This window comes from Amblyraja radiata, chromosome 23, assembly GCF_010909765.2.
Source record: "Amblyraja radiata isolate CabotCenter1 chromosome 23, sAmbRad1.1.pri, whole genome shotgun sequence".
In the NCBI taxonomy this organism is placed as follows: domain Eukaryota; kingdom Metazoa; phylum Chordata; class Chondrichthyes; order Rajiformes; family Rajidae; genus Amblyraja; species Amblyraja radiata.
Window position 1 is genome coordinate 11,394,579 of NC_045978.1, and position 119,054 is coordinate 11,513,632.

Here is a 119,054-nt window from a genome sequence, read left to right on the forward strand (position 1 = left end):
ATCAATAACGAGAAGATGTATCTCTCGATTCTGTAACCATGGTGAAAATGCACAAAACATAGTTTGCACAATCCATAATGATTAGGCAGAAAAATGGGGTGGTTGCTTGAAAGACTGAAGAAAATGTATCATTCTAGTTTAGTTTATTTTTTGTTTAGTTTAGAGATACAGCGCTGAAACAGGCTCTTTGGTCCACCGAGTCCACACCGACCAGCGATCCCCGCATACTAACATTATCCTACACACACCAGCGGCAATTTTTATATTTATAGCAAGCCAATTAACCTACAAACCTGTACGTCGTTAGAGTGTGGTAGGAAGCCGAAGATCTGGGAGAAAACCCACGCAGGTAACAGGGGGAACGTACAAACTCCATACAGACAGCACCTGCTGACAGGATCGAACCCGGGTCCCTGGCGCTGTAAGGCAGCAACTCTGCCACTGCACCACCCATGTAACCAACTACCAAGCATGGTGAATGGAAAGAGATCAATAACCAAAACTGAGATTAGAATTATGGTACAAATAAAATAAAGGAATGATAAAGATAAGCACATTTACACATACATTTTATCAGTGGCTCATTGGCTGCAATAGGTTGATGATTCTTCTACCATTAATCTATTCTTTTCTAGCCTCCTGCTTTTGAACAGTGCATTATTTCCCTTTTTGACTGGGTGTCATTAAATCCTATGACTGAAGCAGCAGGTCACATCTCTGGTCATCTTTACCACCCAATTGTTTTCCACCAGTTGATCATTACTGTTATGGTAGCATTTTAGTTCATCAGTAGTTGAAACCGTCAAATAAATTCCCTAAATTGTTGGGCGTGATTCCCAACTGGAGTGGGGTCATAGACATCAGAATCTACGAGGTCAGCTTGGAGTAGCTCGGTGGCGAAAACTTTCTCCTCAGGTATTTCAGTATGTACAGCGGAAGACAGCTGATCAGAGTGATTACTGAGACTTTCCACAGGAAGGATAATGTGATGATAAAGTAGATATCTGCAACAGAAAACCAAAGTTGTGCATTAGTTACAAACATAAGGATAAGGGGGAAGTCTTTTAGGGCCGAGATGAGAAAAACACTTTTCACACAGAGAGTGGCGAATCTGTGGAATTCTCTGCCACAGAAGGTAGTTGAGGCCAGTTCATTGGCTATATTTAAGAGGGAGTTAGATGTGGCCCTTGTGGCTAAAGGGATCATGGGGTATGGAGAGAAGGCAGGTACAGGATACTGAGTTGGATGATCAGCCATGATCATATTGAATGGCGGTGCAGGCTCGAAGGGCCGAATGGTCTACTACTGCACCTATTTTCTATGTCTATGTCTATATCTGGTCAAGTACTGCTGTCCTTTTTAAGATGTACCAAATCGTGTCCGTGAATTAAATCTACAGAACGTGATATATTGAGGACAGGTGCTCAAAATTCAAGGCATTTTCAATTCCAGCACCACTCACCATGAGGGGTAACCTACCCACATTATCATTCTCCACCCTTTTGTTCTTGAGTTTGACTTGATTGTATTTATGTATAGCACAGCCACTTCCCCACAGTTATAAGGCTTCTGAACAGTCTGTGCATGAACTAGGTTACTGTCAGATTCATCTCTACCCCCACGGTCCGGACATTGGACTTTGTCGATGGAACTGGTGCGCTGCAATGCTGAGAACTATATTCTGCAATCTGTATCTTCCTTTTTCCCTGTAGTACGTAAGTTTGACTTGATTGGAATGATGTATGGTATTATCTGATCTGTTTGGCCAGGATTCAAATCAAATATTTTCACTGTTCCGTGTACAAGTGATGATATAATAAGCCTAAACAAAAATCTAAACGAGTTACAACATTGCATTAAATAGTCATCAACAGTGAATAATGCTCCATTTCTGAATGGAGAAATAATTGGAGAATAAATGGAGAATAAACAGAAAATAATTTCTGAATGTCGAAATCTTGAACTAGCAACCACCCTCCTCCTATCACCCCTCCCAAGTATAACTGACTCCCCCTGCATGAGTGAGTGATCCTGGTCAGTTCGTTGGATATCTTCGCGTCCAATTCACCCACTTTCATGATCTTCTGCAACTTTGATGTTCCTAGATTTCATTTCCAAATAAATTGGCAGTTTTGAGTTAGGTGTATCACTGTCTAATATGGGTGACCCCTTATTTTTAAATTGTCACTCTGGAAACATCTTCTCCACATCTTCGCTGCCATGGCCAGGTTTAAAGGTTTCAACTTCATAACGTACTCAGTTCAATTCATTCTCCCTCTGTGGTCAATTAGCTGATATTAGCCCAGATGCTGGTTTATCAAGAAAAGAACCAAATTGCTGGAGTAAATGTTCAGCAAGTCAGACAACATCTCGAGAGAAAACGAATAGGTGACGTTTCAGGTCGAGACCCTTCTTCAGACTGAAGAAGGGTCTCAATCCGAAACGTCACCCATTCCTTTTCTCCAGGGATGCTGTCTGTCCTGCTGAGTTGCTCCAGCTTTTTGTGTCTATCTTTGGTTTAAACCAGCATCTGCAGCTGCTTCCTAAACAGTACCCTGAGAGATAGAGATGGTGACCGTAATGATGCTATCAGAGCCATGGAAGTGTAGGAATTATGAGCGTAAGAACCCCCACACACTCTCCAAACAGCCGCCGATGTCACTGGGACAACGTCCCACTCTCAAGACAATGGCATTTCAAGTTAATCTTCTTGCAATCTTATACACCGGGCCACTTTGGTTTTAGTACAATAGCTTTACCGTCACAACAATCAGTGCGGTGAACTTAATTCCCCACTGTAACATTTGTTCATCACAATTAGTTTGGTTTTCCATTCGTCACGACAATCGAAACCGCTTACACTTACGTGAATGCTCAATAATTGAAAAATTTCAGCAAATGAATAGAAACTGAAAAACCAGAATAATTTTCCATTTCTGCCGAATGTTTAAATTCTTGCTAACGTCATACTTGTAGCTGTGAATGTGTAAATATATTTATAATGACTACATTTATTAATACATAGGATAGCTATATTCTGCAACACCATTCACTTTAGTTTCTTCAGACCTGTAAACCGCGGCTGTTGTTAACCGAAACAAACATAGACATTACATTGCAAAGTACTTGTGTTACAACACCAGGATAAGCGCTCAAACTAGAAAATCTAAAGCCAAAGTACTATCTAAAATGATTATACAAACTTATGCTAAGGATAATAACTAACTCCATATGCAAAAATCAGTTACCTACATGTTAACAAGCACAACAAAAAAAACCCGATACAAGTATATCATTGGGATTATCAAGTGGGCACCTCCCTTCACCTCCCTTCGTTAAATTATGCTCATGACACCTCTGGATAACTCAACACTTAGTTCTGGCATCCCAGAACCCCCCCTCACCCCCCCCCCCCTCCTCAATATCTGCTCTCACCACCTATGCTACCAGTATCTACTAATAGATGGAGCAACATTGGTACACTCTCATTCTGAGTGTTACGGGGCTGTCCCACTTGGGCGACTTAATCCGCGAGTTCTGGCGAGTTTGCCCTCGAATCATACTCGCAGCATGGTCGACACGAGATCATAGGAGGTCATTGTAACTATCTTTCATGCTCGAGAGTAGTCCCCGTGTACTCGAGGCCTCAGCTAGGTCGCGGTGTATTTTTCAACATGTTGAAAAATCCCCGCGAGTAAAAAAAGGTCGCCATGGAAAAAAAATCAATACTTTTTTTACTCGTAGGTTTAGTCGTAGTAGGTCGGCATGTTAGTCGTAGGTAATCGAGGGTAGTCAAAGCTAGCCGAAGGTAGTCGTAGATAGTCTTCATCATAGTCGAAGGGAGGTCGAAGGAGATCGAAGGAGGTCGTCTTCACTCTCCACTATTCGGTGTCCACTTTTCCCAAGGTTAGTCGTAGCTAGTCGAAGCTGGTCTTCAACATAGTCGAAGGAGGTCGAAGGAGGTCTTCTACATGACATTTTTTCAAACTCTCCTAAGCTCGCCAATTAGGTCGTCCAAGTGGGACAGCCCCTTTAGCGGTAGTCTTCAGAGTAGGTTACAATTACTTCAAACTGCGTTACATGGCAGTTCGAGCATGGGCATGCAACTTAACCATACCGCTTTTTATTTATTTATCAAGAGATTGCATTATCAGTCTTCCAGCAAGCTAATTACTTCAGGAGGCTCTGCATTAAACATGTCCATTGACTGGTGTGCCATCATACCATTTCCAATGCAAACTCTGTGGTTGCCAGAGAAGAACTTTGTAGGAGGAACATAATTATTAGCCCCTAAAGGAGTTTTTTAGTTTAGTTACGAGATACAGCGCAGAACTCTGAGACCATGCTGACCTACACTAGCACTATCTTACACAATAAGGCCAATTTGCAATCATTAACAAAGCCAATTAACCGACAAACCTGTATTTTTTGGAGTGTGGGAGGAAACCGGATCACCTGGGGAAAAACCACGTGGTCACAGGGAGAAGGTATAAACTTTGTACAGACAGCACCCGTCACCAGGATTGAACCCGGGTCTCTGGCGCTGTAAGGCAGCCACTCTACCACAGCTCCATCCTTGCCGACTTGTTCCATGATAGAAGATTAATCTTTCAAGCTCTCTCAGATTGTGCCCAGGTACATAGGACATGCTCTCCTGGAGATATGTCCTACACTCTTCATGAACCTATCCACCTGCGCTGCCACATTCTGGGATCCAGAGTCTTGTACCTCAAGGATCCTCTGTTCTTTGACACTTTCTAGGGCCGTACCATTCACTGTGTATGTCCGACTTGCTTTCTTTCCGAAAATATATTATCTTGCATTTGTCTTGAATAAATTCCATTTGCCATTGCTCTGCCTAACGTTCCAGCTGATCTAGATCATGCTACAGTCTTTGAAAACTTTCCTAACTATGGAAAACTCCACAAATGTTTGTGTCATCAGCTTCTTTTGGATGCCAATCTTCATTGGAGTTAGGATTAGTTGTGAACAAATATTGCCCTTTCCAACACACAGAAAATTAGATACACCAGCAACAAATTAATAAATGTTAAATACATAAACGTTGTTCTATTGCAACTGGTTCACAAGTTCAAGGAGCAGAATTAGGTAATTCGGCCTATCAAGTCCACTCTGCCATTCAATCATGGCTGATCTAACTTTCCCTCCAAACCCCGTTCTCCTGCCTTCTCCCCATAACCCCCGACACCCGCACTAATCAAGAATCTGTCAATTTCCGCCAATTATCTGTCAATTATCCATTGGCTTGCCTCCATAGCCTTCTGTGGCAATGCGTTCCACAGATTCACCACTCACTGACTAAAGAAATTCCTCCTCATCTACTTTCTAAAGATACGTTCTTTTATTCGGAGGCGATGGCCTCTGGTCCTCGACTCTCCCACTGGTGGAAACATGCTCTCCACATCCACTCTATCCAGGCCTTTAACTATTCGGTCTTTGTCAATTAGGCAAGATTTATATTCATATTCTTGCAACTGAAGTTGAGCTCACCTCACAGAAACCAATGAACTCATGAAACTGAGTGCGGAGTAAAAACAGATGAGTGGGTTATAATAGTGCATTGGTGCAAGTTGCTTCAAGATTTAATGAAAGATAACCTGGATCATTGCCAGTCTTTCAGTACATCATGCAAGACTAGTTGCTGCAGGATGCTTTTGCAAACTGTGTGGGATGTGACCACGCATATTAACCAACATATTAGAGGGTTTGTGTAAGAAAGAACTGCAGGTGCAGGTTTCAAATCGAAGGTAGACACAAAATGCTGGAGTAACTCAGCGGGACAGGCAGCATCTCTGGAGGGAAGGAATGGGTGACGTTTCCCATTCCGTCTCTCCAGAGATGCTGCCTAGCCCGCTGAGTTACTCCAGCATTTTGTGTCTATATTGGAGGTTCTATAACTTCCACTCCCGACTAATCTCCCGCTGCAATATGACTTATCCAAAGGTGGCTTATTCCCAATAGACATTAAAGGGGCATTAATGGCCATGATATGTTTTAGTCGGGAGGCGGGAGGAAAGTCAGTTGGGTTACTGATCCCAAGTGCCACCTGGTGGTGTGATTAGGGAGTACACAGAGTTGGAGGATGAGTTGAGTTGAATATAGTTTATTGTCCCGTGTACTGAGGTCCAGTGAATAGCGCCACAGTATCTGTTGGGAGTAGAGATAGCCACACATGATTACATTCAAACTGTGCACAAATACTGCAGGTAGGGCAAAGAGAAAAATACCAGAGTGCAGAACAGAGTGTTACAACATTAAACTATTCCAACTACAGAGAAAGTGCAAACAAAAAAAGTGCATGGGCCACAATGGGGTAGATTGGGAGATCTATCCGTTTAGCTTATGAAGATCAGGACTACAACATTAGCTTATGAGTGGGGCAAGATGAGAGGAATGTGCAGGAAGGAAATGCAGATGTTGGTTTAAACCGTAGACACGAAAAGCTGGAGCAACAGCGGGACAGGCAACATCTCTGGAGAGAAGGAATGGGTGACGTTTCGCGTCGGTCTCGACCTGAAACGTCACCCATTCCTTCTTTCCAGAGATGCTGCCTGTCCCGCTGAGTTACCAAGATGGAAGGAATGGTACATGGAAAGGAAACTGCAGAACTTTTTTTAAGAACGAGGCTGCAAAGTTCAGAAAAAGACCTTTTTGATGTTGACCTACCAATAAACTCATGCAAGAAGACAAGAGAAGCGATGTAACAACTGAGGCTGAGGAGTTCTGCCACGATCATGAGCCAGTGCCAGGTCTGGATTGTGAGTGCCACCATCAGCAACTCAGTGAGAATGAGCGAGGTGAAGGAGATGGCCACTGCATGCACAAACTCCGAATCAAACAGCAGGAGAGCGCCGTACATGATTATTCCGCCTAAGAAAACAAAAAGTGAAGAGAAGTAAGACTTGTGTTACAGGCCGATAAATATGACAAATTAAATCAATATGTAAATCAAATCAAAATCCCAAGGAAGGCAAACTCGATGCTAGGATTTATATCAAGAGGACTAGAATACAAACACAGGGATGTAATGCTGAGGTTCTATAAGGCGCTGGTCAGGCCGCATTTGGAGTATTGTGAGCAAATTTGGGCCCCATATACAAGGAAGGATGTACTGCCTCTGGAGAGGGTGCAGAGGAGGTTTACAAGAATTATTCCAGGAATGAGTGGGTTAGCATATGATGTGCGTTTGACAGCACTGGGCTTGTACTCGCTGGAGTTTGGAAGGTTGAGGGGGGACCGCATTGAAACTTACAGAAAAATGAAAGGCATGGATAGAGTGGATGTGGAAAGGATGGAACTGGTGGAAGATTCTAGGGCCAGAGGTCATAGCCTCAGAATTAAAGGGTGCTCTTTTAGAAAGGAGACGAGGAGGAACTTTGATGCAGAGGGTAGTTACTCTGTGGAACTCATTGCCACAGAGGGCTGTGGAGGCCAAGTCAGTTCGATATTTTGAAGGCAGAGATAGACACATTCTTGATTACAACGGGTTGTCAAGGGTTATGGGGAGAAGGCAGGAAAATGGGATTAGGAGGCAGAGATCAGCCATGATTGAATGGTGGAGTAGACTCGATGGGCCATTTCTACTCCTATAACTTGTGAACTTACGACATACACTTTTGCCTGAGAGACAGAGGATGTGGTTTCTAGTCTTGGTATAGACCAACAAGGCTCTAGTGACAGTACTGAGAGAGTGTTCCACTGATAGTGACACCATAGTGCGGAGATTCGAGACGAGGACCTGTTTTTTCACATGGACACAAAATATCATATTGGATTCTTTAAAGCAGAGTGGAGGGAATCTTGTTGCCTTGGACAATAATAAAGTTCATCACAATGTTATTTCTGGGATCTTGCCAACAAGACAAAGAAGCTGTATTAATTCCTATACCCAAACTTCAATGAACATAACTTCAATGGTTTGAAGCCATCTAAATCATAAAACAATATATATTATGGCATTGAGATGAGTGGAAAAAGTAAATTGGCCAATAAAGTAGTGTTGAGACAAATAATCTTACTGAATGCTGGAGGCTAGCTTGATGGAATTACACTCTCTCCAACATTTTATGTTCTTACGTAAATATAAACCTTTATGTATTTTGTTTTACATGCATTTATTATAAAATGTCATGCCCATACCTTGGTATATACTAATCAAAACCCAAACCAGAAATGTTTTGAAAGACAACGGTCGACCCTGAAATAGAAAAGGAAAAACAAAATCTGTGTCAGAGATGCTGCCACACTTTACAGGTACAACCCAATGTTGAGTCAACGTTTCAATATTCAGAGTACACATAATGTGCAACTGAAATGTTCAAAGTTTCACGGAGGAAAGCTCCCCAATTAGTTTAATTTAGAATTCTTTGAACACAAATCATTTGACAGGTTTCATGTGTTGGGAGTTTTTAAAAGCAGCATTAAGTTCCTGGAACTGACGATTCAACTGTAACTGCGGCAGCAGAAGTTTCCATTGTGATGTTGTTCATTTAGATTTGCAGTTTTTAAATTTGTCAACAAAGGTGCAAAGCTGCCCCTGTCAGATAGTTGCCGAAACAATCATTTTCGAAGCTGGTGCGATGACACACTGTCAGTCTGAAGAAGGGGCTCGACCCGAAACGTCGCCTTTTCCTTCTCTCCATAGATGCTGCCTCACCCGCAGAGTTTCTCCAGCATTTTTTGTCTACCTTCGATTTTTCCAGCATCTGCAGTTCTTTCTTAAACACTGTTATCTAAAATCATGGCAATGGTCTTTGAAAATAGAGATTCAATTACTATAATAATAATACTCAGGGATTCTAGACATCAACTCGTGGGAGTTAACTTTGCTGTTCATTTAGTGTCTCACACAAAATGGTAAATGCAAGAATTATTGAGACACAGAAGCCTGCAGACGTGGGAATCTTGAGCAAGAAACAAAATATCGGAGAAACTTAGTGGGTCAGGCAGTATCTGTGGAGAAAGATGGACTGCCAATGTTTTGGAATGTTTACTTCCTTCCACAGATGCTGCCTGACATTCTGAGATCTTCCACCACTTGGTTTTATGCTAGAATTAATCTTTGGTATCCCAGCAAAATATTTCAGAATCTTTAGCTGCCATGTGCACTGTTAAATGCAGAAGGTCAGAGGAACAATTGTGGAAATGGTGAATCGATCTCTCCCACTTTGCTTCAGGTGGAGGTTTATTATGCCACTTAGCAACCTCAAAAGTGCCCAACCTACAAACCACCAATCTCAAAAAAACTGTATCTAGCAGGTCTGACTGACTGGTAATCCCTCTAGCAGGACCACAAACGTTTAGATGTGATTACCATAACCACTGCTTCGCCAGTCAGATTTTAAAGAAGGATTCTCCTGGTGCTTTGAGTTGTCGGCTTACTGGAGCAAACAAGACCAGACCTAAACCCAAACAACTCCTAAATAGAATCCATGGTCATGGTCAACTGCGTGGTGCTCAGATGTGGCAGTCCTATCCAACTCTTGCTCTCCGCACCTGGAACACCTGGCTGTGAAGTGCCGTCCCTTCTACCTACCGAGGGAATTCACCTTCATCATCCTGACCGCATCCCAACAAAATCCTTCCGAGTGTTTCCCAACCAGAAGCCTTGGATGAAACATGAGATCCGCACTTTTCTGAAGTCCAGATCCCGGGCATTCAGGTCTGGAGATACAGAGGTCTACAAGAAGTCCAGATACGACCTTGGTAAGGCCATCAAAAAAGGGCAAAAGGGATTTCTGCTCCAAGCTGGAGGATGACGGATGTTCGGCAAATGTGGCGGGGCTTGAATGCCATCATATCTTACAAGGCGAAATTAGGAGGCAGCTCAATTGTCAGCGAAGCATCACTCCCTGAGTTGTGGGCAAACTCTTCTAAACTCGCAGATTAGGTCGCCGCAGTGGGATAGCCCCTCAACTGACTGGAGTTTTTACGAACATTTTCAACCTCTCACTTCTGAGGCCTGAGGTTCTCACCTGCTTTAAATACTGGTGCCCAAGAAGAGCAAGGTGACGCGCCTCAATGACTATCGACCAGTGGCACTAATGTCTGTGGTGATGAAGTGTTTTGAGAGGTTGATCATGGCGCAAGTCAACTCCTACCTGGCCAAGAACCTCGACCCACTGCAGTTCGCTTACCGCCACAACAGATCAACGGTGGATGCGATCTCACTGGCTCCCCACTACGCTCTGGACCACTTGGATAACAAAAACTCATATGTCAGGCTGTTATTCATTGTCTACAGCTCGGCGTTTAATACCATCATCCCCTCCAAGCTGGTTACCAAGCTCTCAGATCCGGATCTCCGCACATCCGTCTGCAATTGGATCCTCGACTTCCTCATTCACAGGCCAGTCTGTCCGTATTGGTGGAAATGTGTCATCCTCGATAACAATCAGCACGCGAGCACTTCGAGGCTGCGTGCTCAGCCCCTTGCTGTACTCACTCTATACTCATGACTGTGTAGCCGGGCACAGTGCGAACTCCATCATCGAGTTCGCCGCTGACACCACTGTTGTGGGACGAATCACTGATGGTGACGAGTCAGAGTATAGTAGTGAGATCGACCAATTGACCAAATGGTGCCAGCACAATAACCTGTCTCTCAACACCAGCAAAACCAAGAAACTGATTGTGGGTCCCTATCCAACCACTTCAGAAGTCCACAATCCCGTTTATATGGACGATGGTGGAAAGGGTCAAGAACTTCAAATTCCTGGGCGTGCATATTCCTGGTCCCAGCACACTGATGCAATTATAAAGAAAGCACATCAGCGCCTCTACTTCCTGAGATTACAGAGTCATATGTCAAAGAGGACTCTCTCGAACTTCTACAGGTGCACAGTAGAGAGCATGTTGACTGGTTGCATCGTGGCTTGGTTCGGCAACTTGAGCGTCCAGGAGCGGAAAAAAATGCAGAAAGTTGTGACCACTGCCTAGTCCAACATTGGCTCTGACCTCCCCACCATTGAAGGGATCTATCGCAGTTGCTGCCTCAACAAGGCTGCCAGCATCATCAAGGACCTACAACATCCTGGCCACAAACTCATCTCTCCGCTGCCATCAGGTAGAAGGTACAGGAGCCTGAGATATGGTACATCCAGGTTCATGAACAGCTTCTTCCCCACAGCCATCAGGCTATTAAACTCGTCATCAAACAAACTCTGAACTTTAACAGCCTATTGCGCTTTATCTGTTTATTTATATACTACATAGACACACTGAATTGTTCTGTATTTAAGCTTACTATATTCTGTTGTGCTGCTGCAAGCAAGAATTTCATTGACCTATCTGGGATACATGACAATAAACTCTCTTGACTTGACTTGAAGGTACATCATAGCGAGCATAGAAAGAATTGAGCTTGTCTGGGAGTGATGTATCAATGTCATTTGAACAACTCGGTTTCACTTTGTAGAAAGTGATGGTGTGCAAGCCCTGCCACAGGTGCTGAACGTCCATCCGAACCTCCAGTTTAATTTGTGCTTTAATTTCAGTTCAATCGTCTCTTTCTCGATGGCCTTCTAATGGCTTAATCTGGTTAAACTCATTTACAGTGTTCAAGTATAAGTAAGTTTAACTAGATGTTGCGGGGTGGGAGATTGCAACCTTCACGAGGTCCGCCCTGTTTCAACGAATGCAATCAACCTGGCGGGCACAATCAAATAAGATCAAATAGAACAAGTTGTCCTGCAACTTTAGGCTGTGCACGCCATACACAAGAAGAAGAATAGATGTTGCAAAATTCAAAAAGAACCTGAAAAAATAACACAAAATATACAAGGCACTTATAATGAAGAGAATAATTCCAGTGTACCTTGGCAAGATCTTTATAGAGTTCTGGATAAAGCATTGCAACTTCTGATTTAACATCTTTGTCTAAAACAAGAGAGAACACTGGGAACATGGTGTAGATTGTGGAATACCTGAGAAGAGAAATGCAAAATATAAACTTCCAGAGGCACAAGGCGCTTTCCTTCTTTGGTACAGCAACTGTGATATTAAATACCATTTAAAATGTATTTATTTGACCTTAAAAGGTGGTGGACAACTAAGGCAGTGTGTATCGGGTCTCGTTAGCTTGGTTGCTGACTGCCACATTATTGTCTGCACAGATCAGTACAGAATTTCTGCCAATGCAAACTGAAGGAACAACACCCCATATTCTGCTCACATCCTAACAGTATGAACACTGAATTCCTCAATTTTAGGTAACATCCACAACCTTCTCCCCCCCACCCCCTCCCCAAACTCCACTTTCCCTTCCCCCTCTCCCCTGATCGTACCCATTTCTCCCCTCCCCTTACACCCATATTCCTTCCGCTGGCTACACAATTTGAAATTCTTCTTTGCGTATCCCATGGATTCGACCTTTTCATCGCCAGCCTTTGTCCAACTATCTGCCTATCAGATTATAATCAAGCACTTGGCCCATGTTGACCAACCTGGGTGTGCAGTGAGACCCAGGTTGGTCAACATGGGCCAAGTGCTTGATTATAATCTGATTTCCATACATGAAGACACTGAGATCATTCATGTGCTGCACCTGTTGATCAGAGCCTGGCTCATCTGTGGAATGTGATTAGGAATGTAATTTAGCCGAACCTTTTGCATAGCTAATCCAATGTAAAGCATAAATATTGCATTCAAGTGTAAATTAAAAGACTCGCTACAGTATGCACCAGATTGCATAATTTCAAGCTAAAAAATGCAAAAGCACCATACCATGGGATGGGGGACACCCCCCTCCCACACCCCCTGGTCGCTACGCTCCCTCAGTTTGGTCTCTTGCAATTTCTCACTCCCAACTTTCACCCAATGTTGGCAGCACTGTAATAGGGGCCTAAGGGGTAACTTTTTTTACAAAGTGTGGCGAGTGTATGGAACAAGCTGCTGGAGGAAGTAGTTGAGGCCAGTACTATCGCAACATTTAAGAAACATTTAGACAGGTGCATGGATAGGATAGGTTTAGAGCAGTGGTTCCCAACCTTTTTTTGGTCATGCCCCACCTAATCACCTCTAAAATCCTGATGCCCCCCCCCCCCAAAAAATTATTTACTCAAAATAACATCTGAAACATAAACTACATATGTTTACCTGATGGAAAATCCAAAAAAATAAAAATCGAAAATTTGGACCCAGACCTCCTCAGTCGCGCTCAATTGCCCCCCTTAAAAATCAAATTGCCCCCCTGTGGGGCGTACGCCCCACGTTGGGAACCACTGGTTTAGAGGGATATGGGCCAAACGCAGGCAGGTGGGACAAGTGTAGATCTAACATGTTGTTCGGTGTGGGCAAGTTGGGCCGCTGGGCCTGTTTCCACACTGTATGACTAACAGCAGGAGTACTGAATTTTAGGTAACCAAAGTGACATCTTTTTACTTACCCTATAACAAGGAAACCCTGGTACAGAGGAATAGATGCAAAATAAAACACTGAAGAGAAAACAGCCTGTGGAAAGAAAACAAAGAGAACCGTTTTAACGGGCATCGGGGTTTGTAGCTGCATTGGAAAACAAACTATTCAAACTATTACAGAAATTATTAGTGAGCCAAACGTGCATTTAAATCACAAATGCGATCTTCCCCAGCTGGTTCTAACGTCAACATGGTCCAGGGTTCTGCTCCAAGGAGCAGGACAATAAAATGCCACAATGCAACGTCTGGTATCACTGAACAGCTGAAGTCAGACTGACCAAGAGGGAAGCTGGAAGTATCCCTGCCTTTCCCGTTGACTGATTATTAGGAAGAGGAGGCTGTTACTGGCGGTATTTAAAAGAACACTTTAAGTTTGTTTCATCAATGGCCAAAATCCAGAACTCCCTTGGCTTTTAGTAACTTGATACAATTTTTTCATGCATATGGAGGGTGGGGGGGGGGGGGGGGCAAAGGAAAAAATGTTTCTAATTTACATTTCAAAATTGTATACTTCCAAAGATATAGGGGCGGCATGGTGGCGGCATGGTGGCGCAGTGGTAGAGTTGGTGCCTTACAGCGCCAGAGACCCGGGTTCCATCCTTCTACATTCTACCCGTGACCCGTGTGAGTTTTCTCCGGGTGCTCCGGTTTCCTCCACACTTCAAGGACGTACAGGTTTGCAGGTGAATTGGCTTGGTAAAATTATAAATTGTCCCTAGTGGGTCAGATAGCGTTAATGTGCGGGGATCGCTGGTCGACACAGAGTCGGTTGGCCGAAGGACCCATGGTGAGTCCAATAATTTATGAATGAATAACAAGTCTGCAGATGTTGTAAGTCTGAAATAAGAATATAAGATGTGGAATGTACAGGGGGCGTGCAGTGATAGGATGGTCATAATAATTGTCCACGTGATAGTATTTATTTTGCTGGCCTCTACGAGAGGGAAGTGAATGTTTATAAGTTATGGATGATCTTTCTCGAGAAGTGTAAACAGAGGAAGAGAGGGATGTAATTAGAGGAAGTGGGGGGGGGGGGGGGGGGTGGAAGGGGAGGGGGAAAGAAAATGGTGTTACTGTGAGTTGTAGAAAACAGTAGGTGCAGGAAATCTGGCTCTAATCCTTAGCCACTTCTCCTAATTCCCAGTTCCTTTTCCTTCTGTCAGACTCATACCTTGAGTCTTGGCACTTTTGAAATTTGTAACAATTCCAAATACGACTGAAAGATAACTGGCCCCGTTTACACATTTGAGTAATTTGTTAAACCTTCCTTCTGGGACCAGGACATAAGCAATTGGAAAGCAGTCTGTTGAGAACACACTGTTCAGTGTTGTAGAGGGGATGGGAGATTGCAACCTTCGCGTGGTCTGCCCTGTTTCGACAAATGCAATCAACCTGGCGTGCACAATCAAATAAGGTCAAATAGAACAAGTTGTCCTACAACTTTAGGCTGTGCACGCCATACGCAAGAAGAAGTGTTGGAGAGCAGAGGGATCTAGGAGTGCAGGTACATAGTGCCCTGAAAATGTCATCGCAGGTAGATAGGGTGTTCCAGAAGGCTTTTGGTGCATTGGCCTTCATAGGCCATTCGGCCCATCAAGGGTACTGAGAATAGAAGTGGGGATTTTATGGAACAGTTTTACAATGCATTGGTGAGGCCGCACTTAAGAGCATTGTGTTCAGTTTTGGTCACCCTGTAATAGGAAGGGCGTTGTGAAGCTGGAAAGAGTGCAGAGAAGATTTACGAGGATGTTGCCAGGCCTCGAGGGTCTGCAGTGGTTGGGCAGGCTAGCACTTTATTCCTTGGAGTGTAAGAGGCTGACGGGTGATTTTATAGAGGTGCATATAATCATGAGGAGAATAGAAAGGGTGAAAGCACAGAGTCTTTTACCCAGAGATGGAGAATCAAAAGGACATAGGTTTAATGTGCAAGGGGAAAGATTTAATAGGAATCTTAGGGGCAACTTTTACACACAGAGGGTGGTGAGTGTATGGAACGATCTGCCAGAGGAAGTAGATGAAGCAGGTACTATATCAACATTTTGAAGACATTTAGACAGGTACGTGGATAGAGAAGGTTTAAAGGAATATGGGCCAAACACAGGAAGGTGGGACTAGCATAGATAGGGTATCTTGGTTGGCCTGGATGAATTGGACCAACGAGCTGTATGACTCCATGACCATGACACTAATGGGTGCACTAACACCAGCCAGTTTCTTCCTTTCCATCTACAGAATAGCTGAAGTGCTGTGGGATCTGGGAGTGTATAGATGGAAGGAAGAAGATGATTAAAGGCTGTACTAGAACTGTCAATCTTTTTTTCCCCCCCAATCACAATTGAAAAAAACCTAATAATTTAAAAACATTGTCCATATCCAAAATATAGGGCCTACACCTTGCATTTGCGATGTTGGCCAATATACAATGCACTTACGTCATCCATTGACTGGCAGTCAATCTTGTCAGCTGTTAAATACAGAGTCATAGAGCACGTATACAGGCCCTATAGCCAACATCCAGGCCAATCAAGATGCCCCATGTAACCTGCTCACATTTCCCTCATATCCCTCGAAACCTTTCCCATCCATGTATCTTTTAAATGCTGTGAAAGTACACACCTCAACTACTTCCTCTGACAACTCATTCCTTATACCCACTGTCTCCCGAGTTAAAATGTTGCCCCTCAGGTTCCTATTAAGTCATGCCAGTCTCACCTTCAACCTACATTCTCTGGTTCTTCATTCCCTTATGGGGAAAAAGACTGTGCATTCACCATATCTATTCCCCTCATTAATTTATATACCTCTATAAGATCACCAATGTTGAATAGCAAAAGGCCTGGATAGACATAGGCCAAATCAATGGATATTTTTATGGCAGAGCTAGATTCTTGATTAGTACGGGTGTCAGGAGTTATGGGGAGAAGGCAGGAGAATGGGGTTGAGAGGGAAAGATAGATCAGCCATGATTGAATGGCAGAGTAGACTTGATGGGCCAAATGGCCTAATTCTACTCCTATCAATTATGAATTTCATGATCACCCCTCCTGCACTTCATGGAATAATGTCCTAGCATGCCCGAACATTCCGGCTAGCTCAGGCTCTCGTGTCTCCTTCGTTATATGAAGTTGAACGTTCCTTTTCAAGAACATAGGGGTTTAGTTACCTGCATGGTACTGATGCACAAGCTTCTGTGGATGACAAACTGGCTGAGGGCAGCCGACCTCTTGTAGCTGTTGCGTCCGTGGACCATCAGTAACCTACCAAGGTGTTTGAACTGAGTTATGGAGAAGTCTGACGCCAAAGATGCTTGCTTTCCTTCCTAAAGAAATTTAGAAAAGTATATAATCTTGTTTAGTAATACTAATTTAATCAAAGTGCAAATTAAATATAGTTTCCAACAAGTTTATTGAGGCAATTGTCAGAGGGTAGTTAATCTGTGGAACTCATTGCCACAGAGAGCTGTGGAGACCAAGTCAGTGGATATTTTTGAGGCAGAGATAGACAAATTCTTGATTAGAATGGGTGTCAAGGGCTATGGGGAGAAGGCAGGAAAATGGGATCAGGAGGCAGAGATCAGCCATGATTTAATGGCGGAGTAGACCCGATGGGCCGAATTCTACTCTGTGAACTTGTGAACTGCCTTCTCACTTAACAAATGCAGCAGAGGTGAAAGGAAAGTGTTGTAAGCCACTGAACCATCCCTTTCCATGTCTTTAGTGTCTGCTGCAACAGATTTGACTTTTGATCTTAAAAACTGAAAGATTGCAGGAGTCAACCTTTTAGTCACAAATTCTGCTCAACCATAAATCCTACCAGATAATGCAAGTAAATTGATGTCAACTAAACCTATTTCAGATAGTACTTTTTAGGCCAAGAATTTAGGGCAGCACGGTGGCACAGCGCCTTACAGTTGCTGCCTTACAGTGTCAGAGACACGGATTCGATCCTGACTAAGGGTGCTGTCTGTATGGAGTTTATACATTCTCCCTGTGAACACGTGGGTTTTCTCCGGGTGCTCCAACACTTCAAAGGGGGGCAAGTTTGTAGGCTAATTGGCTTTGGTAAAATTGTCCCTAGTGTTTGAGGGATAATGTAAGTGTACGGGGATCGCTGGTCAGCGTGGACTCGATGGGCCGAAGGGTCTGCTTCCACGCTGCATCTCTAAAGTAAACTAAATATCAGTGGTAATGAAAAAGATCTGAAGAAGTGTTTTGACTCAAAACATCACCAATTTGTTTTCTCCAGAGATGCTGCCTGACCCATTGAGTTGCTCCAGCATTTTGTGTCTATCTTCAGTGTCAACCAGCATCTGCAGTTCCTTCCTACACATCTGAGGTAACTATTTTTGGGACGACAGATGGCACAATGGGCTAAGTGTTCGGCTGGCAACCGGAAGGTAGCCGGTTCGAATCCCGCTTGGAGTGCATACTGTCGTTGTGTCCTTGGGCAAGACACTTCACCCACCTTTGCCTGTGTGTGAATGTGTGTGAGTGATTGGTGGTGGTCGGAGGGGCCGTAGGCGCAGATTGGCAGCCACGCTTCCGTCAGTCTGCCCCAGGGCAGCTGAAGCTACAGAAGTAGCTCACCACCACCGAGTGTGACTGAGGAGTGAATGAATAATGCGATCTAAAGCGCCTTGAGTATTAGAAAGGCGCTATATAAATCCCATCCATCATTATTATTATTATTTTTATTCAGGATGGCAAACACAATATGCCATCCAAATATCTTCTGGTAACATCGCTGGGAGAAAGAAAAAAATACAAAGATCTTTTTCTTTGGGTACTTTTATTTGAAACTTATTCTTTTGACCATTTCCGCAGAGTGCTGACACTGGTAAATAAATATTCCCTAAACTGGTTGCCAAACAGTATTTCACATTTCCTCGGATTTCAGAAGGAATGTGTCTTTGCTTACATGCTGCTGCCAAATGAAAATTACTGATCTCCTTTTCTCCTTGAAAGTTGCCTCTGGTGATCAGTCTTTGTCACTTAATTCCTGTTTCTTGTGACCCCACAGTCTCTCTGGACTGTGACCTATTGCTTTGAAAATAATTAGTTCTTCAGTTTGGCTCAGACTCAAATTATTTTTATATATAAAATATTAGCAGTACGATACATCTGCACATTGATGCCTAGAGTAAGATTTTCTGTGTTGTCAGCAAAGGTGTTGTATGTACATCCCTAGCCCGTCAGGTTCTCTCATATACACAATGCTCAGTTTAATATCCTCGCATTGCATCACCTATCATGCACAGTTAGGCACTCTCGCCCCTCGTATAAGATTATACTCTACCCCATAACAATGTTACCAGCTCCTGGGTTTGCCAGAGGCCATCTATAACTCCAAAACAAAAGACGCAAAGTGCTGGAGTAACTCAGCAGGTCAGGCAACATTTATGGAGAACATGAATAGGTGATGTTTCGGGTCGGGACGGGTCCCGACTCGTATTGTCACTTACCGTCTCCATGTTCACCCCGATCCGCTGAGTTACTCCAGCACTTTGTGTCTTTTTTTGTAAGCCAATGTCTGCTGTTCCTTGTGTCACCATCGATACTGAGGAGTGGTACAGTGGCGCAGCGGTAGAGTTGTTGCCTTACAGCGCCAGAGATCCGGGTTCAAATTTGATTATTGGTGCTTTCTGTGCAGAGTTTGCACATTCTCCCTGTGACCACGTGGGTTTTTCTCCGGGTGCTCGGTTTCCTCTCACATTCCAAAGACGTGCAGGTTTATAGGTTTATTGGCTACTGTAAATTGTCCCTAGTGTGTGTAGGATAGTGTTAGCGTATGGGTGATCATGGTCAATGCCCAAGGGCCTGTTTCCACGCTATCTCTCTACACTCGCTGAAAACCAACCAAAGACCGAGAGCAGATCACACCAGAAGAGGCTGTGGTAGAACACGGCAGGTTAAGCAATTAAATCAGAAATACTCAGCAAGTTAGAGCGATTCTCTGCCTCTCTTTCCTCAATGTCGTACGTATCCACCAGTTTATCTTTTCGTTTCCGATCTCTGACATACACAGTATTTACAGATCTGGGTCTCTGCGCATCCCTCTGCAATTGGATCCAAGACTTCCTCTTCCACAGTCTGTTTCGAATTGGCAGAAACACTTCATCCTCAGTAACAATCAGTACAGGAGCACCTCAAGGCTGCGTGCTCAGCCCCCTGCTCTACTCACTCTATACTCATGACTGTGTAGCCGGACATAGTGTGAACTCTATCATCAAGTTTGCCGACGACACCACCATTGTGGGACGAATTACAGATGGTGATGAGTCAGAGTATAGAAGTGAGATCGACCGACTGACCAAATGGTGCCGGCACAACAACCTGGCTCTCAACATCAGTAAAACCAAAGAACTGATTGTGGACATTGGAAGAGGAAGGTTGAGGACCCACAATCCTGTTTACATCAATAGGACGATGGTGGAGAGGGTCAAAAACTTCAAATTCCTGGGCGTGCATATTTCCAGCGATCTTTCCTGGACCCAGCACACTGATGCATTCTAAAGAAAGCACATCAGCGCCTCTACTTCCTGAGAAGATTACGGAGATTCGGTATGTCAAAGAGGATTCTCTTGAATTTCTGCAGGTGCACAGTAGAGAGCATGCTGACTAGTTGCATCACGGCCTGGATAGGCAACTTGAACGTCCAGGAGCGGAAAAGACTGCAAAAAGTTGTGAACACTGTCCAGTCCTGACCTCCCCACCATCGAAGGGATCTATCGGAGTCGCTGCCTCAAAAAGGTAGCCAACATCATCAGAGACCCACACCATCCTGGCCACACACTCATCTCACCACTGCCATCGGGTAGAAGGTACAGAAGCCTGAAAACTGTAACGTCCACGTTCAGGAACAGCTTCTTCCCTACATCCATCAGGTTATTAAACACTACAACACATAAGCTCTGAACTACAATAGACTATTATTATTATTATTGCACTGTTATTGTTTGTTTTTTGAGTATGTGTGTATGTGTATATATAAACATATGTGCACATATACATGATTTATTATGTTTACATATTCTGTTGTGCTGCAGCAAGTAAGAATTTCATTGTTCTATCTGGGACATATGACAATAAAATACTCTTGACTCTTTTTGATTTTCATTTTGCCGTGGAAATTATTCTATGTTGCTTTTTGAATCAGAGCTTATCTAGCATCACTTGAACTACTCCCACCACCTTCGCAAAGTTAAACACCTCAAAGCACTTTGCATGATAAATGATACTATGGTGTGTGCTGCCTGTTGATTAGGATAGTGCAGAGAACATAAATCAGAGGATAAAATGCTGCAGAAACACATTAGCTTATGGTCAGGAAATGCGCAACGCAGACACGGGCCCACTCCTGGACTGAGCCAAAAACAACAGGTTGAGTCCAAATCAAGCAACTTGCTAACCAAGTGGGTGAAGCCTTAATTTTCAACTCTGCTGCAGGCTGAACGGGGTAACATAGGGGTTCTCAAAATGCACAGGGGAGTTTTCACATCACCGCTGGTTGGATTCCCATTCGTTCAGCCTCTCTCTGAACACAAAGTAGCATGGGGATGATAATGACCTGCTCATTTCAGTTCCAGCTTTGAAATACAAATTGAACACACTCCATATGATGGACTCCAGTTTCCTCACCGTCATCGAAGGAGTTTACCAGAGTCGCTGCCTCAAAAAGGCAGTCAGCATTATCAGAGACCCTGGCCACACACTCATTTAACTCCTGCCATTGGGAAGAAGATAGAGTCTGAAAATTGTAATGTCCAGGTTCAGGAACAGCTTCTTCCCTGCAACCATCAGGCTATTAAAGACTACAACCTCCAAATAAGCTCTGAACTACATAGACATGGGGGCACTGGTTTTGTCTTTGTGCACTATTATTGCGTGTTTGTTTGCGTTGTGTATGTGTGTATGTATGTTTGTGTGTGTATATACATATATATATACACATATATGTGCCCGTGCATGCATGTGTAGGTGTATGTATGTTTGTGTACATAAATACATGTACTTTTTTGTGTGTTATATTGGTTACAGAGTACTATATTTACATAGGTAGACACAAAATGCTGGAGTAACACAGCAGGACAGGCAGCATCTCTGGAGAGAAGGAATGGGTGACGTTTCAGTTCGAGACCCTTCTTCAGACTGATGTCTTACTGTCTCCGACTACATTCTATCTCTGTCCCGCTCCCTCCCGACATCAGTCTGAAGGAGGGTCTCGACCTGAAACATCACCCATTCCTTCTCTTTTGTGTCTATCTTTGATTTGAACCAGCATCTGCAGTTCTTTCCTACAAACTATGCTTACATATATATATACTGCTGCGCTGCTGCAAGTGGGACATATATGACAATAAACCTCTCTTGACTGTTAAGGAGGAGGGGAAAACGGCTCATGGCTATGTCAAGGATATCTCCACACTCACTGTGACACTGAAAAGGGAGAAAGGAGGCAACGTTTCTCTTGCGACAGCAGTAAAGAAGCCTGCAGGTGGCATGAGAAACCCTTGAGCAGAAGAAGCTTCAGCCATCAGCAGCAAGAATGTGGTCCCCACACCTGATCCAGTGCTATAGATAGTTAATGATTTCAGAAACAACGAACTCCAGATGCTGATTTACAAAAGTGCTGGAATAATGCAGTGGGTCAGGCAGCATCTTTGGAGAACCTGGATAGGTGATGTTTCGGATCAGAACCCTCATATTTTACTTGGGCAGCTTACAGCCCAGCAGGATGAATGTTGTATTCTCTAATTATAAGTAACTTCTACAACACATCCCTCCCCCCTCCCCTCCCCTCCCTCCCCCGTGTCATTTAACCAGTTCCACGGTTCACAACAATGGATCTCTCTTGATCACTCCTTCCCCAGCGAACAATAGAGCTGCTGCCTCACAGCGCCGGAGATCTGGGTGCGATCCTAACCTCGGGTGCTGTCTGTGCAGAGTTTGCACGTTCTCCCTGTGTAACTGCGTGGGTTTCCTCCGGGTGTTCTGGTGTAGTTTCCCAAAGTTCGTCGATTAATCGGCCTCTGTGGAATTGCCCTTAACGTGTTGGGAGTGGAAGAGAAAGTGGGATGGCATGGAACTGGTGGCCGAAGGGCCTGTTTCCATGCTGTATCTCTAAACTAAAATCAACGTGCTTCGGATTAAAACCAAAAACAACAGCTACATTTGCTCTCGATCAGTATATTTAAATTACTGACTCACCTCCCCCAAAAATTCCAGTACACTGTCTATCATGCTTTGGCTATGTTCAGAAAATGGTGGATTGGCCCATATTTCCAGCCTTTTGCACAATTGAATGTATTAATGCTCCACACCTAACTGCTGCAAAACCTCACCTGTTATTCGGAGCTAGATCCTCCTCCTCCACATCTAAATATGTAATGGTGTGAAGCCGGCACAAAAGTTGAGCCTCATTTCATATCTGCTGTTCATGGCAAACCCGTTTGTAATTCAATATTTAGAGTTGATCTGCCCTGGATTATCATGTGCAAGCAATCGAACAGAATAGGTGAGAATGTGTGGAACATGCTTGTGAATCCTCACCTTGCCTTCAATGCCCACTCCACAGTCTGCAGCCTGGATCATACTCACATCGTTACCTCCGTCCCCTGCAATGTAAATGGAATAAAACAAAGCAAGAGCAACTTTAAATCCAACGCACGCTTTCAAGTTCTGACACAACATATGACAAACTTCTCCGTTTCCAGTGGCATAGTTCAGTTTAGTTTGGAGATACAGTGTGGAAACAGGCCCTTCGGCCCACAGAGTCCGCACCGACCAGCGAGTCCTCGGATCTGATCACACTTGGTCTACCACACATGCACTGTTGAGTGAAGGATGGCCATAACTAATTGACGGAGGGATAGTGCCACAGACATCATTGTACTTGGTTGTACAAACAAGGAATATCAGATGGTGGTTTACAATTTAAAAAAAGTGCTGGAGCAACTTAGCGGGCCAGACAGCATCCCTAGAGAAAATGGATAGGTAACATCTCAGGTCGGGACACTTCTTCAGAATCAGATTGTACGATTTGCGCCCCAAAGAAATCAATCACTTTTGTCAAAGCTGGAGAGAAGCCTCGACCACAACCAAAACAAGGATGGGCCTCCTCTACACAGCCACTGACTGGCAGCTGCACGTCGATCTGGGCAAACAGCTGAAATTTCCACAGCACATCACAGCAACATCACTCCGGCCAGACATGATCATCACCTCCGAAGTGACAAAACAGCTGATCATTCTGGAGCTGACAGTGCCCTGGGAAGAGCGTATTGAAGAGGCTAACGAGGGGAAACGCGCAAAGTACCAGGAACTGGTGGAGATGTGCCGGGACAGTGGCTGGAAGACATACTATGAGCCCATAGAGGTGGGCTGTAGAGGCTTTGCAGGATGCTCACTCTGCAAAGTCCTCAACCAGTTGGGTTTTACGGGGCTGGCAAAGAAGAGGGCCATTAAATCCGCAAACGATGCCGCAGAGAAAGCCACCAGGTGGTTTTGGATTAAGATGGCTGATCCATGGGCGGTTGCTGCTGGGGCACAAGTCGGGGCTTGATCAACCCCGGCTGGGTCGCCTGGGCGAGGGTGTCTGATGTTGTGAGACCCGAAACACCCGATGACCCCAGGTCACATCACTGCGGATGCATCTTTCACACTGGCGACACATGGTAAACCCCAGTCTTACTGGGATTTGCAGCATCACATGAATAAACCCACCTCTCAAATTGTTAAAGTCATCCATGCATTTACAAAATGTTTTCAACAATTATTTTAATCCTTGATTTTAATTAATATTATTTAAAATTTTAAGTTCTTGACGAATTTTTGACAAAAAAAAACAAAGCTCTCTTATTTGCCAAAGCAAATGTGTGTTATATGTGGCCCATGGTCCAGATAAGGCTTGAGTAAGGGATTCTTCTGGTCCACCTTCAAAACCTGGGTTTATTCTTGGACTACCTGGCCACTTACCGTGGTAGCTGCCCTGGTTGCACCTTTATATCTGAGAGAGAAGCATTTCCTCCCCAACTTTCCCCATAAAACCCAGAGACAGTAATCCTAGGCCAACCCCAGGCCAGTTAAATCAAAAGGCCAAAGCATATGAGGACCAGGGGGAACATTGTAAGAGCAATGACAAATGGCAGGATACAACATCTCTGTGGTCTACTTGGCTTGGAGTGGGAGCAGGGAGTATTGTAGAGAACTGAAGTCACAAAGGCCCCCGAGCTCCGGATGTTGTCCAACAGTGTCATCTAGTGTCCAGTGAAGGAAGTACAATTCCATGTGAAGTAGACAAAAATGCTGGAGATACTCAGCGGGTGAGGCAGCATCTATAGAGCGAAGGAAATATGCAACGTTTCGGATCGAGACCCTTCTTCAGACGAAGAAGAGTCTCGACCCAAAGCGTCGCCTATTTCCTTTGCTCCATAGATGCTGCCTCACCCACTGAGTTTCTCCAGCATTTTTGTCTACCTTTGATTTTCCAGCATCTGCAGTTTCTTCTTAAACATTCCTTGTGAGGCGACGTTTTCCTTGCTCTGGGTGCTACTGCACAGTGGTGCAGCAGGTAGAGCTGCTGCCTTACAGCGCTAGGGACCCGGGTTCGATCCTGACCTTGGGCGTTGTCTGTACAGAGTTTGTTGGTTCTCCGTGACCATGTGGGTTTTCACCGGTTTCTTCCCACATTCCAAAGACGTGCAGGTTTGTAGGTTAATTGGCTTCTGCAAGTTGCCCCTTGTGTGTATACAGTGTGAACGTGGGATAACATAGAATAAGAGTACAGGTGATCAGTGGGTCAAAGGAGCTGTTTCCATGCTGTATCCCTACACTAAACTAAATGATTTGTGTGCTTAAATTCACATGTTGACAGTTAGGAAAATCTTAAGTGGAGAAGAGAAAACAAACCTGACATTTAAACGTGTGAGCCTTAATAGACAATAGTGAAAATGTGAACAATTTGGTGCCTCACCTACTGCACATGTTAGTTTGCGGGTCCGTTGCTGTAACAGGCGTATGATCTGTGCTTTCTGTGTGGGAGCGCATCGACAACACACAACAGCCGGGCACTGACAGGCAAGTTCCATAAACTCGTACTCATAGAACTTCAGGCAAACCTACAGGAGAAAGAAATCATTAGTAACATAGAGGTATTTGACACAAATTAGATTGGATACACCATCTAAAGGTGACCAATATGTATTTGGTTCAGAGCTCTCCTCTAAAGCTATTCTGTAAGAAATTGTTATACAGGGCGGCACGGTGGCGCAGTGGTAGAGTTGCTGCCTTGCAGTGCCAGAGATCCGGGTTTGATCCTGACTACGGGTGCTGACTGTATGGATTTTGTATGTTCTCCCTGCCAGTAAGACATAAGTGAGATTTACGAGGATGTTGCCAGGACTTGTGTGAGCTACAGGGAGAGGTTAAGTCGGCTGGGTCTCTATTCCAAGGGGCATAGGGCGATGAGGGATGATCATATAGAAGTTTACAAAAGAGAGAGGGGGAGATATGAGGTTGCTTTGGCAAGTAAGGTAAAAGTAAATCCGAAGGGTTTCTACCGCTATATTAATAGCAAAAGGATAACGAGGGATAAAATTGGTCCATTAGAGAGTCAGAGTGGCCAACTATCTGCAGAGCCAAAAGAGATGGGGGAGATATTGAACAGTTTCTTTTCTTCGGTATTCACCAAGGAGAAGGATATTGAATTATGTGAGGTAAGGGAAACAAGTAGAGTAGCTATGGAAACTAAGAGGATCAAAGAAGAGGAAGTACTGACACTTTTGAGAAATATAAAAGTGGATAAGTCTCCAGGTCCGGACAGGATATTCCCTAGGACATTGAGGGAAGTTAGTGTAGAAATAGCAGGGGCTATGGCAGAAATATTTCAAATGTCATTAGAAACGGGAATAGTGCCGGAGGATTGGCGTACTGCGCATGTTGTTCCATTGTTTAAAAAGGGGTCTAAGAGTAAACCTAGCAATTATAGACCTGTTAGTTTGACGTCAGTGGTGGGCAAATTAATGGAAAGAATACTTAGAGATAATATATATAAGCATCTGGATAAACAGGGTCTGATTAGGAACAGTCAACATGGATTTGTGCCTGGAAGGTCATGTTTAACTAATCTTCTTGAATTTTTTGAAGATGTTACTTGGGAAATTGATGAGGGTAAAGCAGTGGATGTTGTGTATATGGACTTCAGTAAGGCCTTTGACAAGGTTCTTCATGGAAGGTTGGTTAAGAAGGTTCAATGGTTGGGTATTAATGGTGGAGTAGCAAGATGGATTCAACAGTGGCTGAATGGGAGATGCCAGAGAGTAATGGTGGATGGTTGTTTGTCAGGTTGGAGGCCAGTGACGAGTGGGGTGCCACAGGGATCTGTGTTGGGTCCACTGTTGTTTGTCATGTACATCAATGATCTGGACGATGGTGTGGTAAATTGGATTAGTAAGTATGCAGATGATACTAAGATAGGTGGGGTTGCGGGTAATGAAGTAGAGTTTCAAAGTCTACAGAGAGATTTATGCCAGTTGGAAGAGTGGGCTGAGAGATGGCAGATGGAGTTTAATGCTGATAAGTGTGAGGTGCTACATCTTGGCAGGACAAATCAAAATAGGACGTACATGGTAAATGGTAGGGAATTGAAGAATGTAGGTGAACAGAGGGATCTGGGAATAACTGTGCACAGTTCCCTGAAAGTGGAATCTCATGTAGATAGGGTGGTAAAGAAAGCTTTTGGTGTGCTGGCCTTTATAAATCAGAGCATTGAGTATAGAAGTTGGGATGTAATGTTAAAATTGTACAAGGCATTGGTGAGGCCAATTCTGGAGTATGGTGTACAATTTTGGTCGCCTAATTATAGGAAGGATGTCAACAAAATAGAGAGAGTACAGAGGAGATTTACAAGAATGTTGCCTGGGTTTCAGCAACTAAGTTACAGAGAAAGGTTGAACAAGTTAGGGCTTTATTCTTTGGAGCGCAGAAGGTTAAGGGGGGACTTGATAGAGGTTTTTAAAATGATGAGAGGGATAGACAGAGTTGACGTGGAAAAGCTTTTCCCACTGAGAGTAGGGAAGATTCAAACAAGGGGACATAACTTGAGAATTAAGGGACTGAAGTTTAGGGGTAACATGAGGGGGAACTTCTTTACTCAGAGAGTGGTAGCTGTGTGGAATGAGCTTCCAGTGAAGGTGGTGGAGGCAGGTTCGTTTTTATCATTTAAAAATAAATTGGATAGTTATATGGATGGGAAAGGAATGGAGGGTTATGGTCTGAGCGCAGGTATATGGGACTAGGGGAGATTATGTGTTCGGCACGGACTAGAGGGGTCGAGATGGCCTGTTTCCGTGCTGTAAATTGTTATATGGTTATATGGTTATATGAGATAGGGAGAGGGCAGGGGGGTGGGGGTGGGGGAGGGGGAGGGTGAGAGGGAGGGGGAGGGGGAGAGGGAGCATTTTTGTCTACCTTCGATTTTCCAGCATCTGCAGTTCCTTGTTAAACAAGTATTGTTTTTGTTCTCTCTTGCCAATAAAATTTGTAACTAAACAGATGAGTGAGCCCTTTTCTGTTCTACTCGTCAGATCCTTGAACCTGTTCCCTTGTAACACCACGTGACTCCATGGATTTTCTCCGGGTGCTCCAGTTTCCTCCCACACACCGCAGACGGACAGGTTTGTAGGTTAATTGGCTTCGGTACAATTGTAAATTGTCCCATGAGTGCAGGATAGTGTTAATGTGCGGGGATCGCTGGTCGGTGTGGACTGGGTAGACCAAAGGGCCTGTTTTCATGCTGTATCTCTAAAGTATACTAAACTGTTACATTTACAATAGCTCCAATGATTAACCCTGCCAATAGCTGACCTGTAAAACTGGCACAGCCAAAGCCATTTCAATGTACAAATCCCATGGGTCAGTCAAGTGGGATTTTACCTTGTGACACACAAATCCCTTGTGCCAGCAGTGGAATGACTGTAAGGGTCCAATCTATTTGGACTGAAACCCACCATCTGCAAATGTTAATGTGCTTTGAAGTTGCATTGTTGGATGCCTGCACAAATGGCCTGAAGATGCCAGTTGGAAGAGTGGGCTGAAAGATGGCAGATGGAGTTTAATGCTGATAAGTGTGAGGTGCTACATCTTGGCAGGATAAATCAAAATAGGACGTACATGGTAAATGGTAGGGAATTGAAGAATGTAGGTGAACAGAGGGATCTGGGAATAACTGTGCACAGTTCCCTGAAAGTGGAATCTCATGTAGATAGGGTGGTAAAGAAAGCTTTTGGTGTGCTGGCCTTTATAAATCAGAGCATTGAGTATAGAAATTGGGATGTAATGTTAAAATTGTACAAGGCATTGGTGAGGCCAATTCTGGAGTATGGTGTACAATTTTGGTTGCCTAATTATAGGAAGGATGTCAACAAAATAGAGAGAGTACAGAGGAGATTTACTAGAATGTTGCCTGGGTTTCAGCAACTAAGTTACAGAGAAAGGTTGAACAAGTTAGGGCTTTATTCTTTGGAGCGCAGAAGGTTAAGGGGGGACTTGATAGAGGTTTTTAAAATGATGAGAGGGATAGACAGAGTTGACGTGGAAAAGCTTTTCCCACTGAGAGTAGGGAAGATTCAAACAAGGGGACATGATTTGAGAATTAAGGGATTGAAGTTTAGGGGTAACATGAGGGGGAACTTCTTTACTCAGAGAGTGGTAGCTGTGTGGAATGAGCTTCCAGTGAAGGTGGTGGAGGCAGGTTCGTTTTTATCATTTAAAAATAAATTGGATAGTTATATGGATGGGAAAGGAATGGAGGGTTATGGTCTGAGCGCAGGTATATGGGACTAGGGGAGATTATGTGTTCGGCACGGACTAGAAGGGTCGAGATGGCCTGTTTCCGTGCTGTAATTGTTATATGGTTATTATATGGTTATAGATTGACTACTGTATCTATTTGTGCTGCGCAGAAGACTAGTCAAACCAAAATAGCTTGAAAACCTGCAATCTTTATCGACATTTAAAACAACATTTTGTATTTAACTCAATTCCACATCTGTAGCTAGATGAGGTGACCATTAATACCATGACGTTATTTTTAAAAAACAAAAATAAATAAATTACCAGTGTATTTAATCCCCCTTGTACCACAGGCAAGCAGAGACCCAAAATGATGAATTTGTATCCAATTTATGAGTGAATAAACTTAAGTTTAGGGAATAAATCGTCCACAACCCTTATACAAACATCAAAGTAGAATGATCAGCATTTGGAATCTAAACCCCAATGCTGTATTGCGCAGAACTGGGAAGATGATCTTATAGATTGTTTTATATGGTGATCTTCTTGAGGTGTACAAGATCATGAGAGGAATAGACATTGTAAATGCACAGAGTCTTTACCCAGAGTAGGGGAATTGAGAACCAGAGCACATAGGTTTAAGATTAGGGGGGGGGAAATTTTTATAGGACGAGGGGCAACTTTTTTTTTTTACACACAAAGGGTGTATGGAACAAACTGCCAGAGGAGGTAGTTGAGGCAGGTACTATTACAATGTTTCAGAAACATTTGGACAGGTACATGGGTAGGACAGGTTTAGAGGGATGTGGGCCAAATGGACGCAGGTGGGACTAGTGTAGATCAGGCGTGTTGGTCAGCTTGGGCAAGTTGGGCCGCGGGGCCTGTTTCCAAGCTGTAAGAGTCTACGAAGCTATTAGGAAACAGTGAGAGAAGCTAAACTATCAATAAATCAACATAGCAGGGGTTAATGTGAAACTTTGAACTCAAACTTTAAAACAAAGTATGTGAAATAAATTGTACTAAGTACTCACATCTAGGGAGTCTCCAGAGATGACCAGTGCACAGTCATGTTTCCTTCTGAAAGCATTAAGTTCCAAGTGGGCTTCTCCTCGATTAGTTATCTAGAAACAAAACATACCAATAGTACGGATTCATCCAAAATATGAGATAAGTGCTGGAGATTCACGGCCAAGCCATAAATAAATGAGCAAACAGTATTTAACATTTTCCCCTTTGTCAGCTGCTTTATTATAGAAGTGTAAACTCAAATCACTGAACAAAACAGGGTGGGGGTAAATTAATTTTCCAAAACTTGCCCGAGGTGAACAGGATGACAAAGGTTGGGAACCTCTGATTTAGATGAACCCACTTTCTATAGAATGTCGGAGGTTGAGGGGGGACTTGATAGATGTATATAAATTATGAGAGGCATGGATAGGGTAGACAGTTAGAACCTTTTTCCCCATCGCAGGTAGACACAAAAAGCTGGATTAACTCAGTGGGGCAGGCAGCATCTCTGGAGAGAAGACATTGGTGACGTTTCGGGTCGAGACCCTTCCAGCATAGAAATGTCCAACACTAGAGGGCATAGCTGTAAGGTGAGAGGGGGAATGTTTAATGGAGATGTGCGTGGCAAGTTTTTTTTACACAGAGAGTAGTGGGGACATGGAACTCATTGCCCGGGATGGTGGTGGAGGCAGATCGGATAGTGGCGTTTAAGAGGCTTTTAGATGGGTGCATGGAAGTGCAGGCAGATGAAATCAGTTGAATTTGGCGTCATGTTCATCACAAACATTGTGGGCTGAAGGGCCTTTCCCTGTGCTCTACTGTTCTCTGTTCTATAGAACTGCTTCCAGGATAGAGTCATAGTTACAGTGTGGAAACAGGCCCTTCTGCCCAACCCGACCAATATGTCCTACCTACACTAGTCCCACCTCCCTGTGTATGGCCCATATCTCTCTAAGCTTGTCCTATCTATGTACTGTCTAATTGTCCCTTAAATGTTGCAATCGCCCCTGCTTCAACTAGCTCCTCTGGCAACTCGTTCCGTACACCCACCATCTTTCGTGTGAAAAAGTTATCCTTCAGATTCCTATTAAATCTCACCCCCTTCACTTTTACCGATGTCCTCTGGTTCGCGATTTCCCTACTCTGGAATTAATGCCCAAGAGAAAAGTGGCCGGGAGATATTCAATGAACAAACTAAAAATCATCCCGTGGCTCTATTTTTTAACTTCATTGCTTGGACCATACTTCCTTTATAATAGCTGTGTGTTGACACATAGTAGCATGTTGCCACTGAGGGTGAAATATGTTCCTAATTAGTTGCAACATTCTTTTGCCTTGAAGACTGAGCTGCTACACGGACTTTCATGTGCTTGCTAATAGGAAGTTATGCTTCAGCTAAAGTAACAGTTAGGCTACAAAGAAGCCACAGAGGAAACGGGGAGAGTGAACAAAATAGAAAAATGCTCATTTTGAATTCCCTTTGCCATCATTACATTTACAGCAATAGAAATCAAAAGAGGTCTCAGATTTAAAAAATGTAAAAATTTGGAAAGTTCAAGCAAAGATTGTAATTAACTTTAACATGTTTTTCCTTCGTATCTTTTCAGAGAACCATGTGGAAAGAAAGTAGCCATGTTTAGTTTAGTTTAGTTTAGTTAAGAGATGCAGTGTGGCACCAGGCCCTTCAGCCCACACACACCAATGTTCGCCCGTACACTGGTCCCATCTTACACAAAAGCGGCAATTTACAGAGGTCAAGTAATCTACAAACCCGCACATCTTTGGAATATGGGAGGAAACCGGAGCAACCAGATAGAACCCACGTGGTCACAGGGAGAATGTGCAAACTCCGTACAGACAGCACCTGTAGTCAGGATTGAACCTGGGTATCTACCGCTGTGCCACTGTGTCACCCCTGATGTGCACCAAATTGTTTGGCCATGATTTATTGGGGGCATTTTATTGAATCTACAGGTTCACAAGTTATAGGGGTAGAATTAGGCCATTCGGCCCATCAAGTCTACTCCACTATTCAATCATGGCTGATCTCTGCCTCCTAATCCAATTTTCCTGCCTTTTCCCCCCCATAACCCTTGACACCTGTTCTAATCAAGAATTTGTCCATCTCTTAAAAATATCCACTGACGTCCTCCACAGCCCTCTGTGGCAATGAGTTCCACAGATTAACTACGCATTGACTAAAGAAGTTCCTCTTCACCTCCTTTCTCAAAGAGCACCCTTTAATTCTGACGCTATGGCCTCTGATCCTAGACTCTCCCACTCCACATCCACTCTATCCAGGCCTTTAATGGTGAATGGACAAAACTGTTGAAATTTAGTTCATTTTCTGCACTTACTGAAGTTGCAGTCTACATTAAATACTCAGTGAAGTGCAATAAAAGCCAACGCAAGTTACAGTTCAGATGCAATAAAATAATGAGCTTCACTCCCCTTCGCAATAAAGAGGATGGGCAGAGCAGGGAAAATAATCAGTGGCAGCCAACTCTCTGCTGGCCCCTTCTGCTTGATAGATAGTTGGACATTGCCCCAGGCTGCGCTTAAAAATATTAATACTTGCACAATTGTCAGAGCTATTTATTATCACTCCAGAATCTAATGGCAGTGTGAACTATGAAGAGGATCCTATGAGGATGCAGGGTGAGTTGGCAGATGCATGGCAGATGCAGTATAATGCGGATAAATGCGAGGTTATCCACTTTCGTGGCAAGAACAAAATGGCAGATTATTATCTGAATGGTGTCAGATTAGGGAAAGGGAAGTGCCACGAGACCTGGATGTCCTTATACATCAGTCACTGAAAGTAAGCATGCAGGTACAGCAGACAGTGAAGAAAGCTAATGGCATGTTGGCCTTCATAACAAGAGGATTTGAGTATCGGAGCAAATAGGTATCTCTGCAGTTGCACAGGGCCCTGGTGAGATCACACCTGGAGTATTGTGTGCAGTTTTGGTCTCCTAATTTGAGGAAGGACATTCTTGTTATTGATGGAGTGCAGCGTAGGTTCACGAGGTTAATTCCCAGGATGGCGGAACTGTCATATGATGAAAGAATGGAACGAATGGGATTGTATTCACTGGAATTTTGAAGGATGAGAAGGAATCCTATAGAATCATATAAAATTAATAAGGGATTGGACAAGCTGGATGCAGGAAACATGTTCCCGATGTTGGGGAAGTCCAGAACCAGGGGTCACAGTTTAAGAATAGGGGTATGCCATTTAGAGCTGAGAAGAAGAAAAACTTTTTCACCCAGAGAGTTGTGAATTTGTGGAATTCTCTGCCTCAGAAGGCAGTGGAGGCCGATTCACTGGATGCATTCAAAAAAGTTAGATAGACCTCTTATGGCTAGCGGAATCAAGGGATATGGGGGTACTGATTGTGGATGATCAGCCATGATCACATTGAATGGCGGTGCTATCTCAAAGGGCTGAATGGCCTACTCCTGCACCTATTTTCTATGTTTCTATGTAAAATAGCAACGCTCAGCATCTCCAGCGATGGAACAGCTTACAATCATGCTTCTTCCCTTTCAGAAACTGCGATATCATTTATTGAAAGAAATGCTCAACCTTTTGAAAGGGCATTCACCATAACAGTGCAGCACAGGAACAGGCCCTTCGGCCCACAATGTCTGTGCCGAACATGATGCCAAGATAATCTAATCTCCTCTACATCTCTCAATTCCCTGCATATCCATGTGCCTTTCTAAAAGCTTCTTAAATGCCACTATAGGGTTTAGCTCCACCACCCCCAGTTTAAAAGATTACTGAGCTCAATGTCACCTAGTTGTTTGGAGATCCAATAGTGACAATGAAAAACAAAGTGTGCAAATACTTACTGTTCGGAAAATGTGGATATCTTGATTCCGAGTTACCAGGTGTGCATTTTTTGCTGTGCATGTTGCTGTCTCAAGTTTATCTCCAGTGAGCATCCAGACCTACAAGGGAGATGTAAGGAAGGTGTCAGAAAAGGAAGATCCATCCATATCCAAAAGAAAACTGCGAAATACATCAAAAGTGCTAATACATGCAACGTGATGTGAAGTGTGCATAACTCTGAGGGCTGTCAAAACCATAGGGATGAGCAAATGCACTGAGATCATTGGATATAATGGTTCAATGGCTCCTTTGTTATCACGTGTACCAAGGTACAGTGAAATTATATATTTTTTGTCGTCAGAAATTATTTTTTTTGCAGACAGGTGGCACAATGGTAGAGTTCAGGTTCCAGTTTATATTTATTGCCACTGCACCAATGGGTACAGTGAAATGTGGGTTGCCATACAGCCATACGAATAAAAACACAACACACGATAGAATTTAACATAAACATCCCCACACAGCAGAACCAGCGTTTCCCACTGTGAGGGAAAGCAACAAAGTTCAGTCATCTTCCTTCCTCTTTGTTCCCCATGGTCGGAGCCTCGAGCCAAGAGTTGCTACCTTACAGCACCAGATACCCGGTTTTGATTCTGACTACGGGTGCTGTCGGTATGGAGTGTGTACGTTCTCGCTGTGACCGTGTGGGTCTTCTCTGCGTGCTCCGGTTTACTCCTGCACTCCAAAGACGTACAGGTTTGTAGGTTAATTGGCTTTGGCAAAGATTGAAGATTGTCTCTCGTGTGTAGGATGGTACTAGAGTATGGGGATCGGTGGTCGGCGCGGACTCGGTGGGACAAAAGATCTGTTTCTGCGTAGTATCTCTAAACTAAACTAAAGATCAGAAGATTATTGCCATACATAAGTATAATAAGTGCATCAGACATAGAAACAGCCACTGAGGCTATATGCAAGAGTCGCCAGGTTTTGGCACCATCTCACAGCTCTCCAGTGGTTCCTCCACCTGCTTCCTCCAGGCTCCCTAAAGGATGAGCTCACATCTGATAGAGTTCCGAGTGCAAAAGAATTTCATCCATATCCTCGTATTTCAGATCTCCAACAACAAAACTTAAGAACAAGGGGGAGGCCATTTAAGACTGAGATGAGGAAAAATGTTTTCACACAGAGTGTTATGAATCTGTGGAATTCTCTGCTACAGAAGACAGTGGAGGCCAATTCACTGAATGTTTTCAAGAGAGTTAGATTTTGCTTTTAGGGCTAACGGAATCAAGGGATATGGGGAGAAAGTAGGAATGGAGTACTGATTTAGGATGACCAGCCATGATCACGTTGAATGACGATGCAGGCTCGATGGGCCGAATGGCCTACTCCTGCACCTATTTTCTATGTTTCTAAAACATGCTTGCCCAATGTAAACCAGACCATAAGAATTAAGACAAAAGTTAGGAAAGGCAGAACTTTGACAGTGCTGTTCCTTGGGCCGGAGTTTCGTACCTTTATTCCAGCATTTCTCAGCATTTCCAGGGTGGGTCTGACATCCGCCTGCAGCTGGTCTTCCACCCCAGTCAGGCAAAGCAGCTCCATTTCCATCTCCAAGCTCTCAATAACCGTAGCGACTTTCAATGACCGGTCATGCACACTCAGCTTTGCTTGAATGTAACGATTCTGAAGAAAAGACATCTTTTACATTCATCTATTCATTCAATGTCACGATAAAGCTGCTTGGAAAGTTTTGATACAACTTGTCAACGGGGAGGCACAGTAGCGCAGCATTAGTGTAGCTGCCTTACAGCGCCAGAGACCCGGGTTCAATCCTGACTACGGGTGCTGTCTGTATGGAGTTGGTACGTTCTCCCTGGGAGTGCGTGGTTTTTCTCCAGGTGCTCCGAATTCCTCCCACAATCCAAAGGCGTGCAGGTTTGTAGGTTAAACTGACTTCGGTAAAATAGTAAATTGGCCCGAATGAGTAGGATAGTGCTAGTATACGGGGTGATTGCTGTTCAATGGGCTGAAGGGCCAGTTTCAGCCCTGTATTTCTCAAATCTGAACTTAGTCAGCAAAAGGCATGACCACTTTGACCTAAAGCCACATATTTTCTTCCCCCTTCGAAGATGTTTTGCCGTACTCTGGAGCACGGTCCTATGGATGAGCTTGGGTCTTACTGCATGGTCATTACCCAGGTGTTGTTAGTGAGCACTAGTCTAGAGAGGCGTCTCTACCAAACCTCAGCCTGCCTTCATCCATCATACACACTTCCTGAAGCGATTGCTAAATACCATTCAGGAGCTAGAAATGGGTTCATTGCTTATTTTAATACCAGAAAGTAGTCGGTGACCCCTTTAAATGTGGGTTCAGTTCTGTATATTTAAGATGGGATGGTAGATGGAACACCAAGCCCACTATAACATAATCTAATCAATGTTGTTGGTGATCACTGTCATTATTTGGCTGCTAATGATGTGTATTTTTTTGCACCTGGAGTTATAACCATATAAAATCCATACAAAACAATCCCCCCCCCCCCCCCCCCCCATAAATATATTGAAATGAAACAATTTCTTTATTGTTCAAAGTATGTGCAATCTGTATCTAAATATTGACCCCCATGGATGTCAAATTGTTTCCGTGCATAAGTTTCGATCAATTAAAATGTTCTTCTGAATCCACTTGCTTAGCCACTGGAAGATATTTTTTAATACAATAATTCATATGGAGAACTTAGTTCTAGGAGCAGAATTAGGCCATTCAGCTCACCAAGTCTACTCCGCCATTCAATCAAGGCTGATCTTTCTCTCCCTCTCAACCCCATTCTCCTGCCTTCTCCCCATAACTCCTTACACCCATACTAATCAAGAGGTTACCTCAAAATCCTGGTACTGTTCCTCTGTTAGGGACTTCTTGGCAACAACCAGAACTCTGAGTCCTTCTCTGGCCATATTGCCGCACTGTAATCAAGTAATATTCAGAACAGAAAAATAATCATATTCTTGACATTTATTATTCAGAAAATTATCTACCGGAAGGAAATGCTTTACGCCAGAAACAGAAAGCACCCGAGAAATGACATCCTATGTTTAGTAGCAAACCCCCCCCCCATCCACTTACTTCATCTACTTATGGATACTTCTAGCAGCAAATGTCTACAAATTCATACATGGATGACAGAAAATGCCATGTAGAAACATGATTTAATGCTAGTCTTTTATTGAAGTATTTGGTTATTGCTAACAATCTACCAAGAATTATTTTCCATGTGTATGGACTAAAATATACTCAATGCTAGGCTGATTATGTTTTAATTCTGAACATTGGTTTATCTGTCTCCCACTTAACCTTCTTTGTCAGTGGAAGAGGACAGAATTACGGGCACCATGATTCTGCCACTGTGAACACAGGAAATAGTCCGAGCTTAAAGGAATAATCAAGTAGGGCCCTGGTGCATGACAATCAAGGAACAATCAAGGGATGGAAAGAGCAGTCGGCACAGTGGTAGATTGCTGCCTTTCAGCGCCAGAGACCCAAGTTCAATGCTGACTACGGGGGCTCTATGTGTGGAGTTTGCACGTTCTCCCTGTGACCTCGTGGGTTTTCTCTCGATGCTCCGGTTTCCTCCCACATCTCAAAGATGTGCAAGTTTGTAGATTAATTGGCTTCTGTAAATTGTCACTAAAGTGTGGGATAGAACTAGTATATGGAGTGATTGAAGGGCCTGGTTCCATGCTGTATCTCTAAACTTAACTAAACAGCCAAACATTTCCTTAACTCCAGGAAACCCTATTTTTTGTTGCAAGTGCCTCCAAAGATTCAAAAGACAATGGGTGTGAGCGTTAACCCCATTCTCATCAGTGGCAGAAGTTAAAATCTTGTTCACAATGTGGGAAACCTGTCTTTATAAATATTGAAAATCTTTCTACACTTTTATACTGCTTCTGAACATATTATCGTTACTTGTGCTTCGATACTCTGAAATAATACCAGCGACCTTTTTTACGGGAAATTTCCGACAATACTGATAAAGAAAATGAGGAAGGATATGTACCTCTTCTTCAAGCCAGTCATTGTACTGAACAATTCCCATCATGACCACATCAGCTCCTTTCATGTAGAACATAATTTCTCCTGTGGATTCATCCTGAACAAGAAACACAATTACAATTGATATCAGGCAGTTAGATGAGCAGCTTTGTCCATCCCGTCCTCTCTTCCACCTTTCTTTCCCCACCTCCCCACCATTAGTCTGAAGAAGGGTCCCAACCTGAAAACGTCACCTATCTATATTCTCCAGGGTTGCTGCCTGACCCGCTGGATTACTCCAGCACTCTGTGACCTTTTGTAAACCAGCATCCGCAGTTCCTTGTTTGTAGCTCGAATACTTTGTTCACTGCCATATTCCTATAGGGATACAAAGATGGCCGAGCGAGGAGAGGAGAAGAACCGCCCCGTACGTCGAGAGCGCGGGCTGACCCGACTTTGGACTTTGAATAAAAGGGGCGAAAATGGCAGCGCCCACTTGTGTAATATATGCAAAAGGAATTTCTCTGTGCAGGTACTAAGGTGACAAATAAAGCACCTTTGAACCATTGGGATGATGACTGTAATGATCTTCACAAAACCGCTCTTGCCTCTTCCAGCTCTTCCCCAACTAAAAGCCACAATCTTACATTTTTAACAGCCAAGGCCTTTCATCAAAATGATTGCTTTAATATAAAAGAAGTGCCAGGGTACTTCAAGAATGCACATACGGAGAAAGAAATGCCTATACAGTGAGTAAAATAATAGTGACTATTGTGGTGGAGACTTTAGGGGGTCAGGAATTGGTTTATGGAAAGGGAATGGTGATGAAAAGAAAGGTTTTTGAGAGATTCTAAAGGAGCAGTTTAAAAAGCAGGCACAAGGAACTGCAGATGCTGGTTTGCAAAAATTTACACAAAGTGCTGGAGTAACTCAGCTGGTCAGGCAGCACCTTTGGAGGACATGGATAGGCGATGTTTTGGGTCGGGATCCTTCTTTAGACTCAGTTTAGGAAGCACATCTTTCCAAGAGGTCAAAAACACTTAAGAAGCGAGCCATTTAAAATGTTGTCTGCGTTAACAATCACAATGAGTCATCTGTATGTGAAACATGAAACTGTGGTAGTATCAATCACAAACAATGACATACGTTTGCCACGGGCACATCAAAGGAATACTCCAGGGAGAGGTGACAAATTAACACGATCATACACCCAAACCTTTCCTCAGGAAATGCTGGATGTAAAGATGAAACACAATAACAATTTACTTTTGAGCTTTACAACTGTAGAATTAATAAGGTCCTGAACTACTATCTACCTCATTGGTGACCCTCGGACTATCCTTGGATTGGACTTTACTGGCTTTATCTCGCACTAATGGTAGACAATCTGTACACTGTAAATGATTCGATTGTAATCATGTATTGTCCTTCCGCTGACTGGTTAGGACGCAACAAAAGATTTTCACTGTACCTCGGTACAAACGTGACAATAAACTAAACCAAACTGTCCTCTATTCCAGCACCCATTTTCAGTTGACCAGCAAAGAATGGAATGTTATTTTAAAACAACTGGGCTACATTCTGGAGATCACAGGTGAGGAATGCGTGAAAAACTATACTTTTATAACATTCTGCTTGCACTAAGTGCTTATAAATAAGCAGCCTTGAAAAATATGTTTATCTGAGATCAATGTAACTCAATGTGTTCCTGAACTTCAAAATACATTCCCAGCAATGCTTACTTCTCTGTACATGGTTTTCTGCTTTGTCTAGAGAATGAGGTGTCCACACTATTAGAAAGATAATTAGTCAATATTGAATGACCATTTGTTATTTTAAACTAGCCCTGCTACAAATCACTCAGATCAGTTGGTGTGTGTGTGTGTGTGTGTGTGTGTGTGTGTGTGTGCGCGTGTGTGTGTGTGTGTGGGGGGGGGGGGGGGGGGGGGGGGGGGCGCGGTGTTAATGGCCAACTTTATATATAGAAACATAGTTCAAGTTATAAATTTCACAGCTTCAAGCTCAGCTAATTAAATTATTTTATTGTCAGTCTTTATTTGTGCAGAACTAACACTTTAAATTAAGTTTGTAGGAAAGAACAGCAGTTGCTGGTTTACGCTGAAGACACAAAAGGCCAGCGAGACAGACTCTTCAGACTAAGTGGGTCTCGACCCGAAACGTCACCCATTCCTTCTCTCCGGAGATGCCGCCTGTCCCGCCGAGTTACTCCAGCATTTTGTGTCTATCTTTAAATTCAGTCGGTTGCTCTGGAATATGGCTTGTGAACCAAGCAGAAATATAATGCATGTGATCGAGTGTGCAGCTAACATTGCTTGTGATTATAGAAACAGGATGTCCTGTCACACCACTTTTTAAAATAAATACTGATGTAGTTTTAAAGTTGGTGCAGACGAGTTACTTCTCCAACCAAGCTCAACAGGACATTGTTACGTTACTAATGATGCCTGCCGAGTTTTCCAAAATGTGCCTCGCTGTGTACAAGTCAGACAAAGAAGACGACCGAAGGCAAGGAAACAGAGAAGCTGAATTGTGGTGGTCAGTGTTTGCTCAATGCGTGTAAATACCAGAAGGACATTGGCGTCATCCATTAACACAGGGCGGAAACGATGCAGCGATGATGTGAGATTTCTGGCAACTTTGTTTGAAGTGATGAGACTCGGGGAGATTTATCACAGTCAGTTCGTCAGGTCTCAAGTAAAGTGATTTTCTTCTTGCCCTTTGTTATTTTAGGGACAGAATCCTCAGTGCTCGTTAGAGGGAGCGTTTAGGTATGAACCACTCTGTGGGATAATGATCTGAACGTCCAGAGATAGAAGCAATCTGATAGCTCACTATTTGGAAATAACTAGTACAGGGATCCAAAGGGATTTAGATGGTCGGACCAGTGAGGATGTATTCCTGCTCAAATCGTGCTGAATAGACATCTTTAAATAGTCTCCTTAGCGAAAGATTAACTGTTGATTGTGGCCAGATAGGTGTCATAGAGTCGTACAGTGTGGAAACTAGCCCTTTGGCCAACTTGCCCTTGCCGACCAACATGCCCTATCCACACTAGTCCCACTTAGCACAAACCCACCTTTCAACATAAGGTGGTGGTATCTTATGGAGTCATAGAGTGATACACAGTGGAAACGAGCCCTTTGGCCTATCTTGCTCACACCGGCCAACATGTCCCAGCTACATAAGTCCCACCTGCCCGCATTTGGCCCATATCCTTCAAATGAGGGATAACCTCATTCTATCTATGTACCAGTCTAACCGTTTCTTAAATGTTGGGGTAGTCCCAGCCTCAACTACCTCCTCTGGCAGCTTGTTCCATACATCCACCACCCTTTGTGCGAATAAGTTACCCCTCTGATTCTTATTAAATCTTTTCCCCTTCACTTTAAACCTCTGCCCTCTGGTCCTCGATACGCCTACTCTGGGCAAGAGACTCTGTGCATCTACCCAATCTATTCTTCTCATCTATTAAGTAGTTTTGTAACATCTCAATAAATGTCCTGCCATTTTGTGGAAGCATTTACTTGGCTTGGTCAGCTTCATGCAGCCTCACTGCATCTTTGACTACAGCCATTAGCCATGGCGAGCTACTGCTGCAGAAATGCGACGGTACATGCAACAGCAACTGAGCTGCGCTGCAAATGTGATTAGAAGTGAGAGACAGGGATGAGTCATGCAAGGTGTGGTCACATGTGGGTGCGGTAGAACCTTCTGATGCCACCCTGCAGTGTACCTCCTCCCTCCAGCCTCCCATTTCTCACCTGCCTTTCGCCCACTCTTGTTTAAATTTTAAAGATAATCGTGGGCTGTTTTTGAATTCATAATCTGGTTCACGGAATGAAAAATAGCAAACACTAATAACTGCCAAACTACAACACCTTATGAATTATGTAGGAAGGAACTGCAGATGCTGGTTTAAACCGAAGAGAGACACAAAATGCTGGAGTAACTCAGCGGGACAGGCAGCATCTCTGGAGAAAAGGAATGGGTGACGTTTCAGGTCGAGACCCTTCTTCTTCGGGTCTCGACCAGAAACGTCACCCATTCCTTCTATCCAGAGATGCTGCCTATCCCGTTGAGTTACTCCAGAATTTTGTATCTATCTTCACCTTATGCATTATATCAGCCTCTCATAACGACTGAGCAAGATTATTCAGTGAGAGGCCAGATATGGTTCTATGATCATGGGATCTCATCAGAGGTGGCAACAAGTAACCTCAGTTTCCTTGAGTCAGGGGAAGGGAGTGCAATCTATGCACCAGCTACTGACTGCCATCTAGCCAGCCCATTGCTTCCCACCGTCTGAGTGTGGTCAGAGAGTGAGGGTATTATTCAGGCTTGCTTGCGATCAGTCTTTCGTTAACAAAACTGCTGGAACCCACCCAGTCTCACACACAATCACTGGTCAAATAGTTGTGCACCAAAGCAGCAGTGGCATTTGTGGAATTGTATCCAGCAAAATGGGCTGACTGGAGGGAAGAGGGGAAGGGGACGACAAGAGGAAGAAATAGGCTATTGTTCTTTCCATTTTTTATGACTCGGCATCCAAAACATTCCGTAGCTGTATTAAATTGAAAGTGCACATTCTACATCCTCCTACTTATAATCAAATAACACTCAGGCCATCATGGATCAACATGTTGTTACAGAATGGATGGCTTCATGAGGTGCGCGCTGTGACAGACTTGAACATCCCTTCCATTGTGATTCCTTTTATATATCCCCAGTAGAGTTGTTTTCACATGCAATAACAGTTGTATGGATCAAAGATGCTGAATTGCTTATTTCTTGCGCTTTGGAGTTTCTTTATCCCAAAAGATGCCATTTCCAATGGAGACATGGAAAGGTGACATTTTGGGTTGAGACCCTTCTTCAGACTGATTGCAGGGGTGGGGGGAGGGGGCAAAGGAGTGGAATGGTTGGACAAAGCACGGCAGGTAATGGCACTTCCTAACCCGAAGCATCACATATCCATGTTCTCCAGGAATGCTGCCTGACCCGTTGAGTTACTCCAGCATTTTGTGTCATTCCTTGGTAAATCTGCATTTCCTTGTTTCCCCATTTTAGCGATGTTGGACATTTAATAGAATAAAAATAAACTTGTAACTATATTAAAAGCCACCATGAACTCTCAAAGCATTTTGTAGCCCATGAGGTTCTTTGGAAATACAGTCGTTATTTTTCTATAGACTACAGCTGACAGATTGGTGTATAGACTGTAGACTCGGGCGACATGGTGGCGCAGTGGTAGAGTTGCTGCCTTACAGCGCTTATAGCGCCAGAGACCCGGGTTCAATCCTGGCTATGGGTGCTTGTCTGTATGGAGTTTGTACTTTCTCCCCGTGATCTGTGTGGGTTTTCTCCGAGAACTTCGGTTTCCTCCCACACTCCAAAGATGTCCAGGTTTGTAGTTTAATTGGCTTGGTATAAATGTGAAAATAGTCACTGGTATAGGATAGGGTTAATGTGCGGGGATCGCTGATCGGTGCGGACTCGGTGGGTCGAAGGGCCCGTTTCGCACTGTATCCCCAAACTAAACTAAAACTACATGGCAGGCAGTATGTGCAAAGTGATCATCTTCAGATAATATGCACAAAACCAATTACTTGTTAAATAAAAGGCGTTGTAGTCATTTACCACAGTTGCTTGACACAAGTCACCTAGCAACAACAAATGATGTTCTCAATTAGAATGATGCATATATTTATAATATTGTTTACTTTGTTTGAAACAAACTCTGAAAGTCAAGTATCAATTGGCCCAAAAATTAAATAACAGAGTTCATGGATGAGTTGAAATAAAAATCTATGCAGCCTCGGTCAAATTATAGTAAACTAAAAAGCAGTTTGTGTTTAGACAAATGTTCCAGAGTTCAAATAGACACTTTTTAATGCATCTTACCACAAAGCAGCGCAGGAAATTATTAACATGGTTAGAGTAGATGCCAAAGATAGGCACAAAAAGCTGGAGCCATTCAGCGGGTCAGGCAGCATCTTTGGAGAAACATCACCTGTTCTGTTTCTCCAGAGATGCTGCCTGGCCCGCTGAGTTACTCCAGCTTTTCGTGCCTATCCGTGGAATCTGATCTCCCTGGTGAATACATAACAGTTGATTTTGGCATCTTCATCGACACTTACTTTGACAATGATCCCCATGCGTTTGCTCTCGTAGGTAAATGGGAACACCTGCAGGATGGTGAAGTTCAGAATCTGTCCACCTGGTGTCCTCAGCTGCATGGAGGACTGGTCCCTGCCCACCAGAGTCAGGCCCACACACTCTGTCCACTGCACCAGCGAGACCTAAAACACACAAGCAATAGAAACATCAGCTGGGCTGCCAGATGTCAGAGTTGAAAGGTCACTCAGCTGCAGAGCTAAGGGGGAGGAATAATTGATTGTTCGCTTTAAGAAAACTAATCCACTGAGTTACTCCAGCACTGTTTTATTTTGTAAATCAGCAGCTACAACCCATTGTATCTACATTTACTCATACCTCACGCACCAGCTACTCATTAGATGATCTTGGATTACAAAGAGATATTCACCGGTGGTAATTTACTTTTGCAGAAAGAGCGGGACAGTGGTGCAATGGTAGTGTTGCTGCCTTATGGGACCAGTAGGGTTGCCTACTTTCTCACTCCCAAATAAGGGACAAATGGTCAAAATAAGGGACAAATGGGTGAATGATGAGTTGGCCTGGGTGCTGGATTGCCCACAAAGCCCAGCCGGCTGGTCAGCTGAGGAGTTTTGGACCGGGCGATGTCGCGCGCAAAGTCCAGCGCCCCATCCAACTCGTGAACCGATGATTGGCCATGAGAAGGAGGGGTGGTGGTGTCGGTGGTTAGCGAAGGTCCGAAGGTCGGACAGCTGGCCGGGCTGCCAACCGACGGTGCCACGGGCGAGGCGCTGCTGCTGCACTCCATGGGCTGCACTACGTCGGGACGGGTAAGGTGGGGCCAGATGCGGCGCTGTGACCTAACAGTCCCCTCGACCCGAGTAGTAGCAGTAGAATACGGGACAAGGGCGGTCCCGTATGGGACAAACCAATATATGGGATGTCCTGGCTAATATGGGACAGTTGGAAATCCTAGGCGCTAGGGACCCGAATTCGATCCTGACTATGAGCGCTATCTGTTTGGAGTTCGTACATTCTCCCTGTAACCATGTGGGTTTTCTCCAGCTGCTCTGGTTTCCTCTCATATCCCAAAGACATAAAGGTTTGTAAGTTAATGGGCTTCAGTAAATTGTAAAATTGGCCTTAGTATTGGTTAGTGCATGGGGCGATCGCTGGCTGGCACAGGCTCAGTGGGCCGAAGGGCCTATTTCCGCGCTGTATCTCTAAAGTCTAATGAACCACCTGTATCAAGATAACACAGCAAGCCAACCTTGTAATACAGCTGGAAGGCCTCCAACTGTAGTATATTATTGTCACATGCAGAGGTACATTGAAAAGCTTTTGTTTGCATGCCAGTCCAGTCAAAGACTATGCATGAATGCAATCAAGCCATCCACAGTGCACTGATAAAGGATGAAGGGTAAAAAAACATTTAGTGCACACATAACATTGAAGTCCAATTGAAGATAGTTCAAAGGTCACCAATGAGGTAGATGGGAGGTCAGGAAGTCTCTAGCTGGTGAGATTTCCTCAGGAGAATTAACACGGAAATCAGCAATCAGTTCAAATTAGCAGCAGTGACAGCATCTTAGAAATGTGAAGTGTCGTATGCACTCACAGTAAAGATATAAGCATATTAATTATGTGTATACAGCATTGGCAGAACTAGGATATCAGTTTTCATAATCAATCATCAATGGGCAGAAGACTGTGAAGTACATGCGTCCTAATGACAGATATAATGGTATAATGAATATAACAAACTACAAAATTGCTGCCACTCGTCTTCTAAGGAAGAGGACAGACATGCAGGTGGCACAGCGATAGAGTTGCTGCCTTACAGCGCCAGAGACCCAGGTTTGATCCTGACTACGGGTGTTATCTGTACATAGTTTGTACGTTCTCCCCGTGACCGCGTGGGTTTTCTCCAAGATCTTCGGTTTCCTCCCACTCTCCAAAGACGTACAGGTTTGTAGGTTAATTGGCTTGGTATAAGTGTAAATTGTCTCTAGAGTGTGTAGGATAGTGTTAATGTGTGGGGATCGCTGGCCGGTGTCTCTAAAACTAAACTAAACATTCAACCCTGGATTGTCATCTCTGCATTCACAGTCATTTGAGATACAATAAAATGAATTCATCCAGATCTTATCATTCCCACGTGTTAATTCTGTAGGGCTTTACATTATTTTCTTTTGTCTGAAATAACATGTACAGCAATAGGCAGGATCAGCTGTAATCGTCCATGTCGACTTACTGCTGTTCAAAGTCATAAACTCACTTCAAGTCTCCGTATCACTGACAGAAACACTGATTTTGTTCCCTTCCGGCCAGTTATTTTAACCCTTGCATCCCCTCTCTCTCTCCGTCCCAATCCCACTCTCACCGTTTTACTAAATTCACTGTCGCCCTGATGAGTTTCACTGTCTGTGTAACTCGTTACCACCTACCCCACATCCAACAATGGACCATTGTGGGCTCCACCTTTCCTTGATCATTCTTGCATTTTGCATGTTCATTTTTGACTTGCACCTTCTATATCTCTCGAATCCTGTTCTGCTGACTATCATTCTGAAGAAGGGTCTTGACCCGAAACGTCACCCATCCCTGCACTCCAGAGATGCTGCCTGTCCCGCTGAGTTATTCCAGCATTTTGCTGCTATCTTTGGTTTAAACCAGCATCTGCAGTTCTTTCCGACTAGCACTAGTAGAGTGTTATGTCAACATAGTGACACTAGTGATAAATGGGTGGGAGTTTGGGGAAGTTAGGAAAGGCAAGGATAGTGGAAGGTGAGTTCACTGCTGGAAAGTAATAGCCTTAGTGGAAGTGCTACTGAACCAACACCGACTTGTGACAAATAATGCTGGGAATTGCCTTGGGACATTTCCCAAATTCTATCAGCTGTGCAGCAGAATCCAATTCACATCCATAATGTCTCTATAGTATGATTTGAATTAAATCCCATAATAGTAGTCAGAGTGACAGTGGAGGGAGCTACTATCTGGCTTATCTGGGAAAGCAGTCAATGGCACCAACAAGATAAGGAATAGTGCCACACCAGGCAAGCATGCAACATTACTTTAAACAAGTATGGTTAAACAAAATGGTGGCAAACCATTTGCCCATTCCAGAAATTGCTCCGGTCACAGAATTGATCTTGCACCTCACTGTTAATAACATGCTAAATTGGGGGGGAAAATATGTTGCTTTCTGTCCTTTAACCATCCCTCTACCTATGGTGTCATTTTATCTTAGCCTTATTTATTTAGCAAAAGTTATGTATTGTAATCCTCCTGTTGGCTGGTTTTAATCCACTGAATGGGGATCTTCTTGGCTTCCAAACCCAATGCTCTTGGCCTCGTTGGTGTTGAGTTTTCCCCGAGATGGAAGATGCTGTAAAAAATTAAGTTCATGAACTTGCTAGACACACGAGGAACTGCAGTTGCTGGTTTACCAAAACTATACAACTCAGCGGGTCAGGCAGCATCTGAAATGTCACCTATCCATGATCTCCAACGATGCTGCCTGCCCACCAATTTACTCCAGCACTTTGTGTCTTTTTGTGTAAACCAGCATATGCAGTTCCTTGTTTCTAGGTCTTGCACTCAAGTTTGGATTAAGTCGAGGATGAGGTCTCGAAGTTTGATTCCAGTGAAGCACAGAGAGACCCTCAGCAAACAGGTTATTGGGGAATAGTTATTGATAAAAGGTGCATTTTGTCGTATTTGCTGATGAAGTGGAGGATGAGAAAGTAGCAGGTTTTCTGGTTAAATTTGTCCTGGATATAAATTGGATACACTTAAGCTGCATCGCACATTGTCACTTAGATGTCAATGAAATTGGATATTACTGGACTTTATCTTGCATAGAGACATGGAGTAATACAATGTGGAAACAGGCCCTTCAGCTCAACTTGCCTACACCGGTCAACATGTCCCAGCTAAGATAGTCCCACCTGCCTGCGTTTGGTCCATATCCCTCCAAACCTGTCCTATCCATGTACCTGTCTAACTGTTTCTTAAACGTTGGAATAGTCCCTGACTCAACTACCTCCACTGGCAGCTTGTTCCATACACCCACCACACTTTGTGTGAAAAAGCCACTACCTTTTCACTAAAAATTATTTGCTTTATCATGCACTGAGGATGGCTCGATTCTAAATATGTATAGTCTTTCCGCTGACTGGTTAGCACGCAACAAAAGCTTTTCACTATACCTCGGTACACATGACAATAAACTAAACTAAAGCTTGGGAGAGGTTCATGTACCCTGATGTACATATTCCAAATCTAGAAGCAAGTTGCTATTTGGTCAGACAGTTTTTATTTTTGGACAATCCTCTGTTGTTCATTTGAGGTCACATTCCAAATAAAACCCATCATACAGTGCTCTCCATAATGTTTGGGACAAAGACCCTTAATTTATTTATTTGCCTCTGTAATCCACAATTTGAGATTTGTAATAGAAAAAAATCACATGTGGTTTGGCCACAACTGACATGAAGAGTCAATGAGAAATAAATCAATAAAACTGATTTTTTTAAAAAGCATTTCAAAAATTACCACACAAAGATTGCTATGTAAAATATGAGCTTCAAAAGAGGAATAGTTTAAGGACAGAAAGTTGCAGGAATCATTGTTATTTTAAGTTAGCATGTTGCTAACAGTGAGACACTATGAAGATCAATTATGTGACTTCAACAATTTACAATCTACATTCATGGATGAAAGAACCAAGTGGAGGCAGAAGGAACTGTAGATGCTGGAATCTTGTATAAAATACAAAGTGCTGGCATCACACAGTGAGTCAGGCAGCATCTGTGGAAGGAAATTGTCTGAGCCTGGAGAAGGGTCCCACCCCAAGACGTCACCTACCCATTTCTTCCACAAATGCTGCCTGTCCCACTTGAGCGACTTAATTGCCGAGTTTAGAAGAGTTTAGGAGAGTTTGAAAAAATGTCATGTTGAAGACCTCGTTTGACTATGTAGAAGCCTAGCTACGACTAGCTACAACTAACTTTGGGAAAATTGGACACCGAATAGTGGAGAGTGAAGACGACCTCCTTCGATCTCCTTCGACCTCCCTTCAACTATGATGAAGACCATCTACGATCACCTTCGACTACCCTCAATTACCTATGACTAATATGCCGACCTAGTACGACTAACCCAACGAGTAAAAAGTATCGATTTTTTCCATGGCGACCTTTTTTTACTCACGGGCATTTTTCAACATGTTGAGAAATACGCCGCGACCTAGCTGAGGCCTCGAGTACACGGGGACTACTCTCGAGCATGAAGGAGAGTTATAAAGACCTCCTACGACCTTGTGTCAACCATGCTGCGAGTACGAGTCGAGGGCAAACACACCAGAACTCGCAGATTTGGTCGCCCAAGTGGGACAAGCACTTTACTCTACAGCTTTGTGCTTTACAAAAGAACCAAGTGTAAATGATACAAAGTTACTTGGAGTAACTTGGAGTTGTGAAGAGAACACAAAGGATCTCCAAAAGGTATACATATAGATTAATTGAGTGGACGAGGTAATGACAGTCTGAACATTGCCTTGTTCATAAGTTCATATGTTCTAGGAGCAGAATCATCCCATTCAGCCCATCAAGTCAACTCTGCCATTCAATCATGGCTGCTCCCTCTTTCTCTCTGAACCTCATTGTCCTGCCTTTGCCTCATAACCCCTGACACCGTTTCTATTCACGAATCTGTCAATCGCCACCTTAAAAAAATATTGTGTAGCTTTAACGCTATAAAAATGGCTTTCTTACCACAATCAAGCAATCCCAATATATATTCCAAAATACTTTTTCAAAAAACTAGATTCTACTATCACTAATTTTATATGGGATTACAGAGCACACAGAACTCAACGAAAGCATTTGTGTAAACCTAAAGAAGTTGGGGGTTTATCATTACGTAACTTCATGTATTACTACTGGGCAGTGCATATTAAGAACATAATGTACTGGTTGGATAGTTCCACTCAGCAGTGCTATCCGTACGATATAGGAACGATCTTGCTCTCACCGATAAAATTGAATAGTATAATATATAAGAAGAATCCAATTATTCACAATACAATAAGAATTTGGAAACAAATAAAAGTATCCTTGAAATTAAATAATCTATCAGTACTAACCCCACTATTGAACAACCCCGCATTCAAACCATCTCTCATCGACAAAACATATCAGCAATGGGATAGACTGGGGATTAGGAAAGTAGGAGATATGTATGAATTGGGCAAACTGTTATCATTTCAACATTTAAAATTAAAATTTAAACTAAAGGATAATCAATATTTTAAATATATACAGATATGTGACTTTTTGAAGAAATATACACATAGATTTCAAACTATATTTTTAGACCCTTTAGAAGAAGCAATGAATATTAAGGCTGATTCACAAAAACTAATATCATACTTTTATAATAATATATTAAATAGAGAATTACCCTCAACAGAAGCACTAAGAGAAGATTGGGAACATGAGCTCCCAATGATAAAGATCTCGAAGGATAGATGGGAAAAGTATCTGATGAACACACATAATTTTTCCATTAATGCAAGACATAATTTAATTCAATTCAAATTATTACATAGGCTATATTATTCAAAAACGAGGTTGAATAAATTCTACCCAAACGTCTCTCCCAGATGCGATAAATGTTTGTTTCAAAACGCTAATATAACACATTCATTTGTAGGATGTACAAAGTTGAATAAATTTTGGAGCGATATATTTGATATATTTACAAAGCTTTTCAAGTCAAGAATAGAACCTAAAACGGAATGGATTATATTTGGAATAATAGTAGAAGATATCAATTTAAATAAAGACCAAAACGTTTTTTTTAAATTATGGGTTAATAATTGGAAAGAAATTGATACTTAAATTTTGGAAAAATACAGCTATACCAACTGTTAAAATGTGGATTAAGAATATGATGGACATAGCACGCCTTGAAGAAATGAGCGATTAATAGATAAATATGACCAATTCTTAAGGAGTTGGTCCCATTTCATTGACTTTTTGGAATCATGTGATGCAGCGGTACCGTAAAGATTGCTGATTTCAGTTCATGCCGCGGATAGATCTACATCTCCGAATAAAGATTTGAAAATTTCTCTTTTAAGGGGCCTTCTTTCCTATTTCTACTTTCCACTTTTTTAAAAAAAAAATTTATATACACACTTCACATTTTTCTACTCTCTACCATCTATTTTTCCTCTTTTTCCCCTTTCCATTGTTTTCTTTTTCTTGTCTTGCTTACTTCCTTTTCATAACATAAAACTAGAGGTTGTACATAGAATGGATTACGGTATGACATAGTTGGCACCTAAAATTAGGTTCCACTGTATTGTTTTGTACTGTATTAACTTCTAATAAAATAAAAAAAACAAAAAACAAAAACAAAAAAATATTGTGTAGGAAGGAACTGCAGATGCTGGTTTAAAAATATTCATTGACTTGGCCTCCACTGTCATCTGTGGCAATGAATTCCACAGATTCACCGCCCACTGACTAAAGAAATTCCTTCTCATCTCCTTTCTAAAGATACGTCCATTTATTCTGAGGCCATGGGCTCTGGTCCTAGACTCTCCCTCTAGGGGAAACATCCTCTCCATATTCACTCTATCCAGGCCTTTCACTATTCGGTAAGTTTTAACGAGGTCCCCTCTAATCATTCTAAACTCCAGCGAGGAAAGGCCCAGTGCCTTCAAACGCTCATCATATGTTAACCAGTTATTCCTGGGGTCATTCTCGACCATAGTGTCAGAAGGAAACGTGAGAAGATGCTGGAGTAACTCAGGGGAACATGCAGCATATCTGGAGAGATGGAATGGGTGTCGTTTCGGGTTGAGTCCCTTCTTCAGACTGAGAGTCAGGGAGAAGGAGTAGAGATATGGAAGGGTAAACATAGAAAATAGATGATGGAGTAGGCCATTCAGCCCTTCGAGCCTGCACCGCCATTCAATATGATCATGGCTGATCATCCAACTCAGTATCCTGTACCTGCCTTCTCTCCATACCCCCTGAAACCTTTAGCCACAAGGGCCACATCTAACTCCCTCTTAAATATAGCCAATGAACTACCTTCTGTGGCAGACAATTCCAGAGATTCATCACTGTGTGAAAAATGTTTTTCTCATCTCGGTCCTAAAAGATTTCCCCCTTATCCTTAAACTGTGACCCCTTGTTCTGGACTTCCCCAACATTGGGAACAATCGTCCTGCATCTAGCCTGTCCAACCCCTTAAGAATTTTGTACGTTTCAATAAGAGGTGTGAAAACACCAGATCAAAGCTGACGATGATAAGGAAGTGTAGAATAGTTCATTGTTAGCAAAGGTGAAGGTGACAAGGAGGCATCCAATCAATAAAATTAATAAGGACAGTGAAACTAATCGGAGAACTATGGTGGGGTGAGGGACAGGGAGAGAGGGAAAGCAAGTGTTACTTGTGGAAAGCAAGGAAAATGTGAGAATCGGCACTGCATTTGTCGGAGTCATTCGCAACTTTCCCTCCACCTAGAGCTGTGTCTGTAGCTGTTTCCAAAGACCTGCTGCAAGACTCAGGCGTACTCATTACTGCGATTGCTTCTGATGAGGAACGTTCTGTCAACTCATATGTGGGCCAGCACAGCACAGAGGTCAGCTGGTTCAATTTAACAGGAAGTTGCAAATGACACAGACAATAACACTCAATCATACATTGTAAACTGAGGTACGCAGTCTTTCCCCTAGCCTCTGAGAAACGATCAAATTAGTATGCATCGGTAATCAGATTTCTGCCTTGTCCGACTATTAACAAATGATTCCACTGCTGTACTTGGAACAGATTTTATTTTAACAGGAAGTCAGATTTCATTGCATTCCAATTCTAGACCCTGTCCCTGAAAGTATGCTGAAAATCAGTAGGGGATATCCTGAAGTGTGTCCATCTCCATGGGAGCTCATGTACAGCAAAGATTGAAAAACACTGCACTAATGACCCAGGGCACAGTGAAACCTGCCGCCCACTCTGCACAAGAACAAACATACATAGTTGGAGCAGGAACCAAACCCTTCAGCCTGCCCTGTCATTTAGTAACATCATCGCTGATCTGTAACCTCCACATTCATACCTATCACCCTCTTGTTGATTCAGAATCTATTTAGCTCTGGCCAAAAACTATTTGCACCATCCAATGAATATGAATAGGAAGGAATGAGGAAGGACATTGCATGAAAGGCATCTGTGAAAAGAGGATTTGGATAGGCAGGGATATCAGTGGCGTAGCAGCAGAGTTGTTGTCTTATGGGCCTGTCCCACTTACGCGATTTTTTCGGCGACTGCCGGCGACTGTCGCAGTCGTAGCAGGTCGCCAAAAAAATGGCGACTGAACCCCCCTACGACAATGTCTACATCAACCTACAATCTAATTGACGACAAGCTCCTGACAACCGGTAAAGAAATGGTAAAGAAATACCTAAATATAATGACAATTTAAAATCATTACATGAAAAACCAGAAGAACAGAACTTCAACTTGGAACATGCTTCATTGCAGTCCCACCCACCAGCCCAAACATTCATTCCTTCGATAGAAACAATATTTTGGAATAACACAATGGGTCAGGCAGCATCTCTGGAAAAAGGAATAAGTGACGTATTAGATCGAGACTTCTTCAGACCGAAATGTCACCTATTCCTTGTCTGCAGAGCTGCTGCCTGACCTGCTGAGTTACTCCAGCATTTGGTGTCTATCTGCAGTGTAAACCAGCATCTGCAGTTCCTTCCTATAAATTTCCTCTATGACAGGTGCACTATGTTGCCGTGTACATCAGCTGCAGAATGCACTGCAGTTACTTGCTCAGGTTACTCCGACAGCACCTCCCAAACCCACGACTCCTGTCAGCATAAAGCACAAGAGCACGTTTTCCTTCAAGCTGCACATCATGTTGAAATGAAAATCTATTGCCGTCCCTTCATCAACATTGAATCTAACTCCTGGAACTCTCTCTCTGCCAGCACTGCAGAAGCATCTTCACTGAATTCAGGATGGTTCTTTACCACTACCTTCTTAAGGGCAGTTAGGGTTGAGAAATAAATGCTGGGCCAAATTCCATTCGCTGTGATCACCTGGGTTTTCCCCGGGTGCTCCAGCTTCCTCCCACACTCCAAAGACGTACAGGTTTATAGGTTAATTGGCTTTGGTAATAAAATATGGTGTAATGGTGTAATAGTGGTGGTGTAATGGGGAACACTAGTCTGCACAGATTCAGTAGGTCAAAAGGACTGTTTCCGTGCTGTATCTTTAAAGTCTAAAGTATAAAACTGACATCCCCAGAGAAACTAATATCCCAAGTGTGTAGCGTGTGCTAGTATAACGGGGATCACTAGTCGGTGTGGGCTCGGTGGGCAGAAGGTCGCTGTATCTCTAAACTAAATGCCTCGACCATACTGAAATATCTCTGAGGTTCAGAGATGTTGACGATAAGGCTTTGCGAGATCACTAGCTGTGAGATCGCACGCTGAGAGATCACTCTCTGGGCACTTCAGGGACTAGGTCTACAGTGCCTGAGGCCTGGTTGCTTCTCCTGTGAAACAGCTGGGGCCGAGGCGACGGGGATGCGGAGGGAAATGCCCAACTGCGAGAGGCAAGTGCGACTGCAGGAATCCTAGAGAAGTGACATGAAGCGTGGGCAGGGCACGATCCAGCCCATTATCTTGAAATGTGCCGTACATCAGCAAGACTAGGAAACATAAGGAAACCCGCAGGAAACGCTGGTAACTCGTTAAGATTTGACAGGTATGCACAGCCTCCCTTCAAGACATACTACACCACCCATTAAGTTCCAGATGGCAGAATGAACATTACCACCAAAACTCTGAAAGCTTCCTTTACGAAAATGAACAAACTGGGTCCAGTTACAGGTCATGGTCACTTTTGTTAATAAATAACATTAACCCACTTTGCTTACATCTTTAACCTTTAGCCTATAACCTGACATTTGCCTACCCCAGATACTACAATACCACATCAAGTCAACAAAGGGCGACTTGAACAATTGTGCTGACAGATTGAGTTGCGTGTTGGAAGTATGACTTTAAAATAACAATTTCCGCACACGGTCACCATCCTCTCATTCAGTAACAAGGTTAAACCACTCGAACACATCCATACGTTTGACTCCATTGCACGACCAAGCATATAAACATCACAATGTGCCTTCATTTAATAGTCTTAGAAAAATTATAGAAGGAATAAAAGTATATTTTGGAAAACCTAAGGGACTATAATATAATAGAAACCTGCATAAAGTTTAGTAAAACACAAACACATGCTTAAAACTGGTTATTGATAAAAAAAATAACAATTTCCATTAGAGCATGGATTGAATGAAATAGGAGCCTTCAGAATGTGTAGGAAGGAACTGCAGATGCTAGTTTAAACCGAAGACAGACACAAAATGCTGGAATAACAGCGGGACAGATAACATCTCTGGAGAGGGAACGGGTGACATTTCGAGCTTTCAGAAGTAAGTATAGGCATGATGTAAACGTACTAAACTGACTGCTTTTGTCTCTATTGACATGCTCCTATTGTTGTTAATTAATTTGGGTGGAATGCAGGAGCTAATAGTTTTCCAGGGTATCTGGGTCCCAAGCAAACAGTGAAACCAACACTAGGAATATTAAGCATTGAGAGTTGGTGATTGGAAAAAGCCACAGGAAGCATGGAGGAGAAGGGTGAACTACAATCAAGTGTCAATTTGGGTACTGAAAAGGCAATGAAGGTAAGATGGTTTGGATAAATGAAGGAAAATAAAGAGAATATGTAATAAAAAAATGAATGAATAAAGATCCATACTTTTAAACTGCCTTTCCCATCAAAAAATTAAATGATCAAAGGAATGATACAGCACAACTGTAATTAGACTTTGGTGCCAGGGAATTTGATGGACAGTCATTATCAATGATTATGTTGTTCAAATGGTGCTTGACTAATAGCAGTTTGGCAGATTTTTAATTAGGTTTGAAGCAGTAACAAATAACAGCTTAAAACGTGGTGCATTTTTACTCGTTTTTAGCCAAGAGTTATTACTTCTCCAGAGACTTTCAACTGGGGCAGCACAGTGGCGCAGCAGTAGAGATGCTGCCTTACAGCGCCAGAGACCCGGGTTCAATCCTGACTACGGCTGCTGTCTCTGCGGAGGTTTATGTTCTCCCTGTGACCGCATGGGTTTTCTCCGGGTGCTTCCTCTCACATTCCAAAGATGTACAGATTTGTAGGTTAATTGGCTTTGGCAAAGTTGTAAAATGGTCCCTAGTGTGTAGGATAGAGCTAGTGTACAGGGTGATCTCTGGTCAGCATGAACTCAGTGGGCCAATCGGCCTGTATCTCCAAACTAAACAAAACTGGTGGCGTTCTTGGACTAAGTATTTGAGATAAATACAGAAAGTGCTGGAAATAGGCTGCTGGTCAGGCAACATTCTGTGGTGAGAGCCAAGAGGTAACGTTTCAGGACAGCATCTCTGCCCCAGAACTGGAAATGTGAGTCAGAAGAAAAGGAAGATAGACACAAAATGCTGGAGTAATTCAGAGGGACAGGCAGCTCTGGACAGAAGGAATGGGTGACGTTTCAGGTCGAGACCCTTCTTCAAGAAAGGGAATGTCTGTGATAGAGAGAAGGCCAAAATTCTTCAGGTGACACAATGATTTCATTATGATTAGGCAGGCCGTCCGACCACTCGCAGCACCCACCGGCCTCTCGACAGACCAACCGACCCCTCACAGCATCCTCTAGCAGGCCGACAGCCCGACCGCCTCCTTGCAGCACTCATCGGCCTACCGACTGTCTGACCGACCGTTCATAGCACTCACCGGCCGTCCACCCACTCTCACCATCCACCAGCGGACCGACAAGCCCGACCGATCCTTCACAACATCCATTGGCCTACCGACAAGCCCAACTGACCGACCGACTGACCCTGACCCTAACCGTAACCCTAGCTGTATATTTGTTATTTATCATTTTTATTTAACAGTTCACATCATAACTTTATAAAGATAAATCAATTGAAAAACAAAATGATCAACAAGATTAGCTTTACCATTATCCTTGGAAACCTTGCTATTGATGTAATGAGGAGGCAGCCATGATCCCAGAGTCCTCGCTACCTAGCGACCATAAAACATGGTCATGAGGTCAATTTGCGTCCGACCTCAATATCAAATGTGCGTTGATTGGATTACTACTCGGAAAATTGGACATTTTTGTCATATTTAAACAAAATGTGCAGGTTTTGTTCTTGACGAGTTTCAGGTATGATTTATATAAGATTTATATATTTTTACACAATATGTGAAAAATTCAGGTAGTTCCGTGAGTTGGGTCACGAACCTGAATGAAAAAGCTCCCCGGCCCACAGCCTAGTAGGAAAGAGCAATTAAAATCAATCAATGAAGCCAAATGAGAAATTTGCTGGATAATCATTTCTATTGTGATCTTTGGTTGGGAAAACTTGTTGCATGCATATTTGACAGTGGTTAATGTGGTTATGTACACAATACGTTTGGCAAGGTGTTGGAGATGAAAATACATTAGTATTGGTCAAAATGTAGTCTGGTCTGTTAATGATGAGGGAATGGTATCAGCCATGATAGGTATCCAATATCAAGTGCTGTGAACATTTCCTAATTATTTTGATAGTACTACCTGAATCTCAGGACCTTTAACCTCAGATGCTGATCTTTGCATGGAAAAATTGAGCAAGATGTTTTGTTGTTAACCTGGAAATCCTTGCTGCAATATACAGCAGGATGCCAAGGACTGATCCAGGTACCCAGCACAAATCTGGTAGCACGGTGGCGCAGCAGTAGAGTGCCAGAGACCAGGGTTCAATCCTGACCAAGGGTGCTTGTCTGTATGGAGTTTGCATGTTCTCCCTGTGACCTGCATGGGTTTTCTCCGGGATCTCAGTTTTCCTCCCACACTCCAAAGACATACAGGTTTGTAGGTTACTTTGCTTGGTATAATTGTAGTAAAATTGCCCCTAGAGTGTGTAGGCTAGCGGGGATCGCTGGTCGTCACGGACTCAGTGAGCCGAAGGGCCTGTTTCCGCGCTGTATCTCTAAACTAAAGTCATCATTAAAAAAATGACATTCTCGTTTAGACTTTAGAAATACAGCGCGGAATAGGGCCCTTCAGCCCACCGAGTCCATGCTGACCAGTGATCATCTCAAACACCAGCATCATTCTACACTCTTTGGAGTGTGGGAGGAAACCAGAGCACCCAGAGAAAATTCACACGGTCACAGGGATAATGTACAAACTCCGTGCAGGCAGTACCCATAGTCAGGATCGAACCTGGGTCTCGGTGCTATAGGGCAGCAACTCTACGGCTGTGCCACTGTGCCATCCTGAGACATTAAAAAAAAACTTAAACTGGTGGTCTGAAGGAAGTGCACCAGTGCCATTAGCCACAGGAGTAGAATACAGCCTATTCCTTCAAAGAATCTGATGGGACTTGCTTCTCTTCGTTACATTGTGGTGACATGGCTGAATTCCATTCAAAGCCAGCTTTTAAACAAGTGGTAACTCGCCGAAATGATTACAAGAAAACAATGCATTGAAAAATGATATTTTTTTCCTGTTGACAAATGCCCAGTGATTGATGAAGGCAGCTTATTTGACCGCGTGGAGCAATCTAGAACTGCTTGGTCTTTGGAGAAGCCTGACTATCAAATTACAGTGCTCTGTCATGTTGGAAAGGTGTCCATGAAAAACCTGATGAAACTGTGAGCCCGAGATAACAAAGCTCCAGTGGAGATTTAATGCAGCTGGTTAGAGACACTTAGCTTCTCTGGGGATGTCAGCTTTAGACTTTAGACTCTGACTACGGGTGTTGTCTGTATGGAGTTTGCACGTTCTACCTGTGACGGTGTTGTTTTTCTTCAGAAGCTCTGGTTTCCTTCCACTCTCCAAAGACGTACAGGTTTGTAGGTTAATTGGCTTGGGTAAAATTGTAAATTGTCCCTAGCGTGTAAGATAGTGCTAGTATATGGGGATCGCTGGTCGGCGCGGGGTCGGTGGTCCGAAGGGCTTGTTTCCACACTGTATCTCTAAAAGGTCTAACAGCCTTTGGAGAACGATATAGGTGGGTGACAATCACCAAACTGAGGCAAGTTATACTTGCGGAGAGGTAAGGGAATGGAGCAGAGAACATTGGAGATAAATAATTTGTTTTGAAAAAAAATTATCATAAAATTTCAAAAGCATGGCACTGTGGTGGCACCTTCATGAACTGGGCACTGCAGAATGCCAGCGGTCCTTGATATGACAAACAGTTACCACTTGGTGATCACTCTCCAGGAGAGAAAATAAAACAGGCAAAAGATTATCCTCCCCTCCAAAATAAATACTAAATACATAGATACATAGACAATAGGTGCAGGGGCAGGCCATTCGGCCCTTCAAGCCAGCACCACCATTTAATATGATCATGGTTGATCATCCACAATCAGTACCCCATTCCTACCTTCTCCCCATTCCCCTTGAATCCGCCAGCCCTAAGACCTCTATCTAACTCTTTTGAATGCATCAAGTGAATCGACCTCCACTGCCTTCTGAGGCAGAGAATTCCACAAATTCACAACGTGTGAATTTTTTTTCTGTGTGAAAAAGATTTTCCTCATCTCAGTTCTAAATGGCCTACCCCTTAGTTTTAAACTGTGGCCTCTGGTTCTGGACTCACCCAATATCGGAAACATGTTTTCTGCATCTTATGTGTCCAATGCCTTAATAATTTTATATGTTTCTATAAGATCCTCTCATCCTTCCAAATTACAGTGAATACATACAAGCCCAGTCGCATTTAGACCTTTTAGAGATACAAGAATTTGTTTGTCCTTATCCCATCGAAGGTGTGAACAGCGCAGATTTGAAAACGGGGAAGAAAAATGTCTTTAAGCAATAGAATGAAAAACCAATGAATTGAGAGGTTTATCTTGGACATTTACATTTTTTATGAATGCATTTAAATTAAACTATCAAGATCTTTATGACAAGCATCATACTAATCACATATTCCTGCACTAATTTTGAGACTATTTATCCGTTTTCCTAATATAAAATATGGTTATTTTCTACCATTAAATTATCATAAAAGATCAAACTAGTCTCTCACCTTTGACCCAGTGGTGCCAAAGATTTGAAAAGGCACTGAATACTCAATGACCTCATACAATCCAGTTCCTGACCTTTGCCCCCCTGGGCCACTTACACATCTCCTTCCTGCTTTGTCATCCATCACTGAAATCAGAGTGTGCAAGCTTTCGGGCTAAATGCAAGTTTGCTTCGAGCAGGAATGACATTATTATGATTTCACTGTAATTTAGCTGGTGCACTGGGGAGATATTATATTCCTGACCTTTGACACTTCTGGGTGGTTAAACACAAGAGAAAAGAAGCTTCTATATACATAATTCCTTCAGTCCTGGAATGCAAACAACTAGCTCTTCGAGTCTTCCTGAACGACAGATTTTTTTACTGCTTTGATTTGGGGGATATTCTTGCAATATGTAGGTTTGCATATTGTCGCAGATATCAAACCTGACAGCGTACTGATGCCAATTTAAAGGAGGAGACATTAATATAATTTTCATGCCTAAATTTGCTCACCTCATGTTTAGCACAGCTAATGTCTTTCTGGAGGCCTTTGTAATTTAATTTAATTTACTTAGAAAAAGAATTGTGAGTGGCGGTCATTTCAACTTTGTCCCATTATGCTGGTTAGCCAAGAATAAACACAATTGCCATATGTTTTGTTTAGTTTAGAGATACTGCATGGGAACAGGCCCTTTGGCCCACCGAGTCTACGCAGGCCAGCGGTCCCCATACACTAGCACTATCCTACACACACTAGGGACAATTTACAATTTTCCGAAACCAATTAGCCTACAAGCCTGTACATCTTTGGAGTGTGGGAGGAAACCGGAGCACCCAGGGAAACCCACGCGGTTACTAGGAGAACGTACAAACCCGGTGCAGACAGCTCCCATAGTCAGGATCGAACCTGGGTCTCAGGCACCATAAGGCAGCAAATCTACTGCTGCGCCACCATGCCACACTATCTCTCGGCAATACTAATACAAACCGATGCATTTGCAATCCCAGTTACAGTGAAGGGTCAGATAACGATGCGGGGAAGTGGGGACTGGCGAGTAAATGGGGGGGGGGGGGGGATGAGGCAAGCAAGGATCCAGGAATTATATACCCAAGTGAGCCCCAGGAACTGCATTTATAAGTTCATAGGTTCTAGGAGCAGGATTAGGCCATTCCCCCCCATCAAGTCCACTCCACCATTCTATCACAGCTGATCTATCTTTCCCTCTCAACCATATTCTCCTTCCTTCTTCCCATAACCCTTGACACCCTTACTAATCAATTTAGAAACTAGGCGAGCTCCTGTGAAACCTCAGTGGGTTTATACCAAACTCGAGCCAAGTTAAACAGACAGGAAAGGATAAGGTTCGAGCCATGCGTCAGGCAGGAGTCACAAGGTAATAATGAAAACCTGGAACCTTGGGCAATATTTTATCCTCTACACATCCTATAACTATTATCCCCCCGGCTGCAATCAGGTTAAGGAGGAAACCAGCACATTTCTGGTCAGAATGCTCGGATGTTATGTACCAATATTTGGTCAAAGGACAGAAAATGGCATTAATATGACGTGTTTGAGAAAAGTACACTCATTGTTCAAGGCAGCCATACTTCATTTTTTGCCTCATAATACTCCTTTCACCATTCTCAACATGCTAACATCCTTTCACCTCCAGTCCATTAATAATTTAATCATAACATGACCTTTTAAATTCACCACAAGAGCCTGATGATGCAAGCCCGACTGTGAATAAGCCGAACACACATGCACGACTTGCTTTCTGATGAGCTCTTTGCTATTAAACGCAGGGTTATCGTTGGCACTGAGATCTTGCTTGCTTCTCCAGCAGCACTAGGCAAGTCGAATAAGGCAAATCATTCAAAACTATTTAAGCCCTTTGCAATTTTGCAAATGGAGTTAAAGAAACGGAATCTGGGCCTACCAAGAACCACCCATTTACACTAATCCTACAGCAATCCCATTTTTTAATTTTCCCCATTCGTGTCAACTCTTCTGTACTTTATCCCCTCCCCCCCCTCACCTCACCTAACCCCACCCCCTCCCAGAAGCGAATTAACCTACAAACCTGTACGTCTTTGGAGTGTGGGAGAAAACCGGAGCACCCGTGTAAACCCAAGCGGTCACAGAGTGAACTTACAAACTCCGTACAGACAGCACCTGTAGTCAGGATTGAACCCGAGTCTCGGGCACTGTAAGGCCGCAACTCTATCGCTACGCCACCATGCCACCCTACTGTATATCTCGGCAATAGAAATACAAACCAATGCATTTGCAATCCTAGTTTCAGTGAAGGGTCAGATAATGCTGATGGGATTTGAGTGGCGAGTAAATGGGGGGGGAAATAAGGAGGCAAGCTAGGACCCAGGAACTATGGACTATATATTAACTATATATTTATAGTTAACTAAAATTGGAGAATTCAGTGTTCACATTCAGTGTTGGGTTGTAAACTACCCGAGCGGAATAGGAGGTGTTGTTCCTCCAGTTTGTGCATGTCCGCACATTGGCAACAGAGGAGGCTCAGGACAGAAATGAATGCTTCGGGATCGTGAAGGACAGAAGACTAGGAGCAAGAGCACGGAAATAAATGAGACTGGGGGTAAGTAAACAGACAAGACTTTCTGACAGAGTCTCTTGCCCAGAGTGGGTGAATCCAAGCCAGAGGACATAGGTTTAAGGTGAAGGGGAAAAGATTTAATAGGATTTTGAGGGGTAACGTTTTCACACAAAAGGTGGTGGGTGTATGGAACAAGCTGCCAGAGGAGGTAGTTGAGGCAGGGACTATCCAAACATGTACGGGTTCATTCAAGTGCTCTCCCGAGTTTAAAAAAAAATCAAACTCGCGGTAGGCATGTAGAATGTACTTAGCGCGTACATCGTAGCTCGGAGGCGTCGCTTAGCGGCTCGTAACGCTAACGGCAGGTACTCGGGAACGAGGTAAGCCCGGGAAGACTCGGAAAGATTTTTAACATGTTGATAAAAATGTCCACAAGAAGCCCCGAGTACCGACGAGCGGCCATTACCGTAAATCTCCAAGTTCGAATCAGAACTCGTACAGTGGCACAGGGATTTTAGACAGGTACATGGATAGGACAGGTTTGGAGGGATATGGACCAAACGCGGGCAGGTGGGAATAGTGTAGCTGGGACATGTTGGCCGGTGTGGTCAGTTGGGCCTGTTTCCACGCTGTATCACTCTATGGATCTATGACTGAGTGCTCGGAGAAATCAACCTGATGCTCAGCTTCTTTGACAATAGACAATAGACAATAGGTGCAGGAGTAGGCCATTCGACCCTGCGAGCCAACACCGCCATTCAATGTGATCATGGCTGATCATCCCCAATCAGTACCTCGTTCCTGCCTTCTCCCCATATCCCCTGACTCCGCTATCTTTAAGAGCCCTATCTAGCTCTCTCTTGAAAGTATCCAGAAAAACCAGCCTCCACCGCCCTCTGAGGCAGAGAATTCCACAGACTCACAACTCTCTGTGAGAAAAAGTGTTTCCTCGTCTCCATTCTAAATGGCTTATCCCTTATTCTTAAACTGTGGCCCCTGGTTCTGGACTCCCCCAACATCGGGAACATGTTTTCTGCCTCTAGCGTGTCCAAGCCCTTAATAATCTTATATGTTTCAATAAGATCCGCTCTCATCCTTCTAAATTCCAGAGTATACAAGCCCAGCCACTCTATTCTCTCAGCATATGACAGTCCCGCCATCCCGAGAATTAACCTTGTAAACCTACGCTGCACTCCCTCAATAGCAAGAATGCCCTTCCTCAAATTAGGGGACCAAAACTGTACACAATACTCCAGGTCTTCCAGCTGAATCGCATAAGAAGGAATCTTTTCTAACACTCTGCACCGAACGGGCAGAATTTACATCATGTCAAGGGACACAAACTCCTATTCATGATAAAACACAAAACAATGGAACAAAGAGTTTAATTGCTTAAATGTTAATCACAAATCAATTCAGCAGGACTTTCTGCACCAAGTTTGCAATTTGTCAGTCGACAGAACATGCTTTTAAATATTCATGGCCATTGAAAACCGTAAATAGCTAAATCAAATCAAAATGGTTCACCTCATTGATTGGACTCAATAATGGAGGATTTTGTTCGTAATAAGTCAAGAAAGTGTCTCATTTTTACAGTTGTTTTATGAGCAGGAGATTGGGAGGAGAACACAGATTGCATGAATGGTTCAGTGAGTGTATCCCAGAAGTGAATGGGTCACATAAACTAGAATGGACTTCTACAGCATGCAAGAAGTGGTCTGTGAGAGAGTTATTCCACCACACAGAAGCAGGAAGTAAAACTGCCGGGAGTTGCTGAGACCAGCACAAAATAAAATCACTTTGATCTCTGCTGAAAGATGCTGCTTTACAACTGGTTTCAGGCTGGGACAGAGAACGTTAGCGCATGTAGCGCATAGGTTTAAGGTGAGGGGGGGGAAGATTTAATAGAAACCTGTGGGGTAACTTTTTCACACAGATGATGGGGTGTGTATGGAAAGAGCTGCCAGAAGAGGTAGTTGAGGCAGGTACTAGCGCAACGTTTAAGAAACATTTAGACAGGTAAGTGGATCCATGGTGTAGTCCACCCTTTACATTTAATGTACCTCAATTTCCACAGGGACTTTGTTCCCCTGTATGCAAGGCGACACCAGTAGCAAACCTTTCCAGTGCATTTTTGGATGTCTCATCTACTTCACAATTTTGAGTGACTAAACTCAACATACTCATAATTTTGATCCTTAAACCAAACAGCTCATTGTTTTCTTCAACTTTGATAAAAAACATCTGTACTTTATAAAGTAAGATTTTGAGCAGCTAAATACGAATAATCATTAATTAATATACAGTTTGAGTGCAGCAGGAAGAGAAGTTACAAAAGGCTTATTACATTCTCGGAATTCATGACTTTTTATACAGATTAAAAACAGAGCTGCAATGTTTCTATACTTGCATGGCTACTTAAATTATTGCAAAGCAATGAATGAAAAATGAATGCAAACAAACTTAAATACACTCACATTATACGGCTATAATGGAGCATTCAAGTTTCAGCATTGATTGAATGGCATGGTGGCGCAGCGGTAGAGTTACTGTCTTACAGTACCAGATATCGATCCTGACCACAGGTGCTGTCTGTGACCTGCGTGGGTTTTCTCCAAGTGCTCCAGTTTCCTCCCACATACCAAAAGACATACAGGTCTGTAGGCCAATGAGCTACGTAAAATTGTCAATTGTCCCTTGTGTGCGTAGGATAATGTTAGTGTGCGGTGATCGCTGGTTGGAGCGGACTCGGTGGGCCTGTTTCCGCACTGTATCTCTAAACTAAATCAACTAAGCATGCAAAGATGATTTGTCATGGGGAAAAAATTAATTTAAATTTCTCTATGAATTATGCAGAACCCTATTTAAGAACACCCTCTGCTACAATTCCCCCAAATGTGTCGTGATCCCAAGTCTACTCACCTTCAACACCGATTATTGCAGAAGATTCGTGTCAAGGGTAATGGCACGAAGGCAGGAGAATGGGTTAGGAGGGAGTGATAGATCAGCCATGATTGAATGGTGGAGTAGACAGGATGGCCCAAATGACCTAATTCTGCTCCTATCACTTATGAACTTATGCCCTTATGACATCACTGTAGCATTGCAAAATAGGACCTACAACATGGTATGTTTAAAAGAAGAGAAAGCAGACACTTCTCACGCATCTTGAAGCAGTCAGCTTCACCATGACAACATTTGCCTAACTGGAGAGAAAGACGTTTCCCCAAATGAGGTCCATGCAAGGATAGTGGTGTAAAATGAGCACTTCATTCATGATCAAGTCTTTAAGTCTTTCCGCTGACTGGATAGCACGTGACGATAAACAAAACTAAGTACTTCACCCATCCACAAAAATTCAGATGAAAAGAAAGTCAAACATGTTTCAGAACTAATCAGACCACTCTATGAATACCGCCAAGAATATTATTGAACAAAATATTCTGAACAATTGAAATATAAAACCAGCTAACACCAAATGGAATTTGAAAAATCAAACGGAAAGACAAATGACAGAAGGTTAAATGACAATTTCTACCTCGCGCTGCCTGGGAAAGGCCACCAGCATAATCAATAATGAGTTGTACCCTGGCCACTCCCCTCTTCTCCCCTCTTCTCCCCTCTCCCATCGGCCAAAAGGAAAAGAAGTGTGAAAATGCAAACCTCCAAATTCAGGGACAGTTTCTTCCCAGCTGTTACCAGGGAACTAAACCATCCTACCAACATCTAGAGAGTAGTCCTGAACTACTGTCTACCTCATTGGAGACTTTCAGACTATCTTTGATCGGACTTTACTGGCTTTATCTTGCACAAAATGCTATTCATGATATTCCCTTTATCACATATCTGTACACTGTAGATGGCTCGATTGTAATCATGCATTGTCTTCCCGCTATCTGGTTGGCTGGTACGCAACAAAAGCTTTTCACTGTACCTCTAGACACGTGACAATAAACTCAACTGAACTGAACCAATCAAGAAGTTAACTCAAAATCCTGGTATTGTTCCTCTGTTAGCGACTTCCTGGCAACAACCAGAACATAAATGAATGACTAAAGGGAGAAGGAAGTGACTCTATTACACAGATGACTGACCTCGTCTGGACTGGCTGCTTGGTAAACTCGACAAGCATCTTCATAGTTTTGCTCAGCTTCAGCTTGGTCAGTGGAGTCAGGTCCCCGAGATTCGTAGACGGGCGTGACGTTGTGGCACAGAGCGATTGCTTTCACTGCCTCGTGAACACGAACGGCAACCGTTTTACGTATTTTCGGAAATGCTGATGAAGATTTATCTTGTGAAGCAGCTGGAGGCTGGGGAAACACAGAATAGATTCCTAGCTGATTACAACATCATGATTATATTCCTCACCATTGCTGCAAGAAGAATCTTGCTAAAACATTTACCTTCCATCAACTCATGCCAGCCGGAATTTTGTCTCCAAATATCATTAGTTTACATTCAAAAACAATTTTCTTTAAAACACTGGACACTTTTGAGAGGAATAGATCGGGTATTTGCACAGAGACTTTAATTTATCATATTTTAGTTACATTTCCATGATCCCATGTAAAGGCTTAGGTCACTCTTTATCCAAATTGAACAAATGCCAGAGTAAGACTCATAGTCACAGAGTGTGGAAATAGGCCTTCAGCCCATGCCGACTACATGGTCCATCTACACTAGTCCCACTTGCCTGCGTCTATAACTGGAATAGAACCCAACGTCAACAGGAAATGATGAACGAAAGATTAAACACAGGGTGAAGATTTATCCCTAAACCACATATTTGCACCTTTTCTAATATAATTTACTAAGAATTTCCCCTCTGTCATTGATCATAGCTGGCCACCCTACTCCAGACAACAGGCCTCTCTTCACTCTTTCACATATGAGCCCAAACCATGAGCATGATTCACCGTAAGGTCTAATCTGTTAATTTATGTCATCGTCCACACAGGCAGGGAACAGGGCAATGATTAACCCCTTGGCCAACAGCTACACAACCACTATCCTGGCCAACTCAAGCAAGGTGAAACTTTGCTGTTCACCATGGACCCGTTAGTCATTAAATATCTTACAGGCGGTATGTAATCACATTTTGGTAATGCAAAAAGGTTACATTTTGATAATAAATGTATTAGTAAATGTTTAATAGAGAACAATGGAGCTGGACTGAACAAATGAGAAAAGATTGTATCAGTATCCTCATGAAATTTATCAAAGGCTTTTAAAGTTTCATTATCTCTTTTCTTGAAGATGCGCGTAATTATTAATTTGTGCATTAAACAGCACTTAGTTATTCATCACTTGCTTACCTGTGTATAAGCACTAAAAACGTGGCTCTCCACTTCATCCATTGAATCCAATCCATAGGACACTGTCCCCAAATGAAGACGCCTGAACTGCATTTCATTTTTTGTAAGGGTTCCTGTGGAATGCAAAAAAAAGCAGTTATCCAATTTTTAAATTCATCCAAGTGCATTTTATTTAATCACACAACATATTATTGCACTTGTGAGATAGTGCATGATTTAGCAAAATGATGAGATGAAAAGTTCCTGTTTTTGTTTTTTTACTGAAGCCAATTAACCTACAAACCTGCACATCCATGGAATGTGGGAGCACCCAGAAAAAATCCATGCGGTCATGGGGAGAACGTACAAACTCAGTACAGACAGCACCCGCAGTCAGGATCCGACCTGGGTCTCTGGTGATGCAAGGCAGCAACTCTACCGCTGTGCCACCGCGCCGCCCTGGTATGTTTCCTGAAGGACAACGCCAGTTATAAGACAGGCATTTCCCTGACCTCAGAGACAAGGAGAATGGAAGCTGCCTTCTGCACCTTGTGTTTAATGCAACAAGTGATACCCAGTACATTCTATGCGGTTTCCAAAATTCATCAGTCAATGGAAGTTATATCTTGTGGGCTTTTACTTTGTACAATGGTATAAAACATACAACATCAAATTGGCAATCTATTTTATATTTAACTTCCTAAATAAATATGTAAAGCGATTTAAAAAACCGGTCGATCTATAAACACAAGTTTTATACTCACACAAAATCAGAATCGCCAAGCACAATTTCTCAGCAGGAGTTAGCGGCCCTTTGTTTGTTGACCATTCTCTGGTTTAAGAGCACAGAAGCCAATTATTGTGTCTTAATTCTTTCCCTTTGTTCAGGGGTACAGAAGCCAATTGTAGCATGACAATGGCACAGCAGTAGAGTTGCTGCCTTACAACGCTCACAGCGGCAGAAATCTGGATTTGATCCCAACTACGGGTGCTGTCTGTACGGAGTTTGTGCGTTCTCCCCGTGACCGCGTGGATTTTCTCCGAGATCTACAGTTCCCTCCCACTCTCCAAAGACGTAGGTTAATTGGCTAGGTATAAATATAAATGGTCCCTAGCGTGTGTAGGATAGTGTTAATGTGCGGGGATCGCTGGTCGCATGGACTCGGTGGGCTGTATCTCTAAACTAAAGTAAACTAAATTACTGGCCGAGCTAACATTATTCCACTCTGACATAATAGGTTTCGATAAGGTGTTTTACAAGCCATTTTTAGAAATGATCACGTTTTCTGCCTGGAAACTATTAACTACATTATGACCCATTCATGTGTAAACTAAATGCAACCATAAGCCTACAATTAGATATCTTAGAAAACTGCAAGTTTATTTTCATTGTAACATTAACATTAAGCAGTTTAAACAAATGCTTTTCAAAATTCACCTCCATCTCCCAAGCTCCATAAAACTTGAAAATTATTTTACAAATGATTTCAAAGGCCAATTTATTGGTGGCCGCACTGTACATAAACAGATAAATTATGCTATTGATGATGAGAGATGAAAGGATCTGCATCAACCCCCAAGGCTTCTCTTTAGAACAAATCATCTTACCACAGATATGCATTAACTTTCCACAGATGGAATTTCTACAAAACCAAATGTTTTAACCTGGCCAAAGTAGAACAATAAAGCTCCGATAATCAAGCACACTTGGGAGATAGATAGTGCAGACTAGCACATTATCTGGACCTTTGAACCCACAAACAAAATGTATTTCACTTTATTTTTCAGATTGGCATAAACTGGAAGATTAGAATGGATGGGGTACTGGACTAGCTAGCTGACTGGATGGGCTTGGCCCACAGAGGCATACGGGATCCCCTAGTTGCTAATCATTTTAACTCCCCTTCCCATACTGCCATTTCTGTCCTGGGCCTCCTCCATTGCCAGAGTTAGGGCACATGAAAATTGGAGGTACAACACCTCGTATTTCACTTGGGTATCTTACAACCCAGTGATATGAATGTTGAATTCTCTAATTTTGAGAAACTTCATCCTACACTCCATTCCCCTTCATCCATCCTAGTCGTTTAAGCAGTTGGCAGCAATGTATCCCTCTTCACGCCTTCTCTAGCCAACAACTGGCCTACCAGGAAACCACCCTGCCTGCGGCCATCTGTTGCCGCCCTGATCTGTGCTGATTTGTTTGAATCATCATCCTCCAATTCTCCCTCCCCCACCTTCCCTCTGCCTCCCCGATAAACATCACCTATCCTTTTTCTTCATAGTTACTGAGTTACTCCGGCATCCTGTGTCTATCTTTGGATGCAGAATTGATTTTGCTTAGATACACAGCATGAAAACATGCCCACCGAATCCACAATGACCATCGATCACCCGTTCACACTAGTTCTGTCATCCCACTTTCTCATCCACTCCCCACGCATTAGAGGCAATAGTGCCGAGGACAATTAACCTACAAACCCGCATGTCTTCAGATGTAGGAAGAAACTGAAGCATTTACATGGATAGGACAGGTTTGGAGGGATATGGACCAAGCGACTAGTGTAGCTGGGACATGTTGGCACGTTGGGCCGAAAGGGCCTGTTTCCACACTGTATCATTCTATGACTATGACCCACGTGAGGATGGTACAAACGGCACACAAACAGCACCCGAGGTCAGGACTGAACCTGGGTCTCCGGTTTTATTCTCTTGGTGATAATTCACCAGCATCTTCCTTACACCCACAACACCCTCCCCCCCCATCCAAGAAAGAGGGGGGTAAAAAGAGGAGATCTCTATAATATCTTTCTTATGCATTGACTAATAAGGTACTTGAAAGAAGGTAACGGAGTAATTTAGACAAACTCGATGGAAAACCGTTCGAAACAACTCCCACTCCTTTGATGTTTACAAAATCCACCACTGATTTACAGAGACGTTATCAGAAAATTGTTAGCATACCTCCCATGCTACAAATGCTCAGCTTGAATCATCATGCTACAACACATCAGGAGGTCATTTACTTCACTGGGTCCACAGTAATACTTCAAAGAGCCAATTGTCGTGTTCCATTATTATATCCTTGAACCCTTTTTTTGCCCCTAATTTCATCCAATTCCTTTTCAAAAGCCATCTCAGATTTTGTATTTCCCAATATTTCTGACACAGTACTTTCAACTCTTCAGGAACATTCCCAGCTTTGTCTTTATTCTTTTGGCAACATTTTCACATTTGTGACCTCTTATTACTATCACAATAGAAATGGAAGTTTATCCAAGCTGATTTTTAAAATAATTTAGTTTAGTTTAGAGATACAACGCAGAAACAGGCCCTTTGGCCCACCGAGTCTGCACCGACCAGCGATCCCCGCACATTGACACGATCGTACACACACTAGGGCCAATTTACACATACACCAAGCCAATTAACCTACATACCTGTACGTCTTTGGAGTGTGGGAGGAAACCGAAGATCACAGAGAAAACCCATGGGGTCATGGGGAGGACGTACAAATTCTGTACAGACAGCACCTGTAGTCAGGATCGAACCTGCGTCTCCGGCGCAGCAAGACAGCAACTCTCCCGCTGCGCCAACGCGGCTGCCCAATCTCTTAATTATTAATATTTTCTATATTTTATTAACCTTTTAAAACAGAAACACCTGGTTTGAATAACTTTCATTACTTAAACCTCGTAATGTGAGTTATCCTCCTCGTGAAGCTTTTCAACGCCCTTAACCGTGGCAGCTTTGAAAGTGCTTTGGGATACACATGCATACCGCAAGCTAGTTGCTAAACATTTTAACTCTCCTTCCCATTCCCATTCCCACACTGACCTTTCTGTCCTGGGCCTCTTCCACTGTCAGAGTGAGGCTTCGTGCAAATTGGAGGAACAGCACCTCCTGTTTAGCTCGGGCAGCTTACAACCCAGCGGTATGAATATTGATTTTCCTAATTTCAAGTAACCCTTGCATTCCCTCACTCTCTGTCCCTCCCCCCACACTAGTCGTCTTGCTACGTTTCACTGTTTGTATCCCTTCATTATCACCTCGTCCACAGCCAACAATGGACCAGTGTGGGCTCCACCTGCCTTGAGTTATCAGCGCCGGCTGTGATTTGCTCTGTACCTTTTCATACCTCGTTTCCCTCCACCCTGACTCAGTCTGAAGAATGGTCTCGACCCGTAACGTCACCTATTCCTTTTCTCCAGAGAAGCTGCCCGTCCCGCTGAATTACTCCAGCATTTTGTGTCTATCCTCGGCCAACATACCTGTCTTGTCTGTTAGAACAAAGGAAATTCTCCCAAGCTGTTCGGGAGTGGTGCTGGCCCGTACCACCGTGCCAGGAATTTTGTCATCTCTCCGAATCATCAAACTGTAGACCATCTTTCCCATGTCCAGGTTTACACGAATACTAGATGAGGAAGAAGAAACATAAATAAGAAGACAGACCTCTACGGGTTTTCATGTGAAAGGAACTGTAGATGCTGGTTTACACCAAAGATGGACATAAAATGCTGCAGTAATTCAGCGGACAGGCAGCATCTCTGGAGAGAAGGAATCGGTGACATTTCAGCTACGTTTCAGTCTGAAAAGTCTCGACCCAAAACGTCACCCATACCTTCCCTCCAGAGATGATGCCTGTCCCGCTGAGTTACTCCAGCATTTTGTGTCTATCCACATGTTTTTGTTGGGAACAACTAAGTACAAGCCGCGGGCAATGGAGTCAAATTATTCCTTCAGAAAAGCAAATAAAGATTTATCCTATTATCTTTTGATTATAAATGTTAAATATTACACAGGTTTAGCGGTTCAGTGGCATAGCGGTAGAATTGCTGTCTTGCAACGCCAGAGACCCGGGTCCAATCCTGGTTACAGGTGCTGTCTGTACGGTGTTTATACGTTCTCCCTGTGACCGTGTGTATTTTCTCTGGGTGTTCTGGTTTCCTCCCACACTCCAAAGTAACACAGATTTGCAGGTTAATTGGCTTCAGTAAAATTGTAAACTGTCCCTAGTGCGTAGGATAGAGCTCGTGTTTGGGGTGATCGCTGGTCAGCGCATGCTCTGTGGGCCGAAGGACTTGTTTCTGAACTGTATCTCTGAAGTCTAAAGGGCCTGTCCCACATGGGCGTCATTTGCGCGTCACGCGGCCGGCGCACGAAGATTTCGTGAATCCCAAAATCCTGAGTCGCCGCGCGCGACCGCCCGTCACTGCCTACGCCACCACGCCTCATCACGCGCCGTGCGCGCGCCACGACGAGCGCGTTGTGTGTCATGACGCGCAAATGTCGCGTAAATTACGCACAAATTACGCGCAAGTGGACAGGCCCTTAATGTTTCAAACAGAGTTATTATGCCATTTCCCAATGTACTATAAACAGATAAGATACGAGTATCAATGTCGATACAAAATGCAACGATTTTAGGTTTGCTGGAAAACATTAGGTGTACTGTAATTTCTTGCTGTATAAATATTTAATTCATGATGTTTTGTTGTCATGCCATCGACTCTTCGAGGTATGTGCTTTCAATTTACAAAGCTGGTTTTGGTGATAATCGCAGTGATAGACTGCTGAAATATCAATAATGCATTGTGTCCAACATTTTGATTTACAAAGCATTACTTATCGATAAGCTCTTCCAAAAATCAATGAATTATTGTACTTCATTTCACATAACAGCGAAGGCCAGACAGCCTATCCTCTGTAGATTTCCCACCATCCCCTCCCCCGTACTTTCCTGTAAACTATTCTCTCTCACACGGCACAGTAGCACAGCAGTAGAGTTGCTACCTTCCAGTGATCACAGCACCAAGTTCAATCCCGGCTATGGGTGATGTCTGGACAGAGTTTGTACGTTATCCCCGTGACCGCATGGGTTTCTCCAAGATCTTCGGTTTCCACCATCACTCCAAAGACGTTCAGGCTTGTAGATTAATTGGCTTGGTATAACTGTATATTGTCCCTGTTCTGTGTAGGATAGTGCGGGGATCGTTGTTCAGCGCGGACTCGGTAGGCCGAAGGGCCTGTTTCCGCACTGTATCTCTAAACTAAACTAGCCTAAACAAGTTCCCATCAATCCATGACTTCCTCCTCCCCCACATTCGATTCACCTGCGGTTACCTACAGCAGAGGTGATGTATGTTAGCCCAATATGGAAACTATCAACAGAGCAGCTGAACATTGGCCAGGAGTACTGCCGCTTATCAATGTTTTCTTCATCAAGTATTGCTAAACTAAAGTACAGCACCACTCAGGTATTCACCCTTGTAAAGTTCAATTACCTATTCAATTGGTACACCACCAATAGTGATGTGACCTCACCTCAAGATATCACTCTTCAATTCCTAGAGTCCCCAGGCATGTCTGTTGTTTGGTAATTACAGACAAGAAATATTAATTTAACACCTTGCCCACCTCCTGTGCCTCATTAATTGATATTCTTGATGACCTTTACTAGCTTTTAGATTTATATTTTTGCTGATCTTTAGTTTAGTTTGGTTTAGCTTAGTTTAGAGATACAGCCTGGAACTAGGCATGTAACCAGGCCCTTCGGATCATCAAGTCCATGCCGACCAGCGATCACCCGTACACTAGTTCTAACCTACGCACTAGGGACAATTTACAGAAGCCAATTAACCTACAAACACACAAGTTTTTGGAATGTGGGAGGAAACCGGAGCACCCGGAGAAAAACCCACGTGGTCACAAACTGCATACAGACAGCACCAGAGGTCAGGATCGAACCCGGGCCACCCCCATTCCCTCCTCAGATGCTGAGTTACTCCAGCACTGTGTGTTTTCCCCAATGAATCAGTGCTCGGATCATTTATTGTCAGCCAAGAGGATGAAAGATGTAAGCTCTGACACCGGCAAACATGGGGTCAAATTGTGTAGATGACACATGGACAAGATGGATGAACTGGGCAGTCCAAAATGGGGATGAAAAGCAAGGGACTTAAAATAGACTGACCTTATAGAAACAATTGTTTGAAATTCAGTAACAACATTTACCTGATAGGAACTATGTGGGAAAAGAGAAGAAAGAAGCGAAACAAGTGGAGGTACCACCGTCCCCGGAAGTGCTGCAGGGAGACCATCACAAGGGATAACACCACCAGTGCAACAAACAGGATCTTCATTAAACAGTTCACCTCCAGGTCAAACAGCCCCATCTACAAATAAACAATAGTAGAGAAAATTATTTTTCCATGTGCCTCCAAAACAAAATAAACACTATAATACAATATTTTACTCATTTAAGATATACAGTCACAAGCAACAGATACTGTGGTGGGTGTATGTAACAAGCTGCCAGAGGAGGTAGTTGAGGCTGGGGCTATCCCAACGTTTAAGAAACAGTTAGACAGGTACACGGATAGGACAGGTTTGGAGAGATATGAACCAAACGCAGGCAGGTGGAACTAGTGTAGATGGGACATGTTGGCCGGTGTAGGCAAGTTGGGCTGAAGGACCCGTTTCCACACTGTATCACTCTATGAATCTATACTGGTTTACAATAAACACAAAGTGCTGGAGTACCTCAAAAGTTAGTGGTGCAGCAGTAGACTTGCTGCCTTACAGGGCCAAAGACCCAGGTTCAATCCTGACAAAAGGTGCTGTCTGTATGGAGTTTGTATGGAGTCTCTGGGTGCTCCGGTTTACAGGTTAATTGGTTTCTGTAAATTGTTCTTAGTGTGTAGGATATATCTAGTGTATAGGATAGAACTAGTGTACAGGTGATCGCTGGTCGGCATGGACCCGGTAAGCTGAAGGACTTGTTTCCACACAGTATCTCTAAATCTAAATCTAACACTTATGGGGAATGTGGATAGGCGATGTTTCGGGTTTAATCTGAAGAAAGGTCCCGACCCAATACGTCGCCTATCCACGTGCTCCAGAGATGTTGCCCGACCTGTCGAGTTACTACAGCACGCTGTCTTTTAAAAAAAATGTATGTAGTAATTTCCCTACCAACAAAAAACCATCAAGAGATGGTTCATCAAGAGATGGTTCATCAAGAGATGGTTCATCAAGAGACATCTCATGAAACAAAAATGGAACACTTGACTATAAAGTGGGCTTTTAACACAAAAACAAAATTACAAATGATGTATAGATTTTGCTCGTACCCAAGGTTGCGTGGGGGCAGAATAGTGATCCCAATCCCAACTCAATTAATACTCCCATTCACCAGATTATGTTACTCCTGCTGCCACCTTGTGGTAGGTGTATGGCATCAGAGTTTGGCCAAAGGTCACCTCTTCACGTGAAGGTTTGGCTATCCTAAAATTAATTGTACCAATTACAACTCTACTGCTGTGCCAGTGTGCCACTCGCACAATGTTTTAGGCGGAGAATTCCTGGATTTCATAGAACATAGAGCACTGGCTATGTACTTTTCCACTACCTGTAGAAGACAAAGAGGAGTGGTGGAAGGGTGTATTCTGGTTGGAGGTCTGTGACCAGTGGTATTCCACAGGGATCTGTGCTGGGACCTCTATTGTTCGTGATATTCATAAACAATATGGACGTAAACTAAAGGAAAAATATGTTGCCACCGTTCTATGTTCTATGAAACCCATGAATTCTCGGCCCAGCTACATTGTGGGAGTACATTCAACAGAAGGGTGGCACACTGGCGTAGCGAGAGAGTTGCTACCTTACAGCACCAGAGACCCAGGTTCGATCCAGACTATGGATGGTGTCTGTACGGATTTTGTACGTTCTCCCTGTGACCGCGTGGATTTCTCCGGGTGTTACCGTTTCCTCCCACACTCCAAAGGCGTGCAGGTTTGTAGGTTAATTTGTTTCTGTAAATTGTAAATTGTCCCTAGTGCGTAGGATAGTACTAGTGTATGGGGTGATTGCTGGTCAGCACGGATGCGGTGGACTGAAGGGAGTTCCCACACTATCTCTAAAGTCTAAAGGACTGCATCAGTTCACAAGGTGGAACTAAAATGACCAACAAGGGAAGAAAGAAATGAGTGACATTAATAAATCAATCAATAAATTACAAGCTCATTTCTCCACAGAATAAAAAATGTTGTCTCATAAATCTGGGATAATATTTTTCTCTGTTCTGATGCATTAGTACATTTACATTAACTTCGCTCAATTTCCTTTTAAACTGAAGCTGGAATCTATATGGCTACTGTCAAATGTCTGAACAATAATCGGTCCGATCACCAAGTTCGCTGTGAGTTAAACTCTTGATAAGTGCTCTGGCAATAACACAGAACATTCTGTCAGAAGCATTGCATTATTGAGGAAACATATTTAAAATATTGTGCAGGAAGGAACTGCAGATGCTGCTTTAAACCAAAAATGCTGGAGTAACTCAGCAGGTCTGGCAGCATCTCCGGAGAAAAGGAATAGGTGAATGTCGGAGGAAGGTTCTCGACCCGAAATGTATTCCTTCTCATATTTAAAATCTTTTTCCTTACAATTTGTGCCATCTTTTTCAAGAAACTGTGAAAGATGTTCTAAATACGACAAATTGTTAAGTGTCAAATCAAATGATGAAAGATTTCATTGTGATATTTTCGAACGTATTACATTACATTATTAAATAAAATTAATGGGATATTTCTCTAATTTTTATCTTCAACATTATTTTTTGCCTGGAGTGAGAATTATGAGATTTAATGTTAATTAATCTCTAGCCCAAGATTTCCAAACTATACCTTGTTCTTTGGGTGGGAAGTATTCATAACACTCCGCATTTCTTTGCCTGTGTAGATAACAACACCCACTGCTGTGCCTGGAATGGAAACAACATTATAAAAGCATCAATAAGCAAGAATTAAAATGCCTTTTTAAGTGTGTCAATAATTCAATATTCAGAGCTGCCTCACATACACTCCAAAGATGTGTGCATGTTAACTGTGGCTTTAAAAATATCCATGAATATTACATTCTTATGTGTTAGTCAGATTGGAAGGTTATAGCCCTGTCCCATGGTACGAGTTCATTCCAAGAGCTCTCCCGAGTTAAAAAAAAATCTAACTCGCGGTAAGAATGGAGAATGAACGTAGCGGGTACGTCGGAGCTCAGGGATGTCTCTTAGCGGCTCGTAACGCTAACGGCAGGTACTGAGGAAGACTCGCTAACGGCAGGTAAGCGCGGGAAGACTCGTGAAGACATGTTGAAAAATGTCTACGAGAGCCCCGAGTAGCGACGAGTGGCCATTACCGTAAATCTCAGAGTTCGAATCAGGGCAAACTCGGGAGAACTCTTGGAATGAACTCGTACCGTGGGACAGGACTTTTAGTTTAGTTTAGAGTTACAGCGCGGATCCAGGCCCTTCAGCCCACCGAGTCCGCACCAACCAGCGATCCCCGCACATGAACGCAAGCCTTCACACACTAGGGATAATTTACACTTATACCAAGTATACAAACCCAAGCCAATTAACCTACAAACCTATAAGTCTTTGGAGTATGGGAGGAAACCAAAGGTCTTGGGAAAAACCTACGCAGTCACAGGGAGAACGTACAAACTCTGTACAGACAGCACCCGTAGTCAGGATTGAACCAGGGTCTCCGGTGCTGCAAGCGCTGCACCACCATGTCTCAAAGTCTGAGCTTTGAGTACAGACTTGTGTTGCCACAGATTTATTATTGTCACGTGTACCGAGGTACAGTGAAAGGCTTTGTGTTGCATTTTATCCAATTAAGACTATATATCAATATAATCAAGTCAAACTCAAATACAATAGGTAAAGGGAAGGGGAAGATATAGAGTGCAGAATATAGGTCTCAGCATTGTAGCACAACAGTTCCATAGATGAAGTCCAATGTCTGCAATGGGGTAGAGGTGAATCAGACAGTACCCTAGTCCAGTGATTCCCAACCTGGGGCCATATGGCAAATTTCAGGGGGGCCACAGAAAATTTTGGGGATTTAGGGGGCCACAGGTTCAATGAAGGGGGCCACTTTTTTTCCGCTAATAATGTGTGTGGGGGGGGGGGGGGGGGGGGGGGGGGGGACAGAAAAATTAAAGAGCCCAAGGGGGCCATGAACTAAAAAAGGTTGGGAACCACTGTCCTAGCCTATGGAATGGCCGTTCAGTGAGGAAGTAGCTGTTTCTGAATCTGGTTGTGCACACTTTCAAGCTCCTGTACCTTCTGCCCGATGGGAGACAGGAGAAGGAGGAATGACTGGGGTGGGACAATTCTTTTACTTGTCTTTGGTTACGTCTTATTGTGCACAGTTAACCAAATTCACCTGGCAGTGGAAAGGACATTTTATCGGCAATGATGTTGCTGGGATTTGACATGGGTGGAGAGAGGAGAAAGGGTGCAAGGTGGTGTGGGGAAAGAAGGGGCCGTCAGGGTTGAAAATGGGCAGGGGAGGAAAGGAAAGTGTTAACAGAGATTTTTACAGTAATTTCCAAAGATCGTAATCTTGGTGATTCAAAAGAGAACTTTAACAGGCTTTAAGTCATCAACAAGCCACACGCAGTAGTTTGGACAAAGAGGCGTTTCAGGATTTGTAAATCAGCTGGAGCAATTACCCAATTACTCCATCACAACTAACATTGCGATCTGACTTGTGCGCAAAGGCAAAACACAGGATCGCACTGTCTTTGTATACTGTAATGCCGCAAGAGAATAGGTCACTATCAAGAGCTAAGCTTTGACATTTTGTTCACATAATTCTGACATTGAGATGTGCCATCTGGGCCGTAGGCAGCAATCAACAACATTGCACGGTTGATTTGCAGCCACAGTGCGCATTTGGTGAGAGGGTGGAGGAGCGGTGGCTCCAGAGAGAGGACGGGTCAGATCCCTCAAGGAGTCAGGCTACGTACAAGTCAATGAGTAGGAAGGAACTGCAGATTTGCTGGTTTACACCGAAGATAGACACACAATGCTGGAGTAACTCAGCGGGGCAGGCAACATCGCTGGAGAGAAGGAATGGGTGACGTTTCGGGTCAAGTCCCTTCTTCAGTGAATGATATAATTTGACAAGCAACAGTGGCGGTTTCCATAACAACCCACTCCACACAAAACATATTCAATATGGGGTGGCACAGCGGTTGGTAGAGTTGCTGCCTTCCAGCACCAGCGACCTGGGTTCGATCCTGACTACAGGTGCTGCCTGTACTGAGTTTGAACCTTCTCTCTATCACCACGTGGGTTTTCCCCGGGTGCTCTGATTTCCTCTCACACTCCAAAGACGTACAGGTTTGTAGGTCAATTAGCTTTGGTAAAGATTATAAATTGTCCCGAGTGTGTGTAGATTAGTGCTAATGTATGCGGAGATCGCTGTTTGTTATGGACCTGGTGGGCCGACGGGCCTGTTTCAGCACTGTATATCTAAACTAAGCTAAATTTCAACTTGATGTGCATCCTAAATGGAAATAAAAGTATCAACAATTAATTGACTGGATTTAATGGAGCAATATTCGTGGAAATAGCCTCTCTCGAATACAGTACGGGGGTGACACTTTTACAGGAATCGCCGAATTTGCACATATATTTGATATATGTGCTTGATATATATTTGGCTTCCAAACATTGGATTCACCAGAATAATTAATAACTCCTTTAACGTGTGCTACAACAAACTATCAAAGGTATATACCTGGTGCATTATGTAAGTAGCTGTTACAATGTGTTTTCCCATTTGTTTCTTTCTGATAGACCTTTGGTCTAATGTGACAATAAAGTGCATCAAATGTATCTTATGTGATGAATTGATGCCAACACTGCATATCTGGTGTGCAACAGGCACAAAAAGTTATAAGAATTAATTTCTACACCATTTTCTCCATTAAACTAACTGAAAAACTGTTTTGGGATTCTGCGAGGAAATCAAATGTGCATCACATATGTTCAGAAGTTATAGGAACAGAATTAGGCCTTTGGGCCCTTCAAGTCTACTTCGACATTCAATCATGGCTGATCTTTCTTTTCCACTCAACCCCATTCTCCTGCCTTCTCCCCATAACCTCTGACACTTCTACTAATCAAGAATCTGTCAATCTTTGCCTTAAAAATATCCATCGACTTGGCCTCCACAGTTATCTGTGGCAATTCAGTAATTCAAGGTTACATCAACAAAAACTATGTAGTTGAGAAGACTTCTATTTAACATTTCTTTTTTGACAGCATAATTTTCTCAACAATAAGCAGTTAAAAATGGTTAGAAAGACATGAATATGAGAAAGTCACTTTTTTTCGAGAATGAACAGAAATGTTAAAAAAAAATCACCTTACCTGATGCTATAACCGTACTGGCCCATAATGTGTTTTCAATGCTTAAACTCTCATTAATTGGTGGGTCACTATCCTCCTGAAATACATAAAGAATTGGCTTTATTTGAAGTGGCTGTAATGTCTTAATGGGATCCTTTTATTTGCTTGTATATAAGATTGGGATTATCATACCAATCGGCAAATTAAAAATATATTAAGTGTGAATATGTGCATTTCTTATCCACTCATGTTGTTGCATTATTCTCCTATTATACCGAATGCCAAAATGACTGTTCTTTGTCTTCAATGTATCCCCAAATCCCAATTGTTATTGATCCTAATTACGGATGCTATTGATCCAAACTGCGTGGATTTTCTCCGGGTGCTCCGGTTTCCTCTTGCAGAATAATTTGGCTTCTGCAAATTGTAAATTGTCCCTAGTGTGTATGATATGCTACAGTGCCCTCCATAATGTTTGGGACAAAGACGCGTCATTTATTTATTTGCCCTGAAATGGGGGGGGGGGACTATGTATAAACACAGCTGTAATTTCTACATGGGGAAACCAAAATGTATACAAATGGTCTCTATTAAAATCTGACAATGTGCACTTTAACCACATGTGGCTTTTTCTATTATAAATCTCAAATTGTGGAGTACACAGGCAAATAAATAAATGATGGGTCTTGGTCCCAAACATTATGGAGGGCACTGTAGTGTACGGGGTGATCCCTAGTCAGTGCGGACTCGGTGGGCCAAACGGCCGGTTTCCACATTGTATCTCTCAACTAAACCAAAGTAGCAGGAGAGACACTTTTTATGGGAATCACAGAATTTGCACAATATATTTTTATTTGAAGCAAAACATTATTAAGCCCAAGAACCCTGAACAAAGACCCCCTCCCCCACCAACCCAAAGTGGAACAATTTTCTCGCAGACAGCAAAACCAACTCACCCGAGAGAAAGTCCCCACAAAACTGTGGATATCAAGGTTTGGTTCTTCTGCATAAACATGGGACCGTATTTGTAGCAGATCCTTTTGTGAAAAAGAAAACAGAGTAAGAAATGAACAACCTTGTTACATCAACATCTGACATACTAATTCATTGGTATCTCAAGAGTCAAGTCAAGAGTGTTTTATGGTCATGTCCTGAAACATTAAATTCTTACTTGGTAAGGACAATGACAGGCCAAAGGACAATGACAGGCCAGGCCAAAGTTTCCACACTGTGTCGCTCTATGACGAATACTTTTGCGGAAGGCACGATGAACATCAATTAGTGCAACCAATGATAGATCCAGACTTCGCCATTTGCAGGGAGTTTCCCTGTTATCTGTGAGGGTTTCCTCCCACATTCCAAAGATGAGCCGGTCGCTAGGTTACTCGGGCATTGTAAAGCGCCTCCAGTGTGTAGGCGAGTGATAGAATCTTGGAGGAGTTGATAGGAGTGTGAAGAGCGCAAATGGTGATTAGTGTAAACAGGTGAATTAGTACATCTGTCACGCAGCTGGGAAACGGGTACTTCAGCTGGCAGAGTCCATGCTGATCATCAAGCACACATATACACCAATGCCAAATTAGTGATCAATCGTCAGTGTGGACTGAATGGGCCAAATAACCTGCTTCCATGATGTACAATTCTTTGACTCCATGAAACAAGATGAAGACAGAAACTACAAGAAATGGACTGCTTTGTTTAGTTTAGAGATACAGCGCCGAAACTCGGACCACCAAGTCCCCGCCAACCAGCAATCACCCTGTGTAATAACACTATCCAATTTACAATTATACCAAGCCAATTAACCTACATAACTACACCTTTGGAGTGTGGGAGGGAACCCGGGGAAAACCTATGTAGTTTACAGGGAGAAGGTAGAAACTCTGTACCCATAGTCAGGATCGAACCTGGGACCCTGGCGCTGTAAGGCAGTAACTCTATCACTACCACCGTGCTGCATTATTGTAATTACTATATTATTGTACACTGGTATTGTTCACAACACCCAGATGGTCCTATGATACTTACAGCTGCAATGGGTAACCTCTGCGTGCATCCAACAGGTAAACGCATCTTCCAGTCGGTCTCACCGTCCAGCTGATCAGTGCGGATAAAACAGGACCCTGAAACACAGAAAACAGTCACACGCATTCAAGCCACGGGTGGAGAATACTATTACGCATGCTTCAATAGATTGGTAAATAGCTGTGGGCTTGGTTTGGTTTATAGTAGAAGAGAGATACAGCATGTAAACAGGCGGCTTCGGCCCATCGAGTCCATGCTGACCATCGATCATTAATTCACGCCAATTCTATGTTATCCCATTTCCTCATCTACTCTTTCCAAGTTAGGGACCATTTCCACAGAGGCAGATTAACCTGCAAGCCTGCACATCTTTGGGACGTGGGAGGAAACCAGAACACCTGGAGCAATCTCATGCAGCTACAGGTGTGCAAACTCCACAAACAAAACTGTGGGTGGCGCAGCGGTAGAGTTACCTCCTTACAGCGCCGGAGTTGCCTCCTTACAGTGCTAGAGTCCCGGGTTCAATCCTGACTACGGGTGCATGTCTGCATGGAACTCTTACGGTTGCATCGTGGCCTGCGCGGGTTTTCTCCGAGATCTTTGGTTTCCTCCCACACTCCAAAGGCATACAGGATTGTAAGTGAATTGGCTTGGTATAAATGTAAATTTTCCCTTGTGTGTGTGTGTGTAGGATAGTGTTAGCGTGTGGGGATCGTTGGTCGGTGCGGAGGGCCGAAGGGCCTGTTGCCGCATTGTATCTCTAAGCTAAACGACAGTACCCGAGGTCAGGATCGAACCCAGGTCTTTAGCACTGTAAGACAGCAGCTCTACCAGCTGTGCCCACTGTGCTGCCTGAATAACACAGAAATGTTCCATTGCGGAGCTCAAATTACTGCCAGCCATATACTTGTGAGGGGTGAATTTTTTGAATTTCCAAACCAACATTCTGGGAAATATTGTTAACTAATTCAAGAGAATTATACAACTTGCACTTAGGGATGAAAGTTTGGCAGCACAGACTAGTGTGGTTATAGTTGAGAAAATGGCTGATGTTATGCTTGTGATACAACCTATCTCAGTGTAGTTTACATGGCCCCATCAGTATAAAGTTCAAGTCATTTTCACCGCTGTTTTCATCATTAAACTCTTTTATCTTTCAGAAGAGTTGCTAATGCAACCCAGATCCACCTGTCACACAGGTCCCTCATCAATGTCAGCTAAGGCACTGTCAACATTAAATCTCCATGGCACGCTCTTCCAGAAATGTAATAATATATTCTTTCTTCTATTGGCCACTATAGTCCCTTCAGAACTGACCATTATTTTTTAGAAGATATAATCTATGACTGTTGCTGCACAGTCAATGAATAAAAGATAACTTACAGCACTGGACAGCAGTATGTTATTTTTCAGAGCGGTAAGATTCTAATAAAGCCAAACAATTTTGCATTAACTGTACCACCTATGGTTTAACAGGCACTCCACTCAATGGCACAGCAGTGCACTTTAAACTGCTTGGCTTTCTCTGGGCTTTGAAGTGTGCAGCCGAACAGAAATCAGCTGCTGCCGAGATCACGGGAGGTCAGGACACGCTGCATTTGGCACTTCCCTCCGCAGCTGGCTGGGTTGAAGTTGTGGAGGGGGAAGGGGTCAGGCTGCACGAGGAGGAACATTGTCCGCCAGCTGTTCCGAGTTCCAGTTGCAGATACAGGTGGAGTCACGGACGCAGCAGCACTGGGTCAGTAAGAAGGGCAATAGCTCAATGAACAGCCAAGTTAGTCCACTGGCATCAAACGACTGTGTTAAGTCTAAGCATTGTTGCTCTAATTTCTGCACGATTTTCTGGGTCTACAACACATAACATTCTGAATGTGTAAAGGAACTGCAGATGCTCGTTTATACTGAAGACAGACACAAAGTGCTGAATTAACTCAGCGGATCAAGCAGCGTCTCTGGAGAAAAAGGATGGGTGGCATTTCAGGTAGGGATCCTTCTTCAGACCGGGATCTGACGAAGGGTCCTGAACTGAAACATCACGCATCTTTTTTCTCCACAGATCCATAGGCAGGAGATGTTATTTTACAGTAACAGAGACATTACAGTACAGGTCTCAGTTTACTAGTAGTACATTTCTACAGCATTCAGCTCATGATAATTAAGTGGCGATAACAAAACACAAAAAAATGTAAAGAAATACAATAAATACAAAACCAAAATTAGTTTTTGCAGTAATTGGCCATTTTTAAAATCCATGACCTACTTCACAACCAAGTATTTTGGACTATTAGATTGGATGTGATAGTAGAACTATGTCATTAATATCACAGCCATATCAATATCGGATGCGCAATTGATTGGATCATTAAAGCAATTCTGTCTTAGAAACATGGTGAAATGAGGGACTATGGGGGAGATTGGTGGAACTCCTATCAGATGAGGTGAATGAGACACTCACCGCCTTTGTCTGATGTACGGAGGAAGATCATGTCAGCAGGTACCCTTTGATCCTGTAACAAATGGAAAGAAAGGTTACTAAACAGTAAAGGTCATTGGAAGCTTGCCCGAGATAACTCCATGCACAAATATCATAAACTCAAATGGGAATGCTTTGCAACGAGGGTAAATTGCCTCAATTTTCTTCCTACTTTATAAGACCTCGTCATCTTAGGAAATCCCAACAAATCTTGCCTTCTTTAGAGAAAGGGACGACGGCCTGTTCAGGCTTTCTGATAATTACACCTTTCAGTAGTTGTTCTTTAGTAAGTTGAAGGCCACCAAGTATTGTGGTTCTTAATATAGCCTCCCTCCTTGTCAATGCATTTCATACTTACCAATAGAAATTTTCTGCTCTTTAAACTGTGATATTGAGAGTTAGTTCATTATTCCTTGTAACTTTTCACATCTTCCTCCATTTGTGTAACAGATATTCCCCCTTCCCACAACCTTTAAAGGGGTGTGGGATCAACCACAAATTTTGATATTTTGCTTTCAGTATGAAAACTTAATTTATTTAAATAATGGGCATCAACAGTCTCTGTGGAATACATTCCACCAGACTGAGTAACCATGTTAGTTTTATAGCCAGGTCTGAAGAAGGGTTTCCATCCGAAACACCACCCATCCTTTTTCTCCAGAGATACTGCCTGATCCGCTGAGTTACTCCAGCACTTTGTGTCTATCTTTTGTTTTATAGACAGTTGGTGAACCATTGTGGGATTTACCTTCCACTACTAACTGCATGAAGGAATCAGGAGACGATTTCATTAAAATAATTTTGGAAAATATTGCTTTCAACTGTATTAACACTGTTCACTCATTCTGTTCTTCCTTCAAAGCATTCACTAAAGTTAATCAAACACAATCTCCTCTTTGGGTCTGAAGAAGGGTTTAGGCCCGAAACGTTGCCTTTTTCCTTCGCTCCATAGATGCTGCTGCACCCGCTGAGTTTCTCCAGCATTTTTGTCTCCCCTTTGGGTTTGTGTTGACTATTTGTTATGTTTTTCATTTTTAGGTTGTTTTTAACTATGAAGTTTTTGATAAAGATTCCACTGTATATCACACTCGCTTCACTTGAAAAAAGATATTTTAAAATGTAAATGAAAGTACAAACCTTATCCACAATAATCAAGTCCCCCACTTGAATATTTGAGCTCTTGACAACCACGGTACCTGTGAGTCACAGAAGGAGAATATATTTTAGCCCAGCATTGGTAGTCATAGCCTATATCATGGAGAAAGACTGAGGTTGATGGTAAATGGATAAGCAGTACAGCAGAATTCTAAAGTTCAATCTCTATTATGGTTTCACACTGACACTTACAATACAGTATATACAGGCATCTTATTCCATGTCAATCTAAGACAAAGCTTTAGATTCACATCTGCTTCTAACATCACACTTCCATGTTGAAGAAACTGACTGCCATCATAATCATCGCCACCAGTTTGAACAAACTCACAAAGATAATTATTTTAGTTTAAATGAAATCAATTATAGAAATTGATTTAAGCAATAGATCTGTTAATTGTAAGCACATTGGGTGACAGTGTTTGGTTATAAGGGAAGGTTACATGAGAAGAACTTTTTTCACACAGAGAGTGGTGAATCTCTGGAACTCCCTGCCACAAAGGGTAGTCGAGGCCAGTTCATTGGCTATATTTAAGAGGGAGTTAGATGTGGCCCTTGTGGCTAAGGGGATCAGAGGGTATGGAGAGAAGGCAGGTACGGGATACTGAGTTGGATGATCAGCCATGATCATATTGAATGGCGGTGCAGGCTCGAAGGGCCGAATGGCCTACTCCTGCACCTAATTTCTATGTTTCTATGTTTCTATGTTTACATCTATTTTCGCCTTAATTTTGATCCTGTTACATTTTAACAGACCACCGCCAATACTTTCCTTAGTCAGTCAATTGCAAAGACATGCAAGAGCAAGCCAAGAAAACATACTACATGGGAATGGCCTCTTAACAGCCATCCACACACGATTGCACCCCATCTCTTTCCAAGGACTACAAATATAGTTGAAAGGGAAAATTAATAATTAAAATGTACATGCATATGAAAGCTAGCTCTTGTCAATGATAACTAAACCAAGTGCATCCAATGGTCTCCAGAGTGCCATGAAAATAAATTCAATTCCTGATCATCTTGAAACCCTTCTGGAAATTCCAATGGTGGGCACTGAATGAGGATAGATTAGGACCTAATTCTGTTACACTTTGTAAAGAAATTGTCACGTTTGGTTGAGGCTCACAAATAGTGGTCAAATGAAAGCTCCAGGGAACTGCAGGTCGAAAGCCCGGTTAACATTATTTGCAGAAGATGGAATTGCAAGAATTTAAACACAAGTGTGCATTTTACAAGAAAAGTGTGTACATCAAAAGACTGTGGCATAATAGTAAAGTTCCTTATTCATTTACAGTTTTAATAGAAATCTCCTTTACTAGATAGAAATCACATAGATCACAGTGAATGGTGGTGCTGGCTCGAAGGGCTGAATGGCCTACTCCTGCACCTATTGTCTATGGACCAGCCATGCATTGAATGGTGGAGTAGGCTTGATGGGCCGAATGGCCTAAATCTGCTCCTGTAACTTATGAACTTTACCATTGTAAAAATATTGGGTTATATTTTCACTAAACAAATAACTTGCAAAAAGGTATGTTGCCTTCGAAAAATACAATTATAACGCATCTATCAATACAATTGTTTCTGCATTTTCAACTCACTTTTTATTAAGGCATTTCAATTTGAAGAGAACCTTAAAACCAGCTGCAACAATAATCTGCAATGCATTATATTTATTGCCAGGCTGGTGACCAGTTCAAGGAAGAAATCAGTGGAATTGACAAGGCTCGCCTTGTTTTTATTGCTTAAAAGACTGTTTATATCTCTTGCAGAAGATTACTTCCCATCACAACTTTAAATTAACAATAACCAGCCCGGCTTCCTGACAGTCAGGCGAGAGAACCAATTATTAACACTTCCACTCGACATTTTGTGCTGCAGATTAGGAGCCTGTTAAATCACAAAGATGGTGATTCGGGACAAATGTCTGAACCAAACTTCTTGTAGATTTACACAATAAACTTCAAAGCAACTTCTCTCTCCCCATCCGCCAATTCCCAAGAAATCTCCATCGTACATGAAGAACTACATTAGCCAAAAACTGTGACAAAAATAGCAGGTGACAAATAACAGTAACATACCGATGTCTTTTGCAAAAGTGACAAAATATAACTTCAAGCAGATCTTTCACCACAAGTTAAACAGCAAACATGAGGTAAATATTGTGACGAATGAGAGAATTGCTTTAAAAAAAAAAAGGATATCAGGACTATCCTGGAGCGATAATGTTTCCTCTCCTCTGAACTCACTTTCCTTATGTGCACACTCTGGGCAGATAGAGCATTCTGTAAGTTGTTAATATTCTATAACTTGAGGAGCAAATTTTGTTATGGAGCTACTATCTCCACTTCAAGGGAAAAGCAAGGGAAGGCATTTGCGGCACAGTGCTAGAGTTGCTGTCTTTCAGAGACCCGGGTACTGTCCGTACGGAGTTTGTACGTTCTCCCAATGATCTGCGTGGGTTTTCTCCGGGTGCTCTGGTTTCCTCCCACACTCCAAATAATACAAGGTTGTAGGCTGCTTGGCTTGGTAAAATTGTAAATTGTCCCTAGTGTGTAGGATAGTGTTAGTGTGCGGGGGTTGCTGGTCGGTGTGGACTCAGTGGGCCAAAGTCCTGTTTCCGCGTGTGTCTCTAAACTAAACTTAGCTTACATTTTTATGTTTTCCGAGTGTTGGTATGGGTGCGCGAGTGAGAATGCAAGACTAGAGTGCGGGAGAAATGGAGTCTTTTCACCGACGGGGCTTCACCAGCAGGTAAAGTTGTCCTGTATCTGCATTTGACTTGCACTTGGACAATTGCTTTGCGGCACCATGCCACAACCACGCACGCCAGGCTCCCAGTGAAAGACCCCACGCAGATTCCTGCTTCAGGAGTAGGCAGCCGGCAATCTCAGGAAAGTGGAAAATCTGACCCAGTACTTCACATAGAACATTTATAGCATAGGAATAGGCCCTTCGGCCCACAATACTTGTGCTGAACATGATGCCTAGTTAAACTGATCTCATCTGCCTGCATTTACTCCATATCCCTCCACTTCCATGTGCTTATCTAAAACCCTCTTAAACACTACTATCATATCTGCCTCCACCACCAAACCTGGCAGTGCGTTCCAGGCCCCCACCTCTCCATTCTCTCTGTAAAATACCTGCCCCTCACATATCCCTCTCTCACCTTATAGCTATCCCCTCTAGTGTTGGACATTTCCACCTTGGGAAAAGGGTTCTGAGGTTCTACAAAGCTGCATCTTGACTTCCAGACTCTTGTATTCAATGTCCCTAGGAAACGAAGGGCAAGTATACCACACGCCTTCTTAACCACCCTATCTACTCTTTCTTAGATGTGATGATTTGGTGGGAAATTGAGCCTCATCTCATAAAATAACTGTGTTACATCCACTCACAAAAGCAGAAGTACAACTGCACTTTAGAGGAACGGTACAATTAGTAAAAGCAGATTGTGCTCAGTCCTCTAACCCAACCTTGCACCCCATTTCAGATTGGATTAGTTCCACTAGATTGAGATTTCATGGCACTGTTACGGCCTTCAGTCACTGTTTGACACAGCAGCCATCTCAGAAAAAAGTGAGGTTATCTCTGAACCCTGTCAACACTGCACATCTTTCAGAGTGCTTTGCTCACTTATCAATACATTTATTCTGCAGGTCTTTTCAACGTTCTTCCGTTGTAAAACTAAGTTCAATCAAAACACCGACATTCAATTTTGTAAAGGGCTAACAACAGAAGCTAAAGTCTCTCATTTCTACAGAGATTACCATAAAATTATAATCAAATCAACTGATTCAATAAAGCCGGATATTATTAAACTCTAAGCAAAGTTACACTGACACAGTGCTTGCAGTGTATCAATTACGAGCAATAAGCCAAGCGTTTAATCTACATTTCATTCAATTTCTAAAAAAAAAAAAACGACCCCTCTGATTTCTAGGTTTTTGTGGGAAGAGCACAAAAATCTAATCATAATGTAAAAATATATCATATATAATTTTGGGGTAGGTAGAGGATAGGGGCTTTAAAGTAATAAATCCCAAAGCTGAGCCTGGATTTAACAGCGCAGCTTTTTACTGAACTTCCGTGGATACAAGCAGGAGATGCATCATAAATCTACAGGAGTGATCCAAATGGTGGCTCAATTACAAAGCCCACATATTACTGCTGAAAGACATACGCTCGCCTGGTCCTAAAAGACCTTTGATTTTAAATGTTGTTCATTTAAGATAAGTCCCACTGTTTTAGCAGCTGGCAACAGGATACAAGAGGCAGGGGCAGGGCGCTAAATACTGACCTCTGGCTGTGAGCTTGCTGTAGATCTGGGAGTTCACTTCTTTGTCTCGGACGTAACATCGCAGCTCCTCCACTGCTTCCCTGATGATCGTGACGGCCAAGACAAAACCCTAAATACAAGTCAAAAAGAAAAGGAAGGTCAGTACTCTTGGTGAGGAGAAACACGTTTTATTAATATGATGTTCTCTCAGTAAATAAAAAGCCCAATGAATGATTTAACAATTTAAAGGAAGGTATACCATAGACTATAACACATAGGAGCAGAATTAGGCCATTTGGCCCATCAAGTCTACTCTGCCATTCAATCATTGCTGATCTAATGTCACCCTCAACCCCATTCTCCTGCCCTCTCTCTGTAACCTATGACACCCTTACTAATCTCAAGCCTGTCAATCTTCGCTTTAAAAATACCCAATGATTTCGCCTCCACTGCTGTCTGTCGCAATGAATCTCCCAGGATCACCACCCTCTGGCTTTACTCATTGGTAATTGCTGCAAGAGAGTAAAAAGCATGGACCAGCAGCTTTTTCTGGTGAATGGCTTTGAGGTCATTGTAACATTCCAAACTCAACATATCAATGCAGTGCCCGACCAATTGAAGTCAACTTCATCATTCTAATCCGTGTAGCTCAATTTGTTACAGCTCAATAGAATTGTGAGGTTTTCAAAGTCATATGTCTGAATCTGGATTGCTCAAGCTGGTTTTGATGCACAATAGCATATGAAGTTCCATTTTGAACATTTTCCCATTGAACTCTCATTCATCAGAAAATGAAACAGAGCAACTCATTGCCCAATGCACCCTCACGCCAAAGTAATTTCCATGTGACATTTTTCACACATAATGACATCAATGTGCACAGTATCCATTAGTTTAGCTTAGAGATTCTGCATAGCAACAGGCCCTTCAGCCCACCGAGTCTACGCCGACCATCAATCATCCATTTACGCTAGTTCAATGTTATCCCAATTTTCCCATAAATTTACAGAGGCCAACTAACCTACAAACCCACACGTGCTTGGGATATGGGAAAAAACCCGAGCATCCGGAGGAAACCCACTCAGTCACAGGAATAACTGTGATCATGTAGTGTCTTTCCGCTGGCGGGTTAGCACGCAACAAAAGCTTTTCACTGTGCTCTGGTACACGTGACAATAAATTAAAGCTATAAACTGATAAAATGTGCAAACTCCATGCGGACGGCACCCGAGGTCAGGATCGAACCAAGTCTCTGGTGCTGAATTGGCACTTTATTTGGGATGTTCCTTCATGAGCCCTGCCAAACCGTCGTTAGCTCAAACATGAAGACATTTGTTATTCACATGAGCTGAGTCAATGTATTTAAATCTTGGGTGTTCTAATCCTTATTCATCAGGAAACATCCGCATATGTATATAGATGGAAATTGTCCAGTCATACTGTGAAATAATCAGATGCCAGGCTCCCAGCTTTGTTCACTTTGCCACAGTACATTCATTTAGCTCATTGGAGACCCTCAGACTCCTCAATGGAGACCCTCGGACTATCTTTAATCGGACTTTACTGGACTTTATCTTGCACTGTACGTAATTCCCTTCATCGTGTAACCGTACACTATGGACGGCTCAATTGTAATCAGGTATAGTCTTTGCGAGTTGAGTAGTTAGAACTGTTCACGTGACAATAAACAAAACTCTTGCATTTGGATCAATGGGACTCAATAACCACAAAAGTACTGTCATTAACCTAATGATTGGGTTTCAACACAGAGACAACGAGGCATCATTTTCTAAGGTTCTTCATGGGTGATGACCGTTGAAAAGTCCAAGACTTTAAAGCAGGCACTCACTTCATGTTCTACCACGCAGGAGTGCTCCCTACTCACTTGCATGCAAAAACACGGACACTTACACTACACACTTCAAGCCACTATTAGAAATCCCATCACTGCTTTCTCCTCAAAATTCTCTCAGTCTGACATTCCAAGCTACGAGCCTCTGAATGTACCAAACCCAATTAAACAGGAGACCCACATCATCTGCATTGCCAACACCAGTATTAGGAAGGGAACACACTACTGCCAGCTTTATCGCAGTGCGAGACTTCCACTTGAGCAGAGGAAATAGCACAAGGATTTTCTTCAAACCTCATCAAAGAAATAACTTCATGGTAAAACCATAGAGATCGCAAGACTAGGATCACCCAAGCTGGTGGGGAATCACCTGGGAAGATGCCAAGAATATTTGAATCCCTTTGGGATCACGTGGATGGCAAGTAACAACAGAGAAAGATGCGCGCACACATACAATCAACCACACAGCTGCAACACCAAACTCCACCCGTCCCATCTGCGGCGTACTCTGTGGTTCCCTCATGGGACTCATCAGCCACCTCAGAACCCACAGTGGAAGCAAATTACCCTTGACATAAGGGACTGCCAAAGAAACAGCAGCTACAAATTTAAATAATGAGTTTGCATATATAAAAATAAAACATCCAGCAAGTTTACACACAAACTCTGTCTCTGAATGTGGACACAGGAATGGAGCATTAGGATAATTCAGTATCAGGACCAAGCTGCTGAGAGAGAGTTAAATGAGACAATCTACTGATATTAGTATTGGTTTATTATGGTCACGTGTACGGAGATACAGTAAAAAACCTTGTTTTGCAATTTATCCAAGAAAATTAGACTATACATGAGCATATCAGGTTGTGCAAAGGAGAGAATAAACAGACTACAAAGAAAGTGCAAATAAAAAAAATCTAAGGGCTGCAATGAGGTAGATTGGAAGATTGAGAATCCGTCCTCAGCATACGAGATGTTCATTCAAGAGTCTGATGACGGCAGGGAAGAAGCCATTCCTGAATTTGATGATATGCACTTTCAATTTTGTATCCTCTGTTCAAATAGAGAAGGGAGAAGAGAGAATGACTGGGATGTGAGGGGTCCTTGAATATGTTGGAAACTTTCCTGAGAAGTGTCAATAGGAGGGGGTTGGGGGATGGGGAAGTAAAATCATCGGTTTAGATAATGGACGAATGTATCACATCTTTGCAATTTCTTGTGATCTTGGACAGAGCAGTCACCATAACAAGCTGTGAAATTTACACTTTAGAGAATCAACATGGAAACAGGTCCTTGGGCCCACTGCGTCTGTGCCGACCAGTGGTCACCTCATACATTAACACTATACTACACACTAGCGACAATTTTACAACTTTACCAAAGCCACTTAACCTACAAACGAGGGACAATCTGCAATTTTTTCAAAGCTAATCAACTTACAAACCTATACGTCTTTGGAGAGTGGGAAGAAACTGGAGAACCCAGAGAAAACCCAAGCAGTCACGGGGTGAACTGAGTTACTCCAGCATTTTGTATCTCACTTCAATGTTAAAATAGTGTTAGGCACAACCGTGGCATGAATAACATGAATACCACCTTCCTGCTCCATTATTGTGAAGCACTTGGATTCAAACTGCGGCCTACCACCCAACTCATCCATGGAGGTCAACATTCAACCTCAACGCATGGTCACACCTGCCTTCTTGCAATGCTATTTTGAAGAACAGTCTAATTCATGCAATTACCTGGCCAATATTTATCCTTCAATCAATATTGTTAAAATTGATGATAGACACAAAATGCTGGAGTAACTCAGCGGGATAAGCAGCATCTCTGTAGAGAAGGAATGGGTGACGTTTCTCGATCTGAAATCTTCGATTTAAACCAGCATTTGCAGTTCTTTCCTACACAATTGGTTAAAATTGATATGTTCATTATTTCATTGACATTTGTGGGAGTTTGCTCTGTACAAAATATCTAGCTCATTTCCTACATACTTTGATAGTACTGCCACTGTTGTATTTCAGTGAGTGCCAAGCAGTTTGGGGCTACCCAAGTCTCTGGAAGACAAATGCTAAGACTTATATTATCTCTTGTATAACTAATTGCCCTCTTATATTTTGTAATGAAGCTAATGAACAGAAGACTTACCAATGGAGCCCAATATGTGTACAGGGCACCAAGCTTCAGATCTGGCACAAATTGAGAACATGCCAACAGGAGGAAGTATAGATTGAAGAAATACTTCATCTGGTTATAAAGTACCTAAAAAGAGAAAGAATCAAACATGAAATTACGATGAGCCAATTTCAAAACAAAGGACATTTAAGTAATCAATGTTAAGGAACAAATTTGGTCAATGCCTTGTCTTGCCCCATTGTATCAGTCCCCCAAAATAGACCTTTCAACAATTAGTAAAGCCGCAAACACTGCACCAACATTAGTTTTAACCGGAATTCTAGATGGAGGATTGCGTTTCTGCTAATTACAGCACTCCAGTCAATATTTAGATCCCGTAATGATTTTAATCCTAAACCCAAAGGCTGCTCTCATTATTTTCAACACACGAGAAACTCCACTTCCTGACTCCAACACAGGATGCTGTGAAGTGGATGTCATTATCATTGAATGAGTTGGCTTTCTCAACAGGTGAAGGGAGGCGCGGGAAGAGAAGAGGTTTTCTGAAGGTTCTTTCATCCACCTGTTAATAAAGAACCTGAGGTGATGCCTGGATGCAGGTCACCTGACATTTCTTTTGGCCAGAGACAAGGAATGGACTTGGACGAGATATCACACAACTATGAGCTATTTTATCACTGGATTAGAAATAACTTAAAAATAGATTTCTTTTTGACAGAAATTAAAAATATTTGGAAGCTGATTTAATAAGGAAATTATTAATAATGTAGAATGTGACTGTATGGTGCATACAAAATAATTAATACAGATGTTCGTACATACGTATGCTTGGAGGGAGAGAAATCTATAAAAGTGTTTTGTTAGCTGGGCCATTGTGCCGATTTAATGATTCAATTTGTTTCAATCACATACCCCAGGGAGAAAGGTAAAGATGTTGTATTTCTGATTATTGATGACATTTCGTGGGTATTTCTGTTCTCTTTTCTCTGGATGTCCAAGCCACACGGTGCGAGGTTTGAAATCTCTTCCCCTACAGCAACAACTACAGCATCTATAGGAAAGAAATACATATATTTAGAGTGTGCACTGATAAAGAAAACAATGGCGTGTAATATTGTTACCGTTTTTGTTTAGTGATACAGTGTGGAAACAGACCCTTTGGCCCACCGAGTTTGCGTTGACCAGCGATCAATCCATACACTAGTTTGATCCTAAACACTAGGGACAATTTACAGAAGTCCACAAACCTACAAGTCATTGTGATGTGGGAGGAAACCGGAGCACTCGGAGAAAACCCATTCGGTCACAGAAAGAACGAGCAAACTCCACACAGACAGCACCTGTAGTTAGGAACGAACCTGGTTCTCTGGTGCTGTAAAGGGCCTGTCCCACTTGGGCGTCATTTGCGCGTCATCATTTACACGTCACGACGCACGCGTCGTGACGCGCGCATGGTGTGTGGTGATGTAGGCAGGGTCGCGCACGGCGCCCCAGGATTTTGGGATGTATCAATATCTTCGCGCGCCATCTGCGTGACGCGCAAATGACGCCCAAGTGGGACAGGCCCTTAAGGCAACAACTCTACCACTATGCCGATGTGCCGCTCTAACGTATTAATAAGGTAACGAGTGACAACGTATTTATTAGGGAAATTAATGCATCATTTTTTTTTAAATGACAATCATTGCAATTTCTTATTCACAATCTTGTCAAAGATAAAGGAGTTCAAAGCAGGCAAAGTGAATAAATGTTTGCACTCAACTTATATTAGCACCATTTGTACTTTTCTAATGAATAAAAACAGAAAACACCCACAAATGGACACAAGGTGCTGGAGTAGCTCAGCAAGTCCATGACCATCTCTGGAGAACATGGATAGGTAATATTTCTGGGCAGGTCCTTTCTTCACTTATCCCAAGAATGTTCTTGAGTAGATTTATTGAGCGCAAGAGTTAAAGCAAATTATTCTGGGTTTTTTTTAATCAATCATTCCCTCAAGCAAATGAGACTTGGTATTAAATTAGCACATTATACTCAAAGTTGATATCTGGGCAAACACTTTTCTGAATCATTCATATACGCATTTAATTTTAAAAGTGTCAGTTAGGGCAACATGTATCATAAGGGAAAAGTAAATAATTTGTTCCAAATCACAAACAGATCATCATCTACAAAGTGAAAGACTGATGTCTTTACAGCAACAAAAAAAATTATGACTCATAATGTTCCCTCTATGGTACACATTAAAATCTCCAACAGTGTAAGGAAAAGCCTGACTAATCACCCTTTGATTAGTAAGGGTGTCAATTGATTATTTTGGGTTATGGGGAGTTGGCAGGAGAAAGGGGTTGAGAGGGAGAGATAGATCAGCCATGATTGAACGTCGGAGTAGACTTGATGGGCCGAATAGCCTAATTCTGCTCCTATGACATGAACTTATGAGCCAGGAATCTTGCGTTCTGTCTAACTGTGTCCCTCGAATTACTTCAAAATAAAACTGTAGGCCAATTAATTTTCTTGCTGCTTTTCTATCGTCGTAAAGTCAAAAAAATTATTTGATAGAAATGTATCACTTTTATGAGAGCTCCCTTGGTAAAAATTGCAGAGAACATCCTGTTTTTCTGCTAGGATTCACCAGCGATTAATCTCCTTGTTCCGACAGAGATCCAATGGCAAATACACAGCCAATAATTCTCCTCATTGTGTAGGCAGGTGAATTTTACCCACACAGTACAAATAACAAATCAATGCCTTTACTAGCGTGAATCTATGTTGACATAATACAAGAATGTTGCTGCACAGGTTTGCTTGGTTGAACTCTGTTAAGAAGAAACATATATTCCTACCAATTGCAGTCAAGCATTCACTTAGATAAGGTGCAAGCCGCAACAGAATGCCATTTCCATTTTTTATTATACTGGTTTAATATTGTACTACAGAATAGATTAATTTACTTTGGACACTTAAAAAATATGATGAATATTCATGTACCTCTTACACCTGATTGATAGAAAAGGATAGTTCTTGCAAAATTTATAAGCTGTCAAGAAAATGAATGTTCTAATTCGTGAATTTCTAAATAATTTTCCACAATACGATGTCCGTCCTTCTAAATTCTCAAATGCAGCCGTACCAGGACTAAAAAATGGTTCTTCAGGTAGAAACAAGGAACTACAGATGCAAGTTTACAAAAAAAGACACAAAGTGCTGGAGTAACTCAGCAGGCCAGACAACCCGGATAGGTGATGTTTCGGGTCGGGACCCTTCCTCAGTCTGAGGAAGAGTCCCGACCTGAAACGTCACCTATCCATGTTCACCACGGATGCTCCCTGACCCGTTGAGTTACTCTAGCACTTTATGTCTTTTTGTGTTTCTTCATTGCAGACACTGAGCTAGATCACTCACATTCTGGTTTACCGCTTGCACTCATCCATGGTTTGATCATGGCTGTGCTAACTGTTTTGTAGACCAGCAGGTCTGATTGATCTGCCGGCTTGGCCATTGCTGCTATCAGCTTCAGAATTAAAGGACATTCTTTTAGGAAGGAGATGAGGAGATCAACATTTTCCTTGTTTAGATTGCGAGCATGAGGAATTCCATCCAGAAACTCAGGAACAGATCAAAGTAGTAATGCTATATGTAGGGCCAGGTTGTTTAGGCACTAAAATACTCTGAAATAGGCAGGCAAAAAGGCATAATAAAATTACAAAAAAGGCACGACAAAGGCATTTATTAACAAAAAAGGCATAAAAGGCATTTATTTTCACCACCAAAATATGGTTAAAAATGATAATATAAAGGTATACTACATTAAATGACCAAAGTTGCCTGGTTGCACATAATTACTAGCATTTCTTTCAAATTATCTGGTGTTAAACTATGCCGTATGTCAGACAGAATATGCTTCAGTTGTGAAAAACGTCTTTCTATCTCAGCTGAGGTCACTGGTGCATATCGGAAACAAGCTACAGACTCTATATTCATCTTGATATCTTGTGCATTACAACTACCTTTGAGAACTTTAGCTATGTTTTGTATTTCTTCAAGATCTTTGTTAGCTAAAATCACTCTCTCATTTTCCTTGTATGTCTTTACCTACATCGCCAGGAACTTTACGAATATCGTCAGTTACTTTGTTGAAAACTGCAAGTTATTCACTAATGTTTCGCCACGTTTCTTAAAGGAAGTGATAGCTTGTGGGAAGTTTGCAAAATTGGAAGCAATAAGCACAAGATCACGGTGGAGGGACTATTTCTGCATGATTTCACTGACGATCCTGACTGCAGCAGATTCTTCTTCTTCAAAACAGCTGACGATTTTTTTTTATCTTTCCAAAATTTGCAGCATAGCAGAGTACAGCAGAGAACCATGTACCCCACCTGGTCAAAAAGGGCTGAGGAGGTAGCGGCATCTTGGGTGCCATTTCCTTGAACAACTGCACACGTGACATTGCTTTGAGGAAGATTTTCTTGACATTGGAAACTAGGCGATTGGCATTTGGAAACAAGCTACGTATGTGCTTGGCAATTCTATGAAGTCCTTGCGCTAAGCATGTCAAATGCAACATTTTGGGGAATAAAGCTTCAAGTCACAAACAGAAGAACATTCTCGTGTTTTATACCTTCTGGCCAAAGTACAGCAAGTGAAGATGTAAACAACTGAGCAATAGTTGAGCTGTTTGACTTCTCCAATACTTCCGATGTCAACAAGTACTCCTTTGATGGTTGACCTGCCTCCAGTGTACCGATGACCACATTGGCAACATAACTCCCCAAAGCATCAGTTGTCTCGTCTATTGAGATCCATATTTAGTTGCATGCAACGTCATCTCTAATTTTCTGCACAACAATGTTGAAGTTGCTGCCAACATAATTTTTCCTTAATGATGACTTGCTAGGTCTATGATCCTCTGTGTATTTCTCTAAAAAACCTCTGAGAGATTTGTTTTCCAATTTCCACAGTGGAATTCCAGCATCAATGAATGCCTTCCACAGATCACTCGAAAACTCAGATTTGGGACTGGAGCCAGCAGTAAATGTAGTGAGAAGACAAACTTTGGTATTTGGCTTGAGTAGTCTACACCCCACTCCCCTTTGGATTGCAACCTTGTCATGGTCAGGGAGCTTGTGTGTCTCAGTGACCCCTAGAGCTATGCCAGCGGGAGATTCGTCTCCTGTTAGGGTCTCCCATGCTGGACAGGTCGAAGGGTAGAGGCGAGACGAAGAGCGATCCACTGGTCCTCCAGGTTGGAGATTAACAACCCTGTCTCGTAAAACAAATATGTTACGGAAACAGTAACTGAAGGAATCAACAGGAGTGGAGGACCTTTGTTGCTGCCCTACATGCCAGGAGGCACAATAGGCAGTAAGTAAGTAGGTCTACACATCAGCATTGACCTCTAATTTTATATAACCCTTGTCTTCTCCCTCCTCCCCCTCCCAGTCTAGTCCTACTATTTCTACCTTCCTTTCTTTTTCCCCGACCCCCCCCCCATATCAGTCTGAAGAAGGGTCTTAACCCGAAACGTCGCCTATTCCTTCTCTCCATAGATGCTGCCTCACCCGCTGAGTTTCTCCAGCATTTTTTGTCTACCATCGAATTTTCCAGCATCTACAGTTCTTTCTTAAATAGATATTAGAGAAGACTGAACCAGCGGGCAGCAACACGAACGAATGAACGACCTACGGTGGCGCCCCCGGTTTCACCCCGGTGGTGGAAATTTTCTTGTAAGTTATACTATGTTAACACGTTAATAATAACATTAATATTAACGTGTTAACATAGAAAACTTCATTGTAATCATGGTACAACTAGAAAAAATAGCACGACCTTTTAGCAAAATGCTGGAGGAACTCAGATGGTCAGACAGAATTGTGGAGGGAATGGACAGATAACGCTTTGGGTTGGAACCCTTCTTCAGACGAGATTCTGAAGAAGTCTTCCGACTCGAGTCAGACTAGACCCTTTTTGAGTCTGAGGAAGTAACCCCATCCTAAACGCCATCTGTCCATTCCCTCCACAGATGTTGCCTGACCCACTGATTTTCTCCAACTTTTTGCTCAAGATTCCAGTATCTGCATTTTCTTGCATCTCCAGTTTTTCTGCAAGTTCAGTTGCGATCTGATCCATTTAAAAAAAATCCTTTCTGTTTGGAAAATTACAAATAGCTGATTTACGAACAGATGCACCAAAGGATATGTATCTTATAGTGATACAAAGGGAGTAATTCAACCCAGTGGGGCCAAGCCAGCTCCCAAGAAGCAACCTATTAGCTCCATTCCCCAGTCACTGCCATGAGGGGGGGGGTGCGCCTTGAGGGGGGGAAGGGAAGACCAATGGAGGACCCGGCGTGGGGGGAGAATAAAGGACTATGGAGCCAGTCAGCTTGGGGGAATTGCTGTGGGGGGGGGGGCAAGGAGAAATACAGAGCCGGCGTGCCCATAGGTGGCTGCTATTCGTATACATTGGGTACGCAAGCAAAGAATTTCACTGCGCTTAGTCACGTGACAATAAAGTATTCTATTCCATTTCCCCACATCCTGATACCTTATTCTCTCTCGCACACTTCTGCCAATCCACTTTGATTCCTTTTGCCATAACTTACTCTAAATGGTAATTAGCAACAGGGACATCAGGACATCTTTGGAATGCGTGGAAACTGAAACCACTCGGAGAAGACTTCTTTGAGCACAAAGAGAATGTGCAAATTCTGCATAGCCAGGCATCCGAGGTCAAGGCCAAACTCAGATCCCATGAAGATGCAATCCAGCAATAACTGCCACTCAAATAATACCCCTACATTACAAAATAATCATCTTTATTAAGGAAAAATGCTATATATTCTCCCTTGTCAAAAGTATGGAAACGCCCAGTGGATCTGATTAAAGAATTCCTTCTCCACAAGAACTATTTTTCACAGCCATTCTACAGCAATCAAAGCACTGAAATATCATTTATGGCAGAAATTGATGTAAAGAAACAATTTTAAATGTAAAACGCCACAGTGTTATGAATGGAAACGATGATCGAGTCTTCATGGACATTTTCTGGCCTTCATTCACTTCCTCTGACCATTATTCCGTGTTTTAACGTTTCAATTGTTGTAACAGTGACAAAGTTACATAGACCAAACCGAAACACACAACTCATAAAATGCCTTGAAATGAAATAAATTATTCCCTTTACAAAATTAACCACTTGCTGAGATGATTTCACCATTTTCTTGTTTCATTCAGTCCCGTTTGACTGCATTTATTTCTAGAAACTCCATATGATTATATCCAACTTGATCTCTGCTCCCAATTACATTTTTTCAAAAAACATGATTGCATTTCTTGGCGTGGCCAGTGTTTGTTTGCAAGTGACAGGTAAAAGCCAATTCCAAAACAAGTATGTGTTCACAATTTAAATTCCAATGGGTTGAGGCTGGAATGAACCCATACAATTGCATCACATTGAGTTTAGTTCTGTTCATTGTCATGTATACCGAGGTACAGTGAAAATCTTTTGTGCTTTGAGAAAGACTATGCATGCTTACAATCAGGCTCTCCACAGTGTACAGATACAGGACAAAGGGAGTGCTCTAGTGTCTGTTCTTGTAGAAGGTGAAGGGTTCACTAATTTTCTGTTGTAGAAGAAATTACTAATAATATCCATCAAAATTCTCAAGCTTTTTTCACAAACATAAAAGGAACAGTTTAAGGCTAAGGGGGAAGTCTCCTCAGATCCTGGTGAACTTCTACCGCTGCACCATCGAGAGCATCCTTACCAACTGCATCACAGTATGGTATGGCAACTGCTCTGTCTCCGATCGGAAGGCATTGCAGAGGGTGGTGAAAATTGCCCAACGCATCACCGGTTCCTCGCTCCCCTCCATTGAGTCTGTCCAAAGCAAGCGTTGTCTGCGGAGGGCGCTCAGCATCGCCAAGGACTGCTCTCACCCCAACCATGGACTGTTTACCCTCCTACCATCCGGGAGGCGCTACAGGTCTCTCCGTTGCCGAACCAGCAGGTCCAGGAACAGCTTCTTCCCGGCGGCTGTCACTCTACTCAACAACGTACCTCGGTGACTGCCAATCACCCCCCCACCCCCCGGACACTTATTATCACTTATTATTATTTATTCAAATCATTTGCTATGTCGCTCTTCCAGGGAGATGCTAAATGCATTTCGTTGTCTCTGTACTGTACACTGACAATGACAATTAAAATTGAATCTGAATCTGAATGTGAAGCCTTTTCGTACCGAGATGAGAAAAAACATTTTTTACACAGAGAGTGGTGAATCTGTGGAATTCTCTGCCACAGAAGGTAGTGGAGGCCAGTTCATTGGCTATATTTAAGAGGGAGTTAGATGTGGCCCTTGTGGCTAAAGGGATCGGGGGTATGGAGAGAAAGCAGATACAGGATACTGAGTTGGATGATCAGCCATGATCATATTGAATGGCGGTGCAGGCACGAAGGGCCGAATGGCCTTCTCCTGCACCTATGTTTCTATGTTTCTATCACGTTCTCAAGTTATAGGGGTAGAATTAGGCCATTTGGCCCACAGAGTCCACGCTGTAATTCAAACATGGCTGATCACTGCCCCCTAATCCTATTTTCCTGCCTTCTCCCCATAACCCTCGACATCCATTCTAATCAAGAATTTGTCTGTCTCCACCTTGCAAATATCCACTGACGGCCTCCACAGCCCCTCTGTGGCAATCAGCTCCACAGATTAACTACCCTCTGACTAAAGAAGTTCCTCCTCACCTCCTTTCTACAAGAGCACCCTTTAATTCTGAGGCTATGACCTCTGGTCCTAGACATTCCCACCAGTGGAAACTTTCCACATCCACATCAACGTCTTTCATTAATCTGTAAGTTTCAATGAGATCCCCCTCAACCTTCTAAACTCCAGCAAGCACAGGCCCAGTGCTGTCAAACGCTCATCATATGCTAACCAGAATCATTCTTGTAAACCTCCACTGAACCCTCTCCAGAGCCAGCACATCCTTCCTCAGTTAGGGGGCCCAAATCTGTTCAAAGTACTCCCAATGCAGTCTGACCAGCGCCTTATAGAGCCTCAGCATTACATCGCTGTTTTTTTGTATTCCAGTCCTCAAGAAATAAATGCTAGCATTGAAATTGCCTTCCTTACTACCGATTCAACTTGCAGGTTAACTTTTTGGGAGTCCTGCACCAGCATTCCCAAGTACCTTTGCACCTCCGATTTCTGGATTCTCTCTCCGTTTAGAAAATAATCTACGCCTTTATTCATGATCCAGTGCGACATTTCCCTCTCATCCCACTTTGATGCAGAATTTGGGGAGAAAAAAATCTTGACAGTCCTTTCAGGTGAAACAGTGGTTCACTTGCACCTCCTCCAACCTCATCTCCTGTATCCGCTGTTCAGGCGTGGTCTCCTATATGTCGGCAAGACCAAAGGCAGACTGACAATAGACAATAGGTGCAGGAGGAGTAGGCCATTTGGTCCTTCGAGCCAGCACCGTCATTCAATGTGATCATGGCCGATCTTACCCAATCAGTACCCCGTTCCTGCCTTCTCCCCATATCCCCTAACTCCATTATCGTTAAGAGCCCTATCTAGCTCTCTCTTGAAAGTATCCAGAGAACCGGCCTCCACCGCCCACTGAGGCAGAGAATTCCACAGACTCTCTGCGAGAAAAAGTGTTTCTTCGTCTCCGTTCTAAATGGCTTATCCCTTATTCTTAAACTGTGGCCCCTGGTTCAGGACTCCCCCAACATCGGGAACATGTTTCCTGCCTCTAGCATGTCCAAACCCTTAATAATCTTATATGTTTCAATAAGATCTCCTCTCATCCTTCTAAACTCCAGAGTATAAAAACTCAGCCGCTCCAATTTCTCAGCATATGACAGCCCCGCCATCCCGGGAATTAACCTTGTAACTGGGCGATTATTTAGCCGAACACCTTGTTCATTCTGCAGTGGCCTATGTGATCTCCCGATTGCCGAACATTTTAACTCCCCTTCCCATTCCCACACTGACATTTCTGTCCTGAGCCTCTTCCACTGTCAGACTGAGGCCACACACAAATTGGAGGAACAGCACCTTACATTTCACTTGGGCAGCATACATTATTGATGTCTCTAATTTCAAGTAACCCTTGCATCCCCTCTCTCTCTCTCTGTCCCTCCCCACCCTAGTCATCCTGCTAGTTTCACTGTTTGTATCCATTCATTATCACCTCTTCAACAGCCAACAGCGGATCACTTTGGGTTCTTTGGCCATCGGTGCTGGCTCAGATTTTATCTGTACTATTTCATATTTCTCGTTTCCCTCTCCCCTGATTCTCAGTCTGGAGAAAGGTCTCATCCCGAAATGTCACCTATTCCTTTTCTCCACCTGCTGAGTTACTGTAACATTTTGCGCCTATCTTTGGCTGTTCTTAAAGTTGATTGTTGGTGCGGATGCTTTGATGCAAGAGCTAGAATACACATTGTAAACGAATACCTTGTGGAATATCCTGGCTTCAGATAGGATGACAGGCACATGGGTAATATAGGACATGTTGATTTCAAACAAGCTCAATGTTGCGATAAGGAAGCATGGTTGTCATTCATGGCATTTCAAGAGATGGGCACAGGATTCTACACTGTGTTTAATCAGAATACTTCTTGGCGTTTGCCTAAGGGTTGAGTTCCCTATAAGTTCATAAGGAGCAGAATTAGGCCATTCGGCCCATCAAGTCTTCTCCACCACCTAATCACGGCTGATCTATCTTTCCCTCCTAACCTATTCTCCTGCCTTCTCCCCATAACCCATACTAGACACGAATATATCCATCTCTGCCTTAAAAATATCCAATGACTTGGCCTCCACCATCCTTCTGTGGCAAAGAATTCCACGGATTCACCACCCTCTGACACCATGTAACCGCGACGCAAAAAATATATACACATACACATTCTGCTATCCAATATAGAAGAATCTTCGCGTTTATAGGTAAATTGGGGATGCAGGCGGCTCCTCCCTAAAGCCAGCGAGCATGACTCCAGCATTAGATCATCAGGGAAGGGTGTCACCCCATGGGCTCGCCGCTCCTTAGTTAACACTAACAGCAGCCTTTCCTCAACAGATCGATTTTCTACTGGAACATGATACTGAGTATCAGGAAGCACAGTATATCCGATTGTGTGTATGTGTGTGTGCGTGAGGTTGGGAAAGCATTTATGTTACATTCTTAAACCAGCCCCACTTGTGGGCTGCGTTTGTTTTCAGAGGAGCCTCGCTTTCCCTGCTGTGTTGTGGGCTGCGCCCCACCTCGGCGGCTTCGATCAGGAAGAACCTGTCAAGAAATCCTAGCGCCTCTCACATACGCCGAGCAAAGCCCGAAGCAAGAAATCCAATACTCCACCCTCCTTCTCTCCTCCCCCACTCTCCCAAATGCAACACAACTCCAAGACCCAGAATATTCATTCTTTCAATTACACCCCCATTTACAAACAATGGACATTTCTGCTGGCCAAATGACTCCGCGCTGGCTGCCTTGTCAAGAGCCGAGACAGCGCCTGGTGTTGATCACTGATGCGCCGACCCCCCCTCCCCTCTGCTCTGGCCCGGCCGCTCCACGCACACCTGTCCCGGGACGGCACGGAGAGGTGGAGGGGGTGGAAGAGAATCGTCCACGGGCCGGGCGGGCTCCAAAGCCCAGCGACAGAAACAGAGGCAGCCTAAACATAGCACTGGTTCAACACAAACACACACAAGCAATAATCCGCAGCCCTCCCACATCCTGCTCAGTAACAACATCGCCTCTCCGCCAGGCTCAAAGGACAAGGCGTTTGCAGGTGGCCGGTGACCTCTTTGTCTCTTACCCGCTCCGCTGTTTGGAATCGTGGCTCTTCTTATGGCGGACAGGGTGCAGCGGGATATTATCCGACATGTTCGCTGCTTCTCTCCCTTTAATTGGGTGGTGCGATCTGCTCTCTACCCGACAGCCTCTCTCTCTCTCTCTCTCCCTCCCTCCCTCTTTGTTGTTTAACAGTCTGCAAGATCTGCCTCCGAGGGTCAAAGGTATAACGTGGGTACAACCATGGCAACGATTTGAAGGTGTTTCATTCACAGAGAGTGGCAATTACCTCCAAACGCGGATGTGCCACGCTTACAACATAATGATATGTACTCTTATAAATCCCCATCCATCTCCCCACTATTTTCTGCCACTTGAGAGATTTAACCCTTTCAGGAGATGCGAGTCTGTTAATATTCCATGCCAATTAAAAGCCTGTGTCATATACCATGCTTATCCAGGGACGACATGCGCCTCTAAGCCAGCAATGTTTTAAATATAAACAGGAACTGTGGTTGCTACTTTTAAGTAGTTCCTGCTTATATTCCACAAATAATTTAAAAAAAAACCCATGTCTTTAAGTCCCCATTGTCAACTTCTGTGCCATTTCATTCAAAGGCACCGGCCTGAGTCTTTTATTGTAAATCCTGAACCTCAATGGATGAAAACATTTTTGTAAGCAAAGCAGCGTCCACTTATAAGCAGCGACCAGAACTACTATTTTAACTTCAGAATAAGGAACCCTGCCTCCCCGGGTCTCGTCCATTTGCTCAGTTCATGCCTGGATCGTTTAATTGAAAGCAAGCCCATTTAGTCTCAGTTTAGTTTATTGTCACGTGTACCGAGGTACAGTGTAAAGCTTTTCGTTGCGTGCTAAAACTTTAAGACTGCCCTGGAAGGCGTAGCTCCACAATCTTCAAGGAATTTATTTATTTCAAGATTGTTTAGGCTGAATAGTTAGAACGCGACTCACCAAAATCATTGTTCAAGGTGAGATTTCAGATAAGGCATTGGCCTGAAGCTTGGTGTTGGTACAATAAAATATTTGGCATTAAACTTTGCTGGTATATATAATAGCCACCTAAAATTAAATGAACGTTAAACACTATGGGACCTTAAATAATGAGTTAATTTTAAAATAAAACTTTACTTCAGCTTTTAAATGAATTTGTAACAGGTCAGGCTCTTTAGTCATACATGTCACGGAATGTTTCACAAGTGTTAACATTTCTGAAAACCATGAAATGAAAGCATTTTAATTCCTGCTCATGTTTTGAAAACACATACAAGGTTGTCAGAAGGAATGCATTGTTTACAACACCCTCTCATCAATTAAGGTCCAGGAATTAAAATGAAAGACTCTGGTCTTGCCTTTTAAAGAAAAAGGGGCTAACTAACTAACTAGGGGCCGGTGGAATCAAGGGATATGGGGAGAAGGTAGGTATGGGTTATTGATTGGGGACGATCAGCCATGATCACAATGAATGGTGGTGCTGGCTCGAAGGGCCGAATGGCCTCCTCCTACACCTATTTTCTATGTTTATAAAAAGGACACGAGTTTACAATGAGGAGTGAAATTATTTCTTTATTTGTGAAGGATATAAACAGCACCCACTTAAAAGTGGCAGCCACAGCTGGAAGCATTACAGAGTGCTTCTTCTTCATTTCGTGTCCATCTTGTTGCTTGACCCGCTGAGTTACTCCAGCACATTTTTGTAAATCATTTTTTTTTGTAAACCAGCATCTGCAGTCCCTTGTTTCTTCAGCTGGATGCATTCTTGTTTCCAAATCTGAGGGTTGTGTGTTTAAAGCCCACTACAGTCAGAAGTATACAATCTAATCTGTTACATATAATAACATTACTTTTAAATTGAATAAATACATACATGCAACTCCTAAGTTATGACCATCAGAAATTTGGCTGCAGGTATCCACCCTTGCAGAGCAAGGAATATTTAAATGTGTAGTATTTGCCTCCCCACAATCAATAACTTCCCAACTTTGTGCGGTTCCGTATACATTTCAAGACCCTCCTCTATGTCTACAAAGCCCTCATTAGGCTTGCCCCCTCCTACATTAAAAGTCTTCTCACCCACCACTCCAACCTCCAGGTCCCTCAGACCGGCCGACTTGGGGCTGCTGAATATCCCGCGGTCTAGGCATAAGCTTAGGGGCGACCGCGCCTTTGCGGTTGCAGCTTCTAGACTGTGGAACAGAATCTCCCTTCCCATCAGAAATGCCCCCTCCATCGACTCCTTTAAGTCAAGACTAAAAACTTATCTATACTCCCAAGCCTTTCCTGACGTCCACTGGGTGAGGGCTATATGTACAGTGGCTTGCAAAAGTATTCATACCCCTTGAACTTTTCCACATTTTGTCACGTTACAACCACAAATGTAAATGTATTTTATTGGGATTTTATGTGATAGACCAACACAAAGTGGTGCATAATTGTGAAGTGGAAGGAAAATGATACATGGTTTTCAAATTTTTTTACAAATAAAAAACTGAAAAGTGTGGCGTGCAAAAGTATTCAGCCCCCTTTACTCTGATACCCCTAAATAAAATCCAGTGCAACCAATTACCTTCAGAAGTCACCTAATTAGTAAATAGAGTCCACTTGTGTGTAATCTAATCTCAGTATAAATACAGCTGTTCTGTGAAGGCCTCAGAGGTTTGTTAGAGAACATTAGTGAACAAACAGCATCATGAAGCCCAAGGAACACACCAGACAGGTCAGGGATAAAGTTGTGGAGAAGTTTAAAGCAGGGTTAGGTTATAAAAAAATATCCCAAGCTTTGAACATCTCACGGAGCACTGTTCAATCCATCATCCGAAAATGGAAAGAGTATGGCACAACTGCAAACCTACCAAGACATGGCCGTCCACCTAAACTGACAGGCTGGGCAAGGAGAGCATTGATCAGAGAAGCAGCCAAGAGGCCCATCGTAACTCTGGAGGAGCTGCAGAGATCCACAGCTCAAGTGGGAGAATCTGTCCACAGGACAACTATTAGTCATGCACTCCACAAATCGGGCCTTTATGGAAGAGTGGCAAGAAGAAAGCCATTGTTGAAAAAAAGCCATAAGAAGTCCCGTTTGCAGTTTGCCACAAGCCATGTGGGGGACACAGCAAACATGTGGAGGAAGGTGCTCTGGTCAGATGAGACCAAAATTGAAGTTTTTGGCCTAAATGCAAAACGCTATGTGTGGCGGAAAACTAACACTGCACATCACCCTGAACACAACATCCCCACTGTGAAACATGGTGGTGGCAGCATCATGCTGTGGGGATGCTTTTCTTCAGCAGGGACAGGGAAGCTGGTCAGAGTTGATGGGAAGATGGATGGAGCCAAATACAGGGCAATCTTGGAAGAAACCCTGTTAGAGTCTGCAAAAGACTTGAGACTGGGGCGGAGGTTCACCTTCCAGCAGGACAACGACCCTAAACATACAGCCAGAGCTACAATGGAATGGTTTAGATCAAAGCATATTCATGTGTTAGAATGGCCCAGTCAAAGACCAGACCTAAATCCAATTGAGAATCTCTGGCAAGACTTGAAAATTGCTGTTCACAGACGCTCTCCATCCAATCTGACTGAGCTTGAGCTATTTTGCAAAGAAGAATGGGCAAAAATTTCAGTCTCTAGATGTGCAAAGCTGGTAGAGACATATCCCAAAAGACTTGCAGCTGTAATTGCAGCGAAAGGTGGTTCTACAAAGTATTGACTCAGGGGGGCTGAATACTTTTGCACGCCACACTTTTCAGTTTTTTATTTGTAAAAAAATTTGAAAACCATGTATCATTTTCCTTCCACTTCACAATCATGCACCACTTTGTGTTGGTCTATCACATAAAATCCCAATAAAATACATTTACGTTTGTGGTTGTAACGTGACAAAATGTGGAAAAGTTCAAGGGGTATGAATACTTTTGCAAGCCACTGTATGTAGTTTGTTTGTTTATACTATTCTTATAACAAATGTAAAGCACTTTGGCCAACGAGAGTTGTTTTTTAAATGTGCTATATAAATAAATGTGACTCGACTTGACAACTTGCACACTTATCAGCTTACTTTGGCTCAATAACTAATTTTTAACCACTTTAGAATGGTCATTTACCCGAGATATAGGCATCTAAAAGCTAGATTATTTTGAGACGCATAATGGACCCAAATTGCTGAATTAAATTCAGGTGTCCAACACGTTTGAGGAGCTACATTTGCTTGAGATGTTTATGGGTCTTGTCAGTTTTCTCAGTGTTCTATCAGAAAATGGATCGCTTCTGTTACCATTTGGTTTAACAGGAGTCAGCTAAATTCAGTTTTGTTTAGCTTCGCTTGTCACATGTACCGAGGTACAGTGAAAAGCTTTTTTGTTGCGTGCTATCCAGTCATGATTGCAAACAGGCCATCCACACTGTACAGATACAGGATAACTGGATTAAAGTTTAGTGCATGATAAAACTCAGTAGAGTCCGATTAAAGATAGTTCAAAGGTCTCCAACAATAGATGGTAGTTCAGGACTACTCTCTGGCTGATGATCGTATGGTTCAGTTGCCCGAGAACAGCTGGGAAGAAATTGTCCCTGAATCTGGATGTGTGCATTTTCACTCTTCTGTACCTCTTACCTGATGGCAGAGGGGAGAAGAGTGAATGAGACTCATCCTTGATTATGCTGGTGGCTTTGCCGAGGCAATAATGATGTTGATTCACTAATTTTCAAAACATAAATGATGTTTCAGTACATTCGGGCATCATTGACCTAGAATGATGAACTTACTGTTTTTGAAAATCCCGTTTCCATATTTCCAGGATCCATATGCCAAGAAATATACTTGTCTATAATGCCTTCAAGTAGAAGCTTGAAGAGTAGGTGTTTTAAAATATGCGCATAACACACAGTTCTATTGTTGGGGGGGGGGGGGGAAGGTGGGGGGGGGAGGTGTCAATTATCAATTTGGTGGCAGAGATTCAGTAGGTTAAATGCATTTAAATTACGACTCAAAAATAACTTCCTTTCTTTAGAAAGTAGTGTGGTTGGTGTTGAAGATATTTCTACTCTTCAACAAACCAGTTGTGGGAGAGAGATCATGGGGTTGGCAGTGAAAGCCTGTAATTATGGTTAATAAACTGGCCAAGATATTCAAGGGACACCTCTCCCAATAAACCTTATTGAGGGGGATCTGATGGGCCCCAAGAAGCGATTTCATTCAATTCTGCTCTTGCTGCTGGGTAAACAAAAACACAGGATACAGAAAGACCAAGGTTGTCCTTCTTGGACAGTGAGCTACATTTTATTCCCTCTGCCTGGGGCAAGCTGATGGTGAGAGCATTGGGTTCTGACAGAATTGCAAGCTTTCCCATTTTGCAGAGAACTATTCACACATCATTTTGTGGGCACTGTGCATGCCAAGGTGCCGGGCACTGTGCATGCCAAGGTGCCGGGCACTGTGCATGCCAAGGAGCCGGGCACTGTGCATGCCAAGGTGCCGGGCACTGTGCATGCCAAGGTGCCGGGCATTGTGCATGCCAAGGTGCCGGGCATTGTGCATGAGTGTGGGCACCCTTAATCAAATGAATCATCAATAAGAATTGACATGTGTTCAGCTTTTTTTTGCAGATACAGCTGGTTTATGGCCAACGCCAGCTGTATCGGCAAAACAGCTGAATGGATTTATGTAGATCAATAAGTTAATTAACTACAAACACAGGATATTCCCGGATTGGAAACTCTACCATTATCCAGGAAACAACTCTACAGGTGCTTGAACAGGGATCCAGCACTAAACCAAAAGAATAGATTGTGGATGGAGAGAGTTCAGAAGGTTCAACAACTCAATGACAGTCATAGTTTTGTGACTTATTCAACACTGTAAAAGCCAACCACGCCCCAGGCACCCACTATACCATCTACCAAGAACTTAGAAAAAGAGTGAACCTAAAGACAGAGGTAGCCCAAAATGTCAATATTCTTTTAACAAGGCAGATGGAACAATCTGTGCAAATCCAACACCAAGTAACATCTCGACTGTAACAGTGAGTAGAAATGTAAATGGAAGCAGCGATTTTCTGCTGTTGGAAAAGTTTCTATCGCATGGAAATTAAGGGTCAATATGATTTATCCCCATGGGAAATACAGTCTAGGCACAAGATCAGGGCCGTAGGCTTAATGATGCTTCCAATAAGAGTGTTGCATGCACAGTCACACTGAGGTACCCATTCAATGAGTATCTCAATCACTAAATGTTGGCCAAAACACTTACGGTTTGCAGTAGCAGTCTGGATCTTGGAAGGTACTTGAGCACTCTCCAGTCATTTCTGAAGGTGCTAAGTTAGATCTCCTATAACAGTAGATTGCTCCTTTAAATAAAGAGAAAATCAACAAACCTAGTTCTAGTGACTCTTTTCAATGACTATTGTAATAAACTGAGACTCAAGTTACAAGTTATAAGAGAAGAATTTGGCCATTCGACCCATCGAGTCCACTCCACCATTCAATCATGGCTGATCTCTGCATCCAAATCCCATTTTCTTGCCATCTTCCCATAACCCCTGGCACCCGTTCTAATCACGAATTTGTCGATCTCTTCTTTAAAAATATCCACTGACCTGGCCGCCACGGCCCTCTGTGGCAATAAATTCCAGATTAACTACCTTCTAACTAAAGAAGTTCCTCCTCACCTCCTTTTTAAAAGAGCGCCCTTTAATTCTGAGGCTCTGGTCCTAGACTCTCCCACCAGTGGAAACATCCTTTCCACATCTCGTTTTATATTTAGTACAGAGGAATGGGATATTACATATCATTTGGTACATACCATTTACTTGAAAACATAAGACATGTTAACATGAATAGTTTGTATAAGTATCCAGATCAATTTCACATTTGGCACAATTTTACCAAGAGTACTTTAGATCATTTCTGGATGAAGATGCAATTGCTTCCAAACCATTTTAAAACAATGAACCATGCAATTCATTTTGTATGCCAATATAAAACCAAAATGGTAAAAATACTCAGCAATTAAAATAGCTTTGATGGAAAGAGGAATTAAATCAACGTGTCACGTCAATGACATTCATCACAAGGACTGCATTGTGAGTCCATTACAGGAAGGATATGGAGGCTTTGGAGAGCGGGCAGAAGAGGTTGACCAGAAAACTGTATGGATTAGAGGGGATTAACTACAGTGGCTTGCAAAAGTATTCATACCTCTTGAACTTTTCCACATTTTGTCACATTACAACCACAAACGTAAATGTATTTTATTGGGATTTTATGTGATAGACCAACACAAAGTGGTGCATAATTGTGAAGTGGAAGGAAAATGATACATGGTTTTCAAATTTTTTTACAAATAAAAAACTGAAAAGTGTGGCGTGCAAAAGTATTCAGCCCCCTTTACTCTGATACCCCTAAATAAAATCCAGTGCAACCAATTGCCTTCAGAAGTCACCTAATTAGTAAATAGAGTCCACTTGTGTGTAATCTAATCTCAGTATAAATACAGCTGTTCTGTGAAGGCCTCAGAGGTTTGTTAGAGAACATTAGTGAACAAACAGCATCACGAAGCCCAAGGAACACACCAGACAGGTCAGGGATAAAGTTGTGGAGAAGTTTAAAGCAGGGTTAGGTTATAAAAAAATATCCCAAGCTTTGAACATCTCACGGAGCACTGTTCAATCCATCATCCGAAAATGGAATGAGTATGGCACAACTGCAAACCTACCAAGACATGGCCATCCACCTAAACTGACAGGCCGGGCAAGGAGAGCATTGATCAGAGAAGCAGCCAAGGTAACTCTGGAGGAGCTGCAGAGATCCACAGCTCAGGTGGGAGAATCTGTCCACAGGACAACTATTAGTCGTGCACTCCACAAATCGGGCCTTTATGGAAGAGTGGCAAGAAGAAAGCCATTGTTGAAATAAAGCCATAAGAAGTCCCGTTTGCAGTTTGCCACAAGCCATGTGGGGGACACAGCAAACATGTGGAGGAAGGTGCTCTGGTCAGATGAGACCAAAATTGATGTTTTTGGCCTAAATGCAAAACGCTATGTGTGGCGGAAAACTAACACTGCACATCACCCTGAACACACCATCCCCACTGTGAAACATGGTGGTGGCAGCATCATGCTGTGGGGATGCTTTTCTTCAGCAGGGACAGGGAAGCTGGTCAGAGTTGATGGGAAGATGGATGGAGTCAAATACAGGGCAATCTTGGAAGAAAACCTGTTAGAGTCTGCAAAAGACTTGAGACTGGGGCGGAGGTTCACCTTCCAGCAGGACAATGATCCTAAACATACAGCCAGAGCTACAATGGAATGGTTTAGATCAAAGCATACTCATGTATTAGAATGGCCCAGTCAAAGACCTAATGGCCCAGACCTAAATCCAATTGAGAATCTCTGGCAAGACTTGAAAATTGCTGTTCACAGACGCTCTCCATCCAATCTGACTGAGCTTGAGCTATTTTGCAAAGAAGAATGGGCAGAAATTTCAGTCTCTGGATGTGCAAAGCTGGTAGAGACATACCCCAAAAGACTTGCAGCTGTAATTGCAGCGAAAGGTGGTTCTACAAAGTATTGACTCAGGGGGGCTGAATACTTTTGCACGCCACACTTTTCAGTTTTTTATTTGTAAAAAAATTTGAAAACCATGTATCATTTTCCTTCCACTTCACAATTATGCACCACTTGTGTTGGTCTATCACATAAAATCCCAATAAAATACATTTACGTTTGTGGTTGTAACGTGACAAAATGTGGAAAAGTTCAAAGGGTATGAATACTTTTGAAAGCCACTGTATAAGGAGCATTTGGACAAATTTGGGATTGCTTTCTCTGGAACACTGGAAGTAGTGAGAAATGCCGAGTGCATATAATAATAATAATAATAATAATAATAATAATGAGGCATAGATTGGGTAGACGGTCAGAATTCTTTCCATAGGGTAGAGCGCACATGCACACACACGCAAAGTGGTGGGTACCTCGAACGTACTGCCAGTGGTGGAGACTTCCGGCGATTATTTAAAAAATTCAAAACCGGCCGCGACTAAAAATAGGTTGCCGTTTTAAAAATCAGTAATTTTTTAGTCTAAGCCGGTTGCGATGCTAGTTGAAGGTGGTTGGCGGAGGTTGCAGGTAGTGGAAGTCTTACCTTCTAGTGGAAGTCGTGGCCGGTTTTGAATTTTTTGAAATAATCGCCAGAACATAGAAGAAGCGGAAACCACTTTCAACCATTAGGGAGACTGACAAAAACCTCCGGGAACCGCACGGAAACCTTGGGTGGGGCGCAGTCACCAGAGGTTTCCGTTCAGGTTTCCTAAGTGGGACAGGGACAATGAGAGGCTTTTAGCAGGGATTTGAGGAATATGGATCATGTGCAGGCAGAGATCAGTTTAACTTGGCATCATGCTCTGCATGGACAATGGAGGCTGAAGGGCCTGTTTCTGTGCTGCAGGCTAGTGTTGCTGTTCTGTTGAAGAATTATCAGCCAGAGACATCAAATCTTTTTCTCTCTCCACACCACCGGATACTTTCCATATTTTTTTCTTTATTTCATTTATTCAATTTTTTGCTTTCCAGTTTTCCAAATGTGGTCGCTTTGGATATAAAGGCATAGATTCAACATTATCAATAGAAAACGCAATTATATTTGAGTCTTTTAATCCCAACCTGCTGAGGATACTTTCTTAAATGTACTTATGACAAACATAAAAATACAGATGTTGGAAAAATTAAAAATAGATGCGGGGAACAGGCAGAGGATTGAATTAAGGCAGCTAATTCTATTGAGGATTTGTTTGGAAAAGACATAGTGGTCCAAAGGACCCATTCCAATGCCTTTAGTTTAGTTCAGAGATGCAGCACAGAAACAGGCCCTTCGGCCCATTGAGTCTGCACCGACCAGCAATCCCCGTACACTAACACTATCCTATACACACTAGGGACAATTTTCAATTGTACCTAGCCAGTGAACCTACAAACCTGTATATCTTTGGTGCACAAGAAGAAATGGAAGATCACCAAGAAAACCCACAGGGAGAACGTACAAACTCCATACAGACAGTACGCGCAGTCAGGATCAAACCTGGATCTCCAGTGCTTTAAGGCAGCAACTCTACCACTGCGCTACAGTGCTGCCTTGTATTTAGGTAGTTGTGGAATGCTGAATATCTCTTACTGTCAGAAATCTATGATTTACTGATCTAACAATTAAAGTACCTTGAAAAAATATCCTTACCTCCAAATAACGTCAGGTTGAACAGAAAACTCAACCAATGAACACCTTTCACATCCTTAGAACTCCAGGATCCATGTTGAACTGTAATCACTAGACTTGTGCCATTAAATAAATCTTAAACAGAGTGGTAGTGTTATCATGTCATGCAATTTAAACTGGCAGGAAGAGAGAAATGGCGAGGACAAAAATCCAACCCAGCTCAATCTATTGAACAACATTCACAGGAAGTGAGTGTACAGATGTTGATATTTACTATGGTTATGTTGTCCTAAAGTATATAAATTATGAGCATTCCAAGTCTTATTTAAACAATGACCTACATCAAAAAGGTACAGGGTTGCGAGTGGCACCAGTGAAACTGTGAGCAGATCACCACTATGAGGTCATATGCTAGGCCATGCGGGGCCCATCATATCTACTCCACCATTCAATCATGGCTAATCTATCTCTCCCTCCTAACCCCATTCTCCTGCCTTCTCCCCATAACTCTGACACCTGTACGTAGAACAGGAATAAAAACTATCAACCCATTAATCCCCATAGAATAATCCCATCAATAAAACATCTCCCAATGAAGAGGTTACATTTTGTATCGCATATCATATTCTTGGTCACATATTAATTAATTTGTTTTAAATACTCGTTATTTCGGGTTTTAAAGTTAACCGAGCCTAAATTTGTAAGTGGACAAAACACAGGATTAAGTGCTTATTTATTCAAAAGCTGCACCTGTACTCAAGTTTATGGACATATGAAATTGTTTTATTTGCACTCCAGATTGGCAGATTATCCAAGAGGTAAAAAAAAAAAAAAAACCTTATTGGTAAATATTAGGCAACTATTCTGATCACTACTGAAATGATAGGCTGAAAAGTTAGACTTTAGATTTCAAATGTAGCCCGGGAGTTTCTGGTGGAGGAGGAATAACTTTATGATTTTTTAATGACGGTCAACAGAAATAGTGAAGTGTTTCAGTGCTGGGCGCACCATTCTAACGTTATGGCTAGTGTAGAAAAGGTCGTGACCTTAAAAGAACAAAAGTTAATATATCATTCATTACTGACCGACCCTGAATTAATAGCCACAATGTACAATAAATTGGTTTCACATCAAATTTTAAACACATGAATTCATTGAAATAAATAATGGATGGGATTTATATAGCGCCTTTCTAATACTCAAGGCGCTTTACATCACATTATTCATACACTCCTCAGTCACACTCGGTGGTGGTAAGCTACTTCTGTAGCCACAGCTGCCCTGGGGCAGACTGACGGAAGCGTGGCTGCCATTCTGCGCCTACGGCCCCTCCGACCACCACCAATCACTCACACACATGCAAAGGTGGGTGAAGTGTCTTGCCCAAGGACACAACGACAGTATGCACTCCAAGCGGGATTCGAACCGGCTACCTTCCGGTTGCCAGCCGAACACTTAGCCCATTGTGCCATCTGTCGTCCCACGGATAACCAGCTCCAACCATCAGAATATTTGCAATTTTCGTGAATGCAGTACTATTTAAGCTTCATGGTACTTCGAATTTGGATGTAATTATGCAATTCATGTTAATTTAAAAACCAAAGC

At 42.8% G+C, this 119,054-nt stretch overlaps 1 protein-coding gene across 2 annotated transcripts; it reads right to left on the bottom strand.

Moving 5' to 3' along the window:
* Window positions 1–542: 542 nt before the first annotated feature.
* On the bottom strand, window positions 543–107,480 carry atp9a (ATPase phospholipid transporting 9A (putative)). Of its 2 annotated transcripts, XM_033041553.1 has the most exons (28): window positions 107,250–107,478; window positions 96,321–96,459; window positions 95,421–95,534; window positions 91,442–91,550; window positions 87,118–87,176; window positions 85,963–86,014; window positions 83,511–83,605; window positions 82,439–82,519; window positions 81,504–81,579; window positions 77,965–78,041; window positions 75,293–75,453; window positions 72,550–72,692; window positions 68,300–68,412; window positions 67,079–67,294; window positions 44,264–44,425; window positions 38,131–38,223; window positions 36,953–37,036; window positions 35,586–35,756; window positions 34,091–34,189; window positions 30,256–30,345; window positions 25,407–25,551; window positions 22,985–23,049; window positions 16,600–16,755; window positions 13,406–13,470; window positions 11,837–11,945; window positions 8,161–8,218; window positions 6,688–6,891; window positions 543–1,004 (listed from the first exon to the last, which is right to left on the bottom strand). In XM_033041553.1, the coding sequence occupies exons 1-28, from the start codon at window positions 107,315–107,317 to the stop codon at window positions 868–870; spliced, it is 3,141 nt and encodes a 1,046-aa protein (XP_032897444.1). In that variant the 5' UTR covers window positions 107,318–107,478; the 3' UTR covers window positions 543–867. The 2 variants fall into 2 exon arrangements, with proteins under 2 accessions (XP_032897444.1, XP_032897445.1); XM_033041554.1 differs by lacking the exon at window positions 6,688–6,891 and having other exon boundaries at window positions 107,250–107,480.
* Window positions 107,481–119,054: the final 11,574 nt, after the last annotated feature.

What these genes read in the sequence shown, in the direction of transcription:
- atp9a (XM_033041553.1), bottom strand. Translation starts at nt 107,317, where the DNA reads ATGTCGGATAATATCCCGCTGCACCCTGTCCGCCATAAGAAGAGCCAC. An exon ending in CAGCAAGCTCACAGCCAGAG is followed by an intron (nt 87,177 to 91,441) that starts GTCAGTATTTAG and finishes TGTGACTCACAG; the next exon opens with GTACCGTGGTTGTCAAGAGC. An exon ending in CCGTACATCAGACAAAGGCG is followed by an intron (nt 83,606 to 85,962) that starts GTGAGTGTCTCA and finishes TCTGTGTTTCAG; the next exon opens with GGTCCTGTTTTATCCGCACT.